Raw genomic sequence first — 144,179 nt, forward strand, 5'->3', positions numbered from 1 at the left:
TGATGTCTTCCAAAACTAATAAAGGCAGTGCTTTTCCTTGCTCTGGGACTATATTTCTTCCCAAATAACAAAATGAATGTAGATGTAGTGAAGGGAAACTCATTACTTCACCACATGAAGGCATTCAAGGACAAAAGCCTCATAGGAGACTGACTCTCATCACCTTCCCTTTTGTCTCTCAAGAGCTGACATTATAATATCTCCAGCCTCTTTCTGTCCAGGCAGATCCTCATTAGCACCTAGTAATGTAAACAATATGCTTCCATCCAACCAGAAAGGAGATCTGATTGATCAGTGACCTTCTATCAGTAATTCATTACTTGGAGAATTCAAAGATATAGCAGTACTAGTCTGTAGACTCCGTATGTAGAGAGATCTTGTAGCACCTTTGAGACTAACTGAAAGAAAGAAATTGGCAGCATGAGCATTCGTAGACTTCAGTCTACTTCCTCACTTGGAGACCACTGCTTCCTGGCTTCCTGCCATCAGGTTACATCAGCCATCAGATATTAGTAAACCTTTCATAGCAATGTAGGACACTGCCTTGGATTCATTATAGTTAGGTCATTTGCTTATGCTTATAGATTTGTTTTGGTTAGATTGGCTTCATGCCTGGACCTACCCTATGCCTACTCTCTTAATATATCCTGCTTGATACTTTAAACGGACGCTCCTATTCATTTACTATTTAGACTCCAGGGGCTTAAAATTTGCAAAATATAACATTAAATTAGTGCTCAGCCTGTAGCGCATGGCTTCCTTGTTTGAGTCTATCCACCTGTAATGAAGTCTTCCTCTTTTCACAAAATGTGTGTTCACACAATTGACATGGCTGAATTTAAATTATGCTGTTAGCCTGGAATCATGCCATGTTATATGTCCAAAATATGATAGTCTCATTTTAATCCTTTTGTCTTCAAGAGAGAATTTAGGCTTGATTTGCTCTAGGATCCATGCTATCTGCAGAACTCTCCTCCAGCACCACATTTCGAATGATTTGATTTTCCCCCTGTCAGCTTTCCTCACCTTTCAGCTTTCACAAACATTTGAGGATATTACATTTACATTTGAGGATATTATCCAGTTCCTTCATAGTTACGATTTCATATTCTAGTCGTCTGATTTCTTGACACTATCCATTTTGATTAGTGACTAAACTAAGATATTGAAAATCTTTAATTATTTCAATGTCTTAATCATCCATATTAAAGTTATGCAGTCTGCAGTCCTTATTTTTATTTTCTTACTGTTCAACTATTCAACTGTAATCTGCCTTTTACACTTTCTTCCTAGACTTTCCTCATAGTTAATGCTAGTCTTTGCTAATTTTTGCTAAATAGTGTGAAAAAATAAGCAGTTCAGTGCTTTCTTAATAAATCTGGCTTTGTGCTCTCACATATGAAACAAAAGTGTTGTTGAGAATAGTTAGCTGAGATTTGACAAATAGCAAGAAAAAAGAGGAGTTCAAATTTCTGGGTTTTGTAAAACTAAACTCTAGAGTGTGTTAATGAAGCCAATTTTTCCTAGAGAGAGTTTATTCAAGGCTAACCACAAAATATAAATTCATCCATGTCAATTGTGTGGAACATATCCATTATCTTCTTCATGCACATTTTATTTCAGCCCTGGCACTGCCTCAATGCAATATGTTCCTGATTGCCCTGCTGCATCTAGAGGCTGAAATTATGGATTATTAGTAAAACAGGAGGTTGATATAGCTATCAACTGTATTATTATCTGTTGGAAATCACTGTTTAAATATGGTAAAACCTTTTACCATGGTCAGAGTATTTTTCCTAATTTTTTGAGATTTATAAGTGCTGAGAATTGAATATTTGAAAACACATAGAATTTAGACTGGATATGTGCAATCTGTTACAGTTCTTGTTACTTTGGGTATACCATTTTCTTTTTTCTTTTTCTTTTTTAAAAGGGCAAACTTCTATCCCCTGTGATGACAGAGATACCTATAAAAATGGAGTAGAGAAACCCCATCAAACAGAGAAGAAAGCAAATGGAAACAAAATAAAGGCCAGTAGAATAGATAAATGTTTTGCGATTCTAACAAAGTAGTATACTTATTCAAATTTTCAAGAGCTGTCATGAATTCCATTTATTTCAATGTAACTGTTCAAAATAAGTAATAAGCAGTGTATATGTGGAACATGTACATCAGTTTTGCACTAATGTTTCACAAGATCAAGAAAAATGCTAAACCACTATGTTCCTTCCATACAACCATGATCTTGTAGTTTGTGATAAATTTTCTGTATGATTGTTGGTGCAGTCCCTGAGTTAGACTGTTATGTGAAATTAGAGGAACAGTCAATAGCTGCTGCTGAATAAAGCTGAAAGAAGGTACTTACATTTAGCCTTTATAACTATTTTTATCATGGCTGAGACCTGCTAAGAATCACCAAAATTATTCTACTGTCTCTCTGTGTATACCAGGAAGTTATTGGAACAGCTATAGCAAACAAGCTGCTGATTTTTCTCAAACGACAAAATGACTTGTCATCAAAACCAGATATACTGGTTAACATTTCCCTCCCTGTATGGCTCTTCCATATTTTTTTATTTCTTTTGTCCCCTCAGATCTATATTTATCTTTTCTGGCCCCTTCTTGTATTTATGTTAATTCTCTTCCCTTTGTCTGTGACCTCCCATTTTCTCTCTGCCACCCATGACCACTTTTCTCTTGCTTTCCTCTTTTTGTTCCAGATACATTACCACTAGATTTTTTTTGTGAATGCACACTCTAATGGTGTTTCCCCTGCTGGGCTCTGAACAAATATGACTGACCACTGGAGCAATCTGTGTAAATTTAATATCACGTGCTGGTTCCAGATGGACAAGCTGAGTTGTTTGATTGCTGAGATTATCACAAAATGAGGGTGAATTATAGCTCTGGTACTTGTTTGTGAGTATTCTTAATAATACAGTGTCATGCATTAATAACAGTGTCTCACACATAACAAAAGCAATGGCTGAAGGTACATCTGTGGCTCTATTATGAAGTCATTTGTGCATGGTTCAGAGTGTACGTAATAGGACAGGGCAAGTTCCAGCTCTCATGCTCAGATTCTACACACAGAATCAATGGAAACTATCATAATGTGCTGTTTATTTAAGGGCATATCGACACTGGAGTACACAGTGGGGAAAAGAGCAGTGGGAGTCCTTTCCTGGTTTCTCATATTACTTCATGCACATTGATGGTGCCTCACATTGCTCTTTGGGATTTGTAGTTCAGTTGTTGCAATGCATACACTGAATTTATAGCAGTTTACTGTGATAATTTCTGGTTTCATAGAGGACATAGTAAGGAATATCTGCCAATGGATTTCATGACACAGTTTAAGACTGGCTGTCCTTGATGTCTAAACAGTGCAGAATTGTGCTAAAACAAGGTTAGGGAAAAATATTCATTCTTGTTCAAAGTTACTGAATCAGTGAATAGAATGTAATACAATCTGAGTACCCCTTATCCAGAATTCCAAATCCAAAATTGTCCACATAGGTGGCTATGATAGTGACACCTTTATTTTCCTATATTTCAGTGTACACTAACTTTGTTTCATGCACAAAATTATTTGAAATATATTTTGTGTAAAATTACCTTCAGGCCATGTGTTCCAGGTATATACAAAAAATAAATTAATTTCACGTTTAGACTTGGGTCCCACCTCCATGATATCTCATTATTTACATGAAAATATTCTAAAAAAATAAATAAATCTGAAAACCCAAACATTTCTGGACCCAAGTATTTCAGATAAGGGAAACTCAACCCGAAACTAGGGTTAGATTAAGTAAAAATTAAAAATGCAATACAATATTACACAAGCTACCTGTCTCCATTCAGTAAACTGCTGTACCTGCACACATCTTTGTATAAAGAGGTAAAATGTAAAAGTAAAACATATATTTGTGATGTTCAAAATTTACTGTGTGAGGCACAAAGAAATAATAGAAATAGAAGTGCAGTCGTCTCTCTCGATTCATGGGGAATCCATTCTAGAACCCACCCACCCCCTCACGCATCCGGAAAAACACTGATATTCAAGTCGCCATTTTGCCCCTCCCTGCTTGCTGTCCATATATGGGCAAGACCACGGACTTAAAATCCACAAATCTGATTTATGTCAATCCCAAGGTGAACCTGAAGATTAGTTCATAGGGGGTTTGCCATTGCATTCCTGTGATGCAGTGGGTTTTCAAGTATGGGTGGGGATTTGACCATGATTTCCCAGATTCCTAGTCCAACACTCAAACCATTATACCACGCTGACACTCAGATCTTGACAAGATTTCTTCAGAGGTTTGTCAATGTCTTATTCTAAGGCTGAGAGAATATGTCTTTCCCAGACTTACCAAGAGAGCTTCTACGGCTGAGCAGGGATACAAACTCCCAGCCCAACACTGAAACCACTACAGCACATTGTATTTACAATTCAAAACAACACTCTTTCATGGTACAGTGATGAAATTACAGTCAGATTTTGACAAGTGGGAAGTGGACCAAGAACTTTTCAGGACCCCCTCGTATGTGACTTTACATACTGAAAGAGAGATAATTTATTAGTTCATTATTGTATCTCACCACCAGGAGCTTGTGACAAATAAGTCACACAACTTTTCCCTACTTTACAATGGGTGTTTATAACTTTTTTCCCCTGACCAAAATTTTGTGGAAGCTATCTCTGTTTTATATCTACTCCCTGCAACTGTTAAGACAGAGGATTCCTGTTTGATAAGGCGGTGACAAAAAGGAGTCATGGGGTGCACAAAACATGGTTGTGTATCACTCTGTCACATGCAAAGAATCAATGGGGGGGGGGGGAAACCAACCTTCTGTTTCCTATTTATTATAAAACAATTCTGAAAGCAATGTTTAAGTGGGAAGTTACAAGGGTTGGGAGTTGTCAACCCTTTTATGACCTACCACATGATCTTTATAATGTAGAAACAGTTTGCCAAATATACAAATGTGGCCGTCTGGATTTGGAAAACTACAATATGGCAATCCAGACAGAGAGATTTCCTGTTGGCTGGAAGGACATGGAGGAAAGTTAGATGCAAGGAGATGATGAACAAGCACTGAGGTGGAAGAAAAGAAAGATAAGTGAGAAGTGTAAGAGTAGGGAAAGAGAGAAAAGTAGTGGAGTTGGATAGCAATGAATGTCTAACCCAGTGATTCTTAACTTATGGTCACAGAGGACCTAGCAGGGAATATCTATCAATGGGCCTCAAGTGTACAGGACCAGAAGACAAGCAGCTAGCACAATGTGTGCTATGTTACAATGGTATTTTCCAACAAAGCCATGAAACTGTCAAAATTGTGAAGATATCTCAATGCTAAACATGAAGAACAAGCCACAAAGAGCATCAATTTTTTCAAAGTTAAGGAACAGAAGGTTTGGGGAAGTACGAAAATAGTTTAAAAAAATAGAAAAGAAGGAGAAGGAGAAGACTGCAATTGGCTTAACAATGAAAATGCAGTAAGAGACTTATTTGCCATTTCTCAACTCATGACAAAACCCAGAAAACCACATACGATAGATAAAGAACTTATATTACCTGCCACAAAAATCATAGTTTATTTATTGATCAATGAGAAATATGCCTACCTCTCCTTAATACTTTTGACAAATGACACAGCTAAAAAGTGAAACAACAGTTTGTCAGCCAGTATCAAGAAACAATTATTAAAAGAATTCATATGCCCCCATATTTTGCTCTGCAACTGGACAAAAGCATAGATAAATGAGGTGATTTTATCGTAACAAATAAGGTGACCTTCTTGTGCTATTTTAGATAGGTGCATGAGAGAAATATTTTTGAAGACTTGCTGTTCGTTTGCTTGTTGGTACACACTACAGCTGAAGTGTAGTGTGCTTCACTTAACCGCTTAAATGTGTTTATAAAATCTTATGATATGGACTGGTTGAAATGCATTGGAATTAGCATAGATGGGGCATAAACTTCCTGGGCTTGTAGCATGGATTAAGGAATCATACCATTATTATTATTATTATTAACCTTTATTTATAAAGCTCTGTAAATTTACACAGCGCTGTACATACAACCTATTTAATTGGACGGTTCCCTGCCCTCAGGCTTACAATCTAAAAAGACATGACACAAAAGGAGAAGGGAAAGGTGGTGGGGAAGGGGCCTCTCTAGTAGGATAATACATATAAAATACATAGCAATACAGGAAATGATTCAATAAAACAGACAACAAAAGAACATCAAATAGCAAGTGACAATTATGCAATGCCTGGGAACGCTTCTCTGAACAGGATGGTCTTCAGCTCCGTTTTGAAGCTGGTTAAAGAAGTGATGGCTCTTGCTCGCGGGGGAAGAAGGTTCCAGGAGTGACGGGCAGCGAGTGAAAAGGGGCGAATCCGGGATGGGGCAGAGGAAATCCTGGGCTGAGACAGCAGACCTTGACTACCAGAACGGAGGGCCCTAGTGGGAAGGTGAGGAGAAATAAGGTCTGATAAGTAAGGAGGGGCCAGCCCATGGAGGGCTTTAAACGTTGACAGCAGGAGCTTATACTGAATGCGGAAAGGGAATGGGAGCCAGTGAAGGGATGCCAACACAGGAGAGATGTGGTCAGAGCGGCAGGTGGAAGTGATAATGCATGCAGCTGAATGCTGGACAGAAATTAAAGGATGGAGGTGAGAAATAGGAAGCCCAGCCAGGAGGATGTTACAGTAATCAAGTCGTGAGACCACTAGGGCATGGAACAGGATCTTGGCAGTAGAGGCGGAGAGATATGGTCGGATTTTGGCAATATTGTATAGAAAGAATCTACAAGCCTTGGCTGTGGTCTGGATCTGAGGGATACATGACAGAGAAGAGTCAAAGATAAAAGCAAGACTACGGACTTGCTGGACTGGTTGAATAGAAATGTTGTCCACAGAGACAGAAAAGGAGTGTTGAAGGGTGGACTTCGGAGGAAAGACAAGAAGCTCCGTCTTGGACATATTGAGCTTCAAACGCCGATGACGCATCCACTGCGAGACAGCTGTGAGGCAAGACGAAACTTGCTGTTCAAGCCTTGGAGAAAGGTCAGGGGTGGAAAGATACAACTGGGTGTCATCGGCATACAGGTGGTAGGAACAACCAAAAGAGCTAATGAGTTTACCTAAGGACAGTGTGTAGAGAGAAAACAGAAGGGGACCCAGAACAGAGCCCTGGGGAACTCCAACAGATAAGGGAACAGAGGATGAAGTCTGACCACCTGTGACTACTGCAAAAGATCTGCCAGATAAATAAGATCTAAACCAGTTGAGAACAGAGTCTGAGAACCCAAGGTCAGAAAGTATATCCACTAGAAGACAGTGATCAACGGTGTCAAAGGCTGCAGACAGATCAAGAAGGATGAGAACAGAGTAAAGGCCATTAGCCTTGGCCTGTAAAAGGTCATTCGAGATCTTAGTGAGAGCTGTCTCTGTAGAATGCCGTGGGCAGAAACCAGACTGAAAGGGATCGGGGATGGAGTTAGTGACATTAGTGACTTAGTACCATTGCTACATACATTGGGAAGCAGCAGTGGTAAGAAGATACCAGAAAAACTTAGGCTCAGTAAAGATGGACCATTTGCGGTGATAGTAGGCTTGATACGGCACAGCATCCATATGCCCCGAGCACTACTATCAGCAGCATTATGTCACAAGGCTGCAGCCTCATCCACACGGGGCGCAGCTTTGTGACGTAAGGGCACCCAAGAGCCCAAATGCCTCTGGGCAGAAGAGGCATCATAGGGCTGCATCACAGCCCTTATGACAGTGCAAAAAAGGAGCCGCCCGAGGGAGCTGACAGCAGCCAAACCACATGGGCTTTCTCTGCACCAAAAAGAACCCACTTAAATCGGGTTGCTTTTGGCATGCCCAGGTGCCACCATCAGTGCACTATTAGTGTACTGTGGCGCGTCAATGACGCAAGCATGGTGCCCCAACGTACGGACGTGGTGCCATGTGTGCGTCATCATGGCTGCCCCCATGGGGATGGGAGGCCGCCATGATGGCGGTGTCTGTACAGACTAGGGTTTGGGAGCGTGCAGTTCATGCCCGTCTGTCTCAGGCCTATGAGACATTTCCAAAGCTCACAAATTTTCTTGGTTACACCGATGAGGAAGACACATCATCGTACATTTGAAAGATTTGTAGCATACAGTTTCTTGGAATATTTTCCTGTTCCTGAGGCAAGCAAAAACTGGATTTGAGATCCATTTTCAGCTAATTTGTAGGAACTAGAAGGGCTCACAGCAGCAGAGGAAGACAAGCTCTTAGAAATATCCACAGATGGTTCTTTGAAATTGTAGTTCAAGAAACAGTTCCTTCCAGATTTCTGGGCTCACTTACAAACAGATTTTCCAGAACTATCACAGAGGACTGTGGAAGTATTGATGCCTTTATCATTTTCTGATCTCATTTATTGTAAAAATAGGTACAGTGGGCCCTTGGCATCCGGTAGGGTTTGGTTCCAGAAACCCCTGGATACCAAAATCCATGGACACTCAAGTCCCATTTTATATAATGATATTTCTTATATATAATGGTAAAATCAAGGGTTTTTTTTTGGGGGGGGGGATATTTTTTAAAAATATTTTCAAGCAATGGATGGCTGAATCCACATGGATGCAGAACCTGTAGAAATAGAGGGCTGACTGTATAGAAACCGCTTGAAAAATGTAGTCGGAACTCAGAATACAAGTTTCAGATATTAAGCTCAATATAAGTCTTGTAAGGGAAATGCAACACAGGCATTCTCATTAATTAATTAAAATTAAAAAGTAATATTAGGACATGGTTGTGCATTCAGGTATTATTATTTTAATTTGTATGGAATCATTCCAAAAATATTATAATAAGAGTGAATGCATTTACTTATTTCTCCCATATCTGCAAATATGAAGACCCTTGATGAACAACTTTAAAAAAATATTTGATGCACTTTGGAGTCTTAAATCTTAAGTCTAGGTGTTCTGTGGCAAATATATATATTGGGGGTGAAGAAAAGTTTAGGAACCACTGGTCCAATCCATGCAAAACTGGTACTATGTGTGCATTTAAGGCAGAAGCAAACAAAGAGTTAGTTGGGACAGAAGCCAGAGAACACCAAACAGGGATGAGACAGATAGGATCTTAGCTAGTCAAACATACACCCTGTTTGTTTTCTCTGCTATCCTTCCCCCACATGTGGCTTTTTGGCTCCCTAGTGGCTACAAAGCTAATCACAGTATCAAAGGGTTGGAGGAGACCACAAGGGCCATGCAGTCCAACCCTCTGCTATGCTATACTATAATTAGTATAGGGAACAGCAAAGCAGCATGTTCTTCAGTTGCTATCAGTGCAAACAGCAGAATAATAGCAAGGAAGAGAACCTGCAAGACACATGAAAGTCTACTGTGGGCCACTTACATGTAGTATACACTATCCCAGTTGTTCCTCTTGCCACTGCCCATATAATTTCACTTGCAAGTGTGTCAATATATGTCCTGCCATCCGTACCAGAACTCTAAGATCTTCAGGGGAAAGTAATTGCACCCAATTAACTCAGCAGTAGGGAGAGCAGACCAGAGGGCAGAATCCTATCATTCCAAGTTGGCTCAGGCAAAAGCAAAGTGCTATAGCCTGTCCTTGTTTGTCTGTTCTTCCTCATTAAGAGCAAGCTTATTTTCAGCTGTCCCAGAAAACTGGCCACGGAGCAATAGATGCAAACTATAGGAAAAGATGTTCCACCTCAACATTAGGAGGAACTTCCTGACAGTAAGGGCTATTGGACAATGGAACACACTCCCTCAGAGTGTGCTGGAATCTCCCTCCTTGGAAGTCTTTAAACAGAGGCTGGATGGCCATCTGTCCAGGGATGCTTTGATTGTGAGTTCCTGCATGGCAGAATGGGGTTGCACTGGATGGCCCTTGAGTTCTCTTCCAACCCTATGATTCTACGAATAACTTTTGCCATTTTGGCTAATTGTGTCCCAGTATTCATCGGTTAAACATCACAGGCTATGTAATGTCTGGTCAGGTCAACAATTTAGGCACACCTGCTCCGCTATCAAAGAAACTTGTCAACAGTGGCGTCACTAGAGTTGGCGTCACCCGGTGTGATAACTCATGGGGTCATCATACCCCATTGACCTCCTCCCATATCACACCATAGCCTTAGTCAAGTTCTTTGTACTAATGTTACCCATAAATTGTAATTCCTGTATATCACTGAATATAATGCTAATTGTTATTTTAAGATTTTAAAAGAATATTTTTTTATTTTTATTTAAAAATATTTAATATGTAAAATAATTTTAAAAATAAATAAAATTTGATTTAAAAAATAACCTGGGGTCTCTCCTTTCTTCCTCCACTGAGCCTCACACCACTTTCACCATCTCTTCAGCATTTTAATGGGACACAGGTGAATGCCGCAGCCCATTTCTGCCCAAACGCAGATGCTGGTGGAGCAGTGGGGTCACCCCCCTCATGGGAGATTATTGCAATACACTCTTAAAGCATTGCTATTTGACTGTTACTGCTCTGTCCAACCCCTGCCATGCAGGAACACACAATCAAAACACCCCCAACAGATGGCTATCCAGCCTCTGTTTAAAGACCTCCAAGGAAGGGGACTCCACCACTTTCCGAGGAAGGAATGTGTTCCACTGTCGAACAGTGCTTACTTTCAGGAAGTTCCTCCTAATGTTGAGCTGGAATCTCTTTTCCTGGAGCTTACATCCATTGATCCGTGGTCTAGTCTCTGGAGCAGCAGAAAAAAGCATGCTCCCTTTTCAATGTGACACCTTGTAGTTTATCACACTGGGCAGATTTCAGCATTAAAGAGAGATTAAAGTGCATTTAAAGCATCTCGCAAATAAAGCGAAAATGGCAAGTAATTGTGCAAATGATTGTCGCGGCAGAGAGACGCAGAGACAGGAATGGGGGTGCAAAGCTTCTTAGCCGGCCAGGTCTTGGCCAGCCCCTTTTATTGACATCAGGGTTACATTAGGTTTATATTATCTCATAGTACATCAGAAGGCAATTTGCGGAATTAGGGACCAATGTGTGTTCAGGAGAATTCTAATTAGCAAAGGGAACAGGATGTGTACACTGTCTCAGCCGAATCAACATGGGCTTATCCAATTATGGATAAAGCATTGTCAACCAGAAGGTGAGTCATGATCTCGTGGTTTGCCAGCGAGGCCATCACATCCTATTCTCGGTAGACATTGCTATCCTGGGAGGGGGTGCACCCCCTGGGCTTTCCAGGGGATGCCACATCTCCCTCTTTTTTGTTTTTTATGAGCTGGTGTACATATCCTGTGACCAGCTGCTTCTCTACGGTTGTCATTGATTTGCGAAAACATAGAACACAAGGTAGGGATACATTGGATGAGATGGCAAAATAGGATCATAACACAAAAATGATAATGCCACGTACAAGAAGTCTTTTCAGCCAATGAAGGTCTGGCAAATAGTAAATTAATCAGCTTCATAGTCCAGAATATCCAATGTTCTGGTGGACCTGAGTCAGGTAAATCATGTAGTTCTTCAATCAAATTATTAATGGACCAAGAGTTATCTGACAATTTGAAACAACACATATCTTGACGTCTTCACACAGCAAAAGTATTCAGTTGGGCTATGGAGGTATATTGTAGTCAGAGATGAGTGTTACTGCTCTTTGAACCCTGGAAATATCCAAGATAGAAGGGTGTTGGAGAACAGGAACAAGCCTACTCAGGCAGCACTGTGTGCCATCAGACACATTGGCAGGTATAGAATTATAGGCTTGACAGTTACAATTAAAAGACTATCCAGGTGGCAACAAAACATGGATATATATAAGTGAAATCTCTTTTCCCAAACATTTTGATCTCCCCTTTGATACCACTGGGCTGAAGGGACTCCACTGGTCAAACATAACAAACCAAGTACAACAGTTAACATAGAATTATGGGTTAATACAGCACATATTTTGATTTCTTCACATAGCAAAAGTAAATAGTCTATGGCTGCTCCATTGTCCAGAGTGGCATTTCTAAGTTCATGTTGTTCATCATTTAACATCATGTGAAATGGTTGATTGGATTGAAATATTAGGTTCTGCGGGTTTAAGATACTTGGCTGATGTCCACACTGTGCCTATTGGGGTTGACACTGCTGCACAACCTCTTCCCCAAATGACGGGGGTTGCTGGTCCTTTCCGCTGTCTCTGGAAACTGTCAATATCACACCAAGGGCCACAGCAGCAGGGAAAATGAAGAAAATGTTTCTGTGTTGGAAATAAATAATCAGACAGTGCAATTAAATTATTCCAGGCAAATAAAATATAACAGATATGACCCGGTTCACAACCTTTTTGTGTTGATTGGGGGGTGTGCATTCCCCCTTTTTTGTTCATAGAAGACGTAGGAGAGAGGAAAAGAATCTCTCCCCCCTTTTTGAACTTTAAACAGAGATGTCTATCCATAGGGAAGAACATAGAAGAATAGCAATAGCAGACTTTAGTAAAGAAGGTAGGACATCAATTTTAGCAAAAATGAGGAAATCTATTTTAACAAATCCTTTTCTGCAAGCAGACCTATGGGGTACAGGATTAAACTCCAGAACAAAAAGGACGAGGCAGAGGAGAAGGAGGGGTTCTCCCCCCTCCAGTAATCCCACTATAGCTAACCCAGATGAAGAGTAAGAGAGACAGATAGACTGTACTGGTAAGAGAAGCTCTCTCTCTAGGAAACAATGTATAAAAGAAGGAAGCAAAACAACACAAATGTAGGAAGAGTACAAGAAATTCAGACTTATGTATTGCAAAAGTGTAGCACAAATCCAAACACATTAGCAGACAGACAAATGAACAATTTCTAGGTGCAAGAGGACTAGAATCTGTTTCTAAAAATGTACCACAATTTAGGTAGATGGGATATGTAGTCCTTTAGCCATGAGAATATAAAGCAATCTAGACAAAACCTTTTTCCTACTTTAGCCAAGACAGTTTTTACAGATAGACTGTGCTTACCAGAGTGAAGCTTAACAGCAAGGAAAAAGACGCTTGAGAACAGGAATTAATCCCTATTGAGAAACCAATGCAGCAAAGACCTTTGGACTAAAGGAAGGGAGCTGTCTTTAGATTTGCAATTCACAATCAGCCAAACAAACAAGGAAATTAACAGATACAAGCAACAGTTAATAGGATCCACAACAACCTTTCTGGCCTCTAGCTGTTGCAATTCTCCAGCCAAGCCTGGGCAAATCAAACACATAAAGGAGACAGAGCGCAAGCCAAGCTGACTACTAGAAGAATGAGACATAGTTTTCCAAGCACACTCTAAGTACTGATTTTCTTCCATAAAATGGTATGTTCTCTCTGTCTGTAAGATTTGTGCGTCCAAAGAGAATTTCAATTATGCTTTATCACAACCAAAAATGCAAAATTAACACAGATTTGAGTGGGGGGAAAAAACCTAGAAACTCTTGTCCCTTTACAATTTCCACAATTAAATAGGAGAGAACAAACTAAAGGCATACAGAATCCTCTGAAAACAGAATGTAGAGACAAAAAGTTGAGACAGTGTCACTCTGCCTGAGCACATGTAGAGTGCCAGCAACAGAAAATAGTGAGACATTTCTCAATCTCAATTTTGCAAAGCAGGAGCAGAAGAAGGGGGGTCCTTACTCAATTTGGAATTTCCTACTGAATGATCTTATCCACTTGCCTCATGGGCACAAAGGAAAATGCAGAAATGCAAAAACACCGACTACTGAATAAACTGGACTTACTGAGGGGAAGGAAAACTTCCTGTCTTTTAAGATCCCAACACTTACAAAAGTTCTCTGAAATGCTTAAAATGCCTACAGGGTTTTGAGTTTCTCAAAGAGCAGTTTCTACTATTCCTTTCCAAGAACTACCTTCTGAGGTCTTTGTTCTGGGAGCTGAGGCTGAAACAGTGTGCCTCACCTCTTGGTCAAGGAGCTGGGTTGAAGCTGAGACGGTGTCATCCATTTTCACTGTTTTTCCCAGGGAGCTGGGCTTTTGCCTCTTCCAGGAAACACATCTCCCAGTGCCACTCCAATCTGAACCACGGGAATGGGAAATATGACCTCTGAGGTTCCCTTTCTCTGGCATGTCTGGCTGGAAAGGTTTCCAAAGCTTGGGGTTTTGTGGTTGAGTCCATGCCCTGTTTTCTGGGGTTTTGATCCTCTTGGCCTCGAGGTGCTTATTTGGGGTATGGTTCTGATCTCTCTGTATGTAGACTGTAGTCCGAACAGTAGCAGAGGTGTCTCCAAAAGAAAGTGAGACATTTTTCTTTCCATTTGCGCAAGGGGGGCTTGCTTTCCTGAGATTTACAGAGCAACTAGTAATATAGGGACTCTTGGAATGGAGTCCCTTGGGGGTCTCTGGCAATTTCTGCTTGCCATGGTGAGGCAGACCTTCGGGTGTTTCCATCTCTCTTTGGGGAATGTGAGAAGGCTGAGTAGGGCTTTTAGATGGATCTAAAAAGCGTTTTTTAAGGGAATTTTCCCTAGCTTTCTTCTTTAGGGCTCGGGACTTTTCTTGTCTCTGTGCTATCATCAGATGAAATTTTGAAGAGAGCTGCCTTAGGTGCTGGGAAAAGGTTTCCCAACCCGCAAATAGCTCTGACTCTTTGATTTGGCATCCCAGAGACTCCTTGCTCTTGGGATGAAGTCCTCTATATATTTCACCCATGAACTCTTTATTCATAGCTTTGGAGGGGAGAGCTATTCTTGCAAGCAACATTTTCCTAGCCATGTATGTTTCTGGATCCTCATTTGTTTTTTGCTCTTGTGCATAGTATAAATCCTCGGCCAGTTGTCCTGGCCACAATAGGCTCAAGATATGTCCCATCCAGGAGTACATATCTTGGGACAAAAGGTTTCGACACATCACTGCTGCTTCCAGGTTGTCTCTGTCCACAGAGGACATGCACAGCCTAGCCAACTGTGTCAGATGAAATCCTGCAGCATATGGATAACTATTTGCAGCCCGAATCATCCATTTTATGCTCGTTTCCTGATTTAAGGGACCTAACAAATCTGCCATTATACATGCTTCTGCAATGGAGAAATGGGTTTGTTCTTGATTTGATGTTATTTCCCATTTTTGAACCTTGGCTGCTAAAATGGAATTTTCCTCCTTGAGGAGGTTGACTTGGGCTACCAATTCTTTAATCTCTTTCTTCATTTTGTTGGGGAAAGCCCTAGCAATTTTGGGAGCTTATCTGAGTCTTATCCTCCAGTGGGAGGATGAAGGGCAGAAAAGCTGAGAAAACTTACTGTTCCTTTCCTTGGAAGAATGTCCTCCAAGTCTGTCGTGAAGCTGTAAAGCCTCTTAAACGTGATTGGCTTAGGGTTTAGACCCAGTTTTAGCCGAAGTTGGTGGATACCTTAAAAGGTTTGTCCAGTGAAGAGTCTGGGTTAAAACCTCTTGCTCCAAATCAAATTGGCCAAGACCTTAGGGGTTATTGGCATTCCCTCCACCTTTCAACTCAGGTAGAGTTTAAAGCCAGGCCACTTCTAGTGTTCTGACTTTAGGATTTGTCTTTGCTTCAGCTATTCCTGCTTCTACCGCTCCCAGCCGGGGCCTTACAGGCGATAAGGGAGGAGCAACCACTGGAACGGGGTAACCAGGTGGATCTCCTGGAGGAGCTAATGTGGCTAGAGGAGCGGGGGGCTGTGGGCAGGATTTTGGGGGCCGTGGATTGGCTTACCCGTCCCATGGCCGTATTTACCACCTGCCAGGCAATCAAATGGGGTGCCGCGGCACGAGGCTCAGCCTTAAGATGATTGCCTATCTTCTCCCATTCCTCCGCAGAGAGTATTCCCCTCTCTGGGTACCAGGGACACTGGCATGAGATCTCTGCGACTAAATTTTTAATGTCTCTCCGGGTGATTTGTTTATCCCCTGACAACCGCTTAACTATAACTCCCTAGCGTGAGACCTTTGCTTGGCGGTCAGCGTTCCTCCCATACTCACGGGATCCTTTGAGGATGTGCGCGCAGACTATTCCAGTCGAGTGAGTTGGGCCAAAGCCACCTTCTCCGTATCACATCGGGGTCACCAGCTGTCGCGGCAGAGAGACACAGAGACAGGAATGGGGGTGCAAAGCTTCTTAGCCGGCCAGGTCTTGGCCAGCCCCTTTTATTGACATCAGGGTTACATTAGGTTTATATTATCTCATAGTACATCAGAAGGCAATTTGCGGAATTAGGGACCAATGTGTGTTCAGGAGAATTCTAATTAGCAAAGGGAACAGGATGTGTACGCTGTCTCAGCCGAATCAACATGGGCTTATCCAATTATGGATAAAGCATTGTCAACCAGAAGGTGAGTCATGATCTCGTGGTTTGCCAGCGAGGCCATCACATCCTATTCTCGGTAGACATTGCTATCCTGGGAGGGGGTGCACCCCCTGGGCTTTCCAGGGGATGCCACAAATGATCTTCACACACAATTGCGCAAATTAAGCGATGCTGGTAATGCATTGTCGCTGAAATCCCGAAACTAAAAAGACAGATAAACTCCCAATCTCCTTCGTGTGATAAACTCATGTGATTCAATAATAATCCTGCCTTTGCACTTTCCTCCTTGTTCTTTTTTAGTACTTGTTCCAAGTCTGGGAGGTTTTCTGCTAGTAAGAAGTATGGTGGTCATCTGCATATCTTAGATTGTTGATATTCCTTCCTATTTTCACCCCTCCTTCTTCTATGTCCAAGCCTGCTTTGCTTATAATATAGCAATAGCAGCTTCACTTATTATATAATTATATAATATTTTTATACATTATATATTATATATATACACACACACTCATATATACATATACACAGTCATCCCTCCATGTCCACGGACTTTTTTATCCACTGATACAATAATCCACAACTTGAAAATATTTTTAAAATATAATAAAAAGTAAAAAAAAACCTTTTTTATTTTTTTATCCCTCTTTTCTGTGACGAGACAATCAAAGCGGCTCACAACACATTAAAATCCTCATTCACAACATTGTGTCTCAAATCCCCCCCCCCTTAAAACAGGATTAAATATATACATTCCAATAAGGAAACCTTGACTTTGCAATTTTAAATAAGGGACGTTGTTTTACTGTGCCATTGTATGTAATGGGAGTTGCGCATCCACGGATTTTGGTATCCAAGGAGGGTCCTGGAACCAAACCTGTGGATAACCAGGGTCCATTGTATTAAGAACATCATATATATATATATATATATATACACACATCATATATATGTGTGTGTGTGTGTGTGAGAGAGAGAGAAAGAGAGAGAGAGAATATATTCTGCCCTGACAGCAGCCTCTTGCCCTCAGATTCCTCAGAAGTGTTGGCACTGCCATGTCTTTAAGGGCATCCCATAGCCTTTCACGATGTATGCACTTGCATAGGTTGCCCCTATAGATAATAATGTAAATAATAACAATGATGATGATGATAATCCAGACCATTAGCCCACCCTCCCTTTCTGGTGTTTTGTGCTTAAACAATTAAAGGGGGAACAATAGCCCTCGCACTGAGGGAGGAAGAGCCATCCTTCCCCGCCCACTACTAGCGCGGGTCTCATTTTCTGAGGTAAGTAACAGGCCAGCCATGGGAAGGGGGCGTGGCTTTGGGTGTTTTGCGACGCTCGCGAGGCCTGGGTTTGCTTTACGGCAGCAGGGCTGCTTAGGCGAAGGGAAAGGCCGGGCGCTCAGTCTGGCCCGGACTCTCGAGGGCGGCGGCCGCAGGGGCTTTGCTCCCTGCAGTTTCCACCTGGCGCCATGGTGAGTAGCTGCGAGGGGGCTCTTCTCTGGGGGAGGTGTCCTCACTGTAAAGGAGGGCCAGGCACCTCAAAATGGAGGACCTCCCAGCAGAAGTGGAGCCTGGAGGGCATGTGGCCAAAGAAAGGCTCATACCAACTCTAAAACCCATGCTTCTAGTCATGCTCAGGGTGACCCCACAAAAGGTGCCACAAAATGGAGGACATTGCAAAAGAAAAGCCAAAAACACTCATGGAAATATGCAGTGGCTCCCAAACTGTGCCCCTTAAGAGATTTTGGACTTCAGCTCCCAGAAGCCTCAGCCAAAGTGACCAATAGTCTGGGATTCTGGGAGCTGAAGTCCAAAATCCCTTAAGAGTCACAGTTTGGGGACAACTGAATTAATGCTTCAGAGTCATGCCCAGGTGACCAAGTGTCTCCCGGCAAAAGGTGCCGCAGAATGGAGGACATTCCAAAAGAAAAGCTAAAAAGACTCAGAAGTACAAGTTAAGGCTTCTGAGTCACTCTCGGGCGACCAGGGTCCGAACCGCACCGCAGAGGCAGCCCAGTTTGAGCTGGCTCTAAGGGGCCCGGCTCAATACAAGGGCATCCTGGGAACTGTAGTTTTTGTCAGACATTTTAAGCCGCCTTAAGAAAAGCTGAAAACATTCATATAAAGATAAAGTCATGCTTGTCATGCTCAAAATGGAGGACATTTTGGAATTTCTCCTGGACTGAAGGCTGAGATGGAAGACCTGTCTGGCCAGTCAGTCCTAAGGAAGTGCAGTGGGACTGCAGCCTTATATTGGAGTCATGGATCGGATTCAATAGATTCCACTCTGTATTTCAGTCTACTTTAGCTGGATTGTTTCTCTTACGCAAACCTGGTGTCGCCTCCCAGTTTCAGAGAGCCAGCGTGACCTAGTGATTTGAGCGTTGGACCACGCATCTGGGTGACATTGGACAAGTCACAGGCTCTCAGCCTCAGGAGAAGGCAATGGCAACCTCCCCTGAAGAGACTACCCCATTATAGGGTCGCCATAAGTCGGAAACAGCTTGAAGGCACAGAATAGCAACTCCCGGCTCTCTTTAGTTTGCTTCTTTGGTCAATGTCTTGCCCTGAAAAAGAGCTGCCTGCTTGCCATCTTTAGAGTCTTCATTGTCTTCATCAGTGCTTCCTTCCTGATCTTGGGGCACCGGCTGTTGTTGGACCAACTCTCAGAAGACCAGCCGGCATGGAACTGTGGGAGTTGTAGTTCAGCAGCCTTTGGGGATCCAAGACTGGGATCTACTTGTCTGTAATTATGATAAACATCCACTCTGCAGAGTAACTACGTGGAAGTATTCTCTCTAGCTAGGAGCATGTATTTTGTCCGGAAATGAGACTCTTTTTAGTAACTGCTAAATTTCCTGTTTCCAAACATCTGAGAGTGGTTTATTAATGGCTTGCATCTTTCTGCTTCCCAGCAATTCTTGTGGAAGTTCTACATGACATCAGAAACCATCACAAAACCTAATAAAGCCCAAGGCTTTCACGGCCGCAGTCCATAGTTTTCTGTGGGTTTTCCAGCGTATGTGGCCACATTCTGGAAGGATTTATTCCTGACGTTTTGCCTGCATCTGTGGCTGGCATCTTCAGAGGTTGGTGGCATGGAAGTGTGTGGGGTACATATACTTGTGTACAGATTAACCTGTAAACCACTTCCTCACAATCAAAGGTCACACAACTATATATACCCCACACACTTCCATGCTAGCAACCTCTGAAGATACCAGCCACAGATGCACACGAAACGTCAGGAATAATTCCTTCCAGAACACAGCCGCATAGCCTGGAAAACCCACAGAAAACTAATAAAGCCCAATTCAAATGCCTGCAAACCCTCTTCCCCCATTCATTCCTATAACTTGACTATGCAGACTCCAACAACAGGCCAGTCTTCCCACCTTTCCTGTCCCATGTCTCCAACTGCCATCACCAACCCACAATAACCTGCTGGAGAGATCTAGATATTTATAGAAGTTGCACATTGTTTTGAACTTTGAGAAGGCCTAAAAAAAGTACTGTAATTATGTTTTTATCTTTTTTAAAAAATATGGCCAATATGACTGCCATAGCTTTTTATTGATTACTGACCATGATAACTAAATAGGATTTGCTTATTGACAGGGATTGTCTCATTGAATGTCAGAATTGGGGGGCGAGGGAAAAGCAGGCTCTGGCTAACAGATAAGGATTAGCGATGGCTTTTTCAAGTTTGGTCCAAAGCACACTGCAGAAATAGTCCAGTTTGAGGCCACTTTAACTGCCCTGGCTCAATGCTTGGGAATTCTTGGAACTGTAATTTTGTGAGGCATTTAGCCCTCTCTGATAGAGAGGTCTGGTGCCACAATAAACTACAATTCCCAGGATTCCTTAGCACTGAGCCAGGGCAGTTAAAGCAGTCTCAAACTGGATTGTTTCTGGAGTGTGCTTTGGACCTTTATCATACTAAGGGATAACATTCAAGATCATTTAACAATGCTTTGGTCAGCTTTTAACCATAGGTTTTATTCATATGTGATCTTGAGGTGTGGATTACCACAATTAAAACAGAAAGTTAGATTGGACAAACCATTTATCTGACTTAAAATGGTAATTATTCCTATCTTTTTTGACAGAAGTACTACCACTCCAAGCTCGGAGTTGCTAAATTCATATGTATCATCTGCATAACACATAGTTGGAGGGTTTTGATAGGATTTAGATGTGAGGCAAAAATGGAAACATTCAGAACCTAAAATGGCAGCATTTGAAGAGCCCTGTGGCATCATTTAACTTTGGCCATCGACTAAGACTTTGTATGTATACAAAGTGAATTGAAATAATGGAAGCAGGGGAGGAATCCATTCCTACCACCCTCTATATACTAATTATTCTTCCTTTTATTCATTTCGGCAGCTGCACAAGAACCATGGCGCATTCCCATTACCTGAGCTGTAGCTGAACAATGGAAGCATTAATATGGTGTTTATAGGACTAGCAGGTGTCCCTTATTATAAGGGATGTCCTCTATTTGAGGATTGGAAAGCTTTTCCTTTTATATAGATTGAACCATATGCCAAAAAATCTTTCATTTTTTGGTGTATGGGCCCTACATAAAGTCAGAAATGTGTACATTACATAATTTATGACTGTAGATAGTATGTTAATTTTACATAGAAAGAAATACATGGTGACGTGAACTGAAAGCAATACTTTCATTTGGTATTAGAACACAAGCTAGTTAATAGTTATTTTCTGGTTGTCAATCCTGCACGTCATGAATTTGGACTGTTCTTCATTGCTGTTTTGAAAACCTGGCAACACTAAGTGCATATCACATGGTCTTTTTCCATGAAATTTTTACTTGTTCAGCTGCATAGAAAAGCAGAATAGTTCCCACACAGCTGCAAGTGTGTATAAAGGGTACAAAATATACAGTTAAAGAGTAACAAAAACTGGTGACTTGGACCATTTTCTATCACTGGAAAAGACAGGGATCGCCTTCTATTATTTGTTCATTTTTTAAATACTCTGAAACAACCCTGGGAAATAGATTGCCACAGTTCCTATTTCATGTATAAGACACAGAAAAGTTAAAAGAGTTTGGCAAGACGAAATAATAAATCTGTAGCCATTGTTTCTTCTGAAGGCCAGGTTTCTGTCCAAATAGTTCAGAGAATTGCTTGGAAGCAGGAGCTTTTTGTGTGTAGTGGGTGAGTTCCAGTGAATTTAGATTTTGCCATGTAATGATCTTTTAATAGACCAAGATAATTTTGCCTCTTGTAACTCATGATATGTATTTTTTCCCATACTTAATTAAATTGATTGGTTATGTCCAGCTGTATCGCTTCACTTGCACAGCAGACACTGCCAGAGGAAGAGATGTTCCATGTCCTTTTGCAGCCCTATCTGCCACTATGCAAATCCATTCCAGAGTTTTTGGGGACACTTTTAAACAGAATGGGGGTGTACAGCAGATGAGGTCTGAAGGGTTTGTGAATAGTTTTCCAATACTGTATTCTTTATAAGATCAAACACTAGCCTAAAAGCTGAAAGGGTCAGAATGTAGAGAGAGCTAAACTTTGAAGAATACAGTAAAATACATCTTAAATGAAAAACAAAAATGTATTAATGTTTCAGCAATTGCACAGACCTGTAGTGCATGGTGCCTATCCTACAGCTAGATTTGAGGGTCTGGAGTAACTGTTGAGAGAATGCTGTGAGGATTCAGGAGCAAGAATGGGCTGAAAAGTGCCAGTTAAGGTTCTCTGTAATGTATGAGCAATCCACAGCTCATCCATTTATGATAGGTTTAGGCTGATTTTTTCTTTTTACAACTCAAACCATCTGAGTCCCAGTAGTATCTACAGTTTTCCCTCCATATTCGCTAGGGTAGGGGAACAAGACCCCCGTGAATATGGAAAAACTGCAAATAACAAAAACACCACATTTTTACCTGAGAGGACACCTCTCTTGGAATCTCTAGGTCCTCCAGTGCAACTCTGTGGTCAATGTCCAACATACACTGACCATAGAATGGCAATGGAGTAGCCACAAATAGTCTTTCAGTGCAACTGAAAGTTGACCACAGAGTTGCACTGGAGGACCTATCCAGTCCTAGAGAGAACATATTAATGAAATCTGTGAATAATCAAATCCGCAAATATCAAAGCCACAAATATGGAGGGATGACTGTATATTTATTATATTGAAATTTGCTACTTTTTCATTTTATGGTATTGCTTTCTCCTTCCCTTTCTTTTTTTTTAGGCTAGCACTTTGATAGCTGTTGGTCTGACAATAGCTGCTGCTGGGTATGCAGGTATGTATTTGGACTACATGATTTATTTCTCTCTCGTTTGAACAATGCTTCATATAGTCCAGTGAGGGTTGCCCTGCTAGCCTGCCAAGCTTACTTTGGGTGACATTCACAAGTGGAAAAGTAGTGCCTCAGTGCCAAATCTGCATATTTTAGTAGCATCTTGCTATTAACCTCTTTTCCTTCATAAAAATCTTTTTTACCAGATTATTTTAACGTATGCCATTTTCTGTATCAGTCTTGATGTGGCCTTGACTTAGGTGCTACATATGGAGGGAGATGTACATAGCATAAAACTATGCAAACTCTAAATCGTTGTCTCTCAAGCTCTTTGAACTTGGGCTCCCTTTTAAATGTAATTTGTGTTGTGGTATGTACAGTTGAATGTGTGGAGAGCCCCACACGTACTCTATCCTGTATGAGGTATGTGTAGTTTGTAGCAAGTTGATTTAAAAAGATATAACAGCAGATGCATTGCTTTTTTATCTTTGGTATTATTATCCTGATATAAGGACTCATCTTATTGCTCTAGAGATTGATTCAAATGACAGGGACCTAGTAATTTCCTCCTCTAACTGTTGATATGATTTTTGAAGAGACAAAGGATAGATTTTACATACATACATCCCACTCTTTGTTGAGGATAAATTGCAGTGCCCAAGCATCAGTTTCAAATCTTAAAGTGCATAATTCTGGAGCTGCTGGGACTTTGGTGATTTTCGAGAATGGAGTTTGTTTCTGATGAGCAACTACTTTTGCTTTTTGTACATAGCTCAACTTGGTACATAGGTGGTATTTCCAATGCCCTCTGATTTAGCATTTAAAATGTTAAGTACAATAGATAGAGCAATGTCTTGGTACAAGGCATGATTCAAGGATCTATGGCATATTTTAAAAATAATTATTCCCAAATGGACTTGTTTCTAAAAATCCTGGAATAATTATGGTTTCAAGAAAAATAGGCCCAGATCCTATTTAAAGGAAAGTGTGATTTTACACCTACAGTTATGAAATGATTGTGCATTAGTGAATTGCAACACAGAACAACTGAATGTCCAAACAAATGTGATATGCATTCACTTGCACAATGACACTATATAGTCAGATCTGCTTCTGCAACCTTCAACTGAATGTGGACATTTAGCCATGGCCAAAAATACAACCACATATATAAGAGCATTTATGTAAATATATGTAAAACATCAACAGGATGCTATTCTTAATTTAAGCCTCGTTTTGCCTTTCCTTTTCAATTGTATCTCTGCTCTCAGGAGAACTAGGTTCGGGGGGGAGGAGCTTGTATTTCAGTCACTTGCAGTAGGAAAAAAAATTGATGGGGGCTTTATGTGGCTCAAGAGCTTCAAGGTAGCCCATGTGTGGTTTTAAATAATCTGAGAACTCTAGAGATGAAGAAAATATAGAAGGATACATTTGTAGTATAAATATTTCCTGTGCATTTACTGTCTTTGGACTTTAATCACATCGCCTCCAGTGCCTGACTTATCTCTTACGAATTTGAGCCAAATTCAGAAGTTAGCCTGAAGCTTCTGATTTGGAAAAAAAATGCAGCCAAAGTGACTTATGGGGCCCAAATTCAACACTGGAAGCAACGGGAAGCTGATTTGAGGGAAATGTCAGTGCGATAAAATCAGCCTAACTTCCGAATTTGGATAAAATTTGGAAGAGGTAAGTCGGGCACCGGAGGTGATGCAATAAAGTCCTTTGTGTATAGACTCTTGGAAAGTAGCATGTGCTAAATTCCTGCATTTGTGGTAGCCCCTATCTTTACTCAGGATTAACAGAGGACTAAATATATTGGTGCAATGGCTGTAAGGTCCAGGTTCAGTTTCTAGATAGACTAATGGGAGACATCAGTAAATAGCCTGGTACTAGGGAAGAATTTATACACTTGTCTGCAGCCTCTTGCACATGTTGCACTAGTACGTAGCCTATTTGGAAGCATTGTGCATCATCCAGTCTCTCCTGGCCAGCTGCACCATCAGAATCTCTCAATCACTCTCAAAGTAGCTGAATTGGCATTCTTCCTTTCTTTGAGGTCGTTATGCACTGAAAGCAATGAAGCAAATGGAACCACAAGTAAAGCAAGCTCTTCAATCCCTGCCCAAAGCTGTGAGTTTATTTTACTCAATTTTGTTTGGCATCAATATTGTTTCCCTCCTTTTTGCACTAGTTCCCATTGACAGTGAACAAAATTAACAAGTGAGGATTTTGAATTCTGTGCTTCATTACAAAATCTAGTTTATAGTAATTACAGTCCTCCCCCATTTTTGTGGACTTCAGGTCTGCAGTCACAGTCGTTCATGGACCAGCAAGCGGGGAGAGTTAAAATGACACGCACACTTGAATGTGTGAATTTCCATTTTCGCAGGGGGGTGGTCTGGAATGGATCCTGCGCAAAAATGGAGGGATAACTGTAATGAGCAGTATGCATTTGTGATCATTTTTTGTCTCAGACTAGGAAGAAAGTGATGGAAGGAGATTGAAAGGGTGGGAAACTGTATTCGCCTACTATACTCCTTTGCCTATTATTGTGGAGGTGAATAGCCTGTTCCATGCTTTTTGGCAAAATCGGTGATAGGGGTTTTGAATCTTCTTGCTTATTGGTGATGGCTTTGCTTAACACTTTTGTAATACTGATATCTTATTTCAGACCTTCAGTGGGTATTACAGAGGAGGATTTGAAGCCAAAATGACCAAGCGTGAAGCTGCTTTAATACTAGGAGTGAGGTAAATAAATCAGTTTCAGGTTCAATAACAGGATCTTTTCCAAAAATGTGGCAGGGTTGGGGGGGACAACGGATCTTAGTAACCCTTTCCTAGTTGTTATCATGCTTGCTATGTTAAAATTTAATCCAGATAACTTTATAGCTATAGAAAATTACCAAAAAGTACTAGCTCTCTGAAGTAGACTGCAACTCCGTATATACCTTAACTGCCAAAGGTTTTGCTAATGACAGGGGCACTTGAGATGGTGACTTTATGTCATATGGTAAATGTTCAGTACTGCTAAGATTCATTGTTTGAATACAGCCAACTTTAGGGCTCCGAGGCAAACAAACAATAGTTGTGAAGTGGTATTTCACTATATACCTTTACCAGCTATAGAGGGATCAACAATGGAACCAGGGAAGATTTTTTTAAAAACATTTCATTTCTGTCACCTATCTCCCAGAAAGGGACCCAAGTTGGCTTACAGATACATATTCTAGTTTTATCTACCAATTTGTGCAGTTACAGAGAAATCGGGTAGAATAGGTTATTGTGCCTGTTGCTAGAATTTTTAAAATATTATTGTGTAGCTCAGAATTACTTTAGTTAGGCTATATTAGAACTGACCAACTTCCCATTAATTGCCATTTTATAAGCAGAGGTAAAGAATCTGTCCCTGTCATTTACATCTTGACAAAATTATTACAGGATGCTAGTTCTTCATTTGAATATGAAATTGATCTACCAGTAGGTTTTTAAATATATCTATCTATTAGTCCTACAGCTAATAAAGGAAAAATTAGAGAAGCTCACAGGCGAATCATGCTACTGAATCATCCTGATAAAGGTAAATCAGATCAGAATATATATGTGCATGTGTACTTTCAAGTCACTTGTCAACTTATGGAAACTCCATGAATTTCACAGGGTTTTCTTAGACAAGGAATACTCAGAGGTGGTTTTGTCAGTTCCTTCCTCTCAGGTCCAGCCTACAGCACCTGGTATTTATTGGTGGTCTCCTATCCAAGTACTAACTGGGGCTGACACTTCCAAGATCAGATGGGTTCCAATGTCTTGAGAGCAAAGAGAGGGCCTCTATATATTCTCATGCTAATCTAGAATGCAGCTATGATGTGAGATCAAATAAGTTTGAAGGGACAGCTTTGGCCACTGAGCTGTTGTTATTGTGTTCCTTCAAGTAGTTTCCAACTCATGACAACCCTAAGGCAAACTATCATAGTGTTTTCTTGGCAAGTTTCTTCAGAGTTTTGCCACTGCCATCCTTTGAGGCTCAGAGACTTGCCCAAGATCATATAGTGGATTTTCATGACCTACTTTTCTTCATCTCAATTTGTCTGAAAGCCTTCCCTAAAGAGACAACTTAGGTTTTTACAATGTATGGAAAGATTGCCTTTTATTTTCAATAGCACTGGTACGTTAGCAAGAACTTTGCATATACATTGCTATTTACATAATAGGCTATTTTCTCAAATAATTAAGTTCACCCTATGCTTTATATCAATTCTGTGCAAAGTGTATCTTTGGAAAAAGTTATAGGACAAATATTCTTCTTTTGTGGATTATGACATCCATATTTTCCTCTTTTCTAGGTGGATCTCCATATGTGGCAGCCAAAATTAATGAAGCTAAAGATTTGCTGGAAGGTCAAGCTAAAAAGTGAAGACAGCCCTTGAGTCCATGATCAGTGACTTAAGAGTATATTGTTGAAATAACCCAAACATTAATGAAAAACGAAACTCTTGTCTACCATGAGGAACTTCAAGTGTAGGGGATTGGCTTCTTCTTTGCTTATTTTCAGAAGCCTTATCTGCAGTGTCTGGTAAAAGAATGAAGGCAGCTAGAGACATGCAAGCCATCAGTAGTATTCAGTCAGTTTCAAGTCAGATGCTGGTCTCTGAAGTTCCTGCTGCTGCGTTGACATCCAAGACTGGGTTAAGAAGACTGCTATAATGTGACATTTTAAAATATTTTCTTTAGCAGGTAAAAAGGAGACAATTGTATGAATTATCATGGAACATCTAAAATAGCCCAACATGATGCATTCAGCTATTCTACAACTATTTTGGTTTCTGAGCAATAAAACTGGTACAATTTTACTTCAACTGTAGCTCAAAGTTACAGAAGCCTAACCAAAATGAGATTTGCTGTGGCGTTCTTAAATTCCATTTGTCCTTCAAAACACCACCAGGGATGAGGACTTACATTGAGAATCTCAACATGCCCACGAGGCGTTTGAAGTATGTTCTTCCAGGTAACTATTTTTTACATCGAGGAAGGCCCAATTTTACATTCTAAATGTCATCCTTACTCTCATGATCTGAACTTCTGAAGACAGCACTTCAATAATTGTTAAAAGAAACAAAAGTAAAGGAGCCATGGATTTGGGGTGGGGGGGTGGGGGAAGGGGACGGAGAGTAGTCATTTTAGCTCCAAACAGAAACGTATATGTATATTTAAGTTCTTAATATTAATCCATTATCGTCTGCCATATGCTGTAGTTATACAGGTTCCATAAAGAAATACAACTAAGCCTTTTGTTTTTAGATGGTAAGTTTGGCTGACAGATCAGTCCTTCCTAAATCCTTTGCATATGCCACTATTAAACATTCAAGACTGTATAATTTATAGCAGCAGGTTTACTGGTGTGCATCAACAAAAGCTATGGAGCTGTTCTGAAAAGAACTTGGTTTTACAGACCTAATAGGATGTTTAGTTATTGTATTGTTATTTCATCCAGCTAAGACGGCTGCCAGAGCTTAAGAGTTCAGAAACAGCAGAGTAAATGCATTCATGTTTACAGTTTAAAAGAAGAAAGAGAAAGGATTGGGAGGGAAAGAAGCATTAGACTTTGTGAAGTCGAAGGCTTTCATGGCTGGCATCCATAGTTTTTTGTGGGTTTTTCGGGCTATGTGGCCATGTTCTAGAAGAGTTTCTTCCTGATGTTTCGCCAGCATCTATGCCAGCCACAGATGCTGGCAAAATATCAGGAAGAAACTCTTCTAGAACATGGCCACATAGCCCGAAAAACCCACAATGTTCACAGTTAGTCGCTGAGTAGGTCTCAATACTCAGGTATATAAGGTGTCAGACCATGGCTTTCTTCTGTGCTCCAGGGAGGAGTGAATTCTTAAGCTGAGGGTTTGACTTTACCAATGATAGGAACATGATGGAACACAATAGTTCTTTGGTTATAGTGGTGACTACACAAAACTGCTCTTCCAGATCACTGAACATTTTTAATACTAGGGATTCTGTATTGGCTTCAATTCTGGAAAGCTGGTGGATCATTACTACTTAAATACATGTTTAATTGTCCAGTGCCCTGTAACCCTTAGAGGAGCAAATTGAGGGAAATGAATAAGAGCAAAATCAAACCAGCATGCTGAGTCCAGATTTTCAATCATAAGCAGAATAGGAGTGAGTGGCTAACATACGGAATTAAATCAAATATATCATTTAAATATGAAGTACCCATGAAGCTTGCTACAGTTTTGTTTCCTGGATAAGGATAATTTTCTTACAGTACAAAGTAACAAGAAGTTGAACAACATATTTATAAATAATACATGTTACAAATATCTACCATCACTACAAATGAAATGCTTTCCTGAAGTCTTGTGCAGCAGTGAAATGCTTTCCTGAGGTCTTGGCAAAAATAGTTCTGACTGAATCACCAGGTTTTTAAACTACAGAAATAAAAATCTGGAAGGGGAACTAGTTTGGAGCCATACTACTGTGGGAGATTTAAGCATTTGTTCCTCTTGCATTAAGTATTACTTTACAATGATATGAAGAATTGCTATTTAGAGCAATAAAAGAAATGCCATGAGGAAAGAATATCCCTTCCAGATGCATTCAACCTGTAAGGAAAAGGAGACAGTGTAGTAAAGATTTCCCTTCTCATGTTACCTGATCCATGTGGATCAGCAGAGGCAAAGCAAAGTTCTGGTTCTGAATTTAATAAATTATTATAATGAATTCATAACTGTGGCAAGTACTTAAAGATCAACCAATGGAAGATCAAAGTTTATTTATTTTTCTACCAGCATACAAAAACATATTGCACATCAAACAACCAAAACAAAAATAAAAATACTCTAAGGACTAACGTATGTAGTTTATACAGAATAAACTTTCTGGAAATTGATCTTTTCAGTAGTTCTGGTTATGTCTTAATGGACATGACTATTTCAGCTTAAGTGTTTTAACTAAAGCTATGTTTGATTTTTAAATACTGTACAGTTTAATAAATAAATCAAACAAAGCCTCAATGTAGAACAGTCACTGCCAATGTCACCCAATATCCCTGCAGATTGAGAATTTAATAAATGTATTCCAGTGGTCTGCAGTTTTCCCCCACTACATACAGCATTTAAAAAACATGTATTAAAACAGACCAGTTTCCAGACTAAACTAATGGAGAAATTACAGTTCAGTGCAAAATATTTTAGACTGCATTTTTCTAGTTTTCCTCAGGTGAAGAAGTGGTTGCATATTATTAAAAATGTAACAAAAGCAGCTAATGCTTTCATAAAGAAGATTATGTTAGGGATTCCCCCTCCCCCCACATCTCTGCCATATTTTGAAAACAAAATAACATTTCCTATAGCCAGCAATTTGTTTTTATTTAAATGTTACATATACTATTCTCAAGGCACATCTGATGATATTTATAACACAGTAGGTGTCAAAGTATGTTCAACATTGGATTTCTTCAGGATCCCTCCCTGTTCTGTTTTCCAAAATGGAGGAACTGAAAGTGCGGTGTCAAGACTCGCAATCCATATTCTATCTTTGGCAAGCTTATACAAGCACTATTGTAAAATGTAATGTAAAAGAACTGTAAACTAGGAACTCTGTTTATGAAACACCATTCAACACAGCTTCTTCCTGTTTATTTCCATCTTCTTGTACAGTACTAGGCCTTTCTTCAGGACTATGCTGCAGCTTTGAAGGCTCAGTTCCAGGAACAACTGCAGGACCATTTATAGCCTTTTCAGGAACAGCAACTTCTTCGATCACATCTTTTGCCTTTTTGGAAGAAAACCCAAAATTTAGTGACAGAACCATCTGAAAATTTTCACACAAGTTAAAACTACCCCCCCCCCCCAAGCTCAGTGATAAGAAGAAAATGTGTGTAATTTTAAGAGGTAGTAGAGAAGTAAGTGGAGAGCCAGTATGTCATAGTGGTTTGAACGTTACAGTGACTCTGGAGACCAGGGTTCAAATCCCAGCTTGGCCACAGAAACCTGCTGGTGACATTGGGTAAGTCTCTCTCTCTCTCAGCCTCAGGATGGCAATGGCAAACCCTCTAAAGAAACTTGCCAAGAAAACCCCATGAACATTTACCTTAGGGTAGCCATAAGTGGGAAATAACGTGAAGGCATACAGCAAATTAGAGAAGAATAGGTGGAAAGCTTCAAGCCACAGCCCTGAGTTTGCAAAACCTGTGCAAGGCTGTTGGTAACAGGGTAATGGGGGCTGTGTCTGCACTTCAGAATTAATGCAGTTTGACACTACTTTAACTGCCATGACCCAATGCTATGGAATTCTGGCATTTGTAGTTTTGTGAGATATTTAGCTTTCTCTGTCAGAGGGTTCTGATGCCACAACAAACTACAGAACCCAGGATTGAGCCACAGCAATTAAAGCAGTGTCAAACTGCATTATTTCTGCAGTCCAGATAGAGCCTTGGAGGTCTCTTATTCAAAGGGTCACCATAAGTCAACTGGGTAGTAGCTAATATGAAGAAGTTGTGTAAAATGTACATTTTAAATGTAATGGTGTATTTTGCCCAAGCATCTAGGCTCTAACTTGAACACAAAATATCAAACCACCACTGCCCCTGGTCTAGACCAATAAACTGAACTCAAAATAATATTGCACTTCAAGGTGCTGCTGCTAAGGAGCAGAGTGTTTCTTTTCAAATTCCTTTTGTGAACTGGGAGTTTGTAGCCAAGGAAAATTGCTTTGTTTTCTAGCAGGGTCTCCCCCTCTTTTATTGAGAAAGAGGATTAGGGAAAAGCTCATGGACAGACAAACTCTTTCCAGCAATTGGCCCCAAATACTTGACTATAAGTCGACCTCCAGCTCAACATTAGGAAGAACATCTTGACAGTAAAAGCTGTTCAATAGCTGAACAAGCTGCCTTGTAGTAGAGTGGAATCTTCTTTGGAGGTCTTTAAACAGAGGCTGGATGGCCATCTCTCAAGGGTACTTTGATTGTGGGTTCCTGTATAGTAGGGGGTTGGACTGTGTGGCTCTTGTGGTTTCTTTCAACTCTAGAATTCTAATTTATTTATCTTTAATTACCCTTTTTAAAATTCAGGGAAGACCACTGTTGCATAATGTGTTTTAGTAACAATTCTATATATAGTGGGAGCATTCTAATTATCACAAAAATACTGAGCCTGCCATCCTTTTGTAGGTGCAGAACATTAAGAAGGATAAATCCATACCCAACATTTGCCAATAAGTAAAATGATCCATGCCTTCTTCCTTTCTTTGGGCTAGCTTTAATAAAATCAGTTACTCATTGCTCATCAAATGATGTATGATACAATATAAAAAACAAGTTAACTCCAACTTTAAAACGAAAGACCTACATACAGTTCACTGGCACAACGATGCAGCCAGTCAGCCCACCCTACAGCAGCCAGCCCACCCTACATCAGGGGCAGTTTCACCATCAAGGTGCTACTACAGAAAATGCTGTCTATACAGATCAACACCAGGATACATGTTACTACCAGATACGAATACAGGTTGAGTCTCCCTCATCTGGAATTCCTAAATCCAAAATACTCCAAAATCACATTCACATTCCATTCACATGGATAGCTGAGATAGGGACACTTTTGCTTTGTGATGGTTCAATGTACACAAATTTTGTTTCATGTACAAGATTATTACAAATATGATAAATAAAATTGCCTTCAGGTTGGGTACAAGTTGTACATGAAACATACATGAATTTCATGATTAGACTTGGGCTCATCTACAACATCTCATTATGAATATGCAAATATTCCAAAATCCAAAAAACTACTGGTCCCAAGTTTTTTAAGGGGCCAACAAGTATTTATATAGTCATATCATTATATATTTTCTTTCATTTTCCTTACCACTTCTTTCTTGGATTTGGCTAGTGCTTCTCTTGGCAGATTCCTTTGTCTACTCTGAGATTCTGCTCTTGATATATAATCTGCAACAGTTACTGTAAAACAACAAATAATTTTTAAAAACATTACTCTATATTCAAATAACAGGAAATCGCTCATTTCAATCCTCAAAGGCCCATTTTGAGAATGCCTTTTAAAGTTGCCATCTCTTTACCCACCAGGCAAGGGAGATTCTGATGCCCAGTAATGTGTACAGAACCCAAGACTCCCTGGTTTGGAGTTTGCAAAGGAATCTAAACAATTTTTTGTGTGAAGTCACTTCAACACATATCCCAAAGTTTCTTACTGAGCGTTAAACCTAATAAACTTTTTTAAAAAGCAATTTCCCCAATTATCCTTTGATTTCAGGAGAAATATTAAAAAGGTGAGGATTCTACTTATTCCTTTTCTCAGAAAAAGACTGGTCAGGTATGATACCAACTGCATCCCAATTACATTCTCCCAATTTTCAGCTGGCATGGAGATCCTTCAGGCTTGAGCTCTAAGGCTCTGGTACGGGTTAATGTGGTCATTACTGATGGTGCTGAAAAGTTGCAAGCAGTTGTTTTATAAAATTGTCACAGAAGATAGGTTTGGTAGCTGGCTTTCCCCTTTTGACTGTACACATAATCAGCATGTTGAAGAAACAGATAGGGGAGAAGAGTGAAATGCAGAAGCCCTGGTTTCAAAGTAAATTTCATAATGCAGCCTGTATGGGAATAGGGTACTAGTTATGAGGCAGGAAACATTTGCAAGCCATGCAGCAACAGTTCACCCAAACTACTGGTTGGCATCCTGTTGATTAGTCCTAACTAGAATAGACGCATTCAATTAATTGCTGAGTAAGTCAACATGTAGGTAAATCCCACTGGTTTTTGTCAAAACTAAAACAGGATTTAGGCTTACATTTCTGAAGATATTTCACAGCATTAAGCTAGCCACATATTTGTGCTTTTAGAAAAATCTAAGATTAAACCAATATGTTTGCTTCAAACAGTTTATCAAGATTCCTGCTATGATGACAGGCTAGATAACCTTCTGCACTGGTGTGTGCATCTGCCTTCAACTCTCCTGTCAACTTATGGTGGCCCCATGAATTTCATAAGGTTTAAGACAATGACTACTAAGAGGTGACTTTGCTAGTTCCTTCCTCTGAAATGTAGCCTACAGTCCCTGGTGTTCATTAGTGCTCTCCCATCCAAGTGCTAACCAGAACTGACTGTGCTTAGCTTTCAAAATCAGATGGGATCCGGTATCTTTAGGGGTATTTCTGGCAACTATGATCTTGCAAAAGTGAAAAAAAATATACAAAAAAGGCAGTCATTCTTGCAATTTTAAGAAGAAAAATCCCCTTATGGATTTTTGTGGCATTTAGATGAATACTGTATCTGTTTCCTGCTGTGCTGATATGAAACATCATTTAAATATCTGAAATATATTTTATTTCTCAAAGGCTATTCAGCCGTTTTGTGTGCGCGGAGTGTGAAGCAAAGATATCACCCTATAATGAATCACAGCTTGAGTAAAATGTACAACATTTTAGTGAACAAACTGAAATACTTCTGAGGTTACTCAATGTAACAGCCAAGGTATTGTAAGTGCAACAAATACAGGACAGTTATAACACAAGTTAGAACTTTTATCACTTTAAAACAGAAGATGTCAGTACACATTAAAGAAATGCATCAAACAATACCAAACAAGAACATGCAACTAGTTTTGTTGTAATTTAGACATGATTCCTGGTATTCTCCCATATTAATTGCTACAACACTAGTAACCTGGATAGAATCCCTATTACCAAGAACAGATGCCAGAAGCCCAGAAAACAGAAACTATTGGGTAATACTGCTCTGAACACAGCATAACCTTGAATCTCTGACATCCATGGGTGTTTCTCCAGAATTTCAACAGGATTTACAACTGTATATAGAACAGGTAAAAGGCATCATTTGTTTCATTAAACAGTCTTGCCAACAGTTTTTCATCTTGCACTTTGATTAGTTATTAAGCAATCATTATGGACAAGAGGCAGCTTTACACATGTTTAGGAGGAACAGAAACAGCAGACATGGAGCATTCCTTCATGCTTGTGCCTGAGGTGATCCACCACCTCTCCACTCAAGTTACCTGGCTGTCTATCTTCTGCCTGACCCCTGAAGCGACGCCTGCGACTACGATTGCGTCGCTGGGGTTTTTTGTCTCTATCATCTGCAAGTGAAAGTTTTGCCATGAACCATCTCAGTATTAAAGTGTCCTGCTAGCATTCTCACGTGTAACACAAAACACATTCAAAGGAAAAAACCTTCTGAATGGTTAAAACATACTACCATTTCACACATCTGGGGAGTAAGTTACTACAGCTTAAATCTACATTTCAGTTGGTATTTAAATTGATATTAAATATTATACTTCATCATACTGAAATTTGTGTAATTTACAGAAACTATTGCTATCACTAAGTAGCAGTTCTTGAATGAAGAACACACACTACAGTCCTGAAACTACTTATATAAGAGTTCTAGTGAATTCAGAGGAGCAAGAAACTTTGTCCTTCTCCTTAACTCAATTTCCTTCTCTCCAAAGTTCAGTAACACAACAACTCAAGTCCAAGGATAATTTTGGGTTTGTTTACTTCACTAAACAGGTGCTGAAGAGTACAGTATAATTCATCTGACTTTCCCACCTTAAATTGCTCTTCATGGCAGATGTCTGTATGGAAGTTTGTCTTCTGAATGGGTTCAACATATGCCCTCTTATCCCATCACTATGAATGGGTTGGGTATACACAGGGTAATAGGGTAACAAAACAAATAATCTAACCATGGGGCTGCTGAGTCGCGTACTCCTGTTCCCAACTTAGTAGATGCTAAAAATGATCTCTAATACAATCAACAGAAAATGAACTCTTATACTGCCCTTCTAGATACCATTTAGCCCATTGTTCTGGTTCCAGTATAGAAATGAAGTCCTTTAATACCACAAAAGATGAGGAAACTACACTGAACAACAAGGAAACAAACATAATAAAGAACAAGTTCATAAACCAAAACAGGTTGCTTTAATTTGGGGGGAGGTAAAGGGCATTCAGTTTTGTTCATAAATCATTTACATACCTAAGCCATTTTCATTAACTGATGCTGTGTCGGATTCTGTCATCCCATCCATTAACACGGCATCTTCATCGGTCCTCCGTCTGCGGGATCGCCTACGTCGGTTACTGCTGTGATGAGATTCACTTGCATCTGTGTCTGCAGTCTGGTCAGACTCTGTGTTATCAAGCAAACTGTAGGGATTGCTGTCTGGATCTTTCAGCACTACAGCAAACAGAAATAAACAAGGATCACATAAGGGTAATTAGTGAGAGATTTTTTTTATGGTGTTTTCATCTACATCTTTAAAAAATGTTAACCTAGCAATCTTTCAGGAACAGAGAAATAGTAGTCTAATCCAAGATAAATGTCTTATGAATTATTCCTTGACTTCACTAAAGGGCAAGTCTTGGGAAGAAGTTAAGTCACTAAGGAATGTCACAGTTGTTCTTAAAAGGAATAAATTATCATAGATCTTGAAGCAAGAGAGGAAGGGAGGATGGGATATACCTCGAAGAGGCAGAGCACATCAATAATCTTTTCCAGAAGGCCCAACCAAGTTCCTGCCATCCAGAACATCCAGTAATGGGTTTTAATGCAAACTCCTCTATTTGAAATCTAAAACCGAAAGTTAAATTTGTTCCAAAATCTCTTTCATGGGGTCTCCAAACTGACATCTAGAAAAGTAATTCTCTGCATGCCATGATTTCGTGTTACCTCTGAGACAAGAATGTTGAAAGCTTCACGTTTAGGAGGAATAAACCCTTCTGAACTACAAATCTGCACATGTGGTTGTAATTTCCAGATCAATGAAATCCATAGTAGAAGTTCCAGAACAAGTGTCAACAAACACTTGTTGCAGCAGAATTTTATCATATCCTCAAATACATACCAGAACTGATAGATGACTTTCCACCTCGGGGGCCGCCTCGTCCACGACCTCCAGAAACACTGCGTCCTCTTCCCCCTGGTGGACGCCTTCTGCTGTCACGTTGGTGTCGACTCTCCCGGTCATCATCACCAGCCAATGACCAATCACTCAATTCATCTTTCCTTTCTGATTCTGTTTCAGAAGGATTCGACAGCTCAGAATTTGTTCCTTTAGAGAGAACAAGAGAGAAGAAATAGAATACTGTTCTATGACCTTTTAAAAGAGGTTTCACCAAGGAGTTGAGCTAACATCAAAATCTCTAAGGCTTTAAAATCACAGTTGCTGTTGGGCAATTCATTTCTTAAAAGTTGCCTATTCTAACAACAATAACAAAAATAAAAATGGTCAATCCATCTTTTCCCTAAGCCAGAGTAACAAGAAGCTTGAACAATATTGTGGAACTAATGAAGTTAGATTGCTAAAATACAGGACCTTGGTTCCTGTGTTTGCAGAGATAAGTAAAAAAATATGTTGCAAGACAAAGGCAAAAACAAACCATATTTCAAGTCCATGACCCCAAAATCCGTTTTATTACTCTGGATTTTTATATTAAACATCAGAAAATTTCAAGAACTGTATGCAATGGTAATAAATGCCTAAACTATTTCAACACAAAACACCTACAGCTTGGACTCTGCCATGATCTTTCCATAATAACTGCAGCCTTATGTTAAATGTCCTGGACTTTGAGAATCTCCCAGGAGCCACATAACCAGAAGGAGGAGGTGCCAGAAATACCCCTCCATACCATCGGAGCTAAGAACAAAAACAACAAAAAGCAGGCCTATGACTAACATCTTAATAATAATAATAATAATAATAATAATAATAATAAATTTTATTTATATACCGCTTTTCCAAAAGATCAAAGCAGTTTACACAGAATTAAAACCAGTTACAAACACATCATAAAAATAGATAAAAACCAGTAATACAATATGCACTATACAAATCTTCAATTTTTGATCCTGTATGGTTTTTAACACCTTTCCTGATGAAGAAGCCAGTAGAGCTTCGAAAGCTTGCAACATGTATATTGTGCTTTTTGAGTTTTATCACACATCTTTAAGTATACTCACCATAGCCAGAGGTGTAATTGGGGCCTCTTCGTCCTCTACCCCTTCCACTGTAGGATCTGGAGCCTTGCACAGAGGAAGGGTTGCTCTCATCAGTGGTATAGCCCTTCTCCTTTTCAGCCCCCCTAGTAGATGAAGGTCTGAAACCCATGCCAATTTGACGCAGCTGTTCATCAATTTGGAGCCTCTCCATCCGCAGCTGTTCTACTTCCTATATTGAGAGTTAAAATACATGCAGTTCCCCTCTGTTGCTTTAAAAATAAACATTTTAATACACTTTTTAAAAATTGAAAGTAACTAACTATTATGTTAGCCCTAATACACAATTAACTGTACAGTGTTCAAAGGGCAATTAAGTGCTTTTTACTTGTATGCCACCAAGATCTTTTGATACAGGACAGGACAGAAACAAAAATAAATCAATGACTGGGCAACAAGACCAACTGAAAACTTAAGGCAGGATTTCAAAGTGCCTTTCTGCTGGATCTTACTGCTTCTGCCAGAATTACCAATTCCCTTCATTACTTGTAACTCCCTGCACATGCTAAATACCTCCTCTGTAGAACTAAACATTCAAGAGCCTGTGCTTGGGACCTGCTGAGGGGAAGAAACTCCTAATTCCACTGGTGTTGGATACAGACATACACCGATGTATTCATGATTGTATGACACAGTACAGTATTCTGATTTTGTTTTGAACAGGTTTGGTTACATTGCTCCCAGGACACTTGCTGAATGTATTTGTTCCTATTTGTGTTTCCAGATCTCATAGAAATTTCCATCAATCCTGTGTCAGAATACTGTAGAAATTAAAGTTACTGCTTAGTCTATATTAGTCAGTTATCATAAAAACATATCCCTCATGAATCATATCATTCCCATGAAACCCAAAAAGCTGTGTAACTACAAATGAAAAAAGAGCAGAGGGGGATAAGTTCAGCTTTTAAGCTGAAACAGCCTGAAACCAGACAGAAGTCAAGCATGTATGACAAAATGAATTCCAGAAACTGGAATATGAATAAGAAAACGTACAACCAATTGTGATAACCACAATGACTGGTTACCACATGTAACCTGAGATTTCTTCCTAGATATTGTCAGAGACCTTTTTAAATTCACATTTATTTAATCCTACACAGGCAAAAGTGCAATGCAAATATGCTCCAAGAATCTGAGAACTTTCATGAGGCAATTTCAATAGGATTTTAGCATGCACCTCATAGTACATTCCAGTATAGCTTACATTCCGTTTGATTGCAGTCACATCAATACTCAAAAGTCTACAGAATTCAAAGGCATATGATTGAGTTATACAACCTAAGGAATCACAATTATTCTACCCCACTGTTTATCTATAGAACACTGTTAATGAGATCTCACAGTATTTTCTTGAAGGCAAGAACCTATGAAAGACTTTTTAAAGGGGCAGTCAAATTTTTTAAAAGATGCATTTTCCATGCAAACAATGCTTACCTTTAAGTAGGCAATATGGTATTCAAGGAGTACTTGTACATTCCCAATGCTTTCTTTTGTACCCACAAACACAAATGGAACCATACCCTACAAAAGAAAAAAAATAATTTCAAGTATACATAAACCAAGCTGCAATCAAGTTATGTCTGCTGTCCAGTGTGAACGTATACACAGTTAAGTCCAGTTCACTGTACTAAATTTCAATCTTTTAACAAATGCATTATGGGGATTTCTAAATTGTTTCCCAAAGAGTTCCCAGCACACCTCTTTTTCCTCTTTGTTCACTCAAGGTCTCTTTATCCCTGCACACAGCTGAGAGGTGTAGAGAAAACAAAGAAACATATCTGCTTTTGTACATTTTACCACCTGCTTCTCATCTGCTTTTTCCACTTGAAAGCTTTACTAGAAGCAGTTCTCTTGGTGGCAGAAGCCTGACCACTATCACAAGCAGGAGCTTCTACCTTTAGCTACATGCAATGCAGTTCACATTTCTCTCTCCCTCCCCATCTCTTATTCCTTGTATGGTATAGATTGTAAGCATAAGGATAGGGCTTTTACCATGCAAACCACTGTAGCTTTTCATGCAAGCCACTGTAGCAGCATTTTTGGCTAGATGGTATAACCTAAATTAAATATCTTTAATTAAATGAATAATTAAATAAATTTTTAAATAAATAAATACAGTCAGCAAACAAGCAGAATAGCAGTCAGAATTATGCCTCCAGTTCTAAGAACTCAATCTGAGTCTGAGACTAAAATAGCCTTGATTTGAAATGACCAATGTGAAGATTATGTTGAAGATGTCATAATCTTTTTATCTTTCAAACAGGACCACTCAATTTTTGCTAATGCACAAATAACATTCCCAGGTAAACGTCCATCAGATACAGGGTAAAGAATACTCTTAAGGCAATATATATGGAAATAGGGCTACATATACAGAAAAATGGAGCTGTCATTGACAGAAAACAAGTTAAACTTAGAAAGTTAAATCGTACATCTTCTCTGGGCAGTTTGTTCTCGTTGTCTCCTTCAATTCTCACTCGCACAACTCCAGATTTGTCCACAATCTCCTGAATAACTTTTCCATTTTTTCCAATAACTTTCCCTTTAGCAAAATAAAGATGATCAAATTTTACTCCCATTGCAGATAATTATCAAATTATCAACAAGTATATAAAAACAAATCACCTCAGAATAATTATCCACACAGATGACAATAAATTAATTGCGCTACAATACTTCAGGGTTCACAAATGCTTTCCATTTGTGTTATAGGTCTTTTTCACCTTAACTTTGCTGGCAGCAAGAGTAAAAAGAAATAAAGACAAAAAGGGTAGGCCAAACAGAGAGAACTGCAGAGGAACCCAGATAGAAGAGTCTGGGACTGAGAACCCTGTATGTTGTAACTAGATACACTTCAATTCTCTGCCTCCTAATTTCAAAGAAAGAAACTTCCTACTTCCAGAATATTCCTCTGCCCATTTTCAAAAACATATACCATATTTTCCGGCGTATAAGACGACTGGGTGTATAAGACGACCCCCAACTTTTCTTGTTAAAATATAGTTTGGGATATACTTGCTGTATAAGACTACCCTTCTTCCAAATCCAAGTAGGGAGCAGGCCAGTGGTGCTAGCGCCGGACGTGTGCTCCCTCGCGACCTCTGCAGAGGCCTCGGCCCAGCTGCGATTGCGCCAGCCGCGAGCTCCTTCCTGGCCTCCTTAGAGGCTAGGAAGAAGGGAGCAGGCTGGCCGCGATCGCAGCAGCTGCGCGCTCCTTCCCAGCCTCTGTGGAGGCCTCAACCTCCTCAGAGGCCAGGAAGAAGGGAGCAGCCCGGCCGCAATTGCGGCCGCACGCTCCTTCCCAGCCTCCTCAGAGGCCATGAAGAAGGGAGCAGCCCAGCCGCGATCGCACCAATCATGGTGATCACGTCGGCTGCGGCGATCGTGCCAGCCGCGCGCTCCTTCCCAGCCTCTGCGGAGGCCTCGGCCTCCTCAGAGGCCAGGAAGAAGGGAGCAGCCGGCCTGGGCCTGGGAAGGGGAGAGTAGGCCGGGGCTTAACCCGGCGTACAAGACGACCCCCAACTTTGAAGAACATTTTCATGGGTTAAAAAGTCGTCTTGTACGTTGGAAAATATGGTAATCCACTAGAAGCAAGATTCTCTATGTATATATTCCAGTGCTTCAGCTACCAATGCAGAACAGCTTCATTTATGACTTGGGAAATGACTTGCCTTCTCATAGTGAATGTTCTTCCTGCACCCTCTCCCTTGCAAAATAATAACAACAACAACAACAACAACAACAATATACCCAGTATTACATACCAACAAGACTCCTAGGAACTTGAATGAAGTCCTCCACAAATTCCAAATAGCCTCTAGCCTTTTTTACTGCCTCAGCACTCTGGAAATGAACAGAGACCATTTGTGAACACAATTGCATTAAACTTTAAACCTTCTTCCAAAACTTAATTTTTTTAAAACAACAATTACCTTAATATGAAATGTGAGCAAGTATATATCTTTGCATTCACTATTAGAGATATAAGAAATAACTCTTGTCAATCTTGTCTAGCAAACTACAGCATAAACAAAAGGCCGGGAAAAGACTGCATACTCACATTATATAACATCAAAATTATTTACTATTGGGAAATAAAAAATAAAAATATTGTGAAAATGAAACTTCTGGCAGTTAATACAATAAGAATATACAGAATAGTGTGTGTTTCTGTATACTCAGAACTATTTGCAAAACAGGCAAGTAAAATTTCTGTGTCAGATAATAATATGCAAAACATTATATAAATGTCCAAGAGCCATAACCAATTATTTTATTTTCTTCAATGGCTGTCTTAGTCTCACTACCACCATGCCTGTTTTTCTAATACACAGGTTTTTCTCTCTTCTTGTTGTTCATCCCATGTTTCCCATTTCTCCAGTAATACATGAAAGGAATATACAAGACCACACTGTTATCCCCACTGTCATCTGAAATATACGAGACCACACTGTGGTATCATGTGGATGTACAGGATAAAGTATAATGGATCAGGACAAATTTCATATTGAACTGCCTCCTGCAGTGGCAGGACATCTTGCGACCTGGGTAGCCAACCTCACCACTTTTCAAAACTGCTGTCACCTGTGCTCTGTCTCACTTCTGAGTGAGCCCAGAGGCAAAAGGTCACTGTGGCAAGCCACACCACTCACAGACCTTCACAGAGCTAGCTACCAAATGCCTGTCTCCGAGGCAGGAAACCACAAAGTCTGTCATATTGACAGCAGTAGAGCTGAACATCTGACAGCAGACCACCAGCAACTAAACAGAGAAGTGGACCTCCTGAGTGCATAGTGAGTAGTACAATTTGTCCCTCCTGTTTCTTTACTGCCTCTGATGGGTGTCTCACTGCACCTAATGAGTATGCAGGTTCTGACCAACCTGACACGATCATACAGCTTGGACTAGGGGTGATAGGAATACAGTGAGCCCACACTATATGCGGGCTCGTTATAGGCAGTTTTCAGCTTACACTGAAGCCTCCTGGGAAAGGGGAGAATGTGCAGCACACACGCATGGCCGCACAGCAAGCAGAAGCCCTATTATATCCAATGGGGCTTGCGAAAGATGCGTGCGGCTGCACCAAAGAAGTTTTTCTACACAGAATAATTCCTACACAACACTATGGAAAGAATCTGCACTGGAATATTAGTTGTCTCCTGAAGTCAAGAGAAAACTTAATTATTTGTCCTCTCATGCAAGGATGAAATAGTCAATTATTTACATTCCTAGTGTGAAGATCTCTGCTTTATACTGGAAAGATACACTAGCATCTCTTGGCTTGATAAATATATTGCTAATACATTTGTAAGCTTTTCTGCCACATTTGCTAAACCCAAAATCCAAAAACCCAAAGCCTAAACACCAATTGTTCTGTTTCTCAGTAAATGTCAAACAGGATAGGAGGTAACAAACAAGCATAGCAAAATTTATCACCTATTGTGGACAATTAGCCCCCAACATGTTCATAACTCAACATATTATGAATCCATGTAGAAGATACAAGTGAAAATGAAGAAGCAAAATTTTTACCATATGGATTTCAGTGCAAGGATACAGGTAAAAGGAGAAACAGATGAAGGGATAGTAACATGATTCTATATACCATTTACTTCCAGCAAATTCATGATATGCTATGAATGATTAGTGGAATCAGTGTATTTATCTCATGTCAGATTCAGATCTCTAGGGGGGCTGCAGAGTAAAACACAGGTACTATAAATAAGACTTCCACTTCTTTGTTTACCTCTCCATAGATCCTGAAAGTTCCAGTATCTTCCTCAAGCTCAATTGCAGTAACTCCTGGTACCTTTCTAGCTTGCTGTATGTTACTGCCGTGTGTTCCTATTGCAAGTCCCATTAAATCTTCTCTGACAACAAATTCCTCATGAAATGCTGCAGCAAGCTGTTTTGTGCACTAGGAAGAAGGCAAAATAATTTGTTTCCTCAAACAGTGCTTTAAATATGAGTACAAGTAAATGGTAAAATCAAAACTGTACATATAAGAGCAACTTACTTCTAAATGTTTTGTGGCTTCTTCATTTCTTGACATGAGCATTAACTTTGTTCGAATACTGCGCAAATGCATATCACTCAGAATACTCACTCTTTTCACTGTTGCTTCGCTGGCAGACTACAAAAAATGTGATACAAAGAGTATTTTCATTTTATAAGATAGTTTCATTTAATTTTCATTTTATTTAATGGTATGTTCTATTTATTGTTAGTTATAATTCTTATTGTTTTGAGAAGAACAAATTATGCATCTGAAACACTGTAATACCACTCTTCTATAAATGATATAAAATAAGTATGCTTCTCTCTGTTCAACCATGAAAGTTTAACTTTAAAACTAAAATTAAAAAATCCTCTTTTAAGGTCAAACATTCAGGGTAGAGCAGAGAGAAACACATTTATTTGATGTCATTTATAGAAGGAAGATGAGGTCCTTACTGGCTGGATTTGCACTGCAGAAATGATCCAGTCTGACAGCACCTTAACTGCCATGGATCAATGCTACAGAATTTTGAGAACTGCAGTTTTGCGACACTTAGCCTTCTCTGTCAGACAATTCTAGTGCCACAACAAACTATAAATCCCAGCATTGCATAACATTGAGACATGGTAGTTAAAGTGGTGTCAAACTGAATTATTTCTGCAGTGAAGGTGCTGTTTCAGCGTTTTAGATCCATATTGTTTTATATTACTGGAAGTCAAACAAGGTATGCAGGAGTACTTTCCTTCCTGTAGTTTTACTTACTGTATATATGGTATAAACCATGCCCACTACAGTATAACATAATAGGTATGGCATGCAATATGGACAGGATTTGTACACACCAAGTCATTTAAGACATTTTTGCAAGGAATTTCCACTTTGCTGCACAACCCAGCTATTTTACAGGCACAGAACAAATGTCTAGGTCAAAATGCTACGGACTGGGTTGACCTTCTGGTTGCTGGTTCTGCTGGCCATTCACCATCCTGGAATTCCTAAATACATTTTCCCACTCTATTACATAAAAGCAGCCTCACTTCATTGAGATAATAAGGTATTTTTGTTATATGTTAAACCTTAATCTATCATACACAATCAACAACAGAAGGTCAGAACAAAATGTGCACAAAGGTTTAATACAAAAGAAAATATATCTTACCAATACTACCAACTGGCCTGTTTCAGCCTGGTAAAAAATTCTGCAGGCTCCTACAGCTTTCTTGAAATCCTTATGGGCACTTTCATTAGCACACCTAGCAAAATTAAGCATAAATTAAGACACGTGGCATAGTTAATAGGCATGCTGCTATAAGAAATAAAAACTACCACAATATTTAACAGCACAACTTTCCTAAGCCAAAAATCCAAGATAGGGGCTTTGGCACAGGTCAGCATTGGCCAACTATTTACTAAACTCATCTTTAATTATGGAGATATAAGGAAACTTGCAAGCTATATAACACTTAATTAGAAAAGAGAAAAACGATACATCAGGGTATACAATGAACTCAAATAATAGCATCCATTTAAAAATGTGGTCTCTTACAAATATATTTGTTTTTGTCTTCATCAAAGAGAGTTCATTTACACTGCAGAAATAATGCAGCTAGACATCACTTTAACTGCCATGTCTCCATCCTACAGAATCCTGCGATTTGTAGTTTTGTGAGGCATCAGCAGTCTTTGACAGAGAAACCTAAAAACCTTGTAAGACTACAAATGCCAGAATACCATAGGATGGAGCTGCAGCACTTAAAGTAGTGTCAAACTGCATTATTTCTGCAGTGTAGATGAACCCAAAGTGATGAAAACTCTATAGGGGACGCAACTATTTTTTACAACATTTTAGAAATAAATGGTATAACTATGTTTAAATTATTTGTTTGGACCATGCTTTGAAGTTAGACTCTGAAATTTTCATTTCATTGTGAAAAATATCATAACGTGCTTTCCTCCCTTACCTAAATGCTAAAATCATGTGTTTGGTTATCCAGTGCAACAATTGCCTGCTAGTGATCACATTAACATCAAAATCAGACAGCCTCTTGTAGTTAATAAATCCATTTCACTTCTTTCCCTCTGTATCTCCCAGTGATCCCTGTCTGTTTTCTGCCACAACTTAAACCTAGTCCTGTTGTCTTTGGGCTTCTCATTCGCTCTTCTTTATCTGAGGTAACTCTACTTCTCATCCAATCCCTTTTATCCAATGGTAAGATTTCAACAGAACTAACCTACAATATAATCATATACTGTTTATTCAGAAGTAAGCCCCTCTATGTTCTACAGTATCAGAGAACTAGTAAAACTCCATTTCACTTCATTGTTTTACTTGTTGAATGCTTCAAATTATTTTTTAAAAAATCAAGTTTAGGTTATTCAATGAAGTATTTTCTTTAGCAAATATAGAAACATAATGAAATTTTGTGGCAATTTACTCACGCATCTCTTAGATCTTCAGGAACATCTACTGCACACTTGAAAAATGTATTCTTGTTTACTGCTTTATTTTGATTCACAGGCCGAAGTCGTTCAAATGTGACTATCTCATTATAAGTGGCATCACAGGCAGCATATTCAATCACATAGAACTGAGAAAAAAATTGAAGTATTTTTAAAGCATAAATAAAGACTGGCATCCTGTTGGTGAATTATGAATCCTGGTCAGTGGTAAGTCATTGCACCACACTTTTATGGTTATTATGGAGGTCAGCAGTCTCCATCAATCATAGTGGCCAAAATCACCCCCAAAACCACCTTTTCTCAACTGTATCACCACTTGCCCAGCCATTTCCTGGTCAGTGCAAAGTACCAGGACCAGAAGATAAGTACTGTACCCAACTGTTTTCCTACAGCTGGATACTCAGCAACAGAAATGTACAAGAACCAGCCAGATAATCATGTCTACACTCTATATGGTTTTATATTATTATTATTATTATTATTATTATTATTATTATTCTTTATATTATCATTTTCCCCTGTAGCTCAGTGTACTTACACATCATTCTTCTAAGTGCCTCATTTTCTCCTAACAAGCACAGGAGATAAAGTCGGCCCTTCTTACATATGGATTTTTTATCCACGGATTCAAGCATCCATGGTTTGAAAATGTTTAAAAAAAGTATAAATTTCAAATATCAAACCTTGGTTTTCCATTTTTTATAAGAGACACCATTTTGCTCTGTCATTATATTTAATGGGACTTGAGCATCCACGGATTTTATCATCCACGGAGGATCTTGGAACCAAACCCCAGCGTATAACAAGGGTCTACTGTACATTAGGCTACAAGCTGCATCTGGCACAAAGTTGACCCGTGGACTGCCTAGAAACCAGACCTTCCTAGTCTGACAATCATAGCAGCTTCCATACAACATGGAAGACAGAACCCTGAAACGCATGTTTATAATAGGACTTCTGAAGCCCTCTGCAAGTCTTCCCCAACCAAGAACCCTCTATTGGTTGGGGTATTTTTTTCAACTTCAACTCCCAACACTCATCAGCAGTGACCATGTTAACTGGAGCTAATGGGAACTGCAGTCCAAAGTACCTGGACAGCAGCAGTTAGTTATGGCTGCCCCATATATACAAAACAATATGAACAACAATCATGACCCCAAGGAACAGGTTATTCCAACTAGGAGCCAAAGACTGCAAAAAAAATGTGTAACTGAGGCAAAGTTACAATTAGATTCATCCTCTTTTCCCACTGCATCTCCCTCCTCTGGCCAACAATGTATTAGCCAATTAATACTCTCATTTCTCTTCAGTTTGTATAAACTATGTGTTACCATGTTAGTACTTCTAGCCCTTTAAAGTCTCCAAACTGTTGCAGCTTTTGGGGAAATTGGAGTAGGTGTGAGGTTATCCAACTTCTGTAGTTGGACTTGGTGTTCCTCCTTCTCTACTGGAAGACACTTCAGTATTTTCTTTGTGGCTCTTTCATAAAGGCAACCTGCAACTGTCGAGTTTTATAGCCACTTACCTCCCCCTTCATCATTCGCACTTTTGCTAGCCACCATCCACAAGGCTCTTGGTCATTTGCTCTTGAGTAAACCTGAAAATAAGCCATACAACATATTTGAATGTTCTTATGAACATAGTTCAACCTCCATATCACAGCACAGCACCTATTCATGCTAAAAAGATACACACAAGACTGCCTACCGAAACCTAGGTTCCCCGTAGAAATTCAGATAATCATAGCTTTAAAAGCTGAGATATAAACAAAGCTTTTAACATTACATGCAGCCCCTTCACTCCTCAGGAAAACAAACCATGAACACTTCAAGTAACTTTATGTTCCTATGTCATCCAAGTCTTCAAACTAGAGTTAACAACTTCAGAACAAGCAAGACATAAAACAGGATTTCAAACAGGTTTAATATCTGTTTTGTTCATAATCTGTTAACCATAGTTTTCTGGTTTAGGTAAAAAGAGATAATGTAGTTAAATGGAGACTTCTTCACTTTTTTCCTCCTATCATAAACAGAGGAGCAAAGGGAATGCATGCATGAACCAAAGATTAATATTTCTGCTTATTAAGGAAGTATTAATACCTATTATTTATTTAACCATTTTCTAAACTAAACTTTTCTAGAATCATCCTTGTAATTCTGTAACAAGGCACTATCAGATATATGAAAGAAAAATTGTCAAATGGTTTGGTTTTTAAAAAAAATTGTACTTCAAAGTTAAAAACATCTATTTCTGGGCCTAATAGTACACAGTTAATAGCATTCTAATTTGCTATTTACATTTTTTAAATCAAATTTGTTATTTTCATTTTTTTATGGAGAAAAAAGTTCCAACTAGATGACAATCTCAGTTCTATGAATAACATGTAAACATTTTACAGACAGGTGGATTTAGTACAGAGGGCCCTCCCCTTATGCGGGGGATCTGTTCTGGACCACCACCACCACCCCCATGTAAGGGAAAATCCACGTATGCTTGCACCCCATAGGAAACAATGGTGTGTGTGTGCACGGCACACACACCATTGTTTATATTGTCGCAACACTGCCACACAAGCAGGAAGCCGCGTATAGTGCGCCTGTGTATGGTGCGGGCACACTGTAAAAAACATGAATAAAACAGAAGAGGAAAACATGCCATTTTAATCTTAATCATTATACTCTGGTTTCTCTTTAGATTGTATCTTAACCATGACATTTCTTCACAAATAAATGGTTTTATCTATGTATTCTTTAAAACAAAACAAAAACCAGAAATGAAATTTTGGGCATAACTAGTTTTGTGTTAGACAGCTAGTGCTGCTTAGGGATCCTCAAGTTAAAAACCAGCTCCCTGACATCTGAAGTTTGGCCCAACCTCCAAGTTATCCAAACTTCATATGGTGTGGACATAGGGCATTTCAAAATGCTGCACGCTGCACCTTCTGGAGCATTAGTTGAATATTAATAACCACATTAATAATGTCAAATACCTTCCATGAACAAAACTGATATAGCAAGATCTAGATGAGGATATCTACATACTGATTAGTTTTCAAAGATGTAGCCTTGTTAGTCTCTTCTAGCATAAAAAAGATGAGGGGGAGGAAAGTTGCAGCATCTTTAAAACTAACTTTATTTTGGCTTGACTTTCATAGATGTTAACCCACTCTGTACTGCATCCGAAGGAGTGGGTTTATATCCACCAAAGTTCATAGAAAAATAAAAAACAGTCTGCCTTAAAGTGCTGCTATATTTCCTCCTCCCCCCAAAAAACTTCTCTCTTTTTATATGCACAGATTACACTTTCCTGGATGGAGACAAATGCTGTTAGAATTCATTGACAGCTTATGGACAGTACAGCAACCTTTGTTTTCATAGGCAATACTACTAATTTTGTAAACATAATGCACTAACAGGGTTTTGCAGAGATTTGCATAGCTACTGGACAAAAGAACCTTTCAGTGACACTGTTCCTGTGAATTTCTGACTCACTTCAATTTAGCCAATTAAACTAACAAACCTAGCTAGCACCATGGGTCACAAACGTGATAAAAGAAAAGGTATTGGAATGAACAGACCTCCACTTCATCTCCTTCGCCAATTTCTTTCTTGATATCAGGTGGTGGTGGTAATCTTACTTCATTGAAGGGAACCTGACGTTCAGGTTGCCAACTGAAAGTTCAACAGGTATTTAAATATCAATGTCAACAAGAAAAGGTAGCTACAATCCACTTTTAAAATCACTTTGGAGTAATAAATTTTGATATGAATGCTAGATACAAAAGGAATATCAACAACTTTTAATGATGAACACAGAGCTCTATTACCACTTACATTAGTAACACAAAATGTTTTACTAAGCTACCTTCCCATCTGTGACTCAATGGTCTAATTCATCAGCTGAACTATGGTCAGAGGCATCAGGACTGATCTGTGAACCTTTTACATTTGTACTGTCCCTTTCCTTTCATCCTTTACAGCTGAAATAAGAGTTTGACTAATTTGCACTAGAACAACCTAGCTTTCAAAGCTTCTGTATGCCATCAAACTGTAACCTGTTCCAACCTCTCTCTTTTCTCATGAATGAAGAAAGAAAGAGTTCAGAGAATATATGAGCCTAAGGTTTATTGTACCTTCCCCCCCGCCCCAGCACTTAAATCTGATCTCAACAAGGACAAGGATGACTTGAAAAGGTGGGGTTCTGATTTACATTGGCATTTCTGCTCTTGTCACAAGAAGCTCTTACTGAGGACATTATCACACAATCCCCTTTCCTGCCACAATCACACTTGTTCAAGAAAACAGATTTGTATCTGTTATCAGCATCCATTACCACACATCTTTTCAATCACGCAATGTTTCTGCCATCATGCTCTCTTCTGGACTCCCTTTAACCCCGTCTCTCTGCCCTATACCCTACCCAGCATGCCTTTCTTTTTTTGTTCCTCTCTCTCTCTCGCAATTCACGTTTTAATGCAGTTCCAGAGTTCTGCTAATGTGTTTTAAGTTTTTAAAAAAAGAATTAAAAGAAACAAAATATTGTATATACTCATGTATAAGTCTAGAAATTTTAATTAAAAAATAGTCCCAAAAAAACTAAGTTGACTTAACCATGGGTCATAAGTACTGCACTTATTTAAAAAGGAATCATCCCCTCGTCAAAGTCAAGAGTGTAATCTGTTCTGGAAGCTCTACCCCCTCTACCTTCTCATCCGGTCAGGATTTAGGGTGAGCACAAACAGTTATGCCTCCTGGAATTTTGTAAGCTTTTTACATCCTTTATAATAGGCCCCTAAATTTTACCCTCAACTTATCCACTGATCCTATCAAAATCCTTAGTTTGGCGTCAAAACCTGCCCCCGACTTATACAGTTTGCCCTCCTAATCCACAGATTTTTTTATACACAGATTCAAGCATCCATCGCTTGAAAATATTCAAAAAGTATAAATTTCAACTATAAAACCTTGATTTTCCCATTTTATATAAGGGACATCATTTTGCTAAACCATTCTATTTAATGTGACTTGAGCATACATGGATTTTTTTATTCACGGGGGTTCCTGGAACCAAATCCCAGCAGATAACAAAGGTCCACTGTACATGAGATCAACTTACAGTTGAGTATATTTGATAAATAAATTAAACCAGGCTGTTTGGAATAGTGAAGAGGAAGGGGAAGAGGAGAGAGAAGGAAACTATGGCCTGATACAGACCGCTGCTTTGTGGCGGCCTGGAGCCAAAATTAGGGCTTGGGAGGGCGGAGTGTCCGCACGCTCCACGCTCTCCCAGCTCCATTTTGGGCATGCACATGTTCAGACAGCATGCGTGCCAATCACGTGCCTTGTGTGCCGCCTCTAAACAGCACGGCGCACAAGAAAAGTCACCATGCTACTCCAGGGAACTAATGGTGCCTTGGCAGTGGCACAGAAAGGAGCCACATTTTTGCAGCACATCATTGGTGGTGCTGTGCGGTCGCCAAGGCAACAATGTGGGGCAGAAAGGGGCGGCGTCTCGGTGCTCCTTTCTGCCCATCTGTATCCCCCCTTTGATACTACATGACCGCCAATATTGCAACTACTATCGCAGTGACATTTCACACTGAGGAATAATGAGATTGCTGCATGATTGATTTATTGACAGGTTTCCCACCACCACCACCGTCAATGAAAAGGGATGCCCTAACCACACATCACAGACAGAGCAGCTATTGCTTGGAGGTGACATCATATGAAAAGTATTTTACAACTATAATTTTAACTTAAAATTAACGGGTGATAATCACCTGTTGTATTTTTGTATGAATGCAAAAATGGGGGGAAATGCTATACTGTTAAGAAAATACACAATAGTATTGTCTTCAAAAACATGAAGCCATAAATTGACCCAGTTCCAAAGGTCACCCACCTCTGGATCCCAGCATGATCTAAGAGGCAGAAACTGTATTCAGTTTTCAAAGATTTCTTGTATTACAATATTGTCTTTTAAAGTTGGTTTCTAAACTGTTTTCCATGTTTATGTTTTAATTTTATTCTATAAATAACATAACATAATTAAGAACTTAGTATCAAATTTTAAGAATTTATATTGTATCATATTTTCAGTCAAGAAGCATTTTCCTTCACAGTAAGCAAGAAGTCACAAGTTTCAGGAAACAGTACATTCAATAACTGAATAGTAAAAAAAATAATTAGCATTCCGTATATGTTTTTCAAAGCAATACTTACTTATTTTCAAACACAACAGTGAGTGAATCCTCATGAACATCTTTGATGAATCCCTAGGATAAAGTATAAAACATGTTAGAAAAATTGAAGCAATATTTGGGGAAGGGATCCTATTTTATTGCAAAATGGCATCTCCATTATAACAACAAACTTAACAAGTATTTCTACTCTTAATAGGAAAATGAAACCATGGCTAAAGATGTGAAGGACTAAAAATTTCTGTCATACAGACACAAGCAATTTTATTTCCAACTGCTCTCATCTTTTGACAAACCTGAATGAACATATAGCCACTGACAGTTTTTGAGAACATCTTTAAAAGTTGTCCAAGTCAGCAGTCATCATAACATCATGAAACAGAAAATCCCAGAGTTCAACTAAGCACTATCAAAGTAATTTGCTCACATGAAAAACATTACTGAATGTATATGGCTGCAGCATATAGAATATACACTGATTTTTTATACATGGATTCAAGCATCCACGGTTTGAAAATGTTCAAAAAAGTATAAATTTCAAATATCAAACCTTGATTTTCCATTTTTTATAAGGGACACCATTTTGCTACGTCATTATATTTAATGGGACTTGAGCATACACGGATTTTGTTATCCACAGGGGATCCTGGAACCAAACCCCAGTGGATACTAAGGGCCCACTGTATTCTGTAAACCCATGGTTCATTCATAGTTCATGCACAATATTTCACTGTACACTTGTAATAAATTTCTATCACTTTGGACTGCAAACTGCAACCTGATGCATTCTTTTATTGTTTTTTATTTTTAATCCTACACGTGGAAAACAGAGAGATGCCTAGGACAGAGCATTTCTCCCTGATGTCCTCACTTGTTACTTGCAAGATGTTTGTTGGTTGGTTGGTCTATCTATCTACATTCAGAAATGCAGTCTCCCACCTGTGGTCTCTTATTATGCAGCAACTCCACACTATTATGTAGTTGAATGCATTATTCCAGTATAAGAACTACTATCTGGCTGGATAGTCAAAAGGTGAATGTTGAGATTATATTTAATATACTCCTACTGAATGTGATGATTTAGTAAATTCTTGCTCTACTAATGATAGAAATTATAATATTTAAATTGTTAAAATTGATTCTTTTAGAAAATAATTAGATCATGTAGCCAACCAAACAGCCAAAAGTGGAAGAAGGCTAGATCAAACATACATCTGAGGAAAACATACATCTGGGATCTATGAAGGTTTATGCTACCATCATCCCATTGTGTTCGATATCTCTTTCCCTGACAAACTATCCCAAGCTTTTTATCCGTACAGAAAGGACAACTAGCAGTGTCTAATATAATCAGTCTTAAAACCTAGACTAACAACTGTTCAGATGTAAAGTTTGACTTAACACTAAAAACACTAAACCTCCAGTAATCTATTGCCATCATAAATAACGAAGAGCCTGCCCCTCCCTTACATGCCCCTTTCATATAGAAGGCACACTAGCACACAGAAAAGTGAATTTTAGTGTTGTATGTAGTACAGTATGCAAAGAAACCATCTAATTGTATAGATCCTGATTGATTTTGAAAGCTAAGTAGAGTCAACAAATACCAGGTGCTATAGGCTGTATTTCAGAGGAAGGCATTGGCAAAACCACCTTTGAATATTCCTTGCCTAAGAATACCCTATGAAAATCATGGGGTCATCACAAGTAGACAGGAAACCGGAAGGCGCATACATACACAATTCTGTAAGAGAGCTAGTGTGGTGTTGTGGTTTGAATGTTGCACTCTGGGAGATCAGGGCCTGAATCCCCACTTGGCCATGGAAAACCACTTGGTGACTCTGTACAAATCACACACTCTCAACCTCAGAGGAAGACAGAGGTAAGCCCTGTCAGAACAAATCATACCAAGAAACCCCCTTGCAAGGTTTACTTTAAGGGTCACCATAAATCAAACAACCTGATAGTATGTAATAGCAAATAAATTTGGGACACTGTACCGTGGGGTGGGTATGAACACAGAATTGACATAGTAGATCTGAGAGAAAGCTGTAATTTTGAGCAGGTCTGATAAAGGCACCCTGATTGTAGAATAATATATGTACTGGTACTATTGTGCACATAGAGTGTTGTATTTACTAAATGTGTGGGGGGGGGGGTCAGCCTTTTCTAACTCAGTACATAAATTCCAGAGTCTCTCCACTTAAAATACTAGCATTGTGCGGTTAACCTCATCAATAATTTTTGTCCTTTTCTTGCCTGTCCACATTCTTATGACCATGCTGATGTTGCTTTATGGCATATGTCTCTGTTTTCATCTGCAAAATATTGGAGGTATGTAAAGCTAGTTAAGTTCAGAGGAAAATGCACATTCTAGCAATCTACATCAAATGAACTAGGAAATTAGGCATAAATTGTGTTCCTGACATCATCATCTGAACGGAAACATTTACTGAGGCATACTATACCTCAGTTAACAATGCCTCTGACAAAGAAGTTCCTATCTCCCCTTTTCCTCCTCATTCTCTCTAGCTGAAGGGTTTTTTAGCATTATCAGCATCAGGGAAATCGTGAAAGAAGACTGGGGAAACATTTTTGTGTGTGTGCTGGGTTGCAGCAGTGTGTAGTAGTACAAAGCCTGGACTGGGAAAGAATGGTATTCGACTGTAGCTGTAAGTGCCTGCTTAGAGCAGCTGCCTCCAAAGATCCTTACTGAGCATCCACAAATGAGAAAACAGTTAAGCCTGCCTCACCAGCTACCCCCCGGCATATTAAAAAGCACAGTTTTGTATTTGGCCACAAAACAGAAATCTTAAGAAAAGTGGAGAGTGGTGAAAGAAAGAAAAAAATCATCCCTGGATGCATTCTGAAAGAAGCCTTTAAGTGATCACTGGAAGATTCAAAGTTTTTTTGTTTACTCACATGAGGTTTGCCTGACCTGGTTGTTTCATTTCATGTGTGCACGTTGATAGTTTTCAATAAAAGGTTTACAGAAACATGTTGAACTGTTTTCTTGAGGGATGTAGAAACCTATCCCTATTTTTGCCATATTATTTCTGCACTGATAACCATATTTTCTGTTAAAAAAGTAATGCCTAGAAACACATCTATTTTGTTAACTGAGGAATACCTGTACAGTACACATCATGGGAAAATCAACCTGCATACAATATGGTGACATTAGTTGACTCACATTTTCACAATGGGACCATATGAAGCTAGGCAGATTTTTTTAGCAGCTCAGAAAAAGTAGATTGTCTCTAACCAAAGATCTAAGGTTTACTGGAACCATTCAACAGAGCAAAAGAGATGCAGACACGCACATCTTTCTTTCTTTAATAGGGAAGTGGATGAGAAAGCCTGTAGATGATGTGCCATGTATGAGACATGTTCTTTCAAGAACCGCTGCAAGATACTATTATGGCTAATCATGAATTTGTATAGAGACACGACTATACAAGTGAGATGTGGTATTCAGGGTAACCTTACAAAACCTATTTCTGCCCATAAGGGTGTGCGTCAAGGGTGCATTTTGGCACCTTTATTATTCAATCTTTACCTTAATGATCTTTCAGCCTCTATCTCCTTAGAAGCATGCCATTCACCTAAATTGGGCTCCGTCAGTATCCCCCTACTCTTGTATGCAGATGATGCAGTTCTCCTTTCATTTTCAAAAATAGGTTTGAAACAAATCTTGAGAGCTTTTGGGGGTTACTGTGAAGAAAATCGCTTAACCATCAATTATAGTAAAACCAAAATCATGTTTTTTCTAAAAACCAGTCGATCCAAAAGGACCCTAAATGGATATAGCTTAGAGCAAGTTAAACTCTTTAAGTATTTAGGAATAATATTCCAATCATCATGTGGTTGGACATCCCAGAGGTCTGCCGTTATTCAGTCAGCAAATAATAGTGCCAAGGCATTAGTTCGATTTTTCTACACTAAAGGAGGCCAATTTCTACCCGCTGCACTGAAGGTGTTCCAGGCTAAGGTCATGCCACAATTGTTATTTGGGATCCCTATCTGGATCCTAGGCTTCTCCGCAGTACTAGAACAGGTTCTCTCAGCCTATCTCCGAAAATTATTTGGAGTACCCAATTGTGTTCCATCAGCCGTCTTACGTCTCAAAGTGGGTTGTCATTCAGTTGAATGCACTGCTTGGACATGGGCCCTAAAGTACTGGCTGAAACTTTTCTATGCGGGCCCTGAATCAGGATACCTGCAACTCGTAAGCAAAGTTAACTATACCACCCTTTGGGCTAAAAACATCCAGGAAAAATGGCAGAGAGTGGGTTTCTCAAGCAATTTCCTCATTACACAAGATCTATCCAAGGCTCAGCAGATTTTGACACGCCGTATAAAAGATATTGATATTCAATATTCTTTATCTTCTGCTCGCACTACCTGCTCTCCCATTAGTTTAGGGCTACAGTTCAATTTTGAGAGGGAGGCATTTTATTTGCAAAATCTGACCATCTCAAAATATCGAGCCATGTTCACCAAAGCAAGATTTAATGTTATTCCCTCAGCCGTGCTAGAGGGTCGCTTTAAGGGAACCCCCTACCATGAACGGGTTTGCCCTTGTGGTGAAGGCTCTGTTGAGTCTCTAGAGCATGTCCTATTTTCTTGTATCTTTTACAAGGATGAGAGGCTAAGATTAATTTCTCCCCTCCTGCTTAAGTTTCCTGGTAGACCTAACAACTGGTACTTGGAGTACCTGTTAAATGATTCTAAGAAAAGCAAAACGGAAGTAGTGGCAAAGTTCCTTTTCTCTGCTGTTAAAACACGTAAGATTATGATTCAAATTAAATGAACAAGTCCTGTCCTTTGCATCTTGAATATCCAAACAAATACCCATCTTGGTCTTGTGTTTTATGGTTTAGTATTATTCAATATACTTGAGAGTGCTTCTGTATATGTGTGTGTGTGTGTGTGTATATATAAATGTACATCTCATGACTATGTTCTGAATATTTGCTTTACAGTCCCATTTTAACAAGTTTTATATGTTTTAAATGTTTTATGTGTTTTATACACACTTTACTGTCTAATGGCCTGTTGGCTGAAATAAAGACTATTATTATTTTATTATTATTATTACTGCAAGATCTGAATAACATACTGCATGGACTTCTGGTTTCTGTATGTCACTTGGAACAAAAAATGTCATTCACTGGGGGTTATTTTGTTATGTTATTTTTAATATGCTGGCAGTAGCTGCACATTAAGTTTTTGGTTAACTTTGCTAACTGAGATATGCGTGTCCTGTGTGCCCCAGTAAATGTTTCCTGTCAGATGATGTCAGCAAGGTGTCAGGACTCAATTTACGGCTATTTTCCTGGTTCGTCTGAAGTATATGTAAGTATATATAAATACAAACATCTGTTTTCAGAGTTTATGTCTCTATCCTATATTGTAGGTAATGGCAAGGTTTTCTGTTTATCATTTGGAAATAAAAATGGTAGCATTTCTAGGGTGTAGAAATTTGCAGAAAAGGAGTTCTGACAGCTACCATATATACTTGAGTCAACGTCATGTATAAGTGCAGGGCAGGTTTTGGGGCCAAAATTATGGATTTTTACATCATTCGTGGATAGGTCAAGGGTAAAATGTACGAGAATGTAAGAAAAGAGCTAAAGGATAAAGGAAAAAAATATCAAAGAACTTACAAAATTCCATGAGCTATAACTGTTTTGTGCTTACACTAAAGGCTGGATATTTCTAGACTTATACATGAATATATACAGCACTCAAAGCAAATATTGTATCTCATCTGAATGTCATCATCACAGTTTTGCTACTGTGGAATACCTTTCATTCAATACCCACAAACACTCTTGAAAACATAAAGCTTTATGGACCCCTGAAATATATTGGTCTTTCCATAAGATCAAAGAATAAATTAATATACAGACCAGACAACACCTAATTTCTTAAACTAATCATAAAACTAATCATGTACTTTCTTAGATACTCTTTAGATTATGAGTTACAAACATGGCCCTTCAAATGTTGTTGAACTTAGCCCAACTCTGCCAGATAATGAGTAATGAAGAGATTTGCAGTACCAAAACATATGGATGGCTGCACAATTTCTACTCTTGCTTTAGATATACGAAGACAGTTCTAGAAGAACTGATCTATATTCAAAACCAAAATATCAAGGGGCTCAAAGTAGGTACAGAACTCAGAGTGAACTCACACAGAAATCAAATCTCAACAATGTGCTGGTCTACGACCGTAGAGGAACTGAACTGAAGTCTCAACACTGATTTTCTGATTCCAAAATCATTCATAACCCACATGAGAACTGCCAACTTTGGTCTAGTTATATATGCTTAAGACCAGGGTTGAGGGGAGGAGCTTTTAAAAAGAAAACTTTTTGTTTTGTTTGCTTGTTTAAACCAAGGTTGTTGGGCTTTGTTTTGTTTTTGCATTAATATGTAGGACTACACCAATAGCCAGTTTGATGAGCCAGCATGGTGTAGTGATTTGAACAATGGACTGTAAGAACTTTGGAGACAAGGGTTTGTATCCTTGCTTAGCCATGGAAAGCCACTGGGTGACCTTGAGCAAGTCAAACTCTCTCAACTTCAGAGAGAAGGCAAAGGCGAACCCCTCTGAACAAATCTTGCCACAAAAACCTTGCAACTGATCCATCTTAAGGTTGCCATTATGTTAGAAACAACTTGAAGGCACACAGTAGCAACACCAATATAGGACTAAATCAGAAAATTAAGCAGTAAAATGTAGTTCAAGTCACTAATTTAAATAATTGTTCTTTTAAAATATACACTTTTAAAGCATGTTGTTTTGGATGAAGGATTTGACTCTGAATGGCATTTCTTGCACTATATAAAAAAGAAGCAACTGACATTGGATACTGGTCTATCAATGAACTGCCAATAAACTCTTTTACGTTAAAATGTTTAATTCAAACAGTCATTGTTGTGCCTGTAAAAGGGTTGGAAAATCATAATACAAGTTGAAAATCATAATACACCTTATCCAAAATGCTTGGCCCTGAAGTGTTTTAGATTTTGGAATATTTACATATACATATAGCACAGTGGTTTGATCCTTGGACTAGGGCTCTGGAGACCAGGATATGAATATTCTCTTGAGCATAAAAACCTATTGTGTGATCTTGGACACTCTCACACTCTCTCAGCTTGAGAGGATGTCAATGGCAACCCCTGTGACGAAACATGCCAAGAAAACCCTATGATAGGCCTCAGGGTCACTGTAAGAACAATACTGGGATATCTCAGAGATGGAACCCAAGTCTAAACATGAAATTCTTTTAAGTTTTGTTTACATCTTATACAAATAGCCTGAAGGTAATTTTATACATATTATTTTAAATAATTTTGTTCATGAAGCAAAGTCTGTGAACAATGAGCCATCAGAAAGTAGAGGTGTCACGATCACAGCTACTCATCTGAAGAATTTTGAAGTATTTCAGAATTCTAGATAAGGAAGACTTAACCTGTAATAGCAAGACTTTAAAAAAAAAAGAAAAGAACCAGTGTTTAAAAACCAGTTTTTTTTAAAAAAAGTCATTTGGCTTAATCCAACCATATGACACATGAACAGATGGCTCAGCACACTACCTGGAGAAATCAAAATCCTAGCATGTGTTTGGAGAGGAGTAAAAAAGATCTCATCAGAAGTTATTTTAGATGTTCAGTTAATGGCAATGTTTAGACATCACAAACTGCTTTATATTACAGTAGTCCCTTTCCTTACACGGGGGATCCGTTCCGGACCCCCCCCCTGCATAAGGGAAATTTCGTGTATGCTTGAGCCCCATTAAAGACAATGAGGCTTGTGCCTGCAATGCATGCACCATTACTCTTTCCGGCATGTGGCACCGCTTCTTCCAGCGCGGCTTTCAGCATATGCTGAAAGCTATATATATTGCGCCCGCATATGACACAGGCGCACTGTATTACACTGTTTATGTGTCAAGCCTAACAGTGTTACCTATGACTGCATCAGGCAGTGGTTTTTCTCAGTCTTTCTTGCAGTGCTATACATATTTCACGGACTCAAAGAACAATAGCAACTTCATTTATATACCGCTTCATACCACCTAAGCAGTTTCTAGGCGGTTTACAACTGTAAACTAATTGCACCTAACAAAGTGGGTACTCATTTTAGCAACCTCAGAAGGATGCAAGCCTGAGTCGAGCTTGAGCCCTTTTGCTGGTATTGAACTCGCAACCTTATGGTTTGTGAGTGAGCAGTTGCAATACAGGCATTTAATCACTGCACCACCAGTTGGAAAAGACCACAGGTCCAACCCCATTCTGCCATGCAGGAATATACAATCAAAGCACCCTTGACAGATGGCCATACAGCCTGTTTAAAAACCTCCAAAGGAGACTCCACCGCTCTCAGATGCAGCATAGTCCACTGTCAAACACCTCTTACTGTCAGGAAATTCTTCTTAATGTTGAGGTGGAATCTCTTTTCCTGTGTTTGAACCTAGTGCTCCATGTCCTTGTCTCTGGTGTACCAGAAAACAAGTTTGCTCTATCTTCAATATGGCATCCCTTCAAATATTTAAACATGGCTATGATGTCACTCCTTAACGTCCTCTTCTCCAGGCTAAACATACCCAGCTCCCTAAACTACTACTCATAGGAATCCACAGCCCTCCAGGTTCTGACTCACCACCAGCCAAACTAAAGGAAGTTTTAGCCAGGCTCATGTAGCATCACCATAAAGGAAAGAGCTATAAGCAACCTCATTGACCTGGCTAATACTTTCTTCAGCTTCGTTGGTCACCACCAATGTGTAGGCATGAAGGGGACTGTAGTTTGTCAGAACCTGGAGGGACGGAGATACCCCATCCCTGTCACAGGGCATGGCCTGCTATCCATGTCAGAAAATCAAGTTGCAATTTCCTTCCTCTGACCTCACCTTTGTGTATCTTTACAGTATGGTTCTCAGAAATCCCTCTCCACAGCCTTTTCTTTTCTAAGATAAGAAGCCAGCAGAAAAGGGAAATTGTCCTGAGTGCTGCTGCATACAGCCAAGCCTCCAGACCCTTCACACCTGGGAGGTTCCTGTATTTTTGGTCAGATATTCTACAGCTTCAAAGTTGGGGGGGAGTGTTGGCTGTTTATTATTCTCACTAGCATGGAGACATTATAGTGAGAATAGAAAATGGGACTGTTGGAGCCTGCCTTCTTCATGAGTTCCACATGACTCGAAATATCACAAAGGAAATCAGGAACATTTTCCTGGGCTATGGCCCTTCAGTCTGCTTCAGTAGAACTTGATCACTGTGTTAACTGGTTACTACAAACCTCGAATAAAGCAAAAGAAACCTATTTATTTATACCCCTCTTTTCAAGGCGAGTATGAATAGCAGACCATGCCCTATAAGGAGCAGCTTAGGGAGCTAGGTATGTTTAGCCTGGAGAAGAGAGGTTAAGGGGTGACCTGATAGCCTTGTTTAAATATCTAAAGAGATATTTAAAGGGAACAAGTTTTCTGGTAACTTGCTTTTTAGGTGCATATTTTTCTTAATTATAAACTTTAAATTCTTTCCATTGGAATTATTGGAAATTTTTTAGAAACATAAGGAAAAAAACCAACAATGCTGATTTCATTTATTTTTAACTGGGTAAAATACTTTTAAAGACAAAGTTATCTCACTCAAAATGCCAGGAAGTGTGTAAAATGATGCTTTGTATATAATAATGTCTACAATTTTTCTGTTTGTTGTTCAATATCTTTAAACTGAATCTGACCTATTATGATGTTGTCATGCCGTTTTCTTGGCAAGAATTATACCGAGGAGGTTTGCCACTAACTTCCTCACTGAGACAGTGTCAACCAGTCACTTAGTGGGTGTCTGGCTCAGCAGTGATTTCAATCCCGGTTACAGCAACAGAATGGGCACTGGTATGCTCAAATGTCCTGTCTGACAGAATGAGCTTTACCAGGCAGTTTCAAGACCTAGAATCAATTCATATATGTTTATCTGTGGTGGTAAAGTTTCTCTACAGGGAATGTTAATCGTGTTTCATGTGAGAAATTGTCTGAACACACACCTGCCAATCACATCACATATAAAACTTTACATGTCCCAAGGAAAGTTTGAATCATCGGGCTTTAGAGGGTGCCATACTATTTTTTTTACTGTACTGTTTTTAAACTTTTCTAATCCTTTTTAGCTGTATTTTCTGAATTGTTTAAAATACTGGGAATAGTTTAACTATTTTAGTTAAAGCAGTCGCTTTCCAGCTTCAATCGATCTTGGATGACACCGATTTTCTGGACCCATTTCAAACTGGCTTCCGGGCGGGCTATGGAGTTGAGACTGCCATGGTCGCCTTAGTTGATGACCTCCATCTGAGTATGGACAGGGGAAGCGTGTCCCTGTTAGTGCTCTTGGACATCTCAGCGGCTTTCGATACCATCGACCATGGTATCCTTCTGGAACGCCTGGGGGAGTTGGGTATCGGGGGCACTGCTTTGCAGTGGTTCCGGTCCTACCTCTCAGGCAGGTTCCAGATGGTGGAGCTGGGGGACTGTCGCTCCGACAAGAGGGCCCTTACATCCGGTGTCCCTCAGGGAGCGATTTTGTCCCCTATGCTTTTCAACATTTACATGAAACCACTGGGAGAGATCATCCGGAGACACGGGGCGTGGTGTTATCAGTACGCTGATGACACCCAGATAGTTTTCTCTGTGTCTCCGACTGATGCAGTAACTAAGGATGGCATCTCTCCTCTAGATGCCTGCCTAGCGTCAGTAATGGGCTGGATGAGGGAGAACAAACTCAGTGTGAATCCAGGGAAAACGGAAGTACTGGTGATAGGTTCTCCAGTTCCGGGTGGCGAGATCTGTCATCCGGTCCTGAACGGGGTCACGCTCCCCTTGAAGGACTCGGTCCTCAGCTTGGGAGTGCTCCTTGATTTGTCGCTCCAGCTAACATCTCAGGTGGATGCGACGGTCAGGAGTGCTTGTTATCAGCTTCGGCTGATACGCCAGCTGCGTCCCTACCTGGACCGTAGAGACCTTGAAACTGTTGTACATGCTTTGGTAACCTCTCGATTGGATTTCTGCAACGCGCTCTACATAGGGCAACCCTTGTACCAAACTCGGAAGCTGCAAATGGTACAGAATATGGCAGCCAGATTGGTCGCTGGTATTTCTAGGTCGGACCATATAACACCTATTTTAAAAGATCTACATTGGCTGCCTATTCGCTTCCGAGCTCAATACAAGGTGTTGGTTTTAACCTATAAAGCCCTAAATGGCTTGGGCCCAGGGTACTTGGAGGACCGCCTCTCCCCATATAATCCGCCCCGCACACTTAGAACATCCGGGACTAATTTGTTGGAGGTCCCCAGATCTCATCTTGTGAGGACCTCTCAGAGGGCTGTTGCCATCGTTGCCCCATCCTCCTGGAATAAGCTCCCTGTAGAGCTCCGCTCCGCTGCCTCATTAGATTCTTTTAAAAAGAATTTAAAAACATACTTATTTCGGTTGGCCTTCTCAATTTAGTTAATTGTTTTTTCTCTGTCCCTTGTTTTCCTTTTTTGGCCCCCGATTATTGTGATTTGATTGTTATTACCCTGGACATGTGTAATTTTTCCTGACTCCTGTTCCCATTTTACGTAGTAATGTTTTAACTTTTATACTGTAATTGTTTTATTTTGTATTGTAACTGCTTTTATCCTTTGTAAGCCGCCTTGATCATCTTTTTGGAAAGGCGGGGTAAAAATAAAATTTATTATTATTTATTATTATTATTATTTTAATACTGACTTTTGTATGTTTTTAGCTCAATTGTAATTATTTTAAGCTGCCTTGGGTACCAACTTTGGGGGAAAGGCAGCAAAAAAATTAAAATCATCAGCTGCCACGGCAGGTCTGCAGGGTCTGGAATAATGCCTAGACTCTGTAATGAGCTGGACGAGGGCCAGTAAACTTGAAGCTGGATTTCATTAGATGAAGGTTCTATGGTCAGACACTTCTCAGCTCTATGAAATGGTTAGTGACCTAACCTGGGTAGCACTCTCCTCATGGAGCAGGTGCATAATTTGAGAGTCCTCCTCCGTCACTGGATGGAAACTGTGACCCCTGAGTGCCTTGGGCCAATACTGACTGGTTCACCAGCTATGGGCTTTCCTAGAATCATAAGAGTGGAAACACACTTCAATGGCCATCAAGTTCAACACATAAATACATAACTAAACCTGAGGCCAGCCACCCAACCACTGTTAAGAAACCTCAAAGGAAGAGACCTGACCGCATTCCAAGGTAATCTATTGCACTGTCAAGCAGTTTTTATAATCAGAAAGTTCTTCCTAATGTTTATGTGGAATCCCTTTTGTCATTTGAATCTACTGGCTTCTGTCCTAGTCTCTGCAGCAAGGCAAAATAAGCTTGCTCCAACTTCTACATGACATCCCTTCAAATATTTAAACATAGCTATCACGTCACCTCTAAACTTCTCTTCTCCAAGGTAACAGGCCTAACTTCCTAAACTATGGAGTTCAGTGTCCTATAATAATCCAGATAAATTTGCATTTATATATATATGGGTGCTAGAGAACTATGAGAGCTATAACCCCAAAAAGTAACTTAAAAAAAACCTCTGTCATGGTCCTAGGTTCCATGCCCCTTTGGCCACTCCATGGCAATGGTGCAGGTATTCCTCAGCCAGAAAAGTAATGTAGAAAGGATACCTCAAGGAGATTAGAGTGCTGTCACCTCAAGGTAGGACTGAAGTTCATCTTTTCTGACCAGAGAAGGTAAAGCAAATAGGGCAGTATCTTCACTATAAAGTTATCTCAGTTTCATATCATTCCAACTGTCATGGATAGACCCCAAGGACTACGCTGAAAAAGCTTTTTTAAGTGACTCCAAACTCAACAATTACAACCAGGACTGTGCTACAAGTTGAGCACCCCTAATCTTGGAAACCCTGAAAACCAAACTTTTTGCCACCAACTTTCACCTTCAAGGTGGCAGCTGTGGCACTAAGCCCAGTCCTGCTCTCTTCTTTCCTGATTTCTGTCCATCTGGAGGATTTGGGGCAGAACTGGTGCTTGGAGGATGGTGAAGGAGGGTCAGAGAAAAACAAGCTCATGGTCTGGATTGTAACAGTGTGTCTTCATTACACAAAGCAAGAAACAGTTGAACTAGGATTCTGCCGCAGCCAAGTATGCCTGCTTAAACAGACAAAGTGAACAGCAGTTATCTCCAGAATACCTTACTGAGCATAACACAGATAAAATAGGAGAGCAGATTAGTCAACATGTTAAAAAGAAAAGAAAAAACGTTGATCTATAACTGTGGCCACCAATATGGAAATCAGAAGGAAAGTGAAGACTAGTGAAAGGAAATGTCATCCCTGGATGCATTTTGGAGCAAGCTTCCAAGTCTCTAGAATGGTCAAAAATTTGTTTATTTACACTAGGCTTGCCTGACCTGGTTGTTTCATTTTGCATTGTGTACATTGCCAGTTTTGAATAAAAGGTTTGCTGAAACACATTGAACTGTTCTTTTCTGTGGTGTAGAAACCTATAGCTGTTCTTTTCATGTGACATCAAGCCTCTTGTATCAAATTTTCTGTTAAAGTAGTAATGCTTGGGGACACAATTTCATTGTTGATAGTAAGTTGAACATGACACAGCAGTGTGATGATGCAGCAGACAGGGCAAATAACATTTTAGCTTGCATTAATAGAACCACAGTTTCCAAGACAAAGAAAGTAACTGTCTCACTATATTCTGCACTATTCAATCCTCATTATGGAGTACTACGTTCAGTTCTGGGCACCTCATTTTAGGAAGGATATAGACAAGTTGGAGCTGGTTCAGAGTAAGGAAAAAAGGTTAATAAGCAGTATGGAGAACAAAACATGTAAAGAAAGGATGAAGGAGTTGATTATATTCAGCTTGGTGAAAAGAAAACCAAACAGTGATGCAACTGCACACTTTAAATATCTCAAAACATTTCACAGAAAGGAGGCACGGCTGTTTTCTGCTACACCAGAGAGCAGAACCAGATCTAGTGATTTCAAGATACAGGAGGGTAGATTTCTATTGAATACTGGTAAGAACATCTTGACAGTTAGAGCAGTTTTGACAATGGAACTAATTACCTAGAGAACTGGTGAGGTCTCTTTCTCCGGAAGTCTTCAAGAAGAGGTTAGACAGCTATCTACTGAGGATGCTCTAGCTGGATTTCCCACTTTGAGCTGGGGACTGGACTCAATAGGCTATGGGGCTTCTTCCAACCAAGAGGTATACCTGTATACTTGAAATCTCTGGGAAATGTTGCCCAGAGGTTTGGGCTCTGGTATTATCATGTACACACAGAGGACACATAATTCTATTATTCCTTGCCACTGCACACAAGGAAGTTCTTACAGTTTGGTTGATGGCCTTAAAGGGGTATGATCTAGGGGTGGCATGATCTTGGAAAAATCTATAAAAACACCTAAGATATTGGCACAAAGTTGGTACTTCACCATGGACCTTCAGGCCTGAGGTGCTGTGCCTGGTCAGCTACAGAAGGACTCCTTTCTGCTGCTGTCTTCCTGGGATTCCCAGCAGCTGAACAGAAATGTTTGCTTGATATGATTTCTGCATATTCTTCTGTATAACTTACTGAATGTATAATAAATCACAGGGCTTTTACAACCCCAACAGGTGTTTTGTATTGCTTCTGGATACCACAAAAAAAAAATCTCCTTGCCTTTGGGAAGACACATCCTACAACTCTCACAAGTAAATCTGTTGGCGGGAACATGGGAAATGGCATTCTTTGTGGCTGCTTCCGAGTTCTGGAAGAGAAGCTAAAGTGGCTCCTTCCATGCTATCTTTCCAGAAGCAAGCAAAAACTTGTTTGTTTTAACAGGTCTTGGGGAACTAACTGTTCATGCGGAAAGGTTGTTTAATAATGTGCTGTGTAGTCTGTATTTTTTTCATGATTCCATTTTAAATGGCTTTAAATTCTACTTACAGTTTAATTATATTTTACCTTTTGTATGTTTTAATGAAATTAACTTTCGTTTACACCTGTTTTAATTTCGTAGCTGCCAGGGCTGGGCATAAGTAAATAAATAAAGCCTGCCTTAATCACTGTTCAATTAATCTTGAAAAGCGTAAAGACTTGATTATTTCTTAAAATATCAGGAATTCATGGCACCTATGGAGATCAAGAACCAGCACAGTATGTTTTACTCACCAGGAGTTCAACCAGTCTAAAATTTTAAAGAATCTGAAAACACAACTTTCGACATTTAGGTTATCAGCTTCTAACTATTCAGTAACATGCCGAAGTCCTTTGAAAAATCATAACAAGAACAAAACAAAGAATGATTTGACAGCTTCTCCTCTTGCCTGAAAATATCAGTTATCCAGAAAATTATTCCTATAATGCAGCCTTTAAACCTATATTAGAATTACAAACATTACTTTTCAAAATTATATTACAATCATTTTCCAAGAAAGGAAGGGGAAACTGGTTTTTTAATTAAAAAAATGACAGCACACACAAACACAAGGAATATTTAAATATCTTAACTTCTAATGTCCTTTTCTTGGCCTGTGCAATAAAATCAGATAGCCTAAAATAACTTTATAACTATGCAACCTGACTATGAACGTGAAACAGCCAAGTAAAGATCAAACTAAAAGAGACATATGACTCAGGAGCACCAAAGAGCAAAAGTACAAGTAGTTAGGGAAATCACGCATGGATCAAAAGTAACCACTTGAAGAAGACATTAAGCCTTTCACCAAAGACTGGAAAAAAAAGTATGTATGCTTTGCGACTTGCCTTTAGAAACTAAACACTGCAATTGTTAATTCAAATGTGCATTGGTTTAGATTTGTATTGCACCAGTTCATTTCTAACGCTTTCTAAAATTCTTCAAAAGTTCTATCTGCATTGGATTTCTAATAGGTAAGATCTGCAAAGTTTGCTCCATAGAGCAGATATGATCATTTCCTCATAAAACTCACAGGACAGTGCTCATTTTAGTATGTCTCCTCCTCAATTTTTATTCTATGAACAAATTTGTGGAACAGTTACAGATATGGCTCAGCCATGTAAATGCACTGGGTGACCTTGGACAGGTCACACTCTCTCAGCTTCAGAGAATGGCAATGGCAAACCCCCTCCGAAGAAACCTGCCACGAAAACCCCATGATAGGTTCGCCTTAGGGTCACCATAAGTTGTTAATGACTTGAAGGCACACAACAATAGACAGCTATGCATATCACAACCGGTCTCATACGACTCAACAGCTACAGGAAAAAGCTGCCACCTGAAAATTAAATAACCTCCAGGGATTGTTCTGTACAATTGCTAATATCCTGCTATATTTGACTGTATTTGAACAATGCCAGTATTTTCTTAGCTGTGAAGAACCATGTTTATTTGTTAATAAATTTGACAGCCATTGGTCTGAATAGGGTACTTAAGGTATCCAGAAGATAGCTAAAAAAAATAAGTGTTAAAGCAAGGTATTCAAGAACCAGCTGCATCAATTTTTCAAAACACTACTATAACCACTGTTTTCATAAAACATTTTAAGCAGCTGGGCTGCTTGGTGGGCCCTCTGCAGCTGGAGAACTAACTCTTGAAGACTTTATCACCTGACACTATAAAATATAATTTCTAGGAATGATGGACTCAAAGCAACTTATATCCTTAAGGACCCCTGGAGCTACTAAAAGTTTATAAAATTGACCCTGTACCCTGTAAAAAAATATGTGAAAGAGATGACAGTCTTACAAAGTAAGTGGGGCATTCCCCAAGACTGGGGAGTAATAGGAGTAAAGGAGTAAGAGGTATTTACAGGAGTATCAGTAACATTAAGAAAAAGTATCTTGCTCCAGAGTAGGCCAAGGAGTAACCCCAAAATCACCTCTACTCCCCAGCCACTAGACAAGTGTCAGGTGACTGAATACCAAAGTTAGGTTTGTCCATGACATTGTACTTCCAATATCTATGTACAGTTCTGGAAGTGCACCAGTGAAGGCTGATAGGAAGAAAATCAACTTACTGAAATGAGGTGGTGGAAGAGAGTTCTGTGAATATCCTGGACTGCCAAAAAGACCAGTCTGGGAACAAATCAAGCCTGAACTGTCCCTAGATGCCAAGATGAGTAAATTGAGACTCTCCTGCCTTGGACACTGTCACGTCTTGGTAAGGATATAAGGTAGTAGAGGCAGAAACACTCAATCAAGGAAGCCACAGTCCTGAATCTACAAGATCTGAACAGGGCTGTTGACAATGAGTGACCTGGGTGGCAGCGGCGGCTGAGGAGGCCAAGCCTTGGCTTCCTCACTGCCGCCGTGAAAGGGCACGATGGCGGGGCTGAAGGCCTCTTGGCCGCCAACAGCACCGCCACCAGGACATTCCTGCGGCAGCGGCAAGGAAACAGGGCTGCCGCACTGGAGGCCTTCAAGGCTCCGGCACCGGCATCTGGCCTCCTCCATGCCTCTAACACCGCAGAAGGGCCGGATACTGGTGCTGGAGGCCAAGAGAGCCCTAGCACCTACACCTGTTTCTTCTGCGGCGGCAGCAGCAGCGAGGAGGCCGGGTGATGGTGCCGGAGGCCTTGAAGGCCTCTGGCGGTGCTGTGCTCCGCACCTCCTCTTCAAAAATAAAGGCGCAGAGGCGGCGAAGAGGAGGCGCGGAGCACAGCACCGCCAGAGGCCTTCAAGGCCTCCGGCACCGTCACCCGGCCTCCTCGCCGCCGCTGCCACCGCGGAAGGGCCAGGTGTCAGTGCTGGCGCCCTCTTGGCCTCCAACACCGGTATCCGGCCCTTCCGCAGCGGAGGAGGCATGGAGGAGGCTGGATGCCGGCGCCGGAGGCCTTGAAGGCCTCCAGTGCGGCAGCCCTGCTTCCTCTCTGCCGCCGCGGGAAAGTCCTGGTGGCGGTGCTGTTGGGGGCCAAGAGGCCTCCAGCCCCGCCATCATGCTCTTTCACGGTGGCGGCAAGGAAGCCAAGGCTTGGCCTCCGCCGCTGCCGCTGCCACCCAGCTTGTCCCGCAGCAGCGGAGGCCAAGCAGCCGTGTCGAGACTTTAAAGGTAAGTAAGAGGAAGGGAAGGGAGGAGGCAAGCGAGAGAGGGGAGGGAGGAGAAGGAAGTTGTCCCCAATGGCGATGCACGTGCACGCACACCGCCATTGAGGACAACTTTCCGATTTGCCATCCGCGGATGGTAAATCCGTGTATAAGAAGGGCTGACTGTAGCAGCTTCTAATTTTCTCCAAAATAATCTAGCAGCCAATCAAAAAAGACTATACTAGTTGCCCCATCTTCCGGAATACTCTACCCTTAAGACTGGTATGTGTCATGAAATTTATGCATGTGCCAAAAATGCTGTTCACACAAAACAGAAATTTAATGATGAAGTATGTGTTGGCTACTCCTAGATAACTAAGATTAGAGACCGATGGTTGCTGAGACATTGTTCCAATATTGTATTGTACTGTGTTGGGACTAGGATCTGGATGACACATTACCTTGGTAAATTATTTTATGAAATGTATAAACTGATTAAATAGTAAGTTCATAAAATGATCTTCAGGTAAGAGATATAGCTTGTTGAGATTAAAACAGACAAGCTCTCTTAATATGCTCAAATTAGCATACAGTTGTAGAATTTTTAAAAACCATCTTCACCTTTTCCAAACTTTGAACTTCAAGCTTACTTACTACTTTAGGGCTTGAGCAAGCTTATTCTTATTAAGAAAAATGGAAATCTAAGAAGTCCATCATTATGATAGGCCATCAGGGTGGTGTGGAAAACTATGAGCCCAAACAGACAGGCCAAAATAAAGCTGCTTGAGGTCACTTTGGAGGTATGCTGTTTAAATGACACAATAGGTCTCCCCCAGCTGTATATATGACTAAAATGAAGAGAAGAAAGTTTCTACATAGAGACCCAGTGTGGTGCAATGGTTTGAGCATTGGGCTACACTCTGCAGTTGAGGTTTTAAATCCCTGCTCAGCCATGGAAACCCACTGGGTGACCCTGGCAAGCCACATTCTCTCAGCCTCTGAGGAAGGCAAAGGTAAACACCCTCTGAATAAATCTTCCCAAGAAAATCCTGTGATAGGATCACTGTTTAGTCAGAAACTTGAAAGCACAGGACAACAATGAAGCTTCTACATGTATGGTAGTTGTACTACTGTATATACTGAACTATAAATCGACCTCATGTATAAGTCAAGGGCAGGCTTTGGGACCAAAATTATGGATTTCAATATGACCCATGGGTAAGTCGAGGGTAAAACTTAGGAGCATATAACAAAGGATCTAAAGGATGAAGCAAAGTAAAACAATGTCAAAGAACTTACAAAACTCCAGAAGCCATAACTCTTTGTGCTCACTCTTAAGGCTGGACGGATGAGAATAGAAGGGGCTGGTGCTTCCAAGACAGATTATACTCTCACCTTTCACCAGGGGATTATTCCTTCTTTTAAATAAGAGTTAAGATACAGTATTTACATTGGCCCATGAATAAGTCAATTCAGTTTTTTGGGGGTCAATTCTTTGACCTAAATTTCTAGACTTATATATGAGTATATACAGTAGCGAAATGCAGCAGTTTCAAGGCCAAATATATTCCCTCAAACAGCTGGTATTTTTCCTCCTCATCATGTACCAATGTTGAACAAAATTCTCAAGACAACCCAACTAAGCAGTGAGAAAAGACTCAGCACAAGCTGGAAACAAGCTGGAATGCCCCCATCTTCTTCTGAACAAACAGATATACAAAGTCAAAGCTGTCCTTAAACTTTCAACTACTGACTTTCTAACTTTTCCCACACAACAGAAAACATAACTCCAGATTTCATACATGCTATATTTAATTACTGTGACTGTGATCCAATGGTATATTTCTACTAATTACTAATTCTACAATTACTAAGGAAAGACAAGGAAGAAAGTGCAAAGGCAGGCCTACTATGGAACATAAAGAATAGACAAAGAATTACCATGAAGAATCTACATAAATTCTACCTAAACAATGAGGAAATCAAAATAGTTACAATTGCCTGTAAAACTGGATCAAACATTGATTAGAAGTGAGACTACAGTCAAGAAATTAGAAGACTTCAGGAATGGGAAGGGTGGCAATGGAAGAACTAGACAAGATACTAAAGAGTAACGATATACAACTGAGCACTAAAGTTACAATTGTCCAATCCATTGTATTCCCCATCACCATGTAAGGCTGTGAGAGCTGGACAGTGAAGAAAGCAGATAGCAACCAGATAGAAAGATAATCAACTCATCTGAGATGTGGTGCTAGAAGAGGGCTGAGAATACCATGGACAGCCAAAGAAGCAATGCATCCTTGAACAAGCTGGAACTCTCCCTGGAAGCCAAGATGATTGAGGCTTTCATACTTTGGCCACATCATGAGAAGGCATGAATCATTAGAAAAGCCAATAGGCATGAATCATTCAAAAAGTCAAAAACTAAAGTATACTGTTAGTATATGTTCAAGGACAAAAATTTTTTTAGAAATTCCTGACACTACTAACAAGTAGTAAGGATCTTCCCTAGTCCCATCCTCCCCCCCAAAAAAACCAACATTTTAGGATAGAGAATTCCTCTGTATTTTAATATAGTGCTTTTAGAAGTTTAAGAGCTCTTTTTCTAGGAAAAAAAAACATTTTAGAAACTCTGTCTTTCTGACAGAGAGGCGGGGTAAAAATAAAGCTATTATTATTATTATTATTATTATTATTGGAAATATATATTCAGAAGATAGTGCTTCTTAACCACACAGCTGCAGAGCAGAAGTCATTCTGATCTGTGTATGAAGTGAAAACTGAAATACAAATATAACAATAAAGTTTTATCAAGTTGATTTTACCAATTTGCAAATGAGAATTTCTTGGTATTAGCTGGTAAACAGCTAATAACATGAATAATATGAATTCCCTTCCCAGTGACATTATTGATATTTAATAGCATCATCCAAACAAGAAGCAAAAGTACTGCTGTAATTATCCTGCATGCATCTCTAAATATAATAAACTTACACAGCAAAGATAAAACTAACATTCACAATGCTGACTGCTATCAGCTCTCCTGTAAAGGAACACAGAGGCCTCGCACCATAAAAAGATCTAGGATTTTCAAGCATCCAAGGCTTGGCTTAGGAAGCAAGACTGACAGGCAACAGCTGAGAGTATCCTGTATTGATCCTGTAACATCCTGGCATTCCAGGGAGGGTGGCAGTGAAGGAAGCTTTCTGGTGACATAAATAAACTCCAAGCCCCTAGAAGTATTAAAGTTACCACACATTCCTAATTTTGTAACCAACATTAACCAAAGTACTCTGTTATTATTATTATAGTAATTATTATGAATTATCAGAACTTTACAAACACCTACAGAAGGGCTTGCATTGCATTCCTCCTCATTCTGAACTGTACAAATCTCCTCAAAAGCCTCTCCACTCCTCAATAAGTCATTTTTTAATTGTTCCACGTGAGGTTCCACGTATCCTGACCTCAATGAAACATTAGTGTAAAGGGATTTTTAAAAACCTGTTGTGACTAATAGCATGGAGAATTCCCCCTAAACGTAACCTTAGGTGTAACTTAAGAAAGAACCTGTCCCTGTGTGATCCCTTTAGGGCTAAAAAGAACCCAGATTAAAATAATAGGAAATCCAGGAAAACCCCACTCCAGGGTTCTAGGAAAGCACCTATAGCTTTAAAAATTAAAACCCTGAAAAGTTTCCCCAAAGACTTTCTAAAGTGTTCCCCCAAAATACAAAGGACATGGCCCCACCCAAATGAGGTAAAGCCCTTTGCTTGTTTATAGCTTCTAAGGCACCTTTTTGGGTAGAGAAGCCTTTGCCTTGCTTAATATTATTATATTATTTATTATGTATTATATATTGTGGTTAGAATATGACTCTGGAGACCTGGGTTCATATCCCAGTTCAGCCATACAAACCCACTGGGTGACCTTGGGCAAGTCACACTCTCTCAGCCTCAGAGGATGGCAATGGCAAAACCAATCTGAACAAACTTCCCAAGAAAGCCTCGCCTTAGGGCCACCGTAAGTTGGAAATAACTTGAAGGCTCACAGCAATATATGTATGTGTGCGCCCAGTTAAGGAATACGATACCTCTCCCAAGTACCCATAATCTAATATAGTATATTACATATTATATAAAGATATTTTATATAATATAAAATTTTATAAAACATATAATATTTATATATATTCTCTCTCTCTCTCTCTAATAGTTTGGGGGTACCTGGGAGAGGAAATATACTCTACACACACACAAAATACACAAAATAATAATATTAACCTCATCCCTCCACATTTGCGGCTTTGATTATTCATGGATTTTATTAATATGTTATCTCTAGGAATGTCTAGGTCTTCCAGTGCAACTCTATAGTCAACTTTAACCAAAAGTCACACTGAAGAGCTTAGAGATTCATAGAATCATAGAGTTGGAAGAGACCGCAGAGACAACGCTCCACAGGCCTTTATGGCTCCTCCAGAGCAATTCTAAGAACAATGTCTGGTAGATGTTGACCACAGAGTTGTATTGGAGGACCTAGAGCAGTGATGGCGAACCTATGGCACGCATGCCAGAGGTGGCACTCAGAGCCCTCTCTGTGGGCACATGTGCCATCACCCCAGCACAGAATTTGCCAGAGTTCGTTAATAGAAAGCCAGAGGGACACTGTACTTTGCAATAAGTAAGTGGGTTTTGGGTTGCAGTTTGGGCACTTGGCCTCTAAAAGATTCACCCTCACTGACCTAGAGCTTCCTAGAGAGGTGTTGTTTGTGGTTTTTTCATATTCACAGGTGTCCTGTGCCCCTAACCCAGCAAATGTGGAGGGACGAATGTACAGCCGGCCTTCTTATACAGGTATTTCTTATACACGGATTCATCCAGAGTTTGAAAATGTTCAAAAAAGGTATAAATTTCAAATATCAAACCTTGGTTTTCCATTTTTTATTCTAAGGGAGACCATTTTGCTCTGCCATTATATTTAATGGGACTTGAGCATCCACGGATTTTGCTATCCAGGGGGGATCTTGGAGCCAAACCCCAGCCGATAACAAGGGCCCACTGTAGATTCATGAAATGGGCTCTACACACACACACACACACAGAAAATACACAATATAATATTCATGAAATGGACTTACATATAAATATAACACACAATGTAATATATTCACGAAATTGGCTCATATATATACATGTATAATACACAATATAATAATATATTCCTGAATTGGGTTCTACACACACACACACAATACACAATATAATATTATATTGATGAGCTGGGCTCTACACACACATACATATATAATATAATGTTATATTCCTGAACTGGGCTCTTTGAAATACATACACACACAATACAATATTATATTCCTAGGGTCTTTAGTACACACACACACACACACACACACCTCTCTATAATACATAATATTATATGCCTGAACTGGGCTCTTTGAGATAAATATACACACACAAACAATACAATATTATGTCCCTAAGCTCTTTAATACATCCACACACCCATATATAATAACAATAATAATATATTCATGAAATGAGCATGTGTGTGTGTGTATACATTACACAATATAGTAATATATACATGAATTGGGCTCTTGACACACACATATAATACATACATATATGTTACATTCCTGAACTGGGCTCTTTTGAGATACATATACATACACTAGCACTCACATAATACAATATTATGTTCCTATGTTCTTTAAAACACACACATATATATATATAATACATAACATGATAACATTATATGCCTGAACTGGGCTCTTTGAAATACACAAACACACATGAAACACAATATTATCCCCCTAAGCTCTTTCATACATCCACACAGCCATAGGTAACAGATGATCGAACGACATTATATTCCTGAGCTGGGCTCTTCCCTCTCTCTCTCTCTCTCTCTCTCTCTCTCTCTAATGCATAACATAACATAGTATTACACTCTCATATTCCTCGACGGGGCCCTTCGACCCCTCATAAGCTTACCCCCTCCCTCCGCCTACCTCTGAGCCTTGCCCCGCTGGGCCCCCTTCCCTGGCCCCTGCCTCTCCCTCGAGCCGGGGCCTCAACGGCCTCCGCTCCCGGGCGGCGGCGGCGGCGGAGCCTTACCTTATAGAAGGCCCCGTTAGAGCCGCGCACTTCCACCGTCAGCTCCTCCATGTTGGGGCCGCAAAGGACACCGGGAAGGGCTTCTAGAAACTATCTCCACCTGAGAGGAAGGAGGAGGGAGGGGGAGGAGGAGGAGGAGGGAGGGGCTGGGGCTTCCCCTCCTCGCTCGCTCTCGCTCGCAGCAACCGATTAGGCACAGAAAGGAGGAGGAGGAGGAGGAGGAGGAGCCAAGGAAAAGGCGGGGGAAAGGGGGCGGGTCCCTTCGCCGCCACCGCCGTCTTCTTGTGTCGAATCCCGCCGCCTGCGGCGGCGACTCACAGAGGCGGAGGGATCTCTCCTTCCTGCCCGCCTTCCTTCTCTGCGGCCTCGTTCCGCTTCATCATAAGCGCAGCTCCTCAGGCGCACTTTTTTCCCCCTCTTCTTCTTTTTCCCCTCAGTCAGTGCCGCCTCAGAGGGCGCTGTGCCACGGACTCTTTTTTGTTGTCTCTGTGGGGCTTCAGGGACAGGGTTCAGCTTTGTAGCCTTTCTGATTAGGCGGCAATATCCCCTCCTCACACGAATTCTCCCCCTCTTTTTAAAAATAAATTATTGTTATTGTTATTTATATTCCGCCTCTCCCTACGGAACGAGGCGGGTTACAGAAAAAAATGCATAGTATTTCATTATATAATAAAATATTATTATTATTATTATTAAACCCTTTCGAAGGCCCAAAACACACTGCAGAAATAATCCAGTTTTGAGGTTGCTTTTTAACTGCCCTGGCTCAACGCTAGGGGATTCTGGGAATTGTAGTCTTTTGTTGTGAGATGTATTTTAGCCTTCTCTGGTCCAAAATACACTGCAGAAATAACCCAGTTTGAGACCGTTTAAACTGTAGGTTTTGTGAGATGTTTTTAGCCTACTCTGATGCAAAACATACTGCAGAAATAATCCAGTTTGAGACTGTTTTGAATGTCCTGAGTCAGTGCTATGGAATTCTGGGAACTGTAGTCCTTTATGAGACCTTTTTTAGCCATCTCTGGTCCAAAACACACTGCAGAAATAATCCAGTCTGAGTCTGCTTTAACTGCCCTGACTCAGTGCTAGGGAATTCTGGGAACTGTAGTTTATTGTAGCACCAGAGCTCTGGGGTATTTATGCAGTGTGTTTTGGACCTCTGACAGAGAGCTCTGGTGTCCCAATAAACTACAATTCCCAGGATTCCCTAGCATTGAGCGAGAGCAGTTTGTAGTTTTGTGAGACATTTAGCCTTCTGTGACAGAGAGCTCTGGTGCCACAATAAACTACCATTCCCAGAGTTCCATAGCATTGAGCAGTGTCAGTTAAAGTAAATAATCCAAACAGGATTATTTCTGCAGTGTTGATGCAGCCCAAATCCTCTCTGATTTAATGGTGACCCTAAAGTGAAACCTATCATGGGGTTTTCTTGGCAGGTTTCTTAGAGGAGGTTTGCCATTGCCTTCCCCTGAGGCCGAGAGAGCGTGACTTGCCCAAGGTCACCCAGTGAGCTTTCATGCCCAAGCATGGATTCGAATCTCCTAGTCCAACGCTCAAAGCAAACCCCCTCCCTCTAAAGAAACTTGCCAAGAAACCCCCATGATAGGTTCAATTTATGGTTGCCATAAGTCGGAAACAACCTGAAGGCGCACAACAAACAAACCACACTGATACTCTCTTCCTTTGAACACATGAACAATCACCCAAGCTGCATCTACACTGCACAGTTAATGCAGTTTGACACCACTTTAAGTGTGATGGCTCAGTGCTATGGAATTCTGTGAGCATGCCTCCAGAAGACCTGGGAGACTATATCCAAAGAAAGAGAAAGAAGCTTTGCCACAAATGGTTTGGCGTTCTCAAGGGAAACACAACTCCAATCCCTTATTCTTGTGTTGAAAACAAATCCAAAGTAAAGCTCATCTATCATTATGCCTGATCCTAGAGACAAGTTTATCGCATGGGGGAGGTTTATCACATGGGGGAAATCCTGTCCAAAAATTGGGGGGGGGGGTGTTAAATTGGAAAAAAACCACAAAAGTGGATTGATTTTCACACAACATTGTTATTAACCCAAACAGAAAGTGGAGGGAAAGTAGACAAAAGCCACTCCTTTTTACTTTGGGAAAATCCAAAAAGTAAAAAGGAGCAGCTTTTGTTTATCTTCCATTTGGGTTAATATTAGTTTGACAACAAGGTGTATGAAAATCAACCCACTTCTGTGGGTTATGTCTAGCTTTTAAATCCCATTTTTGCACAGGATTTCCCTGAGAAGCTGCAGGTGTGAACAGTAGTCAGCAAACCCTCCAGCTGTCCCAAGTTGCCATGGACAGCCCCAATTAATCCTCTGCCACCCCACTTCTGCAGCAGCTTTTAAAGTGCCCTTATTTCCCTCTCCACCCTCCTTCCTCCTTGGCTTATTTCACTTGCTGCAAACTGAGCTCAAAGTGCAAAAGTAGTTTGCACTCAACTGAACTAGGGAAAGAGGAGGAAAAGAGTATCTGTACTTGTCAATTTATGGCAACCCTATTAATTTCAGGGTTTTCTTAGGCAAGTTCCTTCTTCTAAAATATAGCCCACACCATCAGGTATTTGTTGGTGGTCTCTCAGCAATTACTAACTGCTTAGATTCCAAGATCAGACGGGTGCTGGTGACTTTAGAGCAGGGGTAGGCAACCTTTTTGACCTGGGGGCCGGGTTGCTGTCCCTCAGACAACTGGGGGGGGGGGGGGGGGCGAAGCCAATAAATAAATAAATAAATAAATAAATTTTAAAATTAAATAAATAAATAAACCGGGACAAATGTAGGACAAAATTTTCAAATGGAGGACACGTTTCTAAAAAAAGGACACGCAAAAAATTGCTGATTTTTTAACAAATGTTAATATAAATGCATGTTTCTGAGGCTTCTATAGACAATTGCCCCCTTGCCCCCCCCCAAGGCTCCGTGTGTATGTGACAGAATTTGCAAATGCTTGTGTTTCCTTTTAATTCCTTTTAAATTTGGCAAATTGATACAATGTGTGAATACTTTTGCAACATATGTGTATGTGTGGCATTGTGGGGTGGCAATCCGAGGGAAAGCAAAGAAAGAGGATGCAGAGATGGCATTCTGAGGTGAGTTGTTATTATTATTATTATTATTATTGTGACAGATCATGCGCATGCTTTGGGCTGGAAGGGAAGGGAAGAGGATGGCATGGGGGGGAGGCAAGGGCTTTGGAAGTGGCATTGGCTTGAAGGGAAGGGAAGGGAAAGGAAAGGAAGAGGTTCCAAAGAGGAGGAAATGCTGGGCTGGAAGAGAAGGGAAATCTAGAGGCTGGCATTCAGAGGGAAGGCTGTGGAAACCCATGACTTTGGGGGAGTCACACTTTCTCAGCCTCAGGGGAAAGGCAATGGCAAATCTCCTCAGAAACAATCTTGCCAAGAAAACCCCAGGATGGGGTCATTTTAGGGTTGCCATAATCTGTAATGACCCAAATACACACAACACACAACACACACACATACACCTGGAGGTTTTTAAATTTGACAAGTTGACAGAATATGCACATACTGCCACCAGTTTTTTTTTTAAAAAAAGGAGGGGGGAAGCACCCATTTGGTTGGCCAATGACTGTAGGATACATCATCTTTGACGAAAGTGGAAGTGGTGGAAGTGAATTTGACTGACAACAAAGGAGGCTCCATTTCAAAGCAGTACTGCAAATGTGAACTTCAGAGGGGCAAATTGCATTGATCAAGGTAAAGGGTAGTACGAACTTCTTTCTGGGCAGCTTCGGTATAGGGGCAACTGGATCTGTCCAGTTCTATCCAGAGCAAATGGGCTAGTGAGAATGGGGCCTCAGACAGTGAAAATAATCCAGGGTAAATCTGGGTTGAATCTCTTTGTTCATATGCATCCTGAATGCACTCGAGTAATAATAATAATAATAATAATAATAATTTATTTCTAACCCACTTTTCCAATAGATCAAAGCGGGTGACAAGCAGAGTGCAATATACAATTGCAGCAACAACAGCATCAATAAAAAAAACAGTTAAAAGCAGAATTTAAAACAATTATACACAACGTTAAAATACAGGATAAAAACGTACAAACTAGCTGATTCAGCTTACATGTGCAGTGTGTTAGGGGGAGTACAGGTAATTACACTGTCTGGGGGAAGGCTTGTTTGAAAAGGAAGGTTTTTAACCCCTTCCTAAATTGGTCACGGGGGGTGGCTGAGCGGAGCTCACTGGGTAGAGAGTTCCAGAGCTGTGGGGCTGAGATGGAATAGGCCCTCTGAGCTGTTACAGTATATTTTGTGTCTGGAACTCTCAATAGTTGCTTCCCGGCTGACCTGAGGGCGCGGGGCGGATTGTATGGGGAGAGGCGGTCCTCCAAGTACCTGGGGGGGGCTGCCAAAAACAAACTCACTCTTAACCCAGGATAATCAAAACCTTGGGAGGAACTTGTTGCAGCCTCAAAAATCAAGGCTTGTGGCGACCTCCCGGAGGGCTTTCTCTGTTGTCGCCCCCAGGCTCTGGAACGACCTGCCGGATGAGATCCGTCAATTAACATCTTTGGACAGCTTTAAAAAGGCTGTCAAGACGGATCTCTTCAGGCAGGCCTTCCCAGACTGAAATATCCCTGCCTCAGGATCTCAGGATCTCCCCCCTCCGCAGTAATGTCTCCAAAGCCCCCTTTTCTTTTCTTTAGAACTGAAGTTGCAGTGGTTTGTTGGTTGGTATTATTTTGTTTAATTTATTGTTATTTTAACTAGTTATTGTGGTTTTAAATTAGATATGTTGTTTAATAACTTTTTAAGGGAGGAGGGAAATATATTGTTTTTATGCTGTATGTTATTTTTATGTTGTAAACCTCCACATTCGCTAGGGTTGGGGTGAGGGACCTTCATGAATCTGGAAAAATCACAAACGCTATTATTTTTACCTGAGAGAGCACTTCTCTCTAGGCCCCCCAGTGCAAGTCTATGGCCACCATCTGTCAGAAGTTGATCCTAAAATCATGATGGAGGACCTACAAATGCCTAGAGAAGTATTTTCTCTAGGAACTTTTAGATTCTCCAACACAACTCTATGGTCAACTTCTGGCAGAGTTGTGCTGGAGCACATGGAGATTTCTCAAGAAAACATATTAATCAAAACTCCAAATAATCAAATCTGCAAAAGTCAAAGCTGCAAATGTGGAGGGCCAACTGTAAATCATATTCCCACAACTGAATTCCTTCCTTCTTTCAGTTAGTCTCAAAGATGCTACAAGATCTCTCTACATACTGATCTCAGTGAAGTAGTTGCTTTCCATCTCCCCTCAAGGTGGTTCCCAGAGCACAGCATCTTTGGCAACACTGTCACCACATGTAAGTCGGTGTGAAGATTCACAACATTCCATTGTTGTTGTCGTTATTGTTGTGTGCCTTCAAGTCATTTCCGACATGGAACAATTCAGCTGAGTTATGAGTCATGCTGAGTTAGCTGAATGTTAAAAAAGTAAAGGGAGAAAATGTTACTGCTAGAGAGCATAATAAAAATGCCACCTACAATACAATAAATCATTAAGTTAAGTTATGATGACCATAGGGCAAACCTATCACAGTCCTTTCTTAACACATTTCTTCAGAGGTGGTTTGCCATTGCCTCCCTCTGAGGCTGAGAGACTATGACCTGTTACAGACTGCCAAAATAAAGCTGCTTCGGGTCTCTTTGGAGGTATGCTGTTTAAATGATGCATGGGTCCTAAGAGTCCGGAGGTCTTACCAAAGCCACACTCCATTCCTAAGCACTGGAGTGCAGCTTTGGTGCAGCTTCCGGATTCTTAGGATGCATGCATCATTTAAACGGCATACCTCCAAAGAGACCTGAAGCAGCTTTATTTTGGCAGTCTGTAACAGGCCTATGACTTGTCTAAGGTCACCCAGTGGGTTTACATGGCCGAGCCAGGATTTGAACTCTGGTCTCCAGAGTTGTACTCCAATGCTCAAACCACACTGGCATTCCATAGGACACATGAAAGATATTTGGAAAAATGAAGCATTCTGCTTATGTTCAAGAGTATATTGCCTTTGATCCCTTTTGGAAAAGTAACTGAGCAAAGATTTAAAAGCATGTGTCTTAGAAGAGAAAATGTTTATAACCATTATTTCCAGTCCTTCACACACACTATTAGGGCAACTTTCAATAAACTATTAAAAATGCTATGAAACTGACAATAGATATATGTAAGCTAAAAATACTGAAACATAAAAATAATATCAAAGCAACATGAATAAATAAAACATTTAAATAAAGCTGGCAGCACCTGGAAAAATATAAGTGTTCTGCTTTTTATACAGTGTGCTTCCCTTATGCTATGTGACTATTTTTGTCACTTGTAGTAGAGTTTATTTTGCAAAATCAATAGTCTTAGCAGTGATAAAAAAAATTAGGAGTTATAAGAATCAGGCCATCCTGTATTAACTTTTTGTAACAGCAGAAAATTCATGCTGACATGCAAGTCTGTTTTCCTGATAGTTTATCCCCCAGAAAACTACTTTTGTCAAAAGACTTTATAAAAATGAACAATAAAAAATGACTTCATAGAACATTAAAAGCCCAAAACTTTAAACTTTAAGAAAATTTTAGATATTAAACACAAAGTACTTTTGAAAAGTCAAATACATGGTAAAATAACCTAAACAACATTACTATAGTCCCACCATTATATATAATAATAAAAATACTGAATAGCTAAATGTTAAAGGGGGGGATGTTACTGCAAGAGAGCAAAATGTCACCTACAATACAATCAGCCCATTAAGTTAGATTTTCCCAGTGGAGAAAGCCACAAGTTACACAAAGGCAAACTCACAATAGAATAGTGATGGGTACTCTTCATTTGAAAATATAATATCTTGAAGTTATTTGACTCTGTTGAGATTCTGCTAATTTCAAAAGCAATTGATGTAGGGCCATGAAAAACACAAGCAAGTCTATATTTGGAATATTCTTCATCGTTCTGGTCAATAATGATAACAAGACTTGGCTCGGCCCGTTACAATCTGAATGTGTATTTGCCTGACTAAAACTGTGCTGGAAATATTCACTGTGTGGTGTTTAAAAGGCAAAGTATATTCACAGGCTGATACGATGACTGGTTACTGCAGCTTGGAAAAAAAGGGAAAGGGTTACTGGAGGGGGAAGAGGAACAGAGAAGCCAGCAAAGGTAATATTGATTATACAAAGCCCAACATACATTTACATTAATGTACATCAGTTATGACTTAAATAGTTTCGTGCACAGCCCTGTTAAGTTGAAATATTAGGTTTTAAACCAACAGACAGCCTGATCCTCAGGGTTTGCAGATTTTTCATATGTTCTGCATGCAGAAGGGTTTGTCCAGTCCTAAAGGATAATGGTTACTGCCCTAGGAAAAGGATTATTGCAGCCGTAATCTGGATCATCCCAAATTGACTTCAGTGAAATAAAACTGAGAAGTTCAAGTACATGTGGCTTGACTGCATTACAGTTAGCAGCCATCAGTAATTTGTATCAGGAGTGTGGCACAACACAGAGAACGAACATACTGATACAGGACAGTGTTAAGAAACAGTGCAAAAGTATCTATACAGTTTTGTCATCCCTGTCACTAATGTTCCCATTAGTCTTGGTTAATATGTGCATGACCTTCACTTGATTTCTCATCTCTAGTTATCATTTATCCTATCATGGACAGCAATGTGAAGTTTGTGCGTGTGTGTGCTGTGCCTTCTTCATAGAATCATAGAATCATTGAGTTGGAAGAGACCACAAGGGCCATCCATTCCAACACCATGCCATGCAGGAACTCTCAATCAAAGCATCCCCGACAGATGGCCATCAAGCCTCTGTTTAAAGACCTCTAGGGAAGGAGTATGTTACCCTGTCGAACAGCCCTTACTGTCAGGAAGTTCCTCCTAATGTTCAGGTGGAATCTCTTTTCCTGTAGCTTGCATCCATTGCTCCGTGTCCTGTTCTCTGGAGCAGCAGAAAAAAAGCTTGATCCCTCCTCAATATGACTTCCCTTCAAATATTTAAACAGGAATATCATATCACATCTTAACCTTCTTTTCTCCAGGCTAAACATCCCCAGCTCCCTAAGTCATTCCTCATAGGGCATGGTTTCCAGATCCTTCACCATTTTAGTTGCCCTCCTTTGGATACGCTCCAGTTTCTCAATGTCCTTTTTGAATTGTGGTGCCCAGAATTGGACACAATATTCCAGGTGGGGCCTGACCAAAGCAGAATAGAGTGGCACTATTACTTCCCTTGATCTTGACACTATACTTTTATTGATGCAGCCTAAAATTCTATTGGCCTTTTTAGCTGCCGCATCGTATTGTTCACTCATGTTCAACTTGTGGTCTACTTGGACTCCCAAATCCATTTCACACGTAGTTTCATTCAGCCAGGTGTCCCCCATCCTAAATCTGTGCATTTCATTTTTCCACCCTAAGTACAGTACCTTACATTTCTCTGTGTTGAATTACATTTTGTTAGTTTTGGCCCAGCTTTCTAGTCTATTCACGTCATTTTGAATTTTGATCCTGTCCTCTGGGGTATTAGCTACTTCTCCTAATTTGGTGTCGTCTGCAAATTTGATGAGTGTGCCCCCAATTCTGTCATCCAAGTCACTGATAAAGATGTTGAATAGCACTGGGCCCAGGACAGGACCCTGTGGGATCACTTCTCTCCAGGATGAAAAGGAGCCATTGTTGAGCACTCTCTTCAAGTCATTTCTGGCATATGGTGACCCTAAGGTAAACCTATCATGGTGTTTTTGTTAGCAAGATTTATTCAGAGGAGGTTTGCCTTCCTCTCAGGCTGAGATCATACAACTTGTCCAAGATCACACACAGTAGGTTTCCATGGCCAAGCTGGAAATTGAACCCTGGTCTCCAGTTTGTTGTTGTTGTGTGCATTTAAGCCATTTATAACTGTGAAATGAAAGGCTTTCACAGCCAGCATGGTTGTCTGTGGGTTTTTTCGGGCTGCATGGCCTCATTCCGGAAGAATTTATCCCTGATGTTGATCCTGCAACTGTGACTGACACCCTCTGAAGATGCCAGCCACACTTGCAGGTGAAACGTCAGTATGAAATTCTTCCAGCACGCAGACACACAGCCCAAAAAAACTACAGAAAGCTTTTTTATGACTTATGGTGAACCCTAGGTGAGCCTATCATGGGGTTTTCTTGGCAAGATTTGTTCAGAGGAAGTTTGCCATTGCCTTTCTCTGAGACTGAGAGCATGCAACTTACCTAAGATCACCCAGTGCATTTCATAGCTGAGCTGAGAATTGAACCCAGGTCTCCAGAGTCATAGTCCAACAATCAAACCACTATACCACATTGTTTCTCACTGGGCTCCGGTTTTGGTAAAGAAACTTTTTAAAAACCTTGCCTCTCAGCATAGACAGATTATCTTTCTGTTAATCCTGGACACCTGAAGCCTGTTCTCACAGAGTTAAGGATGTCCAGAGAAAATTGCCAACCAGCCTCGAAGATATTCTCTGGAATGTTTTATCAAAATCCCAAATCCCCAGAATTCCCCAATATTTACCAGTCAAAATCCCCCGGAAAGAAATTAATTCCCCAGATTCCAAGGAATTCCCCAGAAATTGGCAACACTGCCAAAGATGTTTGCAAGGCCCCAAGCATAGTTAAGCACTGTTGCAAATCTTTGGACTTTTTCACATTGTTGTGGTGGTGATGGTGGTGTATCTTCAAGTCATTTCCGATTTATAATGACTCTATAGCAAACATATTGTGGGGTTGTCTTGACATGTTTCTTCAAAGGAGGTTTGCCATTGCCATTCTCTGAGGCTGAGAGATGGTGATTTGCCCAAGGTCACCCAGGTGGTTTCCATGGCTGAGCTGGGATTCGAACCCTGTTCACCAGGGTTATAGTCCAACAGTCAAACCATTACACCACGGTGTATTAACTGCCATGGCAACTTCCTATGGAATCCTGGGATTTGTAGTTTGGTGAGGCATTGAAGTTCTCTAGCTGAGAATTATAAGCACTACTCTCTCTCAACTTCACATCTCTGGATCTCATAGTATGTTGCTATGGCAATTAAAGTGGAACCATAGCACTATATTGTGTAGTGTGAAATGATTGTTTTAAAATATTAATTGGTATTCACACTACTGTCAAACATTCCAGGTTGTCCACCAAATATGTTAAAAACATGCACTCCAATTCTGCAGATACTACTTGGCCAAAAAAATAAATTGCTCCACACACCAATTGTACCACATTCCATAGTTGCACATGCTTACTGTATTTTCAGACTCTATCTTTATTACTAGGATTTTTCTCCAGCTATGCAGAAGTTGTACTTTCAACAAAATTCCCTTTTCTGTGTGGGAAATGTTAGTGAAGACCATAGGAGATAAATGGTCCAGTTTTATACACTAAATACATTAAAACTTTATCAAAACAACTAGGCCAATAGAAGACTAATGAGAGTAGGAGAAAAGAGAGATATGAGAAAGCAGAAATGAACCGGACAATGAGGAAGAACAGGACAAAAGGAAATACAGATCAGTGCAACAATAAAAGAAGCTGAAAAGGTAAGAAATGGAAGAGCAAAGCAAAAAATATCATTGACAATTATACATAACCTTTTAACGCACTAAATATTTGGTACCCTTCGACAGTACTTTCAGAACTTTATTCATCCTTCCTTTCCCCAGTGCAGCCCCTTTCTATGTACTGATGTGCCTTCAAGACATTTATTGACTTATGGTGACCCCATGGATTTCATAGGGCTTTCTTAGACAAGGGAAACTCAGAAGTGGTTTGCTTGGATTTCTTCTGAAATATAGCCTATAGCAGCTTGTATTCCTTGGCAGTCTCCCATCTAAGTACTAACCAGACCTGATCCTGCTTAGCTACCAAGATTAGACAAGATCTGGTACTTAAAGGGCAGTTAAGCCCAATCTTGTTGACGTGCTGAGAGATGAAAGTTCAAAGCTGCACAACACATATTATTATTACATATTATATCAAATTAATATGGAATGAGAGAAGCATGACTCAAGGGAACTAAATATTGTAAAAAGAAAGAAAGAAATGGAACGTATAAATATTGTAGTATTGGAGAGCAAGCTAAAGTGGGCAGGAATAGGGCATTTTGATCAAATAATTGGATAGAGTTTTACTCAGGAAATAAAAATCTAAGAAGAAATGGGGTGGTATTAATAGAGAAGAGAGGTATAGCAAGAGCAGAAAGAGATATAATGCAAAGTCTGATCAAATAATGTCAATAAAATGTCTGGGGAAATCCATCAATATGCAGTAATAGCCATAATCCAGGTTTATGCATCAACTACAGAAGCAGAAGAGGAAGAAATAGAAAGATTCAACCTTGCAGTCCAGAAGGAAATTGATCACACATCAAAACAGAATATGTTGGTAATCACAGTTGATTGGAACACAAAATAATAAATAGAGTAGAAACAAATATTGTAGGCGAATTTGGTCTGGGATCAAGGAATGAAGCAGGAGGGCGACTGATGGAATTTTGTGAGTCCAACAGTTTGTTTATTACAAACACATTCTTCAGTCAACCAAAGAGATGACTGCTTCATTCTACAGAGACAGAATCTACTGTGGTTCTTTTTTTTTTTTAAAAGAACATTTTATTGATGTCTTAAAAACAAACATTAACATGCATTACATACATCACATACAAATACCTACACAAACAGACACAACAAAAAAAAATACATCAGACATCATATACATAAACATATAATCTAACCTAAAGGTAAACAAAAAAGGACATATGATTAAATATTACAGACTTCCAAGTGACTAATCTATAGTTTCCTATGGCCCATTACATACGGGCACCCTAGGACAGACTCAGTCCGTGCTAGGGTTAGAAAGGGGCGTCTCTTCCAGACGCCCCTAACCCTAGCACGGACTGAGACCCGTAACAAATGGTGGCGGTTGTTCCACACGGCTGCTGCCATTTTGACGTAATGGATGCTCTGCGTCCGCACGTCGCGTGGCGGAAGTGACGCCACGATTGCGCGACTAGCACCTCATGGCGTCTCTTCCGGGCTGCAAGAAGGAGCGCGATTTTCGTGCTCCTTCTTTGCTGCATCCGGGAACCGCGCCGTTTGGCTGCTGCAGTTCCCAGATGCAGCAACCAGCGGCGGCAGCAGACTGCCACAATCCGGCGGTCTGTAACGCGCCTATGTTTAGAATTCGTTCTGTCATCTACTAATCAATCTGTCTAATTTTTATGCAAAGGTAGTATCTATATTTCCATACACACACACACACACACACACACACACACACAGACACACAGTGGACCCTTGTTATATGCTGGGGTTTGGTTCCAAGATCCCCCATGTATAACAAAATCTATGTATGCTCAAGTCCCATTAAATATAATGACATAGCAAAATGGTGCCCCTTATAAAAAATGGAAAATCAAGGTTTGATATTTGAAATTTATACTTTTTTGAACGTTTTCAAATCGTGTATGCTTGAATCCGTGTATAAAAAATCCATGTATAAGAAGGGCTGACTGTATATATTGACAGAATCTACTGTGGTTCTAACAAAAATCTATCAGAAAATATGGGAAACAAAACAATAGCCTACAGACTGGAGAAACATAATATTCATTCTAGTCCCCAAGAAAAGAAACACTAGGGATTGCAGTAATCAGATAACAGCATTTATCCACCATGCAAGCAACGTGATGTTTAAAATTTTACAACATAGGCCTTTACCATATAGAGAGTGAGAATTATGAGATGTCCCAGCTAGATTCAGAAATGGAAGAAGGCATGGGAATCATATTGCAAACACATGTTGGATAATGGAATATACTAATGAATTTTTGAAGAAAATCAGCCTTTGCTTTATAGATTCTAGCAAAGCATTTGATTGTATAGGTCATGAAAAGCTATTAATTACTCTTCAAAAATTAGTATGCCACAAAAAATGGTAGTGAACTTAGGTTCTTTTGTTTTCCAATCCCTGTTATTTGTTGAGTGCTGAATAGGGTGGCCATAGGCAAAAGAAGACACATGTTCATAAAATTTGCTTATACTAATATGTATGTCTAGATGAAAAATTAATAATAATTACTATAATTTAAATACAGTCAGCCCTCCATATCCATGGATTCAACCATCTATTGATACCAATGGCCTACTGGAATTTTAGTCCAAAATATTGATCTCAAAAAGCTGTATCACCTTATCCACAGCTCAATGTAAGTACTGAACTTTGGGGCTAAATAGATGGTCCCAAAGGAGCAACTTGCTGCCACCTCTTTGAGCGTCGCATCAGGGCTGCAGAAAGCCACTTCTTTTGCAGCTGGCAAAAAGCTGCCCTTGCTACTGAGGTGGTGGCTTTTCCCTGTTTCATTGGCACAGCATACCATCTGGTCGGGCAGGTGGTGTGATGCCAGCATTGACGTGGAGTTGGGGCAGTCGGCCATCAGTCGTCATGCCCTCACTCCACCCCGATGCTGGTGTTTCTTGCCTGTCTGTATGGCCTGTTTAAAAAGGAACCATCCTCTGGTGAAAGGGAAGAGTGTAATCTGTCCTGAAAACAGTGATGCCTCCTACTATCTCTTCAATCCAGCCTTTAGTATGAATACAAACAATTATTTCTGCTAGAATTTTGTAAGTTCTTTGGCATTGTTTTGCTTTGCTTCATCCTTTAGATCAGCGGTTCTCAACCTGGGTTGCGATCCCTTTGGGGGTCGAATGACCCTTTCACAGGGGTCGCCTAAGACCATAGGAAAACACATATTTCTGATGGTCCTGGGAACCAAGACAAAAATAATTTTATGGTTGGGGGTCACCACAACATGAGAAACCGTATTAAAGGGTTGCAGCATTAGGAAGGTTGAGAACCACTGCTTTAGATCCTTTGTTTCATGCTCCTAGGTTTTCCTCTTGACTTATCCATGATCCTTAATTTTGGTTCTAAAACCTGCTCTTGACTAGGTCAATTTATGGTTGACTATAGATGGAACATTTGGCCTGAGGCCTGGTTATGGAGAAAGCTGTAGTCACTTTGTTGGACAACCAGTGCCAGGAACTGGACAGGGAAAGTGTGTCCTCCTTGGCTCTTTTGGCCTTCCCAAGAACTGTTGATATTATTCACCATAGTATCCTTCTGGACCCTTGCTGGGATGAGCCTTGGAGGCACTGTGTTACAGTGGCTCTCTTCCTTTCTACAGGGGTGAGGCAAATAAGTGGTGATAGAAGTTTTCTCTTTGGCTCCTTAGCCATTGGCCTGTGGAGCCTCTCAGGTTTCTGCCCTCTCCCCTATACTATTTAACATGTACATAATACTGTCCTCAACAGATCACCATCTAGCCTGTGTTTAACAATCTCCAAAGAAGGAGACTCCATCACCCTCCAAGGGAGTGTGTTCCACTGTTGAACAGCTCTTAGTTCTTCCTAATGTTGAGCTGGAATCCCTTTTCCTGTAGTTTCTATCCATTGTTCTGTGTCCTAGTCTCTGGAGCAACAGAAAACACACTTGCTCCATCCTCAATATGAGGATTTTTTAAACAGGGCTATCAAAACATCTCTTAGCTTTCTCTTCCCCAGGCTAATCATATTCAGCTGCTCACAGGGCATGGATTCCGGACCTTTCACCATTTTGGTTACCCTCCTCTGGACACATAATTTTGTGCCATACCTTTGGTGTTGCTGGGAAGAAGAGATTTTTTATGTTCCTTGGAGTTGGGTAATGAACAAATGTGAAGGAGAGGAAATATGCATCAGGGCCTGTCAAGGTCAGTTCCATGGAAATGCCTGGAGGGGAAGCAGGGCAGTCCAGGGAAAGGAATGTTTTGGTTTGGAAACAAATGGGACTTGATGTGAAGTCGAAGACTTTTATGGCCGGCATCCATAGTTTTTTGTGGGTTTTTCGGGCTATGTGACCATGTTCTAGAAGATTTTCTTCCTGACGTTTCGCCAGCATCTGTGATTGGCATGGGACTTGACTTCACAAAAGAGTTAGAATTGCTTTGTGCTTTAATATACTGAGTAAACAGAAACTGTGTTAGTCCTAACAACATTGCCATGGTTAAGTTTTCTGAATAAAGCATTTTGTTTTCGCACTGATGCTTGAATTTCTGAACTAAGGTCAGCCAGTAATGACAACTGAGTAGGGCCTTCTGATCTCTGAAATGAAGAAGTCAATACAAAAGTACTTATGGCCATAACATTGTTAGGTCAGGGGTATAATTAGCACTTTGCTTTTGGACAGCTGAGGGGTAAACCGTGAAGGAAATCTAAAGAAATAACAGGATCTGTATCCAAACCTCCAAGTTCTATATGCAGGGATGTGTCATTTGGACGCATTTGATTTAACACTGGCACAAAGGGACTACTTTGACAAGCAGAAACTTTGATATTATCTCTGTATCTGGATATGAGTTTTAAAAAAATCCTCCTGAACCCTGCAAGTATTCCTATAGAGAAGCAATTTGGAATCCTCCACGCATCTCTCAGTTTGAATTACAGGTACAGTAAGGGCTGCATCCTGCTGTAATTTAAACATTCCCTGGGTACATTGCTGCTTTTTTTTTTAATACATTTCATCAATACTTTTTTTAACCATAACACAACCTCAACTTAAACTAGCTCAATGTCTTCAATCAAAATTTTCATCCAATTGCATTTTTTTTTAAAAAATGTAAAACTTTGTTATGTTTCATTGCTCCCCCTCCCTCTCCCATTTCTTTTGAACATTGCCTCTCAGAAAGCTCTGTGTGAATTTTTTAGAAGATGGACTTTAAAAAGTGGTGAAGATAGATGCATATATTGAACTCAAAGGGACTTTATTTAAAAGACATTTGCCAGATCTCAGGCCTCTGGTTGGTAATGCCCATTCAAGGATACAGAATCCATCAGCCACATTATTATTTTTACATCTGAACTCTCTCTCTCTCTCTCTCTCTCTCTCTCTATATATATATATATATATATATATGTAGCAGATAGACTTGAAACTTACAGGGTCATTTGCCCAGCATGTAATGGAATGTCCTGAGTTACAGATTCTAATTAGCTCCACCATCTTCAATAGGCCTGTGCCACCAACGCTGTCTTACCGATTTCCACTTGGCTTTATCTGTTTCTTCTTTGTTGAAGCTGCAACCTGATCTTATCAATCCTTTGATAAGAAATATTTCAATTACCCCGGGGAGAAGCTTTCAGCTATATGAGGCATTGAAGTCTTCTCCATTTGTTCTTCTGTTGAAGAGCACTTCAAAAGGAGAGTTTGGGAGGAAGTAATCTGATAAAATTAGGATAAAGTCTTGTGGACTTTCACTGCTGATTTATCCCTCCTTGTAACCTAAACTGAAGAATCTGCCAAATCAGTAAGAGTGATACATTTCTTTAACTCTTAAAAACACAGAAAGACAGAGAGAGATGCCTTAATGCTTGGGGGGCAAACTATATGTTGCATGCCAGTGTTTTGGGGGATCCACATTTTTGAGCAATGAATTCTTTATCGTGTACCATTTCTGTTTCAAAATCTCACCCATACCCCAAAAGTATGCCATCAACACCACAGGATCTAGATGATTAGGGTTTGGTGGTGCAGAGGAAGAGTAGGGAAAATGTTGAGAACCACTGCATGCATACACATGTTGCTGAGGCCAATTTTTGCCTAAAGTAGAACTGGAGGGAGGCAGGTCACACCATTTGTCCCTCTGCCCCACTACTGTGTAGCCAAGGGATGGGGAATGTCTGGTCTTCTGCATGACGTTAAACTGCACTCTCCATCATTCCTCACTATGTTGGCTAGGAGTGATGGGTGTTACAGTCCATCAACATCTGGAATGTTCTTGTGTTCCCCACTGTTCTTCTATGCTGACTGACAGTTTCTGTCCAAGAGTTTAGATGAAAGATCCTCCGTATCACTTGCTTTCTCACCTTTTTAAAATCAGTGTCAGGAACTCACTGAACCTGTGAGCTTACACATGTAGAATATATGATCTGCTGCTAAACCTATAACATTATAGGTCATCTCCTTTTCTCTGGTCATATGTAATGTCTTGCAGTGGGTTTTTGTTGTTAGGTGCATCTACACTGCAGAAATATTGCAGTTTGACACCACTTTAACTGCTATGGCTCCATCTTACAGACTGATTTGTAGTATTGTGAGGCACCAACAACTCTTTGGCAGAGAAGGTTAAAGATCATGTTAAACAACAAATCCCAGAGAAGGTTAAAGGCCATTTTAAATGACAAATCCCAGGATTCCATAGAACAGAGTTACAGCACTTAAAGTGTTGTCAAACTGTATTATTTCTACAGCATGATGCATACACTGTTTGCACACACTGTATGCCTTCAAGTCATTTCTGACTTACAGCAACCCTAAAATGAACCTATCACAGGTTTTCTTTAACAAGATTTGTTCAGAGGGAGGTTGGCTTTGCCTTCCTCAGAGGATGAGAGAGTGTGACTTGCCCACAGTCAACCAATGGGTTTCCATAGCCGAGCAGGGATTCAAACTCTGATCTCCAGAGCTGCAGTCCAGCTTTCAAACCACTACATCACGCTATCTCTCTGCGGTGGATTTATTTCCCCACATTTTGCATGTAATTACATATCAATAGAGTAAGCTGAAAGCTGCATGGTGAGAGCTTGATTTATCCCACCACTGTCTTATGTCACCACACCTTCTCCCTCAATTTTGTAAGGATGAGGTAAACATGTGCTGGAAAAATGTTCTTGGCCTCAGTTTCCAAACTCAATTGAAAGCATGATAATAATCCTGGCCTGATATATGGAGTGGCTGATTGTTTATTTAATTACTTTTGATAATCTATACAGAGCGTTTCATATCTAACTATTCCTAACCAGTTCATATCTAACTATTCCTAACCAGTTGGTACCTATGGTGACAACTGTCATGAAGGAATCTGTTGCAAAATTACTACCATCTATTTAGCACTGGGAGAGAGGTAAGTTCCCTTTTTCAAGATGATAGATATTATCCACCCTTACACATACCTGCACTCTTTGCATTGCTGGCTCCTATGATTACTTCAAGGGAATGAACACACACCCCAGAATGTTGTTGTTTCTCTAGAATCTGTGACTTACACATATGTGTCTTGTGCATGGGCACAGCCTTGCACAGAACTTTGTGAGTAGGTTTTTGGCAGGAACCCCACCCCAGTCACCAGCTCATATGCCTGGGTGTGCTAAGCTGCTGCCTTCAGTTCATTTTTGTCCACCATGCTCTTAGCACTGCAGGGAGCATTTTCTTTTCCAGAACTGTGGTCACTTGCTGAATTACATCTCCCCACCCCCTGCGCTTCTATTCTTTGTCTTCTTAGTTCTTCGCATCTCCTTTTTGTCTTTGACAGTATTTTGAATTCCACACCCCTTGATCTCCATTTTGGAAATGGTCTCTAAAGAACTTTTCAAATTGTTCACCTCATGTGGAGGAAATATTGCAGCTTCCAACAACTGTGTTAAGTGTTTGCTTTGCCTCAGAAGAAGGACACAAGGTCTTTGCAATATAATTTTGCATCTTAAAAACTGCTGATCAGATGGCTAAGGGCCCAAACAGACAAGCCAAAATAAAGTTGCTTCGGGCCACTTTGGAAGTGTGCTGTTTAAATGGCGTATGTGTCCTAAGAGGCCAGAAGCCATGCCAAAGCCATGCTCCAGTGGAGTGCAGCTTTGACGCAGCTTCTGGCTTCTTAAGATGCATGTATCATTTAAACAGTATGCAATACCTTCAAAGTGACCCGAAACAGCTTTATTTTGCCATGTCTGTTTGGGCCCTATGAACCAGCAGCTTCCACTGATTTAGTATCTATCAATCAATCACTCTTTATTGTTTTTGACCAATGGCCATTGCAAAAATCAAAGTAATAATACTATACGCATAAAATTTCTGTAAAAACAATATACAACAAATTGTATTAAATAGCAAAAGTTTAACATTATCAACTGTGGATAACTTAGATAACATGAATATGTTAAAATTCACAGTTGGACCCTTTTAGATCAAATTATCCCCATTATAGAAAACAGCAATCTCTACTATGTATTTCGCCCTAGTCTTTTTAGCAGAAAGGGCAAACAACGCTACGTGCCAGGTCACATATTTACCTGTGTCCATAAGGAGGTAAAGTACTTTTTTTTTGAGAGTTCGAAAAGATTTTATTATTGATTAAAGGTAAAATAAAACGCTCCCTAGGATCTTTATACAAAGGGCAACAGGTTAAATAATGTACCAAATCCTCTGAGTAGGGGCAGCCAGCAATACACCTCTGTTCATTTTTCGGGACTTTTTTAAGCCTCCCATCTCTTTCAGCTGAATCAAACATGTTAAGCCTCAGTTCTGTGAAGGCTCAACGCAACTGGGCAAAAGTGAGATTTAGTATCTTTCTGCAAAAACCCATCCTTGTTTAGAGAATTAGATTTAATCATAGAATCATAGAGTTGGAAGAGACCACAAGGACCATCCAGTCCAACCCTCTGTCATGCAGGAACTCACAATCAAAGCACCCCCAACAGATGGCCATCCAGCCTCTGTTTAAAAAGCTCCAAAGAAGGAAAGTCCACCATAGAAAAAGTCAGCTCCAGCGTTGAAAGCATCTAACCCAGAGATACCAATGGTATGGTACCATCAACCTTCTGTGGACCCATTTTGGTTTTTAGTACCACTGAAAAAGGCAATGCCACATAATCACTAGTTGGGACAACCATATAGCCATAAGAGCCAGAAACATAAAGACCAACAGATTGCTTCCTCACCCTTAACTCAGATCAGGTCTCTAATATGCTGTGCGATGACAATAAAGCAACACCAAAATGACTGCCTTTTGATGCAAAACAAAATTGGGATTTCTGATTTGGCCACAGTAACACATGCCTTAGTTACATCCTGTTTCCATTACTGTATCACATTCTATGTGAGGCTGCTTTTGAAGAGAGTTCAGAAATTTCACATGGAGATGTATGTTGATCATTTCTAGTCTGTTGGCCACTGTTTTGTTTTCCATATTTGTTGACATATATTAGTTTGGCAAGAGTCGCTTCTGTCTGTGTAGCTACCTGTGTAGCTCATTCTGTAGGGATGGATAAAAAATGTTCATCTTAGAATGCCTGGGGAAATGTTCGTTTATTAGGATGGAGTGATCTCTTATACAATCTAGCCTGGGAAAGTTTTTTTCTAGAATGAGAGAGAAGGAGGAGTGAATTCACTTGTGGTCCCAACCAAAAAACCAGTCTTTTGGGGCAGTGTCTAGTTCAATATGGGAACCCTGGTGAACAGCAGCTGTGAAGAAGGATTGCTTGGATGAACTAAGTGATGGGAGCTAACCTTGCCTTTCACTTGGTTTTTATTGCTTTATCCTGTTTATGTAACCAACAAAATATTGTTTTGTGCACTTGTGACTTTGTTCCATTTTGACATAACCTCAAGCCTTAGTTGGACTGAGAACTGAGTGGATCAGGACCATAGAACCATTACATTTGTGCTCTTCAACAACAGATTTATAGATACGTACTGCCTCTGAATGAAGCTGACATATAACCATCCTAACTAGTAGGTCCATTTGTGGACCCATCCTCCATGAATTTATTCAGTCCTTTTTAAAAACAATCCATGTTGCTGCCATCTGTACATTCTGTTGTGGTGAATTCTATACCTTGAGTATGCACCATGTTGAATCATGTTGTTATAATCTCAACTAGATAATTTTTTTATTGCTCGTGCATTCTTCCTTCTGCTTTAGTAGATCTCCTCCTTTAAATAAATGACTGTGTGTGTGACTGCCACTTTGAAAAGGTTTCACAGCAGTGCCTTGGGATGGAATCCTTCTTTATGCCTCTATCTTGCAAATTAATTTGTTGCAGCATTTGACATCCTAAATGTCTCTTGAAAAAGCAGGGACATACAACTCAACAATCTACTCATGATGAGAGTTAAACATGTAAAGAAGATAATCTTTCAGTGGTCTGAAAATCCTGTCATTCTTGCTTTACTGTTGTTAAGCTTTCTATAATGCCCTGAGTGCTTCCCCCTCTCTCTTGTCTAGCACTTCACAAAGTTTCAGTTACTGGGATGGAAAAGTTAAGAAGAGGATCCACATAGCAGAGAAGCGGTGTATTAAGAGCAGAGCTCCTTAGTGCAGAATAGGCAGATCAAATAAAGGTACGTTCAGATCTCTGCTTGGTTGTGGAATTTACCATGTACAGTACCATTGCCTACCACTAACTCTCTGCAAACCTACCATACAAGTACAAGAAGGCCCCTTTCTTCTTGCACTCTGCTATTCATAATCTTTCATTTTCCTTTCTCTTCTATGTACTCTTTTGGCTCATTTCACGCCATTTCAATACATACACAAACCTTTGTTTCTTGCATGTCGTGGTTTGCACACCTTGCATTCCCTTCCCCCATACTCCTTCCTTCACCTCACCCCTGCATGGTTTATTTTTCCTTCCATCATAGGTGAAAGGCAGGGACAGACTTGTTTATCACTGAACAATACCACAGAAAAGTGCCTCCACTTTTTGCCCCATGTTTTGGCTCCTTCAAGGGCCGCTAGACATTTACTTTAAAAAAGAAAACAAAAAAAGGAGGAATCTGTGCCAGAAGATGGTCAATAATCATCAAGTGGCATGCCCAGAATCTGGGTAAAATCCAGCCAGACTGGGATTACGGCATCTCTGTGCCACATTCATGTTGGATCCATGCCCTTTTTGGCTATAAAAGCTTCCCAAATAGGTAAGAGAGTTGTGAATGCTTTGCTACAGCAAGGCAGGGTTCTGGCCATACTGAAAGAACACACATACATACAAATCCCATCATACTTAAGAATTACTGGCCACTTTCTAATAAATCATTTTGTGGAAAGGTTATGGAATATGTGTAGCTTTCCATCTGGTTTCTGAATTAAATAAATTAATTAGATTTATTTCAATCTTCAGGCCTGGTTATAAGAGGGAGACAGCTTTTGATCACCTGGTGGATGACCTATTCTGGGAATTTTGGAGTTCTCTTAGTTCTGCTTGACCACCTCCCTTGTTTTACACTGCCTCTCCTTGGAGAGGTGCACTGAGGCAGAAATTGGTGTTGGGGGATGTCTTCTTGATACTTTGGTCAGATACTCTTGGACTTACTTTTGTCTCACATGCTGTTTCAAACATACACAAAACTGCTAGGAGAAGTTATTCAGAGTTTATGGTTTCAGTGTCACTAGTATGTCGATGACACTCAACTAGATCTCTTCTTTCCATCTAATTCAAAGGAAGCTGTTTACATGCTAAACCAGGGTCTTTCATCAGTAATGCACTGGATGAGGGCAAAGAAATTTTAATAATCCAGATAAGACAGATCAAGGTATAAGGGTTATTCCACCATAAAATCTCAGGTTTCTACCTTGGGCATTCTCCAGGATTGAGCCATGAGCCTGAAGGACAAGGTTTCTGTATCAGTCTGGGTTGCATTTGTATAGTTAAAGCTAGTGCAGCAGCTGTACCTATTCCTGGAAATGTTAGATCTGACCATGGTAAAACATACCTTGATTACATTATGTTTGGATTACTGTAACACTGTAATAATGAAAATAAATTTTATTATTATTAACACGGTATTGCGTTTGGAAATTCAGTGGGTCCAAAAGCTGTGTCTAGATTATGAAGCTGGTTACAGGAAACACACAGCCCTGCTGTTGTAACAGTTCCAGTGGCTACCAGTTTTCCTCTGAGCAGAATTCAAAGTGCTGGTTATCAACGTGAGCTTTATGTTTTAATTATTTTTTTAAATGTTATAAAATTTATTTTAATAACATTGTGTGTGTGGTTTTTAAAAAAACCTTTGTACCATACAGTATTTTAGGGCTTATCTATATTGGCCAGAATGGGCTGCTCCCAGTGTATTCGGGACTAGAGTTGCCCTGGATTCCCCCCATTACCTCTGCAGTCGGTAGCATCACCAGAAATGAAGCACCTGGCATTGACCACATGGCTGGGTGCCTCATTGTGAACTTGGAAGGAGGAACTTATGCCAGTAGTGGCAATTGCAGGTGATGCAGCCAGATGCACATATAAACAACCTCCTGGCATTGCTATGGAGTAAGGTAAATTATTTTAAACCAGTTTAAGGGAGGAAAAGGGTGGATTTGGTGCAGAGCCAGCCTTCTGTCATGAAGACAGTCCACACTTTGGTCCTGCATTGTGTAAACGGGTTGCCGTGAGAAGAGGGAAATTCTGCTTCATTTTAACCATATAGACATGTCCTTAACATGTTTCATTTTAACGCAGTGTATTTTATAAGCAGCTGTGAGTCTCATGTTATGAAAAAGGCAAGATATAAGTTTAATCAATGAATACATCACTGAAATCCTATACTATATCTGTAATATTTTTTTAGCAATGAACCAGCAGAGCTGTTTGAAGGCAAACATCCCCCTGGCTCCCTTCTCTTGTCTTTCTACTGATAAAACTGTTTCTGTGTTATTACACTTTAGCTCTTCTCTAATTGCTATAGAATTTCTATAGGATTTTATAGTGTGTTTTACTTGTTTTAGTGTTATTTTGTGTTATTTTGAAATGGCCTAAGGGCTAATCAATAAACATTTCTACTGATAAAACACCTTCTTATTTGGGTAGCCCTTTGGTTTATCATTGTGTGTGGCAGAAGGATATATATGTATATATATGTGTGTGTATGTATGTGTGTGTATATATATATATATATATATATATATATATATAGAGGCTGTGTGCGCTCTCTCTCTCCCCCCCTCTCTCTATACACACACACACACACACACACTGTTTTAATTTTGTGTTTTTAGCATATTTATTTGTTTATTTATTTTAATTTTAAAATATATATTCTTAACTGTACCATGTTTTATTTGGTTGTAGAAGTTCTAACTAATAAGAAATTCTAACAAATGTTCTTGTTAAGCTCCACTTGCAACCAAATAGATAACATAGAGGCTTAAATCAGTCAAAATCTGTTTTTCTTTTACATTTCAATTTTATTTGAAATAATGGGACTACCGCAAGAAAGGGAAGTCAACTTCCAATCTTGAACATTTTTCAGTCTTTTATTTATGCTAGACACATACACACACACACATTGCCCTGTACAGATAACACATCAAGGAAGGTGACCAGTGGACTGAGGTGATGCCCACCAGCTTTCTCCAACCTTCCATGTCCAATCTTCTGTAGACAGCCTACAAGCAGAGTACACGTCATGCCAACAGCTAAAAAGGCATTGCATATGGCTACGAAATTACAAGCAAAAGAGAACTTCAAATGGTGGCCTTTTTCAGACATACCTACTAGGTCCCCCATGATATTCTTGCAAACAAGTTGGTAAAATGTGGGCTAGACAATGTGACTGTTAAGTGGATTTGTTATTGGTTGACCGGCCAAACCCAAAGAGTGCTCAACAATGGTTCCTCTTCATCTTGGAGAAAAGTGACCAGTGGGGTGCCACGGGGTTCTGTCCTGGGCCCAGAGCTATTCAATATCTTTATTAACGACATGGATGACAGAATTGGGAGCATACTTATCAAATTTGCAGATCACACCAAATTAGGAGGAATAGCTAATATTCCAGAGGACAGGGTCAAAATTCAAGATGACCTGAATAGACTAGAAAGCTGGGCCAAAGCTAACAAAATGGATTTCAACACAGAGAAATATAAGGTACTGCACTTGGGGTGGAAAAATGAAATGCATAGATATCGGATGGAGGACACCTGGCTTAATAAGACTATGTGTGAAAGGAATCTAGGAATCCTAGTAGACCACAAGTTGAACATGATGCAGCATATTAAAAGGCCAATGTGATCTTAGGCTGCATCAATAGAAGTACAGTCAGCCCGCATTGTACGCAGACTTCCCTTAAATGGCTTTCAGCTTCAACTGAAGCTGTGCTACAATTAAATGAATGGTGTGTGTGCCCGTGGTGTGCATAGCGCGCCACACCATAAGCATACACACCATTGTTTTTAATGGGGCACAGGCATACATGCTTTTCCCCTTACGTGGCGGAGCATCTGGAATGGGTCCCCCGCATAAGGTAAGGGCTGACTGTATAGAGTCTTGATCAAGGGAAGTAATAGTGCAGCTCTATTCTGCTTTGCTCAAGCCTCACTTGTAATACTATGTCCAGTTCTGGGCACCACAATTCAAAAATGATGTTGACAAGTAGGAGTGTGTCCAGGGGAGGGCCACCAAAATTGGAATTGGTCTGGAAACCATGCCTTATGAGGAAAGACTTAGGGAGCTACATATGTTTAGCCTGGAGAAGAGTCAAGAAATGATATGATAGCCCTATTTAAATATTTGAAGGGGTGTCACACTGAGGATGGAGCAAGCTTGTTTTCTGCTGCTCCAGAGATTAGAACACAGAACAATGGATGCAAGCTACAGGAAAAGAGATTCCAGCTCAACATTAGGAGGAACTTGCAGTAAGAGCTGTAAGAACACATTCCTTCGGAGATTGGTGGAGTCTCCTTCTTTGGAGTTCTTTAAACAAAGGCTGGATAGCCATATGTTGGGGATGCTTTGATTGTTATTTCCTGTATGGTAGGGGGTTGGACTGGATTTTCCTTGTGGGAAATCCAACTCTATGATTCTATGTTGTGTGATAAACATCAGGCATTTCCTGTTTAACTCTCATTTAACTCTTGTTTAAATCCTGTTTGCCCCCTAGTTTGATAAAGTATATGATTCATCCCAAGAGAACCAGCATGATGTAGTGATTTGAACATTTGGGTTATGACTTTGGAGAGCAGGGTTTGAATTCCTGCTCAGCCATGAAAACCCACTGGGTGACATTGGTCACAGTCTCTCAGCCTCAGAGGAGGGTGCAATGGCAAACCCTCTCTGAAGAAACCTGCCAAGAAAGCCCAGTAATAGGGTTGCCTTAGGATTGCCATAAGTCAGAAACAACTTGAAGGCAAACATACACACACAGAAAGCTCATCCCAACAATTTCTTCTCTTTACAGTGTAGTTGGCAGCTGCAAGAGTCACCCTTTCCTGGATATGACAGCTCACTCCTTCCATTAGGATCCCCTGATCCTCTCTGTATAGCACTTGTAAGGGATGACAGAGCTGTAATGAGGATAATTGGACAGGAAAGCCTAACCACTAGTGCCTAAAGACTTTATCATATGTGGGTTTTAAACCTCAATTGTCACAGGAGAATAGCACCTTTGGCCGTGCTGCTTGCACAACGTCTCCTCCTGTCCATTGCTGTTGTATCACAGAAGCATTGTTAGAGGGCATCCTTTCATTGACAGGGAAACCTATCAATAAGCGGTCAATTGTGCTGCCACCCCATTACTCCACCAGTGTGATAAGTGACAGTCCGAGGTAGTCCCCATCATGTGGTGTCAATCTGCTCATCTGCTTTTCCTCTCCTGCTCAGTATTCCCAGGCAACCTGTTTTCTTTCTCTCCCCCCTACTTTTTTCACTTTTCTTTGTTTCTTTCTATTTTACTAAATTGCATTCCCATAACTCCAGAACTCTGTTACAAATTAATAATAATAAAAGGGCATAGGGCAGGGAGGTAGGGTTAAGAATGAGGAAAAGAGAGAGTGAGGACCATCAATGGCACCAAACACCCCCATCATGCTATTGAAGAGAGGTGTTAATAAAAGTCCCAAACCAGTATGTTTCTGTTCTTTTTTAAATAATATGATTGTGGCAAGACCAAGGTGTGTGTGATGAAGTCCTAAATCTGGATCCAGCCAAGCCATTATTTACTCCTGACCCATGCCCTTCTTTTGTAGCTGGCACTGTCCCTATATTAAGTTTGTCAAACAAAATGGATACTGAAGAATGTAAATACAGACGGGCTGGATTTTCAGTTAGGCAAAATTCTGAGCAGGTCTTTAGCCATGAAGGCAGCAGTTGCTTAGTTTCCTACACACCGGACTGTTATGTAGTATGTGTAAGTATTGCATGCTGTTCACAGTTCCTCCAACATTTCACAGATGAAAAATATGTGGCCAAGAAATATCAGTGTTGTCAAGATGGCAAAAATTATTAATGAGAAAGTAGCTAAGAGAGGTTGCAGGAGTTTACTTTTGCCTGACTCTTCTGGGAAGGGCACGATTTTGTACTCTCCTCTTCTCCCTCCTGCTGAGTTCATTGAGTGCCAATTACTTTTGCCCTTTGAACTCCGTTTGTAGCAATTGAAGTATGGACTTTATCACATGGGGAAAATAGGGAGAAATCAATCAGAAGTTTAAATGGGCATTATCCAGCGATATTCGTGCAATTGCAGTAAAGATTTAATCAACCAATCAAAATGCAAAAAATACATGATGCAAGCTTTTGAACATCCATTGGCTTCTTCATCAGGCAAAGGTGTTAAGAATCATGTAGGAGAGAAAATAATTATAAAATGCTTATCTTAGTCACAAGTTTGCATTTTCTCAAGGTGCTGTCTATGCACATATGTCCCTCCTCCTTCGGGCCATTTGGCACTGAGGACAAAGCTTTCCAAAGTGCAGAAAATAAAATTTGTAATCTGTTAGAAATAAAAAAGATACCTCTTCTGAGATACCAGGTGTATCTAATTTTCCTCCCTCCTGTATGATTCTTAACACCTTTGCCTGACAAAGTGGAGCTTCAAAAGCTTGCATCATGTATTTTGTGCATTTTGGTTGACAGATTAAAGGTATCACTGTTTTGTGGATTTTGGATGTTGTTGTACTTTGCTACATGGCCAACATGGCTATCCCCTGAATATGTATAGGGCTATCTAATCATCTTTGGTTGATTGGGGGCCCATCCTTGTCAGGTTTCCTGATCACAGGAGCTCTGTAAGCACATTCAGTTTGAACATGATACATGCAAGCAAGCAGGACTCAGGAGTAGAATGGGCCCTCCACATTCTCTGGGATTAGGAGAGCAGGGCTCTCATGAAAGTGGAAAAGCTGCAAATAATAAACCATTGGGGGGGGGGGATTTTGATGATCTGAAGATCGGAAGGTTGGTAGTTCGAGGTCCAAATGCTGCATAATGGGATGAGTTCCTGTCACTAGTCCCAGCCTCTGTCAAGCTAGCAGTTTGAAAGCATGCAAAGGCAAGTAGATAAATACTTTGGTGGGAAGGTAACAGTGTGTCGGTGCAGTCATGCTGGTCACATGACCACCGGAGCAGTCCTCGGAAATTAACACAGCCCCCTACAGTTGGTTACAGCTAGACATCCATGTCAAGGGACTATCTTTATCTTTTTATTTTATTTTATTTACCTGAGAGAACACTTTTCTAGGAATCTCTAGGTCCTCCAACACAGTATCCTCCAACAATCTCCCAGAAATTAACCATAGAATTGCACTGGATGACCTGCATCTCTAGGAATCTCGAGGCCTTCCATCGCAACACTATGGTCAACTTCCAACAGAGTTGCGCTGGAGAATGTAGAGATTCCTAGAGAAAACACTGCGCTCCAGTGGTTCCGATCCTACCTCTTGGGAAGGTTCCAGATGGTGAGGCTGGGGGACAGCTGCTCTCGAAAAAGAGAGCTAACATCTGGCGTCCCTCAAGGTGCCATTCTGTCCCCTATGCTGTTTAACATTTACATAAAGCCGCTGGGACAGATCATCCGGAGCCATGGAGCACGGTGTTATCAGTATGCTGATGACACCCAGATCTATCTCTCCATGTCTCTGACTGATACAGTGACTAAGGATGGCACCTCCTCTCTGGATGCCTGTCTGAGGTCAGTAATGGGCTGGATGAGGGAAAACAAACTCAGGCTGAATCCAGAGAAAACAGAGGTACTTGTGATAGGTTCCCCAAGTCCAGACAGGGAAATTTGTCATCCTATCCTTGACGGGGTCACACTCCCCCTAAAGGATAAAGTTCGCAGCTTGGGAGTACTCCTGGACTCATCCCTGCAGTTATCATCTCAAGTAGATGTGATGGCCAGGAGTGCTTGGTACCAGCTTCGGCTGATACGCCAACTGCGCCCGTGTCTGGACCGAAAGGACCTTGAAACAGTAGTACACACACTGGTAACCTCTTGCTTGGATTTCTGTAACACGCTCTACATGGGGCTACCTTTGTACCAAGTTCGGAAGCTTCAGCTAGTTCAAAATGCTGCAGCCAGATTGGTCGCGGGAACTTCAAGATCCAACCATATGACACCTGTACTAAGATCTCTCCACTGGCTGCCAATTAGCTTCCGGGCACAATACAAAGTGTTGGTCATTACCTATAAAGCCCTATATGGCTTGAACCCGAGTTACTTGAAGGAATGCTTCTCCCTACATAATCCGCCCCGCACTCTCAGAACAACGGGGAAATATTTACTCGAACACCCCAGAGTGAGATTGACATCAACTCACCAGAGAGCCTACACGGCAATAGCTCCAGCCTATTGGAATGCACTCCCGGAAGAGATCAGACTCAGTCCCACATTGGAAGCCTTTAAAAAGTCACTGAAAACCCATCTTTTTCAGTTAGCATATCCTTCCAACTCTATCTAGAGATATAACACCCCAAGAAGATCAGGATGCCTAGCCAAAACTGATAGCGTGACTGTTTGATATATTGTTTTTAAGGTTTTTAACTTGTATGAAATTTTGATGTATTGTACTCCATTGTATTGTAATATGTTATAGCTATGATATGTGAACCGCTTTGATCTGGAGGAAAGGCGGTATACAAATAAAAGTTTTATTTTATTTATTTATAATCAAATCCATGAAAAATCAAATCTGCAAAAGTGTATGCCACAAATGTGAAGGGCTAACTAATCTGCTTAGAGCCCCATCAAGACACAGAAGGGACATATAATACTATTGCATGTGATTAACAGGCAGTATACAGTTTCTTGACTGGCCAGGCTAAGTATAACTATCTGGATGATGATCAAGCATCCTTCTTCTTGTCTCCATCACAGTATTGTAAATGATTAATTTTCAGAGCTGGCATAATGTTAACAGTTGTGCTAGGAAGTCCTTGGTTCTAGTCTTGTCTAACTTGCTTCCGTGTTTATCTCTCTAGTAAGTAATCTTGTTGGATTTATACATGTATAGTGGTTCATTATAACAAAAAGGACAAACATGCCAAATATACTTAACAGTACAGTATTTTTATTCTATTTTGTTCCACTGCTGCCATCTAGGGTATGAAATAGCAGTAGGAATAAACGTATTCATTGTATTAATAGCCATTCAAATTAACAAGGAAAAAAGCCCCATAACCCTGATCAGGAGGGGATGGTTGATTTCTTCTCCTTCCCCATCATCTCCAGTATTTTGCTCTGTTGCTGCCACCTAGGGCATGTTCTGCAATATATTATCTCTCAAAGAAAAATTGCAGTTGAATCAACAAACCAAACTGAGTATTGAATATAAAATGCTGTAATTCATCTGACATAAACAAATCTGAATGAATGGCAAATTCTGTTTACTCCAGTTAACTAACCAGAGAGGCAGGCTTCTAGTTAGTAGGTCGGTCTTAATGTCAGCAAGTGCAATAGCTTTACAGTATGGCTTCCAACTCCTGACTCCATTTTTCTTCCAGACTTAAGAGGAGGGTAGGCCTAAATATCCTAAAGGCACCAGATCCTGTCTGATTTTCAAAGCTAAGAAGGGTTATCCCTAGTCAGCACTTGGATGAGAGACCACCAATGAATACCAGCTGCTTTTGGCTATATTGCAGAAGAAGGAACTGGCAAAAAACATATCTGAGAATTTGTGAAGGCTTTCATGGCTGGCATCCATAGTTTTTGTGGGTTTTTTGGGCTATGTGGCCATGTTCTAGACTGAGAATTCATCTTGGATTTTACAGAGAGTTCAGACTTGATTTGCACTAGGACCCATTTATTCATCTTTTTAACTATCCATGGTGCGTTACAGAGTGCCAAGAAGTGGCGCTCTGCTGCCGCTGCTGGTTGCAACGTGGAGGAGCCACAGCAGCCAAACCGCGCGGCTCCTCCATGCTGCAAAAAAGAAGTGCCATTTGCAGCATGCGACGTGTGGACACAACGTGTCCACTACGTCAAAATGACAGCCCCCATGTGGAACGGGCACCACCATTTTGTACGGACTCAGTCTGTACTAGGGTTAGGGGCGTCAGGAAGTGACACCCCTTTCTAACCCTAGTACGGACCCAGTCCGTACTGTAGGCCCGTCTGTAACGGGCCCATGTTATCCATAGAACTCTTGTCCAGCACCACATTTCAAATAAGTTGATTCTCTTCCTGTCAGCTTTCTTTGCTGTCCAGCTTTTACAACCATACATAGAAATGGGAAATATGATAGCATAGACAATCCTAACTTTAGTATTCAATGAAATAGCTTGGGGTTTTGTCTAGTTCCTTCATAGCTGCCCTTCCATGTCCTAGTTTTCTTCTAATTTTGTGACTGCAATTTTCATTCTGATTAATGACTGAGCCAAGACACATGAAATCTTGAATAATTTCAATGCCCAGGTTACACATTAGAGTAATCAAATGTTGTGTTACACCTAATTCTTTAAGAGTGGTCCTTAGTTTTCTCATGATCTACACAAAGTTTGGATACTTGTAATTTTTCTTCTTTGAGGCCAATAACAGCTTTAAGGTAAGGATTTTAACTGCCTTTTTTGCAGTCATGTGTCCTCACGGCTCTGACCATGGGCTGTCTCTGCCACAGTGTTTGATATTTTATGTACATAGGACTTTCCCAAAAAAGATATAGAGCAGTTAGAGGATGCATTATAAATACTTCTTGATTATTGGTGAAAATAATACTGTCTGCTGTGTTAAACCTGTAGAAAGGATAAATCATCATTACATTTTCTAACTAAACTTGTTGACATCATGGCTGCAGAAAGATGTTTCAAAATTAGCAAAGATTATATTACAAAAACAATTTCAGAAAAGGAATATGGTTTCATGAATGCAACATAGGCTGAATATGCACTGCATCTGGGTTGTTGTTGTTTTTTTTGGGAGGGTGCATATTCTTCAGTTTGGCTTTCAAGGAGATGGCTTCACTTATCTGGATTATAGGCTTTTTTCATTCTTTCTTAACAGATACATTTTCAGCTACATGCCTCTCCATTGATTTCCACTATAGATTCCTTTTCCAGCAGTCTGTAGTCACCTGCTATGAGTCATTTTAAAAAATCATCGTGTATGTAATGTTTCATATATGGAATTTATCTTCTTGGGCTCCTGTTCACTTCTCCTTCATTGGCTAATTGCCCACAACAGGCCTGATGGCTAGACTTGCTTTTCTAAAGTCAACACTTTCAATAAGCTAAATTTACTGGTTTCCTAAACTGTAGGTTTCAAGCTACAAAGTAGCAAAATTGTTAATAAAAACCCAGGCTATGGGTCCCAGAATGTAAATTTGCTAATCCTGGCTAATTTGGGGATTTCAGTACTATCGATCATCACACTCTTGGGGCTAAATTTGTGAGCAGCTATCACAACTGTACAGGGCAGCAAGAGACACAGAAAAAGGAGATGTCATGCTTCAACAGAAAATGAAATAACAACATGATCCAAGTTAGCCTTATACTGCGTCCTGATCAAAACAATCTTGGCAGCAACAATCAGATGATGTAGCAACAGTATGTCTTGAGTTTCTCTGTAACATGCATTTGTGTTTGCTTATGCTTATTTAACACAAAAATGGTTGAATCATGGGCAAAGTTTAGAAAGTCCTTTGGGGATTTATTATCCTTTCAATTTTATTTGTAAACCCCTCTGAGATCATTTGGTCTAAACAGCAGAGTATTCATTTTCACAAACAAATCATAACTTCAAGGCAGAAAGAATCTCTAGAGATGTGAGTCAACACGAATCTGCCTCTGATAACCAGCATCCTTCAAGCTTGTTTGAGCATCCTTCAAGCTTGTTCAAGCCAGGTCTGTACAACACCTTTGCCAAGATTTACACATGCTGTTATAAAATGGAACCTGTTTGACTCTTTCAGCATTAGCTGGAAAGGTCTCTGGTGAAATACTGAAGCTAGTTGGTACTCCATTACCTACCATCGTCTGGTTTCCTAGAAAACTGATTCAGCTATTGAAATGCTGAATATCTCCCAGACAAGGATCCATCTCTCCCAGCATGTGGCCCTACAGTTGGTAAGCAATGTGTGATGGACAGGAAATGCCATCATTGGGACAAGGATGCTCAGCTTAATGCTTCTGCCATGTCTTTCTTAAGGCGGTGCTTGCCTGAGGACCTTATCACACCACCTCTATTCTCACCGTGATTATGTTAATGAAGGGAACTGCATACTGTTCAGGAACAGTCCCTACTGCACCTCCCTCCATTAGCATTACCAGGCTGTTGCTGTTTCCTGTATTGTCTTCCGCCCTTGTCCTTAACCCTGCCTCTCTGCCCTATGCCCTACCAAGCATACTTCACATTTGCATGTGGAATTTTATTTTGTTTTTTAAAATGCAATTTGGGACTTATGCTAATGTGCCTTTTAAAAAAATTAAGTCTTTCTAAAAAGGCTGTTCTGGAGTAGTGAAGGGGAAGGGGAAAGGAAAGAGGAGGAGACACTGACCCCAGGTGACCACGCAATCCCAGAACGTCTGCAGGAGTACCTTACTGTAGTTGAGGACTAGCGCTATACAGTGGCATCACTAGGGGGAGAGGGTAGTGCATACCGCACCAGGTGGCACCCTAAAAAGGATGACACCACTGCTATAATATCTGCGTTTGGCAGAAAAGGCTGTGGCATTCACCTGTTTCTGTTTAAAATGCTGTAAAAGATGGGGTGGGTGGGGGGGAGGCTCAGTGAGAGGAGAAAGGAGAGGCTGCAGATTTAAAAATAATAATAATAACATTTTACATTTTTAAAAAATTACATAATTTTTTTTCAGATTTTCTTTAAAAGTATCACATTTTACCAAAATTTCACCTTAACCACATGAAACTATGCATATGTAAATACATTTAAGTTGCACATATGATATTGTAATTTAAAGGTATAACTTTAATTTTGCTAGTTGTTCATGTCAGAACGATTACCATTAGATTAAATAATATGTGGGAATTATGATTAATGAGTAACATTACAGAAAACAAGACTAAGGATTCTGTATTGTGTGGTAGTGGAGGAGGTCAATGGAAGGGGTGACACCAAGTGTTAAAGCATTGGATGATACCAAATCTAGTGATGCCGCTGATGCTATAACACCAGCACTGTTGGGATCTTATTGATGGGTTTTTCCATCAATGGCAAGGTGAGGGCTAACCATATTTCAAGGATAAGGCAGCAATGAGAGTGAAATGGCATCATGCATACCACCAAAAGCACTATTATCAAACTTTTATGGTGGTTTAAAAGACACGTGTGGGTGTGATAATGTCCTGAGACATGAATACCTTTTGATAAACTGAGTATTGGGGTAATTTCTCTCAGGAAATCCATACAGATATCCTTTGTTGGTAAGAATTTCCTTTATTTCAAAGATCTTCCTGATGTTATGATGATTTTCGCACCTAAGTGATACTTTAAAATTCATAGGCAATCATTGATGCTAAAGGTAGAATTGATTCTACCTGAAGCATCAATGAAGAGCTCAAGCTGCCTGCCTCCTGCTTTGGAGGCATCTTGCCGAAATCACTGCCTAGCTTAGGCCTTGCATCTTTTATACTGAAACCACTTTTTCAGACCCTCAGTACATCTTGGCCAAAGAATCTTGTTAGCTCATTCCCTTTCTCAAATTTCTGATTTTGGGAGAAGGCCTTGCTTAGCTTGTCCTCCTTGTCTTTGCCCAACAGGACCAAGGCATAACTTTTGACATATCTAAAGTTTATATTTTAGGGAATACTTTCCCTGCACATTGCACCTCTGCAAACTGCCCCCTCTTTCTCTGGTATGTATGTGTGTGGCATAGAGAAAGTATTATATTGTCAGTTAGAAATACACACATGCATAGCATTAGTCAAGGTGTTCCAGTCCCAGCCACAGAGGCTCCTAGTCCAACCAAGAGTGGTCAAGATGGATAACTTTATTCTGAAAACACTGAGCATTTATAGAACTTTTAAGCTTAAGCAAGTATTTGTAAAGCAACTGTCAGGCATAAAACTGTGGAGCTTATCGCACAGGCCCTGGATGTGGCCTGTCGCATTACCAAAGGGGGCGTGATGAAAATGGGAGGTGGCATAGAATGCATCTTACCATACAAGAGAATACCATGGGAAGTCCTCATTGTGTTTTGGATGCGTCCCAGGGGGGGCGGTTTTCAGGAATGGTTTAGAAGTGTTCCTGAAAATTGCCCCCTCTGGGATGAATCCGAAACGTGATAAGAACTTCCAGCATTGTCATTCTCCTGTGCAGTAATATGCGTTCTATGCCACCTCCTGTTCTCATCACGCCTGCTTTGGTAACGCGACAGGCCAGTTCCAGGGCCTGTGCAATAAGCTCCCAACGGTCTTTCCTTCTCTCTCCTTCCATGTCACCCCTCTGAGAACAGGGTCTGCTTGACTGTTGCAGCATGTAACATTGGCATGTTGTATTCTAATCTTGGGGCCACAAAAGCTATCACCCCTATTTTAGTTAGGTAACTCTGAATCCAAACTTACAGCAGTATTTGAAATGTCAGCAACTTAGCAATGGCTAACAAATGTAAGAGAAAACTGTTCTGTCTCAAAGGTCCAAAACACACTGCAGAAATAATCCAGTTTGGGACCACTTTAACTGTACTGGTTCCGTGCTAGGGAATCCTGGGAATTGTACTCTACTGTGGCACCAGAGCTCTCTGACAAAGAAGGCTAAATGTCTCACAAAGCTACAGTTCCCAGAATTCACTAGCATTGAGCCAGGAAGGTTAAGGCAGTCTCAAACTGAATTATTTCTGTAGTGTGTTTTGGACTTTAGGAGAGTCATTGCAATAAAATAAATCCTGCTTAAAATGTAGGATAAAGGGCCCCCAAAATGTATTCCGTGCTACAAATGTTACCTTGGAACATGGCCTAAATGCAGACTAGGAGACCTCTGAATCAGAACCACAGGGCTCATCCTAGAATGCTGTGCTCCCACGTTGGCTGGAGATTTCTGGAAATTGCCATCCAAAAAAGTAATTTTTCCATCCCCTGAGTCAGATCACTGAAAGCAGAAGTGCATGTGGGTTTACCTCTTCTTAAGCAACTGGATCAAATAATACCTGCTCCTTTCCCCTTAGATCTCCATGTTCAAGAAACTTAGCTTTTGAGTGAAAACTGAAAGCTCAGAGCCAGAAATTGCAAATTAGACCACTGTTATTGCCACCCAGCCAGCCCACATTTCTTGGGAGACTTGGGGCAGGAGAAGAGGGCATGTCCCTGCCAATCCCTGAGCAGGAGGTGGTGTAAAGCTTGCTTCTGTACACCTGTTGACCAAAGACAAAATAGTAGCAACACTGCAAGTTCTGTGATGTATTTCCAACAGTGACAAAGTCAGATCTGGTGTCACTGTTGATCCTTGGGTTCCTAACACATGGTTTACAGGATTTACATACATCACAGCACTTGCAGTATGCAAAATAACAGAAAAATTGCCAAACACAGATTAGATTAGTTCTTCTATCTACTCCTAATTGGGCATGTTTTTAAAAAGCTTATCAATTGTATTAGAGCTCATAGAGATATTTTTAAAACAGTACTTGAGTGATGAATGGCAGCAGTGGCAGAATCAAATACCTGACGTTCTTTTGAAGCCTGCAGTTTTATGAGCTCAGGGTCCTCAAAAGCTTCAGAAGTTGCAAGAGACAAATGGAGATCATTCTGGCTTTAATGCACCAGCTTGCTTCAAACATCAGTGAGTGACTGCCATAAAATTGGAGTGGCCATTAAAACTTCAAAAGTAGAAAAGATATCTGACCTGGATTTTACTTCCCATAGGTCTGTCAAGAACATGTTCCTAGAACAGCTCATCAGCTCTATTAATGATATTGTTTCAAGTCTAATTTGAAAATGTGTCCTCAATGAACATTCTTTTTTTAAAACAGAACTTTTTAAAAAATCAGATAAAAGTTTTGGCATTAACTTTTTCCTGTTGCAATCAACTTATGCTCACAATTTTGAAGATATAAACACTGTATATATTTATGTATAAGTCGACATCATGTAATAATAATAATAATAATGATAATAAATTTTATTTATATCCCGCCTCTCTACAAAATGCAATCAAGGCGGCTTACAAGATTAAAATATACAGTCAGAACCCTCAACCCACCTCCCCTTAAAATACAATTAAACAATGTAGAATTTAAAACAAAAACATACTTAAAAACAATACAATAACTGTGGTGAAGTCAGAGGTCAGCAATTAAATTTTCCTTCTGATAGCTGGAGAACTATTCAGGAAAGGCCTGCCGGAAGAGATCCATCTTTATAGCTTTTTAAAAGCTGTTTAGAGTGGTAATATGACGGATCTCGTCCGGCAGCCGATTCCACAATCTAGGAGCAACAGCTGGGAAGGTCCTCTGGGAGGTCGTAGACAGCTTTGTTTTACAAGGCTGTAACAGATTTTTCCCTGAAGATCTAAGTGTGCAGGGAGGATTATATGGAAGGAGGCGGTCCCAAAGATAGGTTGAAGCTAAGCCATTTAGGGCTTTAAAGGTGATAAACAACACCTTGTACTGGGCCCAGAAACTGATGGGCAGCCAGTGGAGTGATCTTAATTTCAGTGTTATATGGTCTCTTCTGGATATACCAGAGACCAATCTGGCAGCCATGTTCTGAACTAATTGAAGTTTCCGGACCAAGCACGAGGGTAGCCTCATGTAGGGTGCATTGCAGAAATCAAGGTGTGAGGTTACCAGTGCATGTACTACAGTCTCAAGGTCCCTGCATTTCAGGAAAGGGCGCAAGCAGGCGTATCAGCCGAAGCTGATAACAGGCACTTCTAACCATCACATTCACCTGATTTGTCATGTGAAGCGACGAATCTAGGAGCACCCCCAGACTGCAAACACAGTCCTTTGAGGAGAGTGTGACCCCTTCTAGGACTGGAGGTTGTATCCCAATACCTGGGTTCGGAGCCGATACCGTTAAGTACCATCGTTTTGTCTGGATTCAGCTTCAATTTGTTTTCCCTCATCCAATCTATTACTGCCTTAAGACAGTCATTGAGAGGCGAGACGCCATCTGAAGTCAAAGCTGAAGACCGAGACATGGAGAAGTATATCTGGGTGTCATCAGCGTACTGATAACACCCCTCCCCATGCCTCCAGATGATGTCTCCCAGCAGCTTCATGTAAATGTTGAAAAGCATCGGGGACAGGATGGCGCCTTGTGGAATGCCACAATTAAGCTCCTTCCTTGCTGAGCAACTGTCCCCAAGCACCACCCTCTGAAATCTGCCCGAGAGGAAGGAACGGAACCACTGGAGCGCAGTGCCTCCTATTTCTAACCCTCTCAGGCGATTCAAGAGGATGTCATGATCTATAATGTCAAACACCACTGAGAGGTCCAGTAGCACCAGCTGGGTCACACTACCCCTGTCGATGCCCAGATGAAGGTCATCAGCTAAGGCAACCATGGCAGTCTCCACCCCAAATCCTGTCCTAAAGCCAGTTTGAAATGGATCAAGATAATCGGTTTCCTCCAAGACAGCTTGGAGTTGAAGAGCAACCGCCCTCTCAATCACCTTGTTCAAAAATGGTAGTACAGAGACTAGCCTGTAGTTCTTTATATCCAGGGGTTCAAGGGAAGGTTTTTTCAGGAGTGGCCTAACCGCTGCTTCCTTCAAACAGGATGGAACATGACCCTCCCTAAGAGATGCATTGATGATGTCCCTTAAGAACACCCTCAAGGCCTCTCCCCCCTGGACACCCAGCCACGAAGGGCAAGGGTCGAGAGGGCAAGTTGTTTTCTTCACTCTACCAAGGAGCTTGTCCATGTCATCAGTACTTACAGATCCAGTATAACCACATCAGCAGAGTTGCTGGACACCTCATCAGTTGATTCTGTTATAACTGGCGTCCAAGTCAGCTCTTATCTGAGAGATTTTATCTACAAAGTAGTTGTTAAATGCATCACAGCAGGCCGTTGTCGGGTTAAGTAAAAGGTTCTTTAGTTGAGGGAAGGTTTGAGGGAAGATTTGGGAGGGCCAGAATTGTGGATTTTGCTATGACCCATGGGTATGTCAAGGATAAAATCTAGGGGCATGTAACAAAAGATGTAAATGACCAAGCAAAGGAAAACAATGCCAAAGAATTTACAAAATTCCAGCAGGCATAACTTTTTGTGCTCACCCTAAGGCTGGATGGAAGAGGAGGGAACTATGGTAAATGGTGGCTGTGCAGTTGTGGGAGAGGCAACCAGCTGTATACATATCAAAAATAATGTAAAGGCAAGAACTAAGGTAAAGTATTAACCCTTATCACAAAGGCACTATCCCCTTCTCTGAGTAGAGTGTCAATAGGTGAGAGCTTAGACCATTTTAGGAGAACCAAAACAAAGCACTGACCCTTTCTACTCTCTCTGTATTCCTTTGAGGAGATGCACCAAAGAGCTGCTGCTCCTGTTTTCCGGCCCAGGCATTTTAAAAAGCCAGAAGCAGCCCCATGGTGGAGAGGATAGAAAGGCTCAGTGTTTCTTTGAGATTCTCCTGGGACAGACTATGCACTCACCTTTTGCCACTCTATTTAGAGAAGAGGCTGGTTCCTTTTTCTTTTCTTTCTTTTAATAAAGATTAAGGTACAGTACTTACATTGACCCATGTATAAGTCAACCCAGGTTTTTTGGGTCAATTTGTTAACTAAAATTTCTAGACTTATACATGGTTATATACAGTAAATGGACCATTAAATGCAACGAGACTTATTTTTGAATAAGCAAGGATGCATAAGGAATATCACTAGTGACTATGGTATGACGAAACAAATGTAGGAAGGTATCTAGGGCCCTAACAGTAATGATTTAGGGCATGTATGTGTGTGTTGACATGCTTTTGAATTGCTAGGTTGGCAGAAGCTGGGACTAGTGATGGAAGCTCACCTCATCATGTGGTACTTGGGCCTTGAATTGCCAACCTTCTGATCTTCCAATCCTCAGAATTGGCATGAATATGATATTCAGAATCATTAAGGGTGTGCCTACACTGTATAAATACTGTATATACTCGACTATAAGTCAATTTCATATATAAGTTGAGGGCAAGTTTTGGGGGCCAAAATTGTGGATTTTGATACAACCCGTGGATAAGTTGAGGGTAAAACTTAGGCACGTGTAATGAAGGATGCAAAGGACGAAGTAAAGGAAAATAATGCCAAAGAACTTACAAAATCCCAGCAGGCATAATTATTTATGATCATACTAAAGGCTGGATGAATGAGAGAGTGGAAGGGGGTCAGTGCTTCCAGGGCAAATTAAGCTCTTGCCTTTCAGCATACATACATACACACACACACACACACACTGTATTTTAAGTACTGTATCACAAGTCAGTATGAACATTAAAATACAGTACTTACATTGACCCATGGATAAGACAACTCAGGTTTTCTGGGTCAATTTTTTAACCTAAATTCCTAGACTTATACATGAGTATATACAGTAATGCAGTTTGATATCAGTGTTGTAGGTCCATCCTCTGGAATCCTGGGATTTGTAGTTTCACTAGGTCTTTAGCCTTCTCTGCCAAAGAGTGCTGGTGCCTCACAAAACTACAACTCCCGGGATTCTGTAGGATGGAGCCATGGCAGTTAAAGTGGTGTCAAACTGCATTATTTCTAGAGTGTAGATTCACCTAGCTGTGATTTACAATCATGATGGGAACAATTTCATTTACATTTAAACAACATCAAGGCTGGTCTCAATAAGTCAGATCAAAGGAGTGTTCATACTTTTTTGGAAGCCTGCTACCGCTACATCGCTGCAAAACCCCAGTTCAGTATTCATGTTTTGTGACTAGTGCAGAATGCAAGGTTGAAAAGTTGTAAATAAATAAATAAAAATACTGTCTCACTGAGTTAGTGACTTTGAATATACAAACTAAGGGGTTATAGGAGCCCTGGTGGCACAGTGGTTAAATTCTTGTACTGCAGCCACTCACTCACAAACCATAAAGTTGTGAGTTCAATACGAGCAAAAGGGCTCAAGCTCAACTCAGGCTTGCATCCTTCTGAGGTCTCTAAAATGAGTACCCAGTTTGTTGGGGGCAATTGGCTTACACTTTGTAAACTCCTTAGAGGGTGCTTAAGTGCACTGATAAGCGGTATAGAAATGTACTTGCTATTGCTATTATAGCCATAAAAAAGGTCAGTTCCACTTGAACAGAGCTGTGATCTATAACTGAGCACTCTAAAAGGAGAAGAATCTTTTGAAGCTATGAAGGGATATATTCAGTTGGTTGGTTAGTTAATACAGCTGTCTCTTGGAAATCCTTATGTAATAGCAAACAAACAAGGATCAATCATGAGCTTCCAGTCGCTGTGTACTTATTACAGCCGGGCATGAAACATTCTTTGAACCCACCATTCTTGTGTGTCCTTTTGGTGCATGCCTAGAAAAAGATTTCCCCCAGATATTTTGCTGAGACATATCCTTTGCCATTTGTTCATGGATGTATATGATATTTTGCCAAGACATATCCTTTGCCACTAGTTCATGGATGTATATGAACAGCTGTACCCTTTCCTACAGGAACACAAATATGTTCATAATCTACCCTCTCACTTTATGTTGTTGTTTTTTTTAAAGAAAGGCATCTCATGTGTTCACTTGGGTTCCCATATAATGAAGTACTACTAGACCGAAGAATCACTTGTGGCAGGTAGCATGGAAATTTCAATAAAGTAAACTCTCAGTATTATCAAAATTATACATTTGGGGCTGTTAGCATGGCCTAGAAAAAGATGAGGACAGGCTCATCTCATTAAATGAGAAGAAATAGTGGAATTAGCTTGAATCTAATTACAAACCACACTATCTAATGTAAAAACATGACTGTTTTTTCACTCCCATTCATTTTGGCTAGTAATTAGTTTTGGCCTCTAAAATGCCACCCTTTAATCATCCAAACACAGATGTGATTTGCCGTGCAATTTAATCTTGCTTTAATGAAGAACTAATGGACGCATCGCAAATTACTTTCCCTGTTGGAGAAAAATTCTATTTCCTGCTTTTCAAAAGATCAAGAGTATCTTGTGATAATAGCCCAAGCGGCCCTGGCAGCCTCGTTGCGCAGAGCAAACAAGCTCTTTTACTCAACTCCCAATTCAATGGAGAAAAAGAGGCTACAATTAGCAACAAAGCAGGGGAAACGCGGCATTACAGCCGAATCACTTTCTGCAGCTCAACCCCCGGCAACCACTGCCTTGTTAGAGCCAGGTCTAAAGTGTCAGGAGCGAACAATGCGCCATGATAAATTACTCTCTTCAAACAGCTGCACTGCTAATTTTCAATTATACACACAAATGGCTCTCAGATTGGAAGAAAATGGGGTGCATGGGGTTATAGATTTCTGTGTTTGTTTGGTGGGAAGAGTGAAGGTGGGAGAGTGGCAGCCCCCCCAAAGGAAACTGGTACATGGAAGATCCGTGTGCCCAATTCCAGCTGAAGAACCATCTCAAATCATATCCTATGGAAATGTGCTCTCTCTCTCCTTCTTCTTCTTCCTTCTTGGGGCTGCACACAGGAACTTGGAGGTGTGATGGGTGTGGCTACATCCAGAGCCAGAATTGTTCACCATTGGTGCAACTGCTCCAAGCTTCCCACTGGCTATATCCCTGGTGCTAAAGTGAAAAGTATAATATATGCAGACCAGATAAATTTTTATAAATATAAAAATTCACAGTTTGGAGAGACAGTAATTAAGGATGGAAAGACACTCGTCTGAAGACGTCAAGATGGAAATTTTTAGAAGATCCCAGGAAGATATGTCTGTGCTTTATTTCAACGATATTTAAAGAAAAAAAGGAAGAATCATTTATGTTATCCTTTATGAAATACAATCAGAATATTGTGTTATATTAGACTTAAAATTGTATAATAAAATAACAGAATGTAATGCTGTTTACACTAAGTTTGAAATTTGGATTTGTATGAAGACTAATAAAAAAAAAAGAAAAGTGTTGCTAGCTTCTCCTGACATTTCTGTTACCATCCACCAGTGATCTAGACTTGAGTCGATTGCCTTGGACTTGACTCAGATGTGACTCAGCCTTGACTTGGACTCAAGTTGCTTATAGTGACTTGACAAGGATCAACTCAATAATAAATGATGCACTGATGCTACGCTACTCAAGGCTTGTATATTTTTACTAGCCAACTTGCTGGTCTAACTTCATCCAGAAACGGTAAACATGTTGGGCAATAGGCTTGAGGAAAGGGTTGAGGTCTACTTAGCAGCCTGTCTCTCCTCCATTGGAGGAGGTTTCTAAAACTTTTGAAAAATTTTAGAAGGATCATTCTGCTTCCTTGCCTTTCCAAATGATCATTTCCGCCCAACTTTGTACATGTCTTCTTTCTTTTCTAGTTGTTGAAATCCATCCCACCATCATCACCACCAATTTCTTTTTTCTGTTAAAGTTGATTCCCAGAGTTGAGACTTGACTGGAAAGTACCTTTCAAGGACACGAGACTCACCTTGAGACTTGAAGGTACAGACTCGAGACTTGATTTGAGATTTGGATTAAAAGGCTTGAATACATCACTGCCATCCACATTCTGTATATTTCTTAAGTAGTTGTGTAAAATTGCATGCAAATTTGCCTGTTGGTTTTACTGAAATTGGAGGACTGAAATGGGCTCATCCATTATATATTTTTGTTCTGCTTATTATACTTTGAATGTCATTTCAGATTTCTCAGTCTATTCATTTATTTTCTGTGCCATCTCCATATGTGAGTAAGTTATTAACTCCCATGAGTTATTAATTTGGACCAGTGGGTGAAGAAACCATAGGGAAGGAACTGTGTTTGCTAGTGGCTTTCAGAAAGAGAAGGTTTGCTGGGCCGTAGAGGAGTTGTAGTTGCCATAGGCTAAAGACTACTAGGCCCTTTTCATCTTGAGTAAGGTAAAGGTTGAATCTCCCTTATCTGAAATGCTTAAGATCAGGATTGTTTTGGATTTCTGGGTTGTTTTTGTGTGTGTGTGTGTGTGTGTGTTGTTGTTGTTGTTTTGGATTTTGGAATATTTGTATATACATGATGAGATCTCTGTCTTGAAGTTGGCACCTAAATCTAAGCATTAAATCAACGTACCAGTATGTTTTGTATATACCTTATATACGTAGTCTGAAGGTAATTTTATACATAATATTTTTAATGATTTTGTGCATGAGGCAATATTTATGTACACTGAACCATCAGAAAGCAAAGATGTCACTAACTAACTGGACAATTGTAGATTTTGGAGTATTTTGGATTTCAGAATTCCAGATAAGGGATACTCAACCTGTAGTGGAATTTTCACTTATGTACAAAAGGGGGGGGGGTAAATTCTTTGTGTTGCAATTTCTATAATGCATTTGCATCTATTGCGTTTTTTATTTAGGGCTTTAACACTGCATTCAAATGTTGCAATACAACTAAGCAGCGCAAGTAGACGAATCCTACAATCAAGTTTTCCACTGGCTATACAGTAGGACCTTGTTATCCACTGGGGTTTGGTTCCAGGATCCCCCATGGATAATGAAATCCTTGAATGCTCAAATCCCATTAAATATAATGGCAGAGCAAAATGGTGTCCCAAATCCAAGTTTGCTATTTGGAATTTATACTTTTTTGAATATTTTCAAGCCATGGACGCTCGAATCCATGGATAAAAAATCTGTGGATAAGGAGGGCCAACTGTACATAGAATTTTTCGAACAGTCCATATGTCTCAAATTTAATACACAGTTTGTTTTATTGTTAAATACATATATTGGGATTTAAATTGTGATTGTGATTGTGTTTGCAATATTCAATTATACAGTAGTTGGCCCCACAGTACCCAGAAAGAGGTATACCATGATGCTTATAACAGATTATTCAGAAAGGGGCCCCTAGTTTTGGAACTGTTCAAGACCCCCAACCACTATAACCCAGCCTTGGATATGGTGCAAACATTCATAATTTTTTTTGTCCCCCCCCCCCCCCGACTCTGGCCAAAAGGTTTTGTAGGTTTTTGTAAAACTTCCAGCATTAGTTAGGCTGGAACTAGAATCCAGCAGCCCAATTAGTTCAACAGATACAGTTGCAGATAACAAAATAGAGTAATTTCAGATTATGAGTACATATTTTGTCTTTTATTTGTATAGTTTTTCTTTCAAAATGTTGCTTATTTAACACTACAACAATGTATGCTTCTCTGCTTCTCACTGCAGCCAAATTTCCTGTATTCCTCTCTCCTCTTATATTCATACAGTCAGTCCTCTGCATCTATGGATTCAACCAACCACAGTTCAAAAATAATAATTAGAATAATTAGAAAAATATTCCAGTGTTACCCCTCTGTACTTCTCTTTTTCAATATCAAGTTGATATCAAAAAGGATGTTTTAGGCATATAGCCGAGAAAGCACCCCCATTGCAGGAAACTAGCCATGCCATATAAGGACACCCATGACCATATAAAGAGATCCAACAGGGTCAGCATGGGAGAAGCTCAAGAGCGCATGGCCAGGATAGATCAATCAAGATCGGAATCCACATAAACCCTTCATTGATAGGAGAGATGGTGGGTGAAAGACCTGGTGTTTGCAAAAGAACAAAAATCCAAGTACAGTGGTCCTTCGAGATTCGCAGGGGATACATTCCTGCCCCCCCTCCACGAATCTGAAATTTCTCAAATATTCAAGTCCCAATGTTCCCAACAGTGGGCTGCCACTGGGGACAAAGGGACTCCTCCCTACCTCCTTCCTGGGGCCTGTAATCCACACCGGCCGCATGGGGACTCGCTTTCTCAGCAGCACTAAGGGCCCGGCGAGTGCACACCCCATCCCCTCCACCGCAGGCAACTGATGTATCATGTGCCCATTGGCTGCAGTGGCAGTGGGTGGGGTGGGGCATGCACACGCCGGGCCCTGAGCACTTCTTGGAAAGCGAGTCCCCTTGCAGCCGGCATGGATTATAGCAGCCCCTGTGCCTAGGAGTCCCTGTGCCTGGGAGAAGGAGGGAGGGAAGACTTGCCATCCATAAATGATCAAAACCGCAAATGGCAAGTCCATGGATACCGAGGGACAAGTATATATTTCCCTCTGGAGGAGATACGCCATTGTCCAGAGACATTTGTAACAATAATAATTATTATTGTTTATTTATTTATAGCCCACCCAATCACAAGGAATCCCAGCAGGTTACAGCAATAAAAATACAGAGAATACAATACAGTACAATACAATACAATACAATAAAAGAGAGCAATGTGAGTTACAGAATTCACAGTTAGACCTGATGGAATTGGGCCTGTCTTTTTTCACTCGTTCCCAGGTCTGATGATGACAGTATATACAGAGGGAGAGTTCTTCTTCTTGAGGCAAGAATTTAATTGTAATTAATTTTAATTTAATTCTTCTCATTAAATTTAAGAGAAAAATTGGTGGACAGAGCGATGTAAGTCAAGTAAAGGGGGAGAGGAACTAGGTAGGGAAGGCCTGCTGGAAGAGATCCATCTTAAGAGCCTTCTTAAAGGCTGTAAGAGTAGAAACGTCGCAGATCTCCTTTGGCAGGTCATTCCATAGCTTCAGAGCAGTGGTGGAGAAGGCCCTCTGGGTAACTTAGTCTAGATTTTTTTGGAAGAAGTAGATTCTTCCCAGAGGATCTTAGAGTGCGGGACGAACAGTACGGAAGAAGGCATTCCCTTAGGTATTCTAGACCCAAGCCATGTAGGGCTTTAAAGGTAATCACCAACACCTTGTACCTTGCCCGGAAACTAATTGGCAGCCAGTGAATGGATTTCAAAACCGGTGTTATGTGATCATTACGACGAGTACCTCTAATTAACCTGGCTGCCATATTTTGTACAAGTTGAAGTTTCTGAATTTGGCATGAGGGTAGCCCCATGTAGAGCGCATTACAGAAGTCCAACCAAGAGGCATATGTACTACTGTTTCAAGGTCTCCCAGTTCCAGGAAGGGGAGCAGCTGGCGTATCAGCCAAAGCTGATGACACGTGCTCCTGATTGTTGCATCCACCTGAGCTGTCAGGTGAAGCGACGATTCAAGGAGCACCCCCAAGCTGTGGGCAGAGTCTTTCAGGGGAAGTGTGACCCCATCCAGAACTGACTGACATAATTCCATACCTGGACTTGGGTTTCCTATAACGAGTACATCTGTCTTACCTGGATTCAGCTTGAGTCGGTTTTCCCTCATCCAGTCCTCAGGGAAAGGAAGCAGGCCATGCAACAACTAGAGCGCAACTGGCGAAGACATCATCACTTAGCTGACAAGGCACTCCTTGAGTCTCTTTTGAAGGCTTACGGAGTGGCAATAAGTGCAGCTAAACATTCGTTTTATGCTGCACGTATTGCGTCCGCGGAGTTGCGTTCGGCAGAGCTGTTCAGGGTAGTGAGGGAGCTAACACAACTGCCCCCCTCTCTGAACCCTATTTTAGAACCATCTAAAGCCTGCTGTGACGAATTTAACAACTTCTTCACGGATAAAATCTCTCGGCTAAGGGCTGATCTCAACACCAGTATTTCTTCAGATCCTATAAGAGAGGTTTCCACAGCTTCCGTGGACTCCATTAGACTGGATCATTTTGAGTTTGTGAGTACCGAGGAAGTGGACAAGATTCTTCGAAGTGATAGGAAGACAACATGCTCTCTCGATCCCTGTCCTTCATGGCTGGCGGCCCAGGGGGGAACGGCGGTAACCTCTATGTTACGCCGTATAATTAATTCATCCTTCAGGGAGGGGCGTTTTCCATTGAGCTTAAAATCAGCAGTAGTAAAACCTCTGCTAAAAAAGCCCTCCCTGGACCCCCTGATTCGGAATAATTATCGGCCTGTTTCGCTGCTGCCTTTTTTAGGGAAGGTGATCGAGAGAGCAGTTGCTTTCCAGCTTCAAGGGATCTTGGAAGAAACAGATTTTCTAGACCCATTTCAAACCGGCTTCCGGGAGGGCTATGGAGTTGAGACTGCCATGGTCGCCTCAGTTGATGATCTCCGTCTGGGCATGGACAGGGGTAGCGTGTCCCTGTTAGTGCTTTTGGACATCTCAGTGGCTTTCAATACCATTGACCATGATATCCTTCTGGAACGCCTGAGGGAGTTAGGTATCGGGGGCACTGCGCTCCAGTGGTTCTGTTCCTACCTCTCGGGTAGATTCCAGATGGTGCAGCTGGGGGACGTTTGCTCCGATAAGAGGACGCTTACATCTGGTGTCCCTCAAGGAGCTATTGTGTCCCCCATGCTATTTAACATTTACATGAAACCGCTGGGAGAGATCATCCAGAGACACGGGGCACGGTGTTATCAGTACGCTGATGACACCCAAATATGCTTCTCTGTGTCCCCGACTGATGCAGTAACTAGGGATGGCATCTCTCCTCTAAATGCCTGCTTCGAGTCGATAATGGGCTGGATGAGGAAAAACAAACTCAGCTTGAATCCAGAGAAAACGGAAGTACTAGTGATAGGCTTGCCCGGTCCGGGTGGTGAAATTTGTCCACCTGTCCAGAATGGGGTCACGCTCCCCCTGAAGGACTCAGTTCGCAGTTTGGGGGTGCTTTTGGGCTCGTCGCTCCAGCTGACTTCTCAGGTGGATGCAACGGTCAGAAGCACCTGTTACCAGCTTTGGCTGATACGCCAGCTGCGACCCTACCTAGGCCGGGAGGACCTTGAAACAGTGGTACACGCTTTGGTAACCTCTCGGTTGGATTTCTGTAATGCGCTCTACATGAGGCAACCCTTGTACCAAACCCGGAAGCTTCAGCTAGTGCAGAATATGGCAGCTAGGTTGGTCACTGGATGTCCCAGGGCCAACCATATAACACCGATTCTGCATGATCTCCATTGGCTGCCTGTTTGCTTCTGGGCACAATACAAGGTGTTGGTTATAACCTATAAAGCCCTAAATGGCTTGGGCCCAGGGTACTTGGAGGACTGCCTCTCCCCATATAGTCTGCCCCGCACACTCAGCTGGGAACAATCTGTTGAGGATCCCGATAACGAGATATGTATCAATCTCACAAAGGGCCTTTTCTATCTCGGCCCCTGGGATCTGGAACACCCTTCCTGAGGAACTCTGCTCCGCCACCTCCCTGGATCTCTTTAAAAAGAGACTTAAGACCTTCCTGTTTCGGCAAGCCTTCCCCAATGCTCCTTGATGATATATGACTCCCCCCTATATGTACAGCATTATCGAGCACATTTAGCTGGCCTGGATTTGATGTATGGTTTTAATCTGTATTTTGAAATGTTTTTATTGAAGTTTTATTTATGTATTGCAATTTTTATCCTGTATTTTGTATTTGATATTGCAATTTTTAGCTGTACACCGCAATGATCAACACGGAATAGCGGTTTATAAATAAAACTTATTATTATTATTATTATTATTATTATTACCGCCCCAAGACAGGCATTCAGAGGAGAGATGCCATCCTTAGTCACTGCATCAGTCTGAGACATAGAGAAATATATTTGGATGTCATCAGCGTACTGATAACACCCCGCCCCATGTCTCTGGATGATTTCTCCCAGAGGCTTCATATAAATGTTAAGCAGCATGGGAGAGAATATGGTGCTGTGGGTGATGGCAAATTTTAGCTCTCTTTTAGAAGAGCAACTGTCTCTCAGCGCCACCATCCGGAATCTACCCAAGAGGTAGGACCGGAACCACTGTAGAACAGTGCCTCCGATACCTAACTCTCTTAGGCATTTCAGAAAGATGCCATGGTTGATGGTATCAAAGGCTGCTGAGAGGTCTAAGAGCACCAACAGGGTCACATTTCCCCTTTCTGTGAAGATTTTGTGGCTGTCCTGAATTGCCTAGCAAGATTGTTTAACCTTTTTTGGACTACAGTTCCCAGAATCCTCCTACTAGATTTGGAGAATTATTATCCAAAAGGTGACTTTTGCAAGCTCTGGCCCATACCCTCCAACTGTCTCGATTTGGCAGGGATAGTGCACTTAAACTTTTGTCACCCCATTTTTTTCAACTGCTTTTAAGTTTTACCCTCCTACCCCCACTTTCCCCCTATGTCCTGAAGTATTTCAGTTGCTGCATATGAAGTTGAAAGTGCAAAAGTTGTCCAGCAGGGAGGAGTGTGGGAAAAAATCTTTCCCTTTTCTCAAAACATAGAATTCTGTAGGATGCAGCCATGGCAGGGTGCATCTACACTGCAAAAGTAATGACGTTTGAGACCACTTTAACTGCTGGGTCAACAGAATTCCATTCCTGGAGATTTGAGTATTGTAACGTGAGGCCAGGAGTAGGAGTGGCCCTTTTAATAAAATGGGCTGATTCCTTCAGATGTCACAGGGTGGGGGTAAGGGTTGTCAAATGGGCCAGAAGTGTTTCTGGGTCAGCTGATTGTGTAAATGGCAGGTGGGTTAAATGGGCCCTAGATTTGTATAAAACCCAGCTAACTTAGGCCTTGTGCAGACCAGCAGTTTAGGCCAGGTTGGGGGCATAAGATGTAGCATCTACATGAGGCATGCCCCGGCTCTGCCCCCAGGGCAGCATGACACAGCGCGCTGCACTGCATGACACAGTGTCAAAGGAGCGCTGTAAAGTGCTCTACAAAGGCCAGATCGGGGCTGCGGTGTGCGGTTGCCACAGCCCCGATCTGGCTGTAAAAGGGGCGGCTGGAGGCTGCCCCTTCAGGGCTGTATGCACAACCCCTTAGTAGCTCATTTGTTTGAGCGTTGGACTAAAACTCTGGACAATAGAATTGGAATCCTCATTCAGCCATGGAAACCCACTGGCTGACCTTGAGTAAGTCACGTTCTCTCAACCTCAGAAGAAGACAATGGCAAATCCTTCTGAAAAAATCTTGCCAAGAAAACCCCATGATAAGTTTGCTTTAGGGTTACCATAAATTGGAAACAAAGGAGATTATCACACAGGGAAAAAAGCCAAGGGTAAAAGACATAATCCTGACATAATTGCACAATCACGCTGAAGATTTTCAAATGACATTGCATTCATCCAGGACTTTGCCCGTGAAGAACCCGATATGCTCCTGCAACAAACCATTCATGGGGAAGTCCCTTGAATGGCTTCTCAATAGTGCAAATGAAGTGTGATTGCAAGAGTGCGAAAGTTGATCATGCTTCATTCGTGCTGTTGTGGAAGCAACAAGGGATATCCAGAATGCATTGCGGTGGAGGCAATCCATTCTCCTTGCCAAGCTCGGTTTTCCAGTGGATTTCAGTCTTCTTTTGAGAACGGGGCACAATTTTGTTTACACTGGATTAAAACAATATAGTGAAGTAATACATTTTATTTTTGTTTTCTTTTATTCTGTGCAGGACAGACATGATGTGAAGACATGCGCCATAGCACCGAAATGGCACATGCATGAAACGATCAATTCCAATGCACCAGTGATTCATTCATGTATGTGTGAGAAACTCAGTCGTGATATTATATAGTAATATCACAATAATTGTGTGATTGCGTGACTGTAAAAAATCGAGTGCAATAGCCATACTGTTGTGTTAGCTTTCATTACTGTGATTATTGCTGAATTGGCCCTAGCGTGATAATCTCCAAAGGCAAACAACAAAAGAAACAACAACAGTAATATGGCAGTCCAGAGCCTGGAACCTTTTTAAATGTCCCAACAGGCTGCAAAATGCATCCAGTAGTAGCACACCATTGGTGCCATTCTTGCTTGTTCCTGCTTCATACCTACAGCACAAATAACACATGGGGGGCTTTTCCAAGTGCCACACTGTTGTGGCGGCTTCTGGAAGACTCACAGCTAGCTCTCAGGGAATGTCATAACCTTTAATATTTCACAGATGAAAATCAGGAAACATATTACCAGCAGCATCACAGTGTGGTCAATATATCAAAAGGTATTTAATGAAGAAGCATCCACAATCTAGAAGAAATGGCAGCAGTTTGCTTTTGCCGGAGTCTACTTGGAAGTTTAAGCTTCTACCCTCTCATCTCCTCTTCCTCCTGTTGAGTTAGTTGTGTGCAAATTACTTTTACACACTGAATTCAGTTTGCAGCAACTGAAGTCAGCTTAGGAAAAAGTGGAAGAAAGAGAGAGAAACTGGCACATTTGAAAAGAAGCTGAGAATGTGGGACAGCAGAGGCTTAATTTGAAGTGTCCCTGCTAAATCAGAACGGAAGTTACAAAGGTTTTGCCCCCTGCTGCCATGGCTCACAGTTTCACAAGTCATGATGCCATTGGAAGTTTCATGATACATGATATCATTGCTCACTCTCTGCCTAATTCTAAGGGGTCATTCCCACTGGCCTTTAAAGTGGATCTGGATGCGAATCATGGGTGCATCGTTTCCGTTTGAGCGCAAATCCGACCTGCATTGCTCCGAAATTGTTCCCATTGAGATTCGAATCTGATTCGATTTATCTAGGAAAACCCGAATTATAGGTCGATAAATTGGTTTTAAAAAACAGTGGTTTTAAAACGAGTTTTCCTGTGCCTCCTGAGTCTGATTGAGGGCAAATGAATGGGAATGAAAGGGTGTCTCATTCGGGAACCTGGAGATGGGAGGAGCAGCGCTCAAGGGGCTGGCCTGGGGGTGTCACCCTCTTTGTTCTCTTTCTGCATCACCGGCACCATTTTCTTCCGTTCGCATAGCCTTTCCCCCAGTGGATTGGGAAGCAGGGTAAGGCGATCACGTTACATTGAGCTCCAAACGCAGTAATAATTTAATAATAATAATTTGTTTTATTTATATACCGCTATTCCAAAGATCATAGCGGTGAACAGCAAGTAAGCTAATTAGCAAGTAAGCTAATAAACACATTACTCCTCCTGCAACCTCCCCTCTGCTCCACATTCATAGACCGATGTGTGAGGAGAGCCATTGAACACCATTTTTAACTATTATTATTATTATTTTCTTTTTTTGCCTCTGCCTGAGCGCCTGAGCAGCAGATGGGCTTTGCAGTACATGCCTGCTTGATCGCCCCCCAGACAGCCCAGGGAGCAATGAGGGAGGCAAAGGGATTTGGGGTGATTAGAGGCTCCTTCTCTCTTTCCCAGAGGAACTATGGGAAGACACAGAAGAGCCTGGACGCCAAAGGATTTGAGGGGAATAGAGGCTCCTCGTCTCTCTTTCCTAGAGGGAGTCTGGGGAGACACAGAAAAGCCTTGGATGCAAGGGGTTTAGGATGAATAGAGGCTCCTTCTCTCTTTCCCAGAGGGAGTTTGGGGAGGCACAGAAGAGGCTGGATGCCAAGGGATTGGGGACAAAGAGAGGCTCCCTTTTCCCTTTGCCAGAGGGGAAAAGCACCTCAGTGACTGATTGGCTGTGACGTCAAGCGCTTAAGCGCTTGATTGACAGCTGCTTTAAAAAAAGAGGTTCCTGAAGGGTAATGGGAATGGGGAGCAAAATAAACCACATCAAATTACCACAGGGAAAATACCAATGGGAACGAAAACAGGGGTAAAAAAACCCGGGTCTCTTTGCACCCGTTTTTAATGGGAACGATGGATCAGATTTGAGTCAGAATCCGAATCAGAATCACAGCGAAATAAGCCGCTTTTTTTGCCACGTGGGAATGGCACCTAAATGGCGCCATGGGTCCAAAGGCATGCACACACCTCCAGTCCCTTGCTCAAGGCTTTTTAATGCATCAGTGTTGCACATGTGCAACAAAATACACTGGTGCCTCGGGATACGAAATGACCGCGTTACGAAATTTCCGGGATACGAAAAAGTTGGATTGGAAAAAACTGTTCCGGGTTACGAAATATTTTTCGGGTTACGAAATTAATTTCGGCGCAAAATTCAAATGCTATAGGCTTCCAGCGCTAACGGAAAGCCTTTTCGGGTTGCGAAATGTATCGGGTTACGAACGGCGCCGCGGAACGAATTAATTTCGTAAACCGAGGCACCACTGTATACAAATTCCTGTGTGCTGAGCCAGAATCCTGGCATAAGATGATAGATGTGGGTACCCAGGCTTTAAATGCACCTCACATAACAAACTCAAATGTTATCCTCCCTCAGTGCTACTCATCCTGAGATTCATTTCCACCCCTGGAGACCACAAGAAGCACAGTCATTCTTGAAAATTTCTGCCCCTGCCTTGACATCTTGGGCTCTTTCACACTACACATAGCAACCTTCTCTAGAAAGTTTAAGGATATATACTTAGCATTCTTAGCCAAAATGATCTAATGCCTTTCAGAATCATAGAATCATAGAGTTGGAAGAGAGCACAAGGGCCAACTAGTCCCTTGCCATGCTGGAATTGTTGTTGTTGTTATTGTTCTGTGCATTCAAGTCATTCTTGGCTTATGGTGATCCTAAGGCAAACCTATCATGGGGGTTTCTTTGCAAGATTTGTTCAGATGACATTTATCATTGCCTTCTCCTAAGGCTGAGAGTGTGACTTGCCCAAGGTCACCCCGTGGCTTTCATGGCTGAGCCAGGAATCGAACCCTGATCTCTTGAGTTGTAGTCCAACTCTCAAACTACTACACCACACTGGCTCTGCAGGAATATACAGTTAAAGCACTCCTGAAAGATGCCTATTCAACCTCTGTTTCAAGATCTCCAGAGATGGAGATTCCACCACCCTCTGAGACTGTTCACTGTTAAACATCTCTTACAGTAAAGAAATTCTTCCTAATGTTAGGTGGAATCCTTTCTTGTAATCTGAATCCATGATCTAATCTCTGGAGTTGCAGAAAACAAGCTTACTCTATTTTCTACATGACATCCTTTCAGATATTTAAAGATTTATTCATCTTCAAAAAGGGGAAAAAAGAGGATCCCAACAATTATCGTCCAGTTAATCTGACATCAATACCAGGAAAGATTCTAGAGCAGATCATTAAACAGAGAGTCTGTGAACATCTAGAAAGCAATGCCATAATCACAAAAAGTCAACACGGGTTTCAGAGAAACAAGTCATGCCAGACAAATCTCATCTCTTTCTTTGATAAAATTACCAGCTTGGTAGATGAAGGGAATGCTGTGGATATAGTATATCTTGATTTCAGTAAGGCCTTTGACAAGGTTTCCCATGACATTCTTGCAAACAAGCTTGTAAAATGTGGGCTAGACAAAGTAAGTGTTAAATGGATCTGTAATTGGTTGACCGGCCGAACCCAAAGGGTGCTCAACAATGGCTCCTTTATTCCTGGAGAGAAGTGACCAGTGGAGTCCCACAGGGGTCTGTCCTGGGCCCAGTGTTATTCAACATCTTTATCAATGACCTGGATGACAGAATTGGGAGCATACTTATCAAATTTGCAGATGACACCAAATTAGGAGGAATAGCTAATACTCCACAGGACAGGATCAAGATTCAAAATGATCTGAATAGACTAGAAAGCTGGGCCAAAGCTAACAAAATGAAATTCAACACAGAGAAATGTAAGGTACTGCACTTAGGGCAGAAAAATGAAATGCACAGATATAGGATGGGGGACACCTGACTGAATGAAACTACATGTGAAAGGGATCTGGGAGTCCAAGTAGACCACAAGTTGAACATGAGTGAACAGTGTGATGCGGCAGCTAAAACAGGCCAATGCAATTTTAGGCTGCATCAAAAAAGTATAGTGTCTAGATCAAGAGAAGTAATAGTGCCACTATATTCTGCTTTGGTCAGGCCCCACCTGGCATATTGTGTCCAGTTCTGGGCACCACAATTCAAAAAGGACATTGAGAAACTGGAGCGTGTCCAGAGGAGGGCGACTAAAATGGTGAAAGGTCTGGAAACCTTGCCCTATGAGGAACGACTCAAGGAACTGGGGATGTTTAGCCTGGAGAAGAGAAGGTTAAGAGGCGATATGATAGCCCTGTTTAAATATTTGAAAGGATGTCATATTGAGGAGGGAGCAAGCTTGTTTTCTGCTGCTCCAGCGAACAGGACCCGGAGCAATGGATGCAAGCTACAGGAAAAGAGATTCCACCTCAACATTAGGAAGAACCTCCTGACAGTAAGGGCTGTTCGACAGTGGAACACACTCCCTCAGAGTGTAGTGGAGTCTTTAAGCAGAGGCTATATTGCTATCTGCTGGGAATGCTTTGATTTGGATTTCCTGCATGGCAGGGAGTTGGACTGGATGGCCCATGCAGTCTCTTCCAACTCTATGATTCTATGATTCTATGTCACCTTTCAGTCTTCTCTCCTCCAAACTAAATATTCCCATCTTCCTCAATTGTTCCTCATAAGGTTTGATTTCCATACATTTTATAATTTTGGTGGCTCATCTCTTGACAGGTTCCAGCTTGTCAATATCCTTTTTAAATGACTGTGCCCAGAACTGGACACAATACTCCAGGAAGTCTTACCAAAGCAATAGAGTGCCACTATTACTTTCCTCACTCAGGACACTATAATTCTGTTGATGCAACCAGAATTGCAATGGCTGTTTTGGTGACTGCATCACACTGTTGACTTATATTTAGTTTGTGGTCTACTAAGACCCCTAGATCTTTTTCACCTATACTGATTTTAAACCAGATGTGTACATATTTCGTGTCTAGACGTTGTACAGTTGTTTTGTTGTTGTGGTGGTGGTGTACCTCAAGTCATTTCTGATTTATGGCAACCCTATCAGAAGAGATTTGCCACTGCCTCCCTCTGAGGCTAACAGTGTGTACCCAAGGTCACCCTGTGCATTTCATAACTGAGATGAAATCAAACCCTGGTGTTCAGAGTTGTAATCCAACACGCAAGCCACTACACTACACTACACTACACTTCATTTTGTTGATTTTGGCCCAGTTCTCCAATCTGTCAAGGTAATTTTGAATTGGCCTTACCAGTCTACAAATGCCAGGATTCCACAAGATGCCACCATGACAGTTAAAGTGGAATCATAGCACTATAACTGTGTTGGGTGAAACAGTAGTCAGACACAGAAGATGGTCTCATGTTCAGACTCTACTGTTCATGGTAGAGGATGAAGGATCAGGCTTAATGTGATCTCCTTGGTGCTGACTATCAATTAGTGGATAAGGTTCTTTTCCAGCATCCTTTTCCCAACTAGGTCCCTATGGGAAGACCCACAAACAGGACATGAGTGCAACAGCACCCTTGTGCTTGTGTATCCTGCAAGTGATACACAGAATCATACAGCTTCCAGTATTGAGGAGAATACATAATAATCCATTATGGCTAGTAATTGTAGTAGTAAAACAAACTGCGAGTTTCACAAGTTATAAAAGTGCTTTACTGTTGCTTCCCTATTTATTTGTTACAGAAATCAAGTAGTTTCATTGGATACTTTAAAAGTAGAATGTTTATTCAGTGGTTTTTGGTTTTTTTTAAAAAAAACACCCAAACTCCTAAAATCTTCAGCTTAAAAATGTAACAGGATATTTTCTGATGAGTGTCAGAAACTCTGTCTATAAGTTTCTCATGTTGATTTGCAGCTGACGGCTAAAAACAGCTTAGACTGATTTTGTTTGTTTGGAGGGCAGATGATAAAGTGTTCCACCCAAATTAGTAATGACAATTTTTGTCTCCAGAAATGTACATGCAAATGTAATGGTGTTTGTTGTCGTTTCAACATCGCTGCTATTATTGAAACAGAAGAGCCAGTACTAATTCTTGCTGTCATATTTTTTTTAAACGAAAATAAGGCTTTTATGAAGTCGTCAAGGTTTTCAGTGCTGATCATTCTTTGCTGGCATGCTCTTGGGAGAACACCCTCAGCAAAACAGCTAAACAAAAGCCGACGAGAGTTCTGTTTTTAATCTGTTTAGGAAACATACTCTGTGAGATTTCTGTCTCAAGAGCTTCTCTGAAACTTGAGGAAGCATAGGGATGTACAAGAGGGAGACATACAAGCAGATGGGAAGTAATTTCGGTGTTTCCAACTTTAACCCTGATCTGAACATGCATCTTAAGATCAGCTGGATGTGCAGAGACCCCTTCTTGCAGAGATCAGTGTGCACATGGGATATTAGACATCTGTGATGTCAAGTAGAGTTACTTGGCATGGGCCCTGCTTCCAGTTTGTGCGTTTACTTAATGTACATGCACCCGGATGGAATGTTTTATTCCCCCAGAGTCAATTTTTGTTACAGAATTTCCACCAAACTTGACCTACAACACAGGTATTCTGCATCGTTATTACCTAAAGAGGTGTCAGCAGTTGTCAAGGTGTCTGTATTTGCATAACATTCCTACCAAGGTGCATGCATGCCCCATATGTGTCATGTAGAAATTGCTAGTTGAACTGGAATCAAGTCGCCTATTGACTTATGGCGACCCAATAAATTTCATAGGGTTTTCTTAGGCAAGGAACACTCAAAGGTAGTTTTGCCAGTTCCTTCCTCTGAAATATAACCTACAGCACCCAAATACTAACCATCCAAATACTGCCTTTAGGATATTTAGGCCTTTTTAAAGAAGGGTTATTTTTGTTGTTGTGCCATCATTTATGGATGGATTCAACACAGTTACAGTTATTTTCCAGAATCCTGTTGAGGTCTTACATCTTCATAAGTGGACTTACATCTGCAGAAATTAGAATTGTATAGTTGTGTAACATCCATATCCAGTAGAAGGCTGCTGTTACATTACTACATAGCAGAGTTGGCAAAGAGCTCGATGTACATCAGTGTAAGATGTGCATCAGTGCACAATTCACATTAGTACACAATGCACATTGGTCTCATTGCACATCAGGTGCTTTTGCTGATGACCTGTTATTCACCTTAACAATTCAGTAAATAGGTTTCTTAGTGCCTCTGCTTTGTAGCTAAGTATACGTAAAGTTATATAACATAGCAGGTCGTACAGGATTCCAGGATTGGGGGGGGGGGAGTGTTGTTGTTTGTTGTTGTGTGCCTTCAAGTTGTTTCTGATTTATGGTGACCCTAAGGCAAGTTTTGCTATTGCCTTCCCCTGAGGCTGAGAGTGTGACTTACCTGAGGTCACCCAGTGGGCTTCATGGCCAAGTGGGGAATTGAACCTGGTCTCCAGATTTATAGTCCAATACTCAAACCATTGCTCCACTCTTGCTCTTAGGGAAGACTTACCTCTGAGTAAACATACATAGGATTGCTTTATATCTCCCTTAATTAGAAGCCCTGCTTCTAAACAATTCTAACTTGCCAGCCAGCACTTATTCAGCAAAATCTATGGCGCCTGCTGGCCTTGTTTGCATTTAGCTGGCAGTCTTTGCATAAGGATTAACTCCTCTTCTGCAATTATCAGGCTGGTGTATTAGAGACACACTGAAGATTTTTGGTATGTTCAATTTACATTCACTGAGAATTTCCATTTTGTTTTCTTTGCACAAATATACTGATTATTCTGATTTCAAAGACAATCCTATCCTCCGTTATTAAGTCTTGGGATCCCTTCTGAACTCCTTTCAGTTTAAATAAGTAATTTGAAAACAGTGCAAAGTCTGATATTTGAGAGGATATGCAAACTCAGCCTATGCTCACCCGGCTGTGAGCAACTAGCTTTTTTATTTAAAAAAAAAATTAAGATTGCTTTCCTGCATTTTTACTGGATTTAATGTGTGCTTTTCATTTCAGCAATTCATATACATTTCATATGGAAATCTTGAAATATCACTTGAGTCTGGTTATAGCAGTCCAGAAAAAAAAATAGTAACAGTGTGAAATGGGTTCTGTTTCCTCAATGTTTCTACCTTAAAAGATAAATTATTCTTGCGCAACTTCCAACAGCCCTTTGGGTAGGCCTCTGATGGATCATTCTGGAAACATATTTCTTTCCAACTGAGATCCAAGGGCCCTTTCACACTACACAATTATAGCAGTATGATTCAACTTTAACTGCAGAGAGTCTGTCAACATCTAGAAAGCAATGCCATAATCACAAAAAGTCAACATGGGTTTCAGAGAAAGAAGTCATGCCAGACAAATCTGATCTCTTTCTTTGATAAAATTACCAGCTTGGTAGATGAAGGGAATGCTGTGGATATAGTATATCTTGATTTCAGTAAGGCCTTTGACAAGGTTTCCCATGACATTCTTGCAAACAAGCTTGTAAAATGTGGGCTAGACAAGGCAACTGTTATATGGATCTGTAATTGGTTGACTGGACGAACCCAAAGGGTGCTCAACAATGGCTCCTTTTCATCCTGGAGAGAAGTGACCAGTGGGGTCCCACAGGGCTCTGTCCTGGGCCCAGTGCTATTCAACATCTTTATCAATAACTTGGATGAAAGAATTGGAGGTATACTTATCAAATTTGCAGATGACACCAAACTAGGAGGGGTAGCTAATACCCCAGAAGACAGGATCAAAATTCAAAATGACCGAAATAGATTAGAAAGCTGGGCCAAAGCTAACAAAATGAATTTCAACACGGAGAAATGTAAGATACTACACTTAGGGTAGAAAAATGAAATGCACAGATATAGAATAGGGGACACCTGGCTGAATGAAACTACATGTGAAAGGGATCTAGGAGTCCATGTAGATCACAAGTTGAACATGAGTCAACAGTGTGTTGCAGCAGCTAAAAAGGCCAATGCAATTTTAGGCTGCATCAATAAAAGTATAGTGTCTAGATCAAGAGACGTAATAGTGCCACTCTATTCTGCTCTGGTCAGGCCCCACCAGGAATATTGTGTCCAGTTCTGGGCACCACAATTTAAAAAGGATGTGGACAAACTGGAGCATGTCCAAAGGACGGCAACTAAAATGGTGAAGGGTCTGGAAACCATGCCCTATGAGGAAAGATTTAGGGAGCTGGGGATGTTTAGCCTGGAGAAGAGAAGGTTAAGAGGTGATGTGATAGCCTTGTTTCAATATTTGAAGGGATGTCATATTGAGCAAACCTTTTTTCTGCCGCTCCAGAGACTAGGACATGTGGCAATCGATTTAAACTACAGGAAAAGAGAGTCCACCTAAACATCAGGAAGAGCTTGTTGACTGTAAGAGATACAGTGGAACATGCTATCTTGGGAGATTATCACACCGGCAAAAAAGACGGGACAGTATGCTCCTGTCAATATTGCGTGATAACACGGACATTATCACACGATGTCATGATTATCCTGCAATTATCCCATGAATAAAGAAGAATTCCAGCACTGCTTTTTAATCACTGAAAATCTCCAAATTCCTTTTTCTTCACAGGATAATTGTGACATTGTGTGACATCATGTGATATTCTTATCAAATTTGCAGCACTGGTATTGGCACATAAATAAAAGAGGTATCACCTCTAATTGACAAGAAGTAAATAAATAATAATAAAACTTTTATTTATATCCCACTTTTCTGTAATAAAACAACCAAAGCAGCTAACTAGATAAGATAAAAGACATCCTTGATTGATATAACTGCCATGACTTTCAGGCAAATGGAACTGAAGGACAGGACTTGACCCTTACTTCCTGAGTCCTCCTGATCTAAATCCATGGTTGGGAAAACTTACCTTTTGGGACTACAGTTTCCAGAATGATCAGGGATTTTGGAAGGTCCAAATGTAATGTTCTATGATGTGTCCCAATCTCTCTCTCTCTCTCTCTCTCTCTCTCTCTCACACACACACACACACACACACACACACACACACCCCGCAAGCTTTTATAAGGTAGGTCCACTTGAAAACTTACAAAGATCAAGATGGCCATAAGATACAATGTTTTGTGCTTCTGCTGCACTGCAAAATTAATACAGTTAGACACCACTTTAACTGTCATACCTCCTTCCTATGGAATCCTGGGATTTATAATTTCTTGTGGCACCAGACTCTCTGACAGAACTACAAATATCAGAATATTTTGTGAATTTTTAAAAAAGAAATTCCCTTTGAAATATCCCAAAATGCTCTCTAGGGGCCCAGGAAGGTCCAAAATCATGGCACATGTTTTGTAAAGGGCCAACAAAGTTTTGGGGGGTGTTTTGGCAGAAGCATGCATGGCCCTCCCAGATCTCCTGGAGGGGTAATGTGGCCCCTAGCCTTCCACAGTTGCCCACTCCAGCCGTAAAACACAGGAACACCATTCCCACCCGTTTCTCTCTTCCTGTAGCTGTTCAAACAACAGTTACTATCACTGGATTGGGAGCTGGCAACCCCAGTTCTAAATGATGGATGGATGGATGAGGGCAGTGGATGAACTTAAAGACCCTTAACACTTTTTCCCCATTCCAGAGTAAGTCGCTATGACTCTGAACGCAACATGCAATTTAAAATAAAAATTACAAACTCATCCAGATTATTTTAATACTTTCCAGGCTAGCAGTGTCTCCTCACTGAGAAGTTGTGCTTCCTAATTACGGAGTGCAATTATCATACAAAAGGATTATGTTTATGTTTCAAATAAAATGCCATCCGGACTTCAGATGTCTTCCCACCTCCCCCACCAGACGGTGGCAACATGAAAAGGGGGAGAGCGAAGGGAGGAAGAGAGATGCAATTCTGAATTGTAACATGCCACTTTCCTCTCTCTCTCTCTCTCTCTCTCTCTCTCTCTCTCTCTTTTTGCTGAAGTGGGATTTTACTCCTTCTAGTTTATAATCGTTACAGAAATTTAAACCTCAAGCCATTTCAGTCCAAGCTTATACTAAGCTTGTTAGTGGTTTCTGATGCTGCATATGATAGTGCTCCAGCATTACCATAAATCAGCAGAATTAACTATGATCTTCAGAAGCATGCTTGAAAGTGGGTGACAGAAGTCTGCAATTTGGTGCTCTGAATATTATGATAACATTCTATATTAAATGTTTATAATCTACTTATGGCTGAGCTTCAAGTATATTTTATATATTTGCGCTTTGCCCAGTATTGGAAATCAGAGACTATTATGGCTTTCCATGATGACAATATTAGCAAACTCCCTCCCTCCATTTTTATTTTTATTTTTTTAAAAAACAAGAAAACAAAACATTAGAGAAACAAAAAAAAAGGCAAGGGGAGAGTTTATTTCTTTCTAGTTCTTCAAAAATTATGGAAAGGTAGTCAGAATTCGGTAGTCATAGTTATATGCTAGAAACAACAGTAGAAATTAGTAGAATCTACAAATTCTCTTAAATTACTCAGGGTTTTTTGTTTTGTTTTGTCTTCTTTCCTTCTTTTTTCCCACTCTTGATTTAGGCGGTTCCAAGTTCCTTGGAGAAGAGGACATTTTTACTTGGGGTTCATTTCCCCTACTTATAAACCACCATGTACACTTGCTGTGGTATATATGAATGTATAAATCTAGATTTTTAAAAGAAAATGACCCCAAAAACTTGGGTTGACTTATTCACGGGTCAGTATAAGTACAGTACCTTGTTGTTGTTGTTGTTGTTTTTGTGTGCCTTCAAGTTGTTTCTGACTTAATGACGATGCTATCCTGGGGCTTTCTTGGCAAGATTTGTTCAGAGGAGATGTGCCAGTGCCTTCCCTTGAGGCTGAGAGTGTGTGACGTGCCTCAGGTCATCCAGTGGATTTCATGGCCAAGCTGGGAATTGAACCCTGGTCTCCAGAGTACCCTTGGCTTATCCATGGGTCATATCAAAGTCCTTAATTTTGGCCCCAAAACCTGCCCTTGACTTATAGTTGACTATATACGGTAAGTACTTCTACTTCTTCTCTTCCTTCAATGTTCATTCAAAGTCTTTCTCTGATAATGCTATAACATATTGGGTCTATTAACATTAGCAATACTTCTTTACCTTGGATAATTTATCAAACAGCAATTTGGATCAATCAAGACTAAATCATATAGAATCATCTTTTCTCACCAGTGCCTCTCACGCTATCTGATGTAAGGGATCCCCCACATCGTGCCAAGAAAAGGATGCCCAAGAACTTAGAAAATTCTAAGCACTCTGTTTACAGAGAGGACTTTGAAATATGCTCCCCTTTGCCTTTTCAGCACTGTAATGTCCTGAAAACTTGAGTCCTCATTGCATTCTCTCTACAGAAATACTACCAAGGAATAAAATATATATGTCATTAAGGCTTCAATCCTATGTACATTTCCCAGAGAATAAGCCTAATTCAGAATCCCTAGATTTTGACTGTGTGGCAAGCAGTTCTCTGAATACAGTAATCAAAATGATTTTCTGGATATAAAATTAGTGTCATTAAAACTGAATTTATTTAGATTCTTATGCTACAGACACACAGAGAGAGAGAGATTGTAGATACAAATTGAGTCTCCCTTATCCATAGTTCTGAAATTTGAAATACTCCAATATACAGTGTGCCCGCGTCATGCGCCAGCACGCTTTATGCAGCTTTCAGGATACTCTGAAAGCCACACAGGAAGAAGGAGCGGCACGTGTCACCAAGTTGCCACGTGCATGAGCCCCATTCATTTAAATGGGGCTCCAGCATAGGCGGAATTTGCTTTATGCGGGGAGTCCAGAACAGATCCCTCGTGTAAAGTAAGGGTGCACTGTATTTTGACTATAGTTAGATATAAGAGCCAGAAACTTGCCAACAAAATCCCATTATAGGAGTTTGGGTCACCATAAGTCGGAAACTACTTGAAGGCACTTTTCTTTAGCCATGGAAACCTTGAGTATGTCACACTCTCTCAGCCTCAGAGGATGGCAATGACAAACCCTTCTGAAGAATTTACCACACAAAGGAGATCGGAAGTTTATCCCATATCCTGGAAAAATCACGTAATTACGCGTAACAATTTCACACGATGGCACACAAAACCCACCATTAAAGTGGTCACAAAGAAGCATTAACACGGATCTTTTTACTTTCAGGATTTCAGCAACAATGCATTTCCAATATCACTTTATTTGTGCAATTGCGTGTGATAATCATTCACGCAATTACTCACCATTTTCACTGTATTGGCAGGATGCTTTAAATGCGCTTTTATCTCTCTTTAATGCCAAAATTAGCCCCAATGTTATAAACTCCTGAGAAAACTTGCCAACCCCCCCCCCCCCCCCATGATAGGGTCAGTATAAGATGGAAATGACTTGAAGGCACATACAACAATATAGTTAGCTACTCAGCAGTTCTGTGTTTGAGTTTGAGATCCATCAAATACTAAAACCTAATTAAGAAGCAGCATTTATGAAAAGTGAATGTATTTTTCCCTATACTGTAATCTTTAAGATGAACCCATTGGTGCTTAAAATCTGTCAGTTGAATATGGGCTAGTGAATGCAGAGGAAGTTCTTGGTGACTATGACCCACAACTCAGGAATCATATTCTTCTGGAAACTTGCCAGAACCCTTTTTCTGTATGACATATCATATGTGTGTGTGCGCGCGCCTTCAACCTGCCTGTCAGCTTATGGTGACCCCTATGAATTTCTTAGTTTCTTCTTAGGTAAGGAATACTGGGGGTGGGGGGATTGCCAGTTCCTTCCTCTAAAACAGTGATTCCCAAATTTATTATATCCCACACTCCCAACATGACAGTGTTCAGAGGCCAACTGAGAACGCATAAAAAAAGAAGCAGCTCATGACCACTCATTCTCCCATCCACTTCTTCATAGTTAGTGGATGTTATACATCATTCCCACCAACATTTCACAGATGAAAACCAGAATATATTTGAACAAGCAACATTAGAGTGTGGTTAAGATGGCAAAAGCTATTAATGCACACGAACTCTCAAGCTAAGAGAGGCTGCAGTGATTTGATTTTGCCTGAACCAGCTGGGAAGGAGAAAAGTCTGCTTCCCCCTGTCCCCTTGCTGAGTTCATTGAGTGCAAACTACTTTTTTCATTTTGAACTCAGTTTGGACTAGTGGACGTAAACTGAGGACCAAGTGGGAAAGTGGGAGAAGGAGAGAGAAACTACGGTATTTTATAAGCATCTGAGAAAATGGGATGACAAAGGATTAATTGGAATTGTCAGTGATGACAGAAAGAATGAGGCCTGCTCATACTTGTTTTTCAGGCTGAAGTAAAAGTTGAAACAACTTGGGTGAGGAAAGGATCTGGAAGATATTTTCTTATCTTAAATTTACTTTTAACACCCCCGCTCCTCCAGATTACAGTGCTTGTTATTGGACGTTATCAGACAAGGGAAATTGGAAGTATAATCCAATGGCAATCCGAACACAATCATGGGGTTTAACATTATTGCATGATAGACCACCACATGCAATTCCGGGCAATGGGAAATCAGTCCGAACACAATCATGGGGTTTCATGTTATTGCGTGAGAGGTGATCACACACAATTTCGGACAATGGCAAGCTATTTTCAGGCAATGGGAAGTCAGTTCGAATGCAATTCAAATTCATGTAAATTCATTGAACTAACAACTTTACATGAATGCATTCTGGCCCCACTTTCTTTTCATTCAAAATTAAGAGAAATCCCTCCCGTGTGATAAACTCCTTTGTTTTCAGCAAACAAGGTACAAAAGTATGGCTCCCTTCCCTTTTCATGCCCTGCTGACCTGGTTGAGTACAAACTACATTTGCACTTTGAGCTCAATTTGCAGCAACTGAAATAAACTAAAGCCGAAGGGAAAAGATGGGAGTTTGAAAGCAAAACTGGTGCATTTTAAAAGCAGCAGAAAAAGTGAGATGACAGAAGATTGATTGAAACTGTCCTTGCCAAATTGGGACAGTTGAAATTACGATACACAGAGTCAGTGGGTCTGTTCCCAGCTCTTACTAGAGAGCAAGGGGGTGTTCCCATTCGCCTATAAAGCAGATTATGATGCAAATATAGGGGGGTATCATTTCCACTCAAGCCCGAATTAGATCTGCATTGCCCCTGAATCTTTCCCACAGAGATTTGAATCTGAATCAGATTATCTCGAATAATTCGAATTACATGCCTATAAACCGGTTTTAAAAAATAGTAGGTTTTAAAGCGAATTATTTTTGCTCCCAGGGTCCGATTCGCGGTATCCGAATGGGAACAACAAGGGTGTCTGATTTGGGAACCTGGAGATGGGAGGAGCAGCGCTCAAGGGGCTGGCCTGGGGGTGTCACCCTCTTTGTTCTCTTTCTGCATCGCCAGCGCCATTTTCTTCCATTCCCATAGCCTTTACCCCGGTGGATTGCAACCTCCCCTCTGCTCCACATTCATAGACCGATGTGTGAGGAGAGACATTGAACACCATTTTTAACTATTCTTTTTCCTTTTTTCGCGTCTGCCTGAGCACCTGAGCAGCAGATGGGCTTTGCAGGATATGCCTGCTTGATCACCCCCCCAGACAGCCCAGGGAGCAATGGGGCAGGCAAAGGGATTTGGGGGAATGGAGGCTCCTTCCAGAGGAACTATGGGAAGACACAGGAGAGCCTGTGGGGGGGATCTGAGCCTTCTCTTCTCTCTTTCCCAGAGGAACTATGGGAAGACACAGGAGAGATTGGACACCCAGGGATCTGTGGGGAGGATTGAGCCTTCTCTTCTCTCTTCCCCAAAGAGCCTCTCCCCACTGAAGCCCGCTGCCTTCTCCTCCTTGATCTGATTTGGCAAGCCTGAGCTTTGGGTGCATAGTCTCTACCCACTGAAGCCCACTGCCTTTTCTTCCTTGATCTGATTTGCCAAGCCTGAGCTTTGGATGCATAGTCTCTACCCACTGAAGCCTGCTGCATTCTCCTCCTTGATCCGATTTGGCAAACACACACACACACACACTAGATAGATAGATAGATAGATAGATAGATAGATAGATAGATACTCACACACACACATGC

The 144,179-nt window shown here is 40.6% G+C and overlaps 2 protein-coding genes and 1 long non-coding RNA gene across 6 annotated transcripts; 2 read left to right on the forward strand and 1 right to left on the reverse strand.

The window, feature by feature from the left end:
* Positions 1-17,709: 17,709 nt before the first annotated feature.
* LOC149317978 (mitochondrial import inner membrane translocase subunit TIM14) lies at positions 17,710-27,776 on the forward strand. 2 transcript variants are annotated; one of them, XM_089508772.1, is made up of 6 exons: positions 17,710-17,808; positions 22,580-22,631; positions 24,685-24,758; positions 25,300-25,376; positions 26,135-26,205; positions 26,969-27,776. In XM_089508772.1, the coding sequence occupies exons 1-6, from the start codon at positions 17,806-17,808 to the stop codon at positions 27,037-27,039; spliced, it is 348 nt and encodes a 115-aa protein (XP_089364898.1). In that variant the 5' UTR covers positions 17,710-17,805; the 3' UTR covers positions 27,040-27,776. The 2 variants fall into 2 exon arrangements, with proteins under 2 accessions (XP_089364898.1, XP_089364899.1); XM_089508773.1 differs by lacking the exon at positions 17,710-17,808 and adding an exon at positions 21,016-21,522.
* A 1,601-nt stretch (positions 27,777-29,377) lies between these two features.
* LOC149317979 (RNA-binding protein FXR1) lies at positions 29,378-76,641 on the reverse strand. Of its 3 annotated transcripts, none has more exons than XM_089508769.1 (17): positions 76,535-76,641; positions 52,360-52,412; positions 49,713-49,806; positions 47,661-47,732; positions 46,115-46,263; positions 44,835-44,928; positions 43,694-43,810; positions 43,424-43,594; positions 41,442-41,520; positions 40,110-40,219; positions 39,112-39,198; positions 37,642-37,849; positions 36,524-36,730; positions 35,656-35,856; positions 34,670-34,750; positions 32,504-32,595; positions 29,378-30,410 (listed from the first exon to the last, which is right to left on the reverse strand). In XM_089508769.1, the coding sequence occupies exons 1-17, from the start codon at positions 76,583-76,585 to the stop codon at positions 30,240-30,242; spliced, it is 2,037 nt and encodes a 678-aa protein (XP_089364895.1). In that variant the 5' UTR covers positions 76,586-76,641; the 3' UTR covers positions 29,378-30,239. The 3 variants fall into 3 exon arrangements, with proteins under 3 accessions (XP_089364895.1, XP_089364897.1, XP_089364896.1); XM_089508771.1 differs by lacking the exon at positions 76,535-76,641 and adding an exon at positions 76,429-76,448; XM_089508770.1 differs by lacking the exon at positions 34,670-34,750 and having other exon boundaries at positions 76,535-76,640.
* A 7,020-nt stretch (positions 76,642-83,661) lies between these two features.
* On the forward strand, positions 83,662-98,926 carry LOC149317980 (uncharacterized). The gene is made up of 3 exons (XR_016279768.1): positions 83,662-83,738; positions 97,626-97,741; positions 98,521-98,926. It is a non-coding gene; the product is annotated as an uncharacterized LOC149317980 (long non-coding RNA).
* Positions 98,927-144,179: the final 45,253 nt, after the last annotated feature.

Source organism: Sceloporus occidentalis, unplaced genomic scaffold (genome assembly GCF_023333645.1).
Source record: "Sceloporus occidentalis isolate IW3139 unplaced genomic scaffold, rSceOcc1.0.p SCAF_2, whole genome shotgun sequence".
NCBI classification, from domain to species: Eukaryota; Metazoa; Chordata; class Lepidosauria; order Squamata; family Phrynosomatidae; genus Sceloporus; species Sceloporus occidentalis.

Bases quoted from the DNA above. Each gene is read 5' to 3' on its own strand.
- LOC149317978 (XM_089508772.1), top strand. The intron at 22,632-24,684 runs GTATGTATTTGG...CCTTTCTTTGAG, and splicing joins AGCTGCTGCTGGGTATGCAG to GTCGTTATGCACTGAAAGCA. The intron at 25,377-26,134 runs GTAAATAAATCA...TCTATCTATTAG, and splicing joins GCTTTAATACTAGGAGTGAG to TCCTACAGCTAATAAAGGAA.
- LOC149317979 (XM_089508769.1), bottom strand. From the start codon at position 76,585: ATGGAGGAGCTGACGGTGGAAGTGCGCGGCTCTAACGGGGCCTTCTAT. The intron at 46,264-47,660 runs GTAAGTGGCTAT...TTTTTTTCTCAG, and splicing joins TGCGAATGATGAAGGGGGAG to TTCTATGTGATTGAATATGC. The intron at 35,857-36,523 runs GTATGTATTTGA...TGTTTGCTGTAG, and splicing joins AAAGTCATCTATCAGTTCTG to TGCTGAAAGATCCAGACAGC.